Below are 144179 nucleotides of genomic sequence, written 5' to 3'. Positions count from 1 at the left end.
TCCGATATCAGAGGGATGTATTTTACACAGAGGGTGAGGGGGGCCTGGAATGCACTGCCAAGCAGGGTGGTAGAGGCAGACACCTGAGATCGTTTAAGACTTATCTGGATAGTCCCATGAGCAGACTGGGAATGGAGGGATACAAAAGAATGGTCTAGTTGGACCAATGAGCGGTGCAGGCTTGGAGGGCCGAAGGGCCTGTTTCCTGTGCTGTATTGTTCTTTGTTCTTTCATACATCCACATTGTTCAACTCCTCCTTATGGTGGCAAGTTCCACACTCCAGACAGCCACACTCTGGGTACAGAAGTTTCTCCTGGATTTCTATTGGGTTTGTAACTGTCTGTTCATGGCTCCTTTTTTCAAACTCCCCACCACCCCGCCCCCCCCCGCCCCCCCCCCGCCCCCCCCCCACTTTCCCCCACACACACACACAAATATTACTAGCATCAGTCAGGGTGAAAATGTGGCACAGTGGTTAGTACTGCTGCCTCACAACACCAAGGCCCAGTTTCGACTCTGGCCTTGGGTGACAGTCTGTTTGGAGCTTGCATGTTCTCTCAGCGTCTGCATGGGTTTCCTCCAGGTGCTCCAGTTTCCTCCCGTACTCCAAAGATGTATAGGATAGGTTGATTTTCCATGCTAAATTGTCCCTTGGTGTCAGGGGGATTAGCAGGGTAAATGTGTGGGTTACGGGAATAGGGCCTGTGCAGGATTGTTGGCTTGATGGGCAGAATGGCCTCCTTCCGCACTGTTGGGATTCTATGATATGAAAATAGGAGAACTAAGTGGTTAAAACATAAAATGGAAGAACTGGAACAAGAGTGTGGACTATTTCCCAAAGCGGTTGTTTATAATCAAGGTATGAAAACGATTATTTATTGCGAAATCATACGTCTATTTTCAGCTATATCTGGGAGAGGTCCATTTCCCATGTACAGCTTTTCTCATCTTGTATTTTTAATAAAACATTTATTTAAATTGCTGGCAAGTGTTATTTTTATTTTGGTTGGAAGTGATGAATGAATTGCTCTCTGTACAAATCCAGTCTGACCCAAGGTAACGAAACCTCAGCATTCCCGCCACCCTCCCTGCCAGAACTGGAACTGTTAACACTGATATTTCTTACACAGTAAGCAGTTACGGTGTGAAGTTATTAGCCCCATGTTAGCTCTTAAAAACAATGAAAAATCCTCGGCATTGTGTCCGCACGGGAATGCACATTTAATTCAATTGAAGCTGAAAATATCGAATGTAACACTCCTCTTGTTGGCTTAAATTGCCAATGTGACTGATATTGATTTGCTCAAACATAGATCAGCAAAGATTTCACAGAAACAGACAGCAAGGTAACCACTTGAAAAGCTGAAATTTGGACAAGTAACCTTGCCCGATTTGCTTTTCTTTTCGAAATGCTTCCAGCTATTCTCTATGATTTGTCCCAGCTGAAACATCTGGGCATGTGGGAGTTTTCATTTCTGTTTGGCCTCAGGATGCTCCAAAAGGATTCAGAGACAATCAACTTCTTTTGAAGTGTGATCAATAAATAGCCAACAAATTATGGTGCATAATGGTCAGGTAAAGCATTTGCAAAGGACGTAGTGAGAAAGAAGGAGTAGAAAAAGAACTGAGAAAATTTAGGTCGATATTTCACTCTGGAGGCAGGTTTCACAAAACCCTTACAGTGTTGAAGAAGGCCATTTGGCCCATGAAGTTTTCACCAATCCTCCGAAAGAACAATCATAGAATCCCTGCAGTCCTAAAAGAGGCCATTCGGCCCATTGAGCCTGCAATGACAACAATCCCATCCTATTCCCATTACCCTACATATTTAACCCGTTAATAGCCCCGAAACTAGGGTCAATTTAGCTTGGCCAATCAACCTAACCCGCACAACTTGGGACTGTGGGAGGAAACAGAAGCATCTGGAGCAAACCTATGCAGACGTGGGGAGAACGTGCAAACTCCACACAGGCAGTGACCCAAACTGGGAATTGAACCTAGGCCCATTCTCTGCCCTATTCCCATAACCCCACGCATTTACCATGGCTAACCCACCTAACCTACACATCTTTGGACACTCGGGCAATTTGGCATGGCCAATCCACCTAACTTGCACAGCTTTGGGATGGGGGATGAAACCGGAACACCCAGAGCAAACTCATGCAGACACGGGGAGAGCATACAAACTTCATACAGTGACCTGAGGCTAGAATCGAACGTAGGTCCCTGGCATTGTCAAACAGCAGTGCTGACCACTGTGCCACCATGCCGCCACTCAGATTCCTCATGAGAGGTTCTAACGTGTGAGGAGAACCTGAAAGAATGGGTTTCCTGAATGTCTTGCAGAATTTGACAGCAGGATTCCTTCAGATTTTCTGTCTTGTGATCTTCCTACTCAAAGGCAGTCTGACAGGATAGAAGCCGGTATAACAAGCCCTTCTTTGTGACAGGGCTGGGTCACAATGCAAGGCAAATGTCAGGTGATAGTTCTATCTGCCAATAACAACCCTGTCCCACTGCAGTAGATCTCATAGTTTGCTCAATTATTTGTTGGTATCTTCCTAGACTTTTTGCCAACATAAGCTTGTGAAATCAATCATCCCAAGTCAAGTTTTAATCCCAGATCTATCAGGATTTGGTTATTCTTCGTTGGGAGGAAAAATACTTTTCTCTCCTCCTACTGTTACTCCTAGCTCGGCGCGTAATCCAAGCCTATTCTCTCACACATACATGGCATGCGCTCATCATTTTTTATTGCGGATAACTAGGAATAAATTTGAGGACAAGAGAACGATGTTACTTGCACCTTCAGCAGATTTTTTTTTTACGTTATGTAATTGATATTGCAATCATTACCTTCAGGAAGGAAGATTTCTGTGTTGCAGCTGTGAGCTCAGAGCTGAAGGGCATCTACACTGGGCAATGGAGCATTTTCCTCATTTTAGCATTTCATTTCAGTATCTCACATAACCTGGTCAAGTATTGCGCAACCAGAAGCAAAATAAAACACACTCTGCTCTAACATAATGCTGAATCTTGCTTTCAAATTGGGGAAAAAAGGTTTGTCTTTTGTTGCGTTTTTCTATTCAATCATTCCATTTCTGCAGCTTTCTAAATAAGTGAAGTTAATTATTATCACCCCATTGCAAATAGTTTTTGGTGTAATCCCCTACCTGACAGAAATCGAAATGAGGCTATCTGATCAAGTCTTAGATCAACAAAAAATGGACTGTTTCATTTGTTGACTCTCGGCTTCCTGGACAATGTTCGTACTTAAGGCACTGTCCTTTCCCTTCACACCATTCTGCACTGCCTCTGCAGTCAAGCTTTCACTTCAAGCTAGCTTCCATGTCATATTGATTCCCGGCTTGGGTCATTGTCTGTGTGGAGTTTGCACATTCTCCTCATGTCTGCGTGGGTTTCCTCCCAGAGTCCAAAGATGTCTGGTTAGGTTGATTGGCTATGCTAAAATTGCCCCTTAATGTCCTGAGATGCATAGGTTAGAGGGATTAGCGGGTAAGGTGTGCAGGGATATTGGGGTGGGGCCTGGGAGGGATTGTAGTCAGTGCAGATTCGATGGGCCGAATGGCCCTCTTTCTATACTGTGGTGTTTCTATGATATGATTGGTTCTCATCTGGTCACTCACAACAAAGTGAGCCTCCCCTGTGTTCTTTCCCTGCCTTTTATGGTCCTTTTGCAGTTTTGTCATCTCTGTTAATGTGCCACTTTCACCAATTTGATGCGGAAATAAAATCTATCGCGTGTTCATGCTCCTCTCTGAGCAGATGCTACCTATTTCAGCCAGCAAGAGAGAGGTCCATGGAATGATTGAAGGCAGAAACAAACATTGTTTGTCCATGTGACAATTAATTTATTCATTTTATCACGACTGGCTTGTACCTGCATTCATCATGATCTAACCTGACATTAAAGCAAGTCGCCATTGCCAGTTAGGTACCTAAACAGATGTATCAACAAGTCACAATGAGATAAATGAATTCCTTCTCTTTGTTTAATTACTGCTAATATTCCACAGTTCAGGTCCTGATTCTTAAAGTCACTCGTTTAACTCCAACCAGAAACCTCTCCAACTTCATCATAAAGCATGTTTTTTTCAATAAGTGTTTACCTACGGATCAGTGAAAACTGAAAATCAGGCCAGGTTCAATCCTCACAGGCCTTGCTAATTATTCCCTGCTTGTGAACTTCTCTTTGAGCTTTAGTGAGCTGATAACAGCTGCATATAATACGTTAATACACTGCTTATGAACAAGTTCATGCCCAATCTTCCAGGCCCTGAATTTTACATTCCGAAGTTGAGCGCACCCACCCTGAACGCTCCTGTATTTGTGTGAAATGACAATGGAAGCGCGTCCCGATGTCATTGTGCACTTCTGCAATCCTGAATCCCACAGGTGCACAGGGGAGTCAGAACCAACAATTCAAGGACCAATTAAGGCCATTAAAAAAAACTATTGATCGCAGAAACCCTGCAGTGCAGAAGGAGGCCATTTGGCCCATTGGGACTGCACCAATTCTCTGACAGAATATCTGAGCTAGGCCCTCTCCCTGTGACCCCACACATTTACCATGGCCAACCCACCTAATTGAGGCGCGTATTTAAACCATCTGTAGTTTCTAAATCAAAAGAGATTATGGGATGAGGAGCAAGTAGGATGTAGAAAGATGAATTCGGTAAGAAATACCATCATCTTCCATGGTAGTGGTTATGGTTTTGCTCATCATATCTTTCAAGATCAATTAGTTCACAAGTAGATACAGGAGGTGATTAGCATTGCGACTGTTCTTTACCACTGTCACAGTCAAACTAATAAGAAAACATGGATCCTGCAATCCCATAATGCACCAGCTTGCAAAGTATGGCAAGTTAGACAAAACATGGGGCGGCACGGTGGTTAGCATCGCTGCCTCACAGCACCAGGATCCTGAGTTCGATTTCCCCGCTTGGGTCACTGTCTGTGGAGTCTGGATGGTGAAATCAGCTTCTTCAATAAGAGCAGTATCCTTAGATGGAGCTTTACTTTGGAAAAAGTTGGTCAACATGACTCCACCAGTTTGGACTGTGTAAGAAACCGATCCTGTCCAAGAAATCATAGTACACGAATCCATTCAGACCATAAGACCACAAGATAGAGGAGCAGAATCAGGCCATTCAGCCCAACGAGTCTGCTCCACCATTCAGTAATGGCTGATAGTTTCTCAACCCCATTCTCCCACTTTTGCCCCATAACCTTTGATCTCATTACCAAATAAGAACATATATATATCAATCTTTCCATGTCTACATGGGTTTTCTCTGGGTACTCCAGTTTCCCTTTTCAGCTTAAAAGACATGCTGGTTAGGTGCATTGGCCATGCTAAATTCTCCTTCAGTGTACCCGAACAGGCACCAGGGTGTGGCTACTAGGGGATTTTCACAGTAACTTCATTGAAGTGTTAATGTAAGCCTTACTTGTGGCTCATAAATAAACTAAACTAAACTAAACTAGCATACAATACATAAATATTCTTCCACCTTTACTGGAAATGTCCGCTTAACAAAACATTTTCTGAATTAGGGAATGATGGTAGGTTATCTGAAAAGAAATAGATGGCTTCACCTTAACTGCAATTCAGATACTCAGGCGATCTTCCGTGCCGGTGTGGGTTACAGTGACGTCTGGTGTGTTTTCAGACCAACGTTCATTGGAAACTGATGTCAATTTAGGATTTGTAGCATAATTTGAAGTCTTACCTGAAGCCAGTGAAGTGGGACAACATCACCTTCAGTCGAGCTAATTAAAGAGGTGAAACTGGAGTTGGCGTTCCTTGATTTGGACACGGCTCACTGGATGGTGAAATCAGGTTCTTCAATAAGTGCAGTATCCTTAGATGGAGCTTTACTTGTCAAAAGTTGGTCAACATGACTCCGCCAGTTTGGACTGTGGAAGAAACAGATCCTGTCCAAGAAATCATAGTACATGAATCTATTCAGACCATAACAGAGAGGAGCAGAATTAGGCCTTTCAGCTCATCAAGTCTGCTCCACAATTCAATCATGGCTGATGAGTTTCTCAACCCCATTCTCCCACTTCTGCCCCGTAACCTTTGATTCCATTACCAAATAAGGACATATACACACGTATATTTATATATCAATCTTAAATATACTCAATGACCTGGCCTGCACAGCCATCTGTGGCAATGAATTCCATAGATTCACCACCCTCTGGATGAAGAAATTCTTCCTTATCTCGGTTCTTATCTTTAATCTGAGGCAATGCCTTTGAGTCCTAACTTCCAGTAGCTTCACTAGCATAAATATGAGCAAGAACCTCTTGTCCTGAACAGAAAACTCTGGCTTTGATCTTTGTGCTCTTCTCTCTATTTGATCACACCATTGATCTTGCACAACTTGCTGTGTTTTGGACAGTTTCAGCAGATTAAAGCAAATATGCAGTTGCTTGTCCCGTTAACAGAAATGCAGAAAATGCTATAGTCGCAGCAAGCGACATGTTCTGACGTGTCAATGGAAATGTGACCAGACGCTTTCAAATAGAGGAATGCCCTTGTGATGACCTTCAAGCATGTTTCATGGGTTGAATAAATCTCTGCTAATTCAATGGTGGATGAGCGGTATTGTGTTAAGGGTGATGTGATGAATTCTGTTACATCTCAAAAAATTCTCAAAACCCTGTTGAGACAAAATGGAGTCCACTGTCTATCCCAAGTTGTTCCGGTGACCTGCAACAACTGAGCATTTTATTTGCCCTGATGTGGCCAGGTGTCCAGATCACCACCAACCTGTCCTGGTCCATGTTGACATCATAGTTTAGAAAGCCCACCAATGCCCCTAATTCCTCAGAAGACTAAGGAAATTTGGAATGTCCATTACAACGCTCATCAACTTTTTACAGATGCACCATAGAACATAAGAACATAAGAACATAAGAACATAAGAAATAGGAGCAGGAGTAGGCCATCTAGCCCTTCGAGCCTGCCCCGCCATTCAATAAGATCATGGCTGATCTGTCGTGGCTCAGTTCCACTTTCCCGCCCTCTCCCCATAACCCTTAATCCCCTCTCTTATCAAGAACCCATCAACCTGCTTCTTAAAAATATTTAGCGAGGCAGCCTCCACCACTTCAACGGGCAGAGAATTCCAGAGATTCACCACCCTTTGAGTGAAGAAGTTCCTCCTCAACTCCGTTCTAAACCGCCTCCCCTTTATCTTGAGGCTGTGCCCCCTAGTCCTACTGTCTTTTTTGAGCGGGAAGAGTCTCTCCACCTCTATCCTATCCATCCCATTCATCATCTTATACGTCTCAATGAGATCTCCCCTCATTCTTCTAAACTCTAACGAGTACAAGCCTAGTTTATTCAGCCTCTCCTCATAGCTCAATCCCCTCAACTCCGGTATCAGCCTAGTAAACCTCCTCTGCACTCCCTCCAGGGCCAAAATATCCTTGCGCAGGTGCGGCGCCCAAAACTGCACACAGTACTCCAGCTGCGGCCTCACCAATGCCCTATACAGCTGCAGCAAGACCTCCCTACTTTTATATTCAATCCCCCTCGCTATGAAGGCCTATCCAGTTGTACCACAACTTGGTACGGCTCCTGCTCTGCCTAAGACCGCAAAAAATTACAAAGGGGCGTGAATGTAGCCCAGTCGATCACTCAAACCAGCCTCCCATCCATTGACATTGTCAACACCTCCCACTGCCTCAGAAAAGCAGCCAGCACAACTAAGGACCTCACACACCCCAGACTTACTCTCTTCTACCTTCTTCCACTGGGAAAAAGATGCAAAAGTCTGAGGACATGTACCGACTGACTCAAGAACAGCTTCTTCTCTGCTGCCATCAGACTTTTGAATGGACCTACCTTGCATTATGTTGATCTTTCTCTACACCCTAACTATGACTGTAACACTACATTCTTCACTGTCTCCTTTCCTTCTCTATGAACAGAATGCTTTGCCTGCATGGTGCGCAAGAAACAATATTTGTCACTGCATACCAATACATGTGACAATAATAAATCAAATCAAAAGGTGGGATAGCTTTGTCTTCACTGAATAAACCTGCCAGAGGCTAATGGTCAGACACAATCGAAAAATATTACCTGTTGGTGAAACTTCTTGACGCCAAATACAACCAATAATGTCCTACAACCAAATAGTCCTTTCCAGCCTAGGAGAATGTTCTTGAAACCTAGCCAGTGTGCTTTTCTGATCCGTCCTCCAGTCGATGGGACAGTATGGCTGTTATGACATAGCAGGACGGGTCAGATGTCAGCACTCACTGTGCTTGGATGTACATTATAACCCAGCTAAAGAGTGAGTGAAGCAGTTTCTTCAGTGCTGTAATGGTTTTTTTCTTGTTATGAACTCCATGACCAGCAGTGATTCTTCCTCAGCAACAGGGTGAGTAGTGCAAGCACAGTGGACAGTTGAGGTAAGGACTGGCTGCAGTAATTTATCGTCATTAGGAATGGCTGAAGTTCTGTAACTTTACAGAGTAATGATGCACCTTTAATAGCTTGTGTCTTGTCGTTAACAAGATGGGGGAAGTGATGGACCAGTGGTATTACCACTAGACTATTAATCGAGAAAGTCAGCTCATGTTCTGGGGACTGAGGATTGAATCTTGCCATTGTGGATGGTGAAATATGAATTCGATAAAAAATACCTGGAATTAAGAATCTACAGATGACATGAAACTATTGTCGATTGTTGGAAAAACCCATCTGGCTCACTAATTTCCTTTAGGGAAGGAAATCTGCTGTCCTTACCTGGTCTGGCCTGCATGTAATTCCAGAGCCACGGCAATGTGGTTGACTCTCAGCTGCCCTCCAAGGACAACCTGAGACGGGCAATAAATGTTGGCTCAGCCAGCAACACCTGTGTCGCACAAATTAATTAAAAATTAATTTTAAAAAGTCAGAAACAGAAAATGCTGGAAAATCTCAACAGGTCTGACAGCATCTATGGGAGAGAATAGAGCCAATGTTTTGAGTCTGGATGACCCTTCATCAGAGCTTTGACAATTTTTCAGTTTTTGTTTCAGATTCCAGCATCCGCAGTATTTTGCTTTAATTGTAAGTTAACAAAGGTCTGGAATGTGTATTTCCCCTGTTTCAATTGCACACACAATTCCATAAAACTTTTCAGCGTTTCCTCAAGATGAGGTAAAAGTTCAGCCTCAGTCAGTCCAGTGACAAGGACAGATACAACCAAGTATACAACCAAGCATAGAAATCCCTGCAGGTTATTCCTCGTAGTTCACTGAAGAATGTGGACAAAACTTCAAAAGGAAACTTCAAAAGGCCCCCCTGAATATTGATTGTCACGTACTCTCTTAACGGGTGCTGTCCAGTTCCAACTGCTGATGGGCATAACTCATATCTAGCTTGGTGAATGACTTGCCTTCTGCTAATTGGGTGTACACATTGTTGATTTTGGGAATGGGATATTTGACTAAATTTGTTGTTCTGTTGACCATCAGCTTGTAGTCACCACATTGACATATGATCTGGTCCCAATTGAGAACTATGGAGAGTTTCTGTCTGCATATGGCTCACTCAGAAAACTGGACAGGTTGAATTATTCCCAGATTTTCCAATCTACAAACTCTGCTTCCACTTTTTCTCTGTGTGTAAGACACCTAGCCTTGAAGAAGTGTGGTGTTGCCTGGGGATGAATGTGTATTTTAGTTTGCATGCCCTTCAGTTTTCCAAATTCACCTTAAAAAGCAGTGCCATATTTCTTGGTTTTTAAAGCTTTTTTTTAGTTTATTAGCGTCACAGGTAGGATTACGTTAACGCTGCAGTGAAGTCCCTGTGAAAATCCTCTAGTCACAACATCCTGGTGCCTGTTTGGATACACTGAGGGAGAATTTAGCACGGCCAATGCACCTAACCAGCACGTCTTTCAGACTGTGGGAGGAAACCGGAGCACCCGGAGGAAACGCAGACATGGGGAAAATGTGCAAACTCCACCCAGACAGTGACCCAACCCAGGAATCAAACTTGTCCCCTGGTGCTGTGAGGCAGTAGTGCTTAACCACTGTGCCACTGGACGTCAAGTGAAATATTTCTGGCCACGAGAGGTACATTGCAAATCTCAATCCAAAAGGTTGGGCCTCTCCCCATCTACGACCATGACAGGAAGCTGGGCTATTCACTGTTTGTAACAGACTGGAACAGCAACAATGTCCTTGAGATGAATGGTCTGTCCAGGCAAGGTTCTCCTTGGGTGTGTACTCCAATGTCAGTAGCGTTCTCCCTTCAGTGAAGTACTTGAATGTGAGCTCCCCAACAACAGGAGCTGAAGCACCTGCACTGTCATTGCAATGGGTGCAGATTAAACAGTGGTCCCCTGATGCAGAGGGTGTGTAGCAGCAGCATCAGTTTCTGCAGTGTCAGTTGACTTGACCAGATTTGCACTGTGCTCTGCTATTAGTTTATTCTTTACTCTGCATTTTCTAGTCAAGTGTCCTCCCTTGTGGCAATATTTGCAAAAGCCACTATGCATCTGCTCCATGATTCCCTGTGCAAATATAATGCACACCTGCAAATGCAATTACAAATGTCCCTGCAAATGCATACCATGTCATCTGATGCATTATAAACAGGCTTCCTGACTTGTCATTTTGTCAACATGGAATTGCAGTTAAATCTGCTTTGCTGGCCCTTGCACTATGCTCAGCGGCAGATATCCACCTGATGTGATTCAGTGCTCCATTGTCCACGTGCTGAAAATACTGAAAGTCTTCTGTGACACTCTCCACAGCGAAACTTCCAGAGTGCGTTTGAAATCAATGGTATCTGTTTTGGCAAGCAAACAGCATTGGATGATGTCTCCGTTCACCTTGCTTACCAGTCCAGTCTGTCCTGCAGCAGATCATTGAGGACATCCCCAAACTCACAGTACTCGGAGAACTGTTTCAGGTTCAGCACAAAGTTGGCAATAGATTCCCTGAACTCGTGTTGAACTGGAATCTTTGCATAATTCCAGATAGTTTTGACTGAATATGGAACTTCACAAGCTCCACTGACTTGTTATATGACTTAATATTAGGTGCATCCAGGCAGTTAGACTTCTGATAAGGCTATACATTTTTATACACACATTCAGCTGGATAATTCTACCTTTACCTTAGTGAGTAATTTCATTCTCCATGAAATAGAAACTGAGACTTTCAATATGCCGAATCCTGTCCTCAGTGTCTGCATCAGACGGATTGACCCTTCTGCAGGTGCTGGCTACGTTCTTCTTTTTGCCATAGAAACCATACACTGCAAAAGGAGTCCATTCAGCCCAGAAAGAGCATTTTTACCCCATCCTATCCCCATAACCCCTTCCATTTACCATGGCTAATCGATCTAACGTACACATACCTTTGGTCTGTGGTAGGAGACCCAAAGGAAACCTACGCAGACACAGGGAGAATGTCCAAACTCCACACAGACGTTGACTCAAGCCCGGAATTAAACCGAGGTCCCTGGTGCTGTGAGGCAGCAGTGCTAATCAGTGTGCCACCGTGTCACCCTTTTTTTTGAATGGACTTACCACTGTAATAGCACTGCCACTTTAAGAGCTATCTCTGTAGCTTGCTGATTGTTTCTCTACGCTTTCTGACCTAGGCAGACTTCCTAGTGATTGTGGGCCTTCTTGCCAAAGGAAGAACATTCATTTCTTTGTTCTCTGTGCAGGTTTGGTGTATTTTGAATTCTGTCAGCTTCCGTGGCTTTGATCTTCCCATGTGTTTGAAACCTCAGCAGACGCACTCTTTATTAAACTTTCAAAACTGTCTCTTTTTTAAAACAAATGCTGCAGCAACCTATTGCACACCAAGGGCAATTATTTGCTTTTTTTTTTGCAAATCAGCAGTTTATTTTTCCTGTCTGTATTTTTCCACTGCTGTTTCAAGAATTCCTTTTGAGCGTGCCAAGTCTTTAAAACCTCTCTCCTGTTTCTGAACTTTGTGGTACACACAGCACCAGTCAGATTTATCCTCATCGCCAGTGTAATAACTTGAGGCAGGAGGTGGTTTACTGCAAACAAATGTGTACTTTATTGGGAACACACATTGAGATGTTTACACAGATTGAGATACCATCTTAGCACAGCATTGGTGCCACCCCTGGTTGATTGGCAGGAGTGAAGGGCAAACCAGTCCCACGACTATAGAAATGTGGCAATGAGTGTGGGGCAATGAGCTTGGATGATGTATCTGCCACAGATGAATAGTTGACAGTATGAAAGCCGAGATGCAAGGGTGAGATTTGCAACAATGCTAACTGAGTGTGAAGTGGGCCAATGAACATTGGTGATTTCAGCCATTCTTGATTAAGAGTGTTGATTGATGAGTGAAGTGGGTGCAGTGAATGGAGCAGTTGGTGAGACTAGTGGTTCATTTGGTTTGTTGACCTTGACCCTGCATGTGAGATCATTAATCTTTTTGTGCCAGTGACACCTATTTGCTCCCACTGTCTTTGTAATGTCTATCTGGGAGGCGTCCTGGCCCCCTCAGGGAAGAGGACATTACTCCCATCCCTCCATCCTTTCCCCCCTCTTTGTCTATCTGCTGCATCCAGTGTTGCAGCAGGGAAGCTTTGGGGCACGCACTCTGCCCTGTTTCACCATTTGCGCTCTCTTTGCTCGTGGACTGGTTGACAATAGTGTCCATCATCTGTTGCAGCCAGAATGCCCCGTGCCTTTCAGAGGTGCAGACTGGCTTTAATTAATTCAGGCTTGCTTAAGTGATGCTAGCCTTGCACAAATGTTGGCCCTTTCCTAGACATGCAGCAGCTCAGTAGCACATTTGGTACCGGGCTGCACACTACTCACATTGGAATTAGCAGGCAGTACGATGTTTGTGCAATGTGACCCGTACGCCCATTTTCAGGAACAATCACGTTTTTAGCCCATTGATTTGAATGACTCCCTCGGGGATGTTCAGCTACTTGTAAAGCTTGTTTGTTAGTTGGATGTTAGACGTGATGCTGTTAGATCGTGACTCTTATACAGGAGGACACTGATTAAGTTGCTTAATTCTACAGAAAATATTTGTTTATCTTTAGAACTCACAGTGCAATCTTTTCTGTCAAAGAAATTGATAGATATAATGCAGCTAATGCAGTTGTGAAATCGTTCAATGTCTGTTGTCAATTTTAGTGATTCTTTTTCAGGGACACGTTGAACATATACCTGGTCTGATCTTTCTTTTAAGTGTTTGTCAATAGAAAGTGCTGACAGGGGCAAGGTACTCTTGGAAAGCCATGGTAATGACATCAAATACTAATCAGCTCCTACTGCAGAGTTTAAATCTCATTCAGTTAGTTCAAAGTATTCATGTCAGCATCCTTTAACTGTGGTTGTAGATCATCTTTTATGATTTTATGCAATCACACTATCCTTTCTCCCCCAGTGCCTGGCAATAGTTAGAAACCAGCTATAGCCAGGATTCAGGTATCTATCAGTTTTGTTCTGAGATACAGGTTAGGAAGAATCAAAGAATCCCTACAGTACAGAAGGAGGCCATTCGGCCCATCAAGTCTGTACTGACCACAATCCCACCCAGGCCCTGTTCCCGTAACCCCATGCATTTACCCTAGTTAGTCGTTCCCCCCCCTCCCCCCCCACCCGCAAAATCTAGGGTCAATTTAGCACAGCCAATCAGTCTAATCCGCACATCTTTGGAGTATGGGAGAAAACTGGAGCACCCGGAGGAAACCCATGCAGAGGTGGGGAGAAAATTCCACACAGACAGTGACCCGAGGCTGGAATTGAACCCGGGTCCCTGGCACTGTGAGGTAGCAGTGCTAACCATTGTGCTACCGTGCCGCCCAAGAAGTCTGAGTCCAAGGATGAACCTAAACAGTAGATATGTATCCTCATCACTGAAGTGCACTTAAGATGGGAGTGTCCCTCGAAACTGAGTAAGAGCAGCACCCACAACACATCCTCAATTGAAGTCAGCTCCTTCACGTGAGGAAAGACACTGAGGACAGTTTTAACACAAGTCCCACCCGCCTCCCCTGGCTGCCCACCACCAGGTTGGGGTGCAGTGTTTATATTCTGCACAATGTGACACTCCATTGATATCAACGTGGGTGTAAATGGGCATTCCACTTGATCCCAATGTGTTTCCCATTATAAAGAACCCCCATGTCATCCCCAGTTTTTTTTCTGAAAAAAAGTACTCTATTCAGAAATTTCACAAATGCACATTGCAAAACATTTCAAGCTGAAAGTGCTATGAAATTCAGCTTGACTCGTACAGTGTGTTCCAATCTAAGGTGCTTCTGTATGATTGAAATTCTCTTGGTATTTACAATATGCATTCCACGTCAGGCGTACATCCTGAAGGCAAATATATTTCAAATTGAAAACTGACAGAAATTGCAATAGAATTCAACTTTCCTTCATGCAGCAAGTTGCAATCTGAGTTACAATAATCATGATATTTACAAAGTACATTCCATGTCAGCCCAAAGAGTTGTACAAACTTTCCAGCCCTCCAGTTCACCATGGCAGAAAGGTTCTGGACAGCAGAAGCTTTCCCCATTGTGCCTTTACCATGGCTGTCTCAAGCTTGAGTGCGTCCCTCAGCACGTGGTCCTGAACCTGGGAATGTGCCAGTCTGGAACGCTCGGATGAGGACAACTCTTTGCGCTGGAAGTCTGGCAGACAAAAGAGCAGTTTTCACCGAGTTTGATTCTCTCGATGCAGTTGATATTTGGCCTCCGTGTGCGTTCCTGGGAACAACCCGTGGAATGCAGAGTCCTGCATCACGGAGCTGCCGGGGCGAAGCATTGACAAAAATCATTACATCTCTCTCCAGACCTTGTTTGCATGTTCCCAAAAGCGGTGAATGACGGTCTCTGACAGCATTGTCACCGTGGACTGCCTTTCCAGCATAGCTGAGCTGAGACTGCGAATGCAAGAGGACAGGAAGAAATATATTGGTGCTTTAACACACTGTACCATGTCTACCTTGGCCTAGTCCGACATGTTCATATAATATGACCTGGAAAATAAATGAATTTTATGATCCAAGCAATTGCCATGTTCTAACCAAGATCATAGGGCTGTAATAAGAACCTGCTGTAATTGGACATTTTATGAGAATAACCTTCATATCTGTTGTGGATTTGTATTTGCAGTTCTAGTATAAACGAGTTTTAAACATCCTGTCACTCTTTCACACAATTCACCAAATGGATCCCAGAGGAGTGTGATAGTATGTCATCATTCATAGCCTCTCTGCATTAAATCACCCAGTCCTGTGCTTAACTGTAAAGCACTTTTATAAGAGGTTCCCCTGTTCAGGAATAATTTGAGATGTGCTGCTTTCTAAGTCTCTTTGCTCCTAAAACCCCACTGTGATATGTTAATGGAAGGATGTTTAATGGTATTTTAAACAGGTTACAATCTCCACTGAAACAGCGCAGAGAGATTTGAACTTCACTTGCTCCGCTACACTCGCTTATGCTGGGGCTTGACTTCCACGTGCCTGAGTGATGTGACACACCATCCTGCTCCCTGGGATCGGAGAATTTAATTTGAGCCTGCTTCAATGCTCATCGCAGGTGTTAAGTGAAACCGTCTTTGATCGGCTGTCCCTTGATTCAAGGATGAGATTGATTTATGTAACTGAACAATTCTCGATCACAAGAATCACAACTAGTCTCCAAACACGAAGGCCTCATCTGTCCAAAGTTAACAGGGGCCGGGGATGGTGGGTCTGGGAGGTGCCAGGGGGCTGGGGGGTTGGGTGGAGTGATGGTCAGGAAGGCAACAGGTTTTGCGTCACAAGATTTCTCACTCTATTGCATGCCTGTCCCCATCATACCCCCCAACCCCGCCACCCCTCCACACCCCGTCCCACACACCCCCTTGCCTCCTCGCCAGTTCTCGGGAGAGCATTAGCTTCGACTATCTATGTTTAAATTCCTCCAGATAGGTTGCCACCCTGTTATCAGGCCAAATTCACAAATGACATCCCATATGATTACAACAAAAGGAAACCATTCCTCCTTATTCTTCTTTGACATAATTAACCACACCATCCACCTCTGACACCGTACCATCGTTAGCAAACTGCGTTCACCCAGTTCCATTCTGATCTATCAGAGCCAGAGAATCAGCTGCTATGACTTCTCTTCCCACTTCTGCCCCATTTCATCTTGTGATCCCAAAGATCCGACCTTGGGCCTCTCTTATTTGTCAATTACAGTGACATCATCTTAAAACACAGCATTACAAGAACACAACGTAAACTTATTTAAGATTCCTTACCTGAGAGAGGATATGCTGGCACTGGAGGGGGTGCAGAGGAGATTGACTAGGATGACTCTGGAGTTGTGAGGGTTGGCTTATGAGGAGAGACTGAATAGACTGCGACTGGGCCTATACTCATTGGAATTTAGAATAATAAGGAGGAATCTTATAAGATTATAAAGGGACTGGATAAGATAGAAGCAGGAAAGTTGTTTCCGCTGACGCGTGAAACTAGAATTAGTGGGCTTCGCCTCAAAATAAGGGGGAACAGATTTAGGACAGAGGTGAGGAGGAACTTCACCCAAAGGGTTGTAAATCTGTGGAGTTCCCTGCCCAGTGAAGCAGAAATAGTCAAAAGGTTCATGTTTTTAGGTGTCCAGATCACCAACAACCTGTCCTCGTCTCCCTATGACAACACAATAGTTAAGAAAACCTACCAATGCCTCTACTTTCTCAGCAGACTAAGGAAATTTGGCATGTCAGCTATGACTCTCACCAACTTTTAAAGATGCACCATAGCAAGCATTCTTTCTGGTTGTATCACAGCTTGGTATGGCTCCTGCTCTGCCCAAGACCGCAAGAAACTATAAAATGTTGTGAATGTAGCCCAATCCATCATTCAAACCAGCCTCCTATCCATTGACTGTGTCTACACTTGCCACTGACACAGAAAAGCAGCCAGCATAATTTAGGATCCCATGCATCCTGGACATACTTTCTTCCAAAGATACAAAAGTCTGAGGTCAAGTACCAACCAACTCAAGAACAGCTTCTTCCCTGCTGATGTTTGAATGGACCTACCTCCATTAAGTTGATCTTTCGCTATACCCTAGCTATGACTGTAACACTACATTCTACATGGTCTCCTTTTCTTCTCTATGTACACTATGCTTTATCTGTGTAGCATGCAAGAAACAATACCTTTCACTGTATACTAATACACATGACAATAATAAATCAAATCCAAATCAAAACTCGTTGACTGTTTTTAAGGCAACGATAGATTTTTGAACAGTAAAATAATTAGGGGTTATGGTGTGTTGGCAGGTAAGGAGCTACAGCCATGAAAAGATCAGCCATGATCTTATTGAATGGCAGAGCAGACTTGAGGGGCCAAATGGCCTACTCCTGTTGATAATTCTTATGTTCTTATGCTCTTATATAGAAGCAGGAGTAGACCACAAGGCCCATCAAGCCAAATTCAATGTTATCATGGCTAATCTGGGGCTTCAAAATTTCCCATCCACCCGCCTTATCCTTTAATTTGCTGAGAGACTAAAAATCTGTCCACCTCAGTTTTAAAAGTAATAAATAATGGAGCAGCTCCAATCCTCTGGGGGAGAAAATCCCAAAGATTCACAACTCTGAGTGAAGAAATTTCTCCTCATCTCAGTTCTAAATGATTGACTCCCCCCCCTCCCCCATCCTGAGACTATGCCCCCATGTTTTAGAGTTCCTGACAAGCTGTGCTCACTCAAAGACCTGAAAATCCCACCCGAGGTCAATGGATCTTCCCATGGTCTGCTACCTGTGGTGGCTAGGACAGGAAAACTCTGCCCAATCTTTCAGTATCCACGCTATAAGAATTCTGTAGACCCCCGATTGATGGACCACTAGCCCCCAATGCAGAGTCCCTCCCTCCCTCTGGCCTCTCCCCATCTGGCTCCACCCCATCTGACCTGCCCCTGTGAGGACCTACCCCCTTGGCACTGCCCGGTGTCTGGTGGAACCTGCCAGGGTGCCAGGCTGGTACTGGCAGGGTCCTAGGCTAGTGGTGCCAGGCTGACACTGCCCAAAGGGCAATGCCCCCACATCCCCAACTTCCTGGGAGGTCTCAACAGCCTCTGGTCCGACCAGCGATGCCATCATGTCTGGTCCCCCATTGCTGGGGATCAGCTGTGATTCTCGCTGGTGTGGACCTCCACTGGTGAGGTTGGAAATCCACATTAGCCTGAGCAATGGTGTCCGGAGCTCACTAATCAGATTTAAATGAGGTTCTGAATATTTAAATCGCCATTCCCCAGCGTATGGCAGAATACATTTCAAAAAAAGGATCGCGTTTAAATTTCTGGCCCCAGCCTGCTGGTCGAGTAGCTTAACGGTTTAGGAAAATTGCACCCCGTATCTTTGTTACCACACTCTTGACTATTCCAACCTCCTCCTCACCAGCTTTCCATCCATCTATTGGGCATCACGGTGGCAGGGACATGGATTTGATTCCTGGCTTGAGTCATTGTCTGTGCAGAGTCTGCACATTCTCCCTGCGTGGATTTCCTCTGGGTGTTCTGGTTCCCTCCCACAATCCGAAAGATGTGCCGGTTAGGTGCATTGGCCATGCTAAATTCTCCCTCTGTGTATCTGAACAGGTGCCGGAGTGTGGGGATTTTCACAGTAACTTCATTGCAGTGTTAATGTAAGCCTACTTGCGACACTAATAAATAAACATCAATGTCATCCAATTGTGTTTTTTCTGACATCAATTCCAATTCATTATCATCTTTATGCTCACCAACCTACACTGGGTCACATCACACGACACGGTAGCAGTGGTTCGCACTGCTGCTTCACAGCTCCAGGGACCTGGGTTTGATCCCCAGATTGGGTCACTGTCTGTGTGGAGTTTGCATGTTCTCCTTGTGTCTGTGTGGGTTTTGTCCTAGTGCACTGGTTTCCTCCCACGGTCCAAAGATGTGCGGTTAGGTTGATTGGCCAGGCTAAAATTGCCCTTAGAGTCCTGAGATGCATAATTTAAAGGGATTAGTGGGTAAATATGTCGGGATATGGGAGTAGGCCCTGGGCGGGATTGTGGTCGGTGTAGACTTGACGAGCAGACTGGCTTCTTTCTGTGCTTGTAGGATTTCTATGATTACAACTATAGAGCAGTCATCCTTGTTTCAGTCCCTTGTGTGAGCTCCCTCCTTACCTCTGTAATCTCCTCCAGCCCTACAATATTCTAAGGTATCTGTGCTTCTCTAATCCTGCCTTCATGAACCTGCTTGGTTTTAATTGCCCCACCATTGGTGCTCTGTCTCCAGTTGCCTAGACTGCAAGCTCTGGATAACCCTCTCCCTGCACCTCTCTGCCTTGCCTTTCACCTTGAAACCTTTGGGTCATCTGATCTAATGAGCTGGATGTTATATTTTGCTCGATAATTCTCCTGTGAATCATTGTGTGATGTTCTAAGGTGTGACAGTCGGAGAAGTACAGGTTGTTGTCGTTGCTCTGTGAACCACATTCAGCAACTGCAAAATTCCCTACGCAGTTGGCAAAGATAGTCAAATCTCACCTTTCACCTGCAATACACCTGAATTACGAGCTCCTCGTGCTCCTGCAATGGCTACCTTAACTCACCTTTCACTGCTAACAGCTATTCGCCATTACCTTGTCTCACGGAATCTCAAAATGTTTTTTCCATGAGAGAAATAGATTGGAATTGCAGCTGAATATACAAGATAGCCAGTATAGTACATGACAGTTGAAGATGTATGTATTACTGCAGTAGATCAGAGCCTGCCTGCTTTGGTAATAAACTAAAAGAGAATAGTACAGATCTTAGGTTCGATACATGATTGCAAATGCACTAATTTATTTCTTGTCATTGCTGCATGGAGGCTTGTGATTTATTGGTGCAGATGAAAACAATCATCCCTGTAGCTTTCATGGTTTGAGGCTGGAAAGCAAAATAGTGTAATTTATCTGCAACATCTTTACATTCTCAAACAGGTCATAATCTTTGCTTTGCAGCAGAGCGTCCATTAATACATTTGGATTCCAGTCATAGCTTCTGAGCTTTGCTTATATCTGTTGTTGTTATTTTCCCTTTCTCGTGTTTATTTGTTAATAGCACTCATTTTCTGCACCTGATTTACCGCGGATGCCATTCTGGCTCTGCGTTTTTTTTCCATATTAGGCAAGATTTTCCATGGCTTTTACAAAAGGCTTTCTAAAGCATTTGTGTCGGTGTTTGTAGATATACCTTCACAGGAGAGATCCCTCAAAGAAAGTGGTCTGGAATTTGCGGAAGCCATTTGGAAACACTTTTTCCTGATTGTTTACCAGTAATTAGTACACAGGTCTTTCAGCAAAGATGAATACCGATTTAGTATTCCCTTGCCCTCTGATAATGTCTTGAACTGTTTATCTTGACTGGGATATGATGTGGACGCAGGCCGCCTCAGGACAAATCAACAATGCGGCAGGAACATGGGCAGCCTCAGGTACTATATCTGCATATGTCTACTGCCTAGAACATAAGAAATAGGAGCAGGAGTAGGCCATCTTGCCCATCGAGCCTGCCCCGCCATTCAATAAGATCATGGCTGATCTGAAGTGGCTCAGTTCCACTTTCCTGCCTTCTCCCCATAACCCTTAATCCCCTTGCCTATCTACCTGCGTCTTAAGTATATTTAGCGAGGCAGCCTCCACCACGTCAAACTACTACTTCCTGCATTAGGCTTGGTAAAGGATGCATCTTACTCATCCTCACTCAATATGCCAGATTCTGTAATTCTTTTATTAGTCATCTACAAAATTTGGATATCACTGGCTAGGCCAGAATTTATTCCCTATCCTTAATCACCTTTGAGAAGGTGCTGGTGAGCTGCCTTCTTAAACTGCTGTAGTCCACGTTGTGTAAGTACAACCACAGTGCTGGAAGGGGGGGGCGGCTGCTAGTTCCAGGATTTTGACCCAGCCACAGTGAAGGAACGGTGATATATTTCCAAGTCAAGGTGGTGAGTGACTTGGAGGGGAACTTCCAGGTGGTGATGTTCCCAGGTGGTGGCTGCCCTTGTTCTTTGAGATGGCACAAGGGTTTGGTGTTGCCTAAGAAACCTTGGTAAGTTCTGCTTTAACCAGTCTTTGGTGGTAGAGGGATTGAATGCTTGTGGAAGGAGGAGCAATCAAGTGAGCTGGTTAGCCTGGATGGCGTTGAGCTTCTTGAGTATTGTTGGAGCTGCATCATCCAGGTAAGTGATTTGATTTGATTTGTTATTGGCACATGTGTTAGCATACAATGAAAAGTATTGTATTTGCATGCTATACACCACACTCTAAGTGACTTGTAGATGGTGAACAGGTTTTGGGGAGTCAGGAGGTGAGTTACTTGCCTAGTGTTACATACTATCATTAGTAATCTCTTCGTCATGAATTCCATGTTACCATGTCAGTGTTCAACCAACACATCATCACTCAACTAATCTACCAGAACAGACAGAATAGTAACTCCAGTATTTGTGGTTTGTGTTTTTTTTATGTGAAGATTTGCTGCCACATTTATCCACATAACAACAGTGACTGCACTGCAGAAGTAATTCTATGGATGGAGCAGCCTAAGAGCGTGATTAGATTCTGCAAAATCAAGGCTTTACTCTTTCTTGTCACTCTGCCATTCATTTTCAGAAAGTCTCTGTTGTGAAATAAAGACTTGCATTTATATTACACCTTTCATGACCTCAAGATTTCCCAAAGCGCTTCCCAGTCATTGATGTATTTCTTAAATAAAACCAGAAAAAGTTGCATCTGTGGCGAGAGAAATAGTCGATAATTTGGAGTCCAATGTGATTCTCCTTCGGAGTTGCAGAAAAGCAGAAAAAGGATGTGTGCTCTGCTGTTGAAAAGGTGGGAAAGGGGCAAGGTGAAGCAAAATAGAAGGTCAGGGGTAGGTTGGAGGCCAGAATAGATTAAATGATAAAGGTGATATGGAACTCCAGACAAAGGGATTGCTATTTAAGATTAAACCTTTTGTCCAGAGTACATGCTAATAACAGAATAAAGATCAGCACAGTGATTAGCACCGCTGCCTCACAGCGTCAGGGACCCGGGTTCAATTCCAGCCTCGGGTCACTGTCTGTGTTGAGTTTGCACGTTCTCCCTGTGTCTGCATGGATTTTCTCCGGGTGCTCCGGTTTCTTCCCATGCTCCCACAGATGTGCGAGTTAGGTTGATTGGCCATGCTAAATTGTCCCTTCGTGTCTGGGGGATTAGTAGGGTAAATATGTGGGGTTACGGGGCTAGGATCTGGGTGGGATTGTTGATGGTGCAGATTCGATGGGCCGAATGGCCTCATTCTGCACTGTAGGGATGCTATGGAATCAACGTTGTCTGAAATGGTGCTTCCAATGTACACAGTCAGTGGGAAAGCAGTTGTTGCGGAGGTATCTGAGGGAGCTGCAGACCAGTGAACAATAAATATCAACCAAGAAGCTAAGCAACTAGTCCTCAGATACCTCGACCCCAGTCCCCAGATAGCTCGGATACCTCGACCTCAGTCCCCGGACAGCTCGGATTCCTCCCAGATACCTTTTTAAATTTTATATCCGCCCTGACAGCTGACCCTGCTCTGGATTGAAGCTAAAATGCAAAGGCTGCCGAGCCAATCAGCCCATCTACCAACAGCAGAAACAGATGGGCCACGTAAAATCGTAGTCAATTGGCCCCTTAATGGGCTAATCTGCCGATTTGATTGTCAGTGGGCATGCTCCTGACTCTCTCTCTCTCACGTGCATGCTGACCATAATATTGCGTGAGTGAATGATGATGATCTAACACGTTCCCGGGTCGGAGGTGCACTTGCCCAAGCAACGTAGAGTTCTGCCCTTGCAAGTGGAACTTAAACCCACAGGACCTTTAGACTCAGAGGAGAGCGTACTACCACTGATCTATGGCTGACACCTTGGATTTGCAAATGACTACATTTTAACTCGGTGTCACTTGAAAGCATTTTTCAAGTCATTACTTAAAGCACAACTCGCACACATTGTCAAATCTCTGAAGCACCTTCTGACTTGAGTGGACGAATATATTACAGACCTTAGCAGATGTTCCTAAGCTATTTGTCAAGCAATATAACTGCGTAAGCACAACGTATGTTACTCACGAGGTAATTGGTGCACTACTCTATCAAAGTGGGATTTATATTCATGTGCGGCCAAAAATACACACATTGCATTACATATTCGAGCACCCAGCAGCATAGTGCAGCGTGTAATATAGTGCAGGCTGCAGACAAGTGCAACAATTAAAGAGGGTCCAGAATAACATTTATTGGGCAGAACAATCATCTTATAATGGTTTGATCTCTCTCTACACCTTAGCTAGGACTATAAAACTACATCCTGCATCCTCCCCTTTCCTTCTCTATGAACGGTATGCTTTGTCTGCATAGCACACAAGAAACTATGGGCAGCATGGTGGCACAGTGGTTAGCACGGCTGCCTCACGGTGCCAGGAACCCAGGTTCAATTCTGGTCTTGGAAGACTGTCTGTGTGGAGTTTGCACATTCCTCCCCGTGTCTGCGTGAGTTTCCTCCAGGTGCTCCGGTTTCCCCCCACAGTCCAGAGATGTACAGGTTAGGTTGATTGGCAATGGTAAATTTCCCCTTTGTGTCAGGGGAATTAGCAGGGTAAATGCATGGGGTTACAGGGATAGGGCTTGGGTGGGATATGTTGTCAGTGCATGCCCGATGGGCCGAATGGCCGCCTTCTGCACTGTAGGACTCTATGATTCTATGAATAATCTTCACCGTACCCCAATACATGTGACAATAATAAGCAAATCAAATCAAACCTTCTCCATGAGATTCACAAATTGGAATCACTGCTATTGCTGTTTACATTTCTCCCTGTGAACGAGGCATCTTTTGGATTTCAATATTCAGGAATTTAGAAACCTCAACTTTCCAGAATCTCAATGTCAGGGTAAATTTTAATAAAACATCCTAAAAGACCACCTGCTGGGTGAACAGTAGGCAGTAAAGACAGACAGGAGATCGCAGTGGGCGAGATCAGCTCATAAATTTTCAATCATCCTGCAATCTCCAAGCGGTGACCTGGCCCGTGAGAATGGTTACTGCAGCATTTTTATTGACAGAGGGATAAACTGAGCAATATCGATCAGATAATGTGGCAACAGTTGGGACAAGTACATGGAATCCATCATTTGATCAAATTAGTAATCATGTAAGTCAATAATATTATCGACTATTAAAAATCTGTAAAAGGCAAACTGGGCTTGAGGAATTGAATGGAAATCTGACCAATTGAAGATGACAGTAGAGGTCACCGTCATGGATGATCACAATGATTGACAAAGGGTCTCATGAGTGGCCCATTAGAAAACTTAAAACAGGTAGGGCAGAATCATACAGAGAAGGTTCACAAGGCTGATACCGGAGATGAGGGGGTTAGCTTATGAGGAGAGATTAAATAGATTGGGCCTGTACTTGTTGGAGTTTAGAAGGCTGAGGGGGGGATCTTATAGAGACTTATAAGATAATGAAGGGGCTAGATAGGGTAGAAGTAGAGAGATTCTTCCCGCTTATAAAGGAAAACAGAACTGGACGGTACAGCCTCAAAGTAAGGTTGGGGGGGAGGGGAACAGTTTAGATCAGAGTTGAGGAGGAACTTCTTCACTCAAAGGGTGGTGAATCTCTGGAATTCTCTGCCCGTTGAAGTGGTGGAGGCTACCTCACTGAATATATTGAAGTCACGGGTCCATGTGTTTCTGACAGACAAGGGAATTAAGGGTTATGGGGAGAAAGTGGGAAACTGGAACTGATCCACTTCAGATCAACCATGATCTTATTGAATGGTGGGGCAGGCTCGAAGGGCTAGATGGCCTATTCTTGCTCCTATTTTCTTATGTTCTAATGTTCTTATTTGTCAGTTCTGGTGAGGAAAGTAGCCTGGAACTCTCCAGCTGCACTGGCTAGTTTTCTCTCCAGCTCTTGTCCCTTTAACTGCAGAAAAAAATCGTGGGTGTGGTTTGCGCCATCACTCTGGCGAGGTGAAGACTCTCTGGGAACTTGCTCCACTGAGATCATGGCGCCATCTTAAAATGGTTCCCTCAATCACAAACAAATATTATACTTCACCCTCCCCCCACTCTGCCTCAAACCCTCCCATCGTTCCCAGCACCCCATCCCTCTCTGTATCCGTTCCCCCCCCCCCCACCACCACCACCACAGATAGGTGAGACCCCACACACGAGGCTCGCCTGAGTGGGCAGTGCCAGGGGGCATTGCCAGACCACTGCCTGACCACTGGGGGCTATACTCATCTTTGCGCCCCAGACGGATCTCCACGACAGGTTGACGTCTAGCTGAACCTGTTGTAAACCTTGCTGATGTGATGTCACACCGCCGAGGTTTGAAAATCTCATCGCGGGGGTGGGGGGGAGCATCTGGCAAGGGGAGTGTTTAATTGCATTTAAATTTATAAAAATATATTGAAATCAATGTGGCCCTGGACCTGATTAAGTCACTGGTAGAGGGGCGGTAAAAATCAGGTATCGCGATCTTGCTGGCGAGATTCTCGATTTCCAGCATGTGCTGGATCTTGAGCTCCTGCCGGCAATCTCGCAGACGGAGAGTTTGAGCTCAAGATCCCCCCCCATAGTGTATGAGAACATTTTGTTAATGTACAGAAGGGTAAGTCTAAATGGGTGCAGACTGGAAAAGGTTTGAAATGGTACCACACGGGTCAGCATTGTGTCCACTTTTTTTTTGAATAAATAACTTATTTGATCTTGTGCATAAGGAACAGGATTTCAAAATGTGCCGATCACGCATCAAAGGTGTCATCTCAGGCAATAGGGGCATGGAAGTCAGCAGGCCACCTCAACCTTAGCTGTGGATCCTGGGGAGACAGCTAGACGCACAGGGAGAGTCAGCAAGATTCAAAAACTGTAAGCACTTGGTGGGCAAGGATGAATGTAGGCACTAGTGTATGTAGATCACCATTTTGTTTTGAATGTTTGGTATTAAAATCACTTTGTTCACACACAGACCCTCCACGCTGTCTGTTAATGTCACCAAGCTAGGGGGAGCCACTGTGCTCATCCGATGGGGGAGTGTAAAAATGGCAGCGTTATGTCCCTCCCACCTTCTTGCCATCCCATACTAAGGAAGGGCACTCCCTTAGCTGCGGTACAGACAGGAATCCAAGAAGGAGGACACAGGAAGTGCTGCCTGAGTACCAGCCTTCACAACCCCTTTCAAGTAAGGGACACCACCCCATCATGGAAGGCAGGTAAAGGCCTGCAAGTAAACCCTCACGATCCCTCTCCCTGAAACTGCGAGTCTGAGACCCCCAACCCGGCCCCCAGTTGAACTTATCTGTGTCCCCCAGGTCCTCCCCAGTATCCGTGAAGGGTACACACTACGGAAGGTGTTGGCAGCCTGAGCGCTCACCTCCAAAGTTTCCCTCAGAGGTGAGGGTGCCAGGTTCACGCTTACGTCGAACTGTTATAAATGGTGCCAACTCCTGCGAATTATCTGGTGAGGAGGGAAGTCCCGGAGACAGAGCTTGCTAATGACAATCCTATTAAACTGAGCTTTCTGCAGTCCCTCGGTGTGTTTCATGCCACTCCACCAGTGAGGGGTCGGTAAGATTGGAACTCGGAATCTCGCCGGTGGGAATTGCACCCTCTGGATTTTCCGTACGCAACACCATTCCCACAGGTTGAGACTGCAGGCTCAAAATCACCCCCACAGTATGGGTCATGAGCCCGGAAAACCATCCCAATGCGGAGGACTAATCATCCTTGTAATGATGCTTATGGTTGGGGCGGGAGCGGGGGAGTGTTCATGATGTGAACTGTCACCGGCCTGAAAACCCTTTTGTATCTTCACCATCATGGATATATACAACAACAATAACTGTGTACACTTTGAATAATGTCACGGTGGTCCATGCAGAGTTCATTTACAGAAGAGCAATTATGCGGGATTGACTACATAAACCGTCAACATTTTGTTTAATCTTTTGTTTTCTGCATGAACATTTGTTGGCCTCGCGAAGGAGATGGATGTTTTAACCAGGGCAAGAATTGGAAAGTTCCTGCTCCCGATTCATTTGTTCATATGAAACAAATGAAGGGCAGTCAGCAATTTAGCCATAATTTATATATTGCATTACTTCGTAAAAGAATAACAACACTTTGACAAAGGGTCATCTGGACTCGACACGTCAGCTCTTTTCTCTCCTTACAGATGCTGAGATTTTCCAGCATTTTCTCTTTTGGTTGAACGTTTTGCGGTTGTGATTAGCGCGGGAGAAGGCAGAGAGATTGGAGGTCACAGGGAAATCACAGGGGTATCGGCAGGTTGGACGTGGAGAAGACCTTTCCTCTTGTGGTAGAATCAACAACCAGGGCTCTCTGTTTAAAAATGGGTTATTGCTCAACCAAGACAGAGAAGAGAATTTCTTTTTATCTTGAAGGGCCGTGAGTCTTCGGAATTCTCTTCCTCAAAAGGCAATGGAAGCAGAGTGTTTGAAAATGTTTGAGGCAGAGCTGGAGAGATTCTGTATCAGCACGGTGGTTAAAGATTATCAGCAGTAGACAGGGATGTATTGCTGAGGTTACAATCAGACCAGCGATGATGATATTGAATGGGGCAGCAGGCTCAAGGGGCTGAGTGGCCTACTCCTGCTCCCAATTTGTTAGTTCAGATGGGAAGGAGGAGAGGGGAAAGCAGCCAGCAATTTAGCCATAATTTCTATATTGTATTTCTTCTTGAAAGAATAACGACACCTTGACAACATCGGAAGAACTAACGACCTTAGCAAACTGCTTCCTTTTTCTGGTTTGTAGCACCTGCCAAGGGTCTGTTTGTCTTTCTGTAATTTAAATAATGATACATGGGATAAACAAGGCCTCCAGTCAAAGCCAAGTATGAAAATAGTTCAGGTATGTTTGTTTTATCTGTGTCAGAGGAGGACAAACCTTGGCAGAGTGAGGTACTAATGAGTTCTCAAAGATCCAAAAAAAGCTGCCAGTTGTCAACTAATCTTCAGGTCTTTTTGCTACAGATCAAAGCAAACTGTTGCCCTAGAAAACTGGGATTAAATGATGCCAAAGGTTATTTTTAGAAAAAAGGACAGAAGAATTGTGATTTATTGAATTTGACATTTTCAAAAAATTATACCAGACTCAAAGGGCCACATAGATTTCCCTCCTTTCTCTCACCCTGTGTTGTAGTAAAACTGTCTCTATATAGTAAAACACAGAGTGATACCAGTATATTGGTAAATCACATTTTGCATTGAGATGGAGGCCGGGATTTTATGGCACCCCAATGATGGGTTTTCCAGTGGCACGGTGGCACAGTGGTTAGCACTGCTGCCTCTCAGTACCAGGGACCCGGGTTCGATTCCCAGCTTGGGTCACTGTCTGTGTGGAGTTTGCATGTTCTCCTCGTGTCTCCATGGGTTTCCTCCGGGTGCTCCGGTTTCCTCCCACAATCCAAGGGTGTTCAGGTTAGTTAAATCGGCCCTGCTAAATTGCCCCAGGAGGTATAGGTTAGATGGATTAGCCATTGGAAATGTGTACGGCTACAGAGATAGGGTGGGGGAGAGGGCCGACGCAACATATTCTGTAAGAGAGTCAGTGCAGATTCGATGGGCCACGTGGCCTCTTCTACACTGTTGGGACACTATGATTTTATGTGGTGGGTCCCCATTGCCAGGTGGGTTCCTCAGCAGCGCAGCCCGTGAACAACATGAATGGCCATTGGCTTTGGCGGGACCGGAAGATCCCACTGCTGGCCAATGGCGAGCCACCAGAAAACCTGCCAGCTGAGGGGAACACAGCATAAGGATTTATAATACGGTGTGCAATTATCAGAGATAATCCTATCGGCATTGGGGGGGCACGGTGATGCCAAGATTTTTAGCCAACAATTTACTTTTCAAGGGTAGTCATTCTTGGAAAGTGGGAAACATGCTGCCTAGTTTGCAAGCTCCCACAAGCAGTGGCGACATGACAATGACCAGGCAATCGTGATATTCTGTCAGGGTTGTGTATTGTTTAGGATGCAAGGGGACATTTCTCTGCCCTTCTCTTCAGTAATGTCATGGGATCTTTCATAAGCTCCTCAGAGGCTGGACAGGGCCTTAGTTCAATGTCTCATCTGACAGGTGGCACACCTCTCTCAGCCCTGGAGTTTCAGCTTCGATTATCTGCTGAAATCGCCAGTGGAATTTGAACTGAAACTTATGACTCAGAGAAGAGTGTGCTGATAATGTCTGACACTTTGGATTTGCGAATGCCGACTTTATAGTGAGATGCCACTGGCTTGCACATATCGTTAAATATCTGGACTGTCTTCCAACTACAATGGATGAATATATCACAAGTCTCAGTAAGATACTTGGCAACAATATCAACTAGGTAAGCAGAATGAATGCTGTTCACAAAATTGGTGCATTCTTGTATCAAAGTGGGATTTATATTTCTGTGCAGTCAGAAATAAACAGGTTAGAGTACAGATTCAAGGACCGGCAGCAAAACGCAGCATGTAATATATTGCACACTGCGAACAAATCCAGCTGAAGAGAGTCCTGAATAACTTATATTGGGCAAAGCAACCATCTACTTCAGGAGATTTACAAACTATCATTTCTCATGGCAATGCCTTGACCAATCAGTCAACCTGCCTTGTTTCAATTTGAACAATGCCGGTCAGTTAACTGTTCCATTCTCCATGGCAATGTCTCCATCAATCAGACTCCGCTTGCCAACCAATCACCATGTTATTCTCATGCAGTATAAGTTATTATTTCTTCATTACTGTTGGTAATTTCTTCTGAGCAGTCCTGTTGAGTGCGAGACAAAAAGCTTTGATAGCATGTCTCTTTTTTCAGCAATACATAATGAAAATGAAAGTTTGCTCAACAGACAGGAAGCAAGGAATTGGGGTAATTGGATGTTGGTCAAACTGGAGAAAGTTTGGAAGTGATGAATCCCAGAGGACAGAATTAGGTCCTCTTTTGTACCTGGATCATTTGGACCATGGTAAAAGGAATACAAGCGCACAAAGACATTTGCAACCACCTTCAGCCGGAAATGTTGAGTGGATGATCCATCTCAACCTTCTCCTGAGTCCTAAACATCACAGATGTCATTCTTTGATTCACTCCATGCGATATAAAGAAAAGGCTAAAGGCACTGGATACTGCAAAGGCTATGGGCCCTGACCACAACTTGGTAGTAGTATCGTAGATTCATAAAATCATAGAACCCTTCAGCCCATTGAGTCTGCACTAACCATAATCCCACCCGGGCCCTACCCCCATATCCCTATGCATTTACCCACTAATCCCTCTAACCTACGCATCCCAGGACATTAAGGGGCAATTTTAGCATGGCCAATCAACCTAACCAGCTGAAGATTTTTACGCTAGAACTAGCCCTTTCCAGTCCAGCTATAACACTGGCATCTACCCAACGACGGGTATAATTGTCCAGCCATGTCCTGTCCACAAAGAGAAAGACAAATCCGAAACAGATTTGCTCAATCAACCCTTATCTGCAAAGTAATGAAAGATGTCATCAACAGTTCTCTTCAGTGCTTGATATGGGTTCTATCGGGGCCACCCAGACCCTGACCTCATTACAACCTTGATCAAAACATGGATAAAAGAGCTAAACTCAGAAGATGAGGTGTGAGTGACTGCCCTTGACATCAAGGCAGCATTTGGTGAGTATGGCATCAAGGAGCCCCAGCAAATCTGTAGTCAATGGGAATCAGAGAAAATCTCCATTGGTTGGAGTCGTACCTGGCATAAAGAAAGATGGTTGCAGTTGTTGGGGGTCAATTATCTCAGCTCCAGGACATCACCACAGGAGTTGCTCAGGGGAGACCAAACCATTTTCAGCTGCTTCATCAATGAGCTGCCCTCCATCCTATGGTCAGAAGTGAGGATGTTTACTGATGATTACTGAATGCTCAGCACCAGTCACAATTTCTCAGCTACTAAGCTGTCCATTTCTGCATACAGCAAGACCTGGAACTGGAGGATATTCACACTTCATCTGATAAGAGACAAGTAACATTCATGCCACACAAGTGTCAGGCAATCACCATATCCAAAAAGACAGCATCTAACCATCACCCCTGATGTCTGTAGTTGGAAAAATGCTTGAATCCGTCATCAAAGAAATAGCGAGGCACCTAGAAAAGAATGGTTTGATAGAGCAGACGCAGCACGGATTCGTTAAGGGGAAGTCGTGTTTGACGAATTTATTGGATTTCTATGAGGATGTGACTAGTACGGTAGACAGAGGGGAGCCGGTGGATGTGGTGTTTTTGGATTTTCAAAAGGCGTTTGATAAGGTGCCTCATAAAAGGTTGCTACGGAAGGTTAGGGTGCACGGAGTTGGGGGTAAGGTGTTAGCGTGGATAGAGGATTGGTTGTCTAATAGGAGGCAGAGAGTTGGTATCAATGGGTGCTATTCTGATTGGCAGTTGGTGACTAGTGGAGTGCCGCAGGGATCGGTGCTGGGGCCTCAGCTATTTACCATTTATATAGATTATCTGGAGGAGGGGGCTGAGGGTACAGTGACGAAGTTTGCTGATGACACGAAGATGAGTGGAAAAGCAAATTGTGCGGAGGGTGTGGAAAGTCTGTAGAGGGATCTAGATAGGCTGAGCAAGTGGGCCAGGACCTGGCAGATGGAGTACAATGTTGGCAAGTGTGAGGTTATCCACTTTGGCAGAAATAATAGTAGGAGGGATTACTATTTAAAGGGCGAAAAGCTGCAGCATGCTACGGTGCAGAGGGACCTGGGGGTCCTCGTGCACGAGTCGCAAAAACCTAGTCTGCAGGTGCAGCAGGTGATCAAGAAGGCGAATGGGATGCTGGCCTTTATAGCGAGGGGGATAGAATATAAAAGCAGGGAGGTCTTGCTGCAACTGTACAGGATACTGGTGAGGCCGCAGCTGGAGTACTGTGTGCAGTTTTGATCACCGCACGTGCATAAGGATATTTTGGCTTTGGAGGGAGTACAGAGGAGGTTCACTAGGCTGATACTGGAGATGAGGGGGTTGGACTATGAAGAGAGACTAAATACACTGGGTCTGTACTCGTTGGAGTTTGGAAGGATGAGGGCGGATCTTAGAGAGACATATAAGATAATGAAAGGGATGGATAGGGTAGAGGTAGAGAGATTCTTCCCGCTCAGAAAGGACAGCAGGACGAGAGAGCACAGCCTCAAGATAATGGGGGGGTGGGGGGCGCAGTTTAGAACGGAGTTGAGGAGGAACTTCACTCAAAGGGTGGTGAATCTCTGGAATTCTCTGCCCGTTGAAGTGGTGGAGGCTACTTGCTAAATATGTTTAAGACACGGGTAGATAGGTTTTTGACAGACAAGGGAATTAAGGGTTCTGGGGAGAAAGCGGGAAAGTGGAACTGATCCACTTCAGATCAGCCATGATCTTACTGAATGGTGGAGCAGGCTCGAAGGGCTAGATGGCCTACTCCTGCCCGATTTCTTACATTCTTATGTTCTTACGACATTCAGTAGGATTTCCATCACTGAATTTCCCACTATCAACATTCTGGGGGTTACTATTGACCAGGTATTCAACTGGATTGACCATATCAATATTATGGCTACAAGCACGGGTAAAAGGCTGGACACTCTGCAGTGAATAACACAGCTCCTACTTGTCCACCACCTACAAGTCCACAGTGCGATAGAATGCTCTCCAGTTCCCTGGATTAACAAGTAGTCAACAAACTCTAGGACAAAGCAACCCACTTGATTGGCCCATCAACCACCAATGTAAACATTCACTCTCCAACACCAACGCACAGTGGCAGCTGTGTGGACTGTCTACAAGGTGCACTGCATCAACTCACCAAGATTCCTTCAGCAGCACCTTCCAAACCCACAAACTCAACCATCTAGAAGGAGCTAGATGGCAAACACATGGTTCAAAGTCCTGGAACTTCCTTCCTAAAGGCTCTGTGGCTGTAACTACACCACGTGGAATGCAATGGTTCCAGAAGTCAACCCACCACCACCTTCTCAAGGGCAATTAGGGATAAGCAGCAACTCTTAGCCTAACCAGCGAGGCTAACATCCCATGAAAGAATAAATAAAACTGAAGGTTTGTCAAACAACAATGAGGACTGGAAAGTAACTCAGGAAGATATGGATATGCAATAGACAATAGCAGAATCATTTTAATGTCGAGCAATGTGAGGTGATACACTAAGTGAACAAACAGGGAATTGGAAGAATGCATGCTATGGTGGATAAATCATAGAATCATTACAGTCCCTAAAGTGCAGAAAGATGTCATTCAGCCCGTCAAGCCTGCACTGACAACAATCCCACCCAGGCCCTATCCCTGTAACCCCACATATTTACCCTGCAAACCCCCATCACTAAGGGGCAATTGAGCACCATCAATCAACCGAACTAGCACATCCTTGGAGTGTGGGAGGAAACCAGAGCACTCGGAGGAAACCCACGTAGACGCGGGGAGAACATGCAAACTCCACACAGAGTGATCCGAGACCGGAATTGAACCCGGTCCGTGGTATGCGAGGCAGCAGTGCCACTGTGCCACCAGTAACCAGTGTGTTTTATGAATGACACCCACTTCATTGCACCGTTTGTTAACCTATCAACTCCCCCCACCAACCACTATACAGGACTAACTACCTTAATGGCCAATGTTACAGCCAGGGTAGGACGATCCATGATGTGAACTGTAATCAGCTTGAGAACCTTTCTGTACCTCCACCACTACTCTTTAAGGGAAGAGATGGAGATATAAATATAATAAAAACTGTGTACACTTTGAATAATGTCATGGTAATCCATGTGGATTTTGATCTTTTAATCTACAGGATTAAGTATTTCAATTGCCAACATTTTATTTAATCTTTTGTTTTCTGTGTGAACAGTTGATAGGAGGAGATGAACATTTTGGATTGAGGTGGAAGGGCACATAATGAGACTGGAGATCACAGGGTAACAGTGGGGAAAAGGAAGTCAGCCAGTAAAGTATATATTATATCACAGTTTAAAAAGGATGACAGCATCTGGAGAATCAATAATCTTCGCGAGTTGCTTCTTTTCTTGGTTTGTAACAGTTGTTAAAGGTCAATTTGTCTTCCTGTAATTTAAATAATAACACAAGACCTGAGGTCAAAGCTAAGTGTTGAAGTAGTTCAGGTATGTTTGTTTTATCTGCGTCAGTGGAGGATAAACCTCGGCAGAGTTGAGGTACTAATGAGTTCCTGCAGATTAAAAAAAAGGATGACGGATGTCAACTAATCTTCAGTTCTTTTTGCTACAAATCAAAGCAAACTGATGCCCTAGAAATGTAGAAACATTGAAACTAAATGACGATCAAGAATGTGAGAAAAGGCAGGAGCATTCTGATTTATTGCCTTTGACAAAATGTCATAGCGGACTCAATGGGCCAAGTAGACTACACCTGTTTCTACCATCCTGCTTGATAGTAAAAGTGCATATTAAAATGACATAGCAAGTAAGTGTGCCAGTAAATCTCATTTGGCATTATTCCTGATGCGATGGATTCCATAGATTCATCAGGCCAGGATTTTCCAGGCATGCTCACCCCAAGGCTGAAAAATCTCTCCCAAGGTCAACGGGCCTTTCCATGGTCTGTGTCCCGCCCACTATGATTCCTATGGCGGGTGGGAGGGGAAGATTCTGTCCATAGAATCATAGAATACCTACATTGTAGAAGGAGGCCATTCGGCCTATTGAGCCTACACTGACAATAGTCACACCCAGAGCCTATTCCTTTAACCCCGCGTATTTACCCTGCTAATCCCCCTAACAGGTTATTTAGCTGCAGGGATTTTAAACAGGAATAAACACCTCAATTTTCACAGGGTTTTATTTGTTGCTATCAGGTCTCAAAGATCTGTCTCCAAGCTCGCAAACACATAAAGAAAAAAACACAGGGGGTGGATAAGTTTCACAGCTGTTAGACTCAGTCCAAACTCCATGGGAACCATTGTGTCCTTGGAGCTAGCAATCCCAATATCTTGTCCTGTCACCCCCTTACTGGGAAGGTCATGACTCCCAGTTTGGAAAGTCCTGCCCTAGGATTTACAGCCTGGGGGTACCGTCCCCAGTGGTGCCAGCTCAGAGTGAAGATCTGCTTCCGATTGGCAAGTAGTTCATGGTGACAGGCCATCATCTTTTAAAGAGTCAGGTGTTCCAATGGCAATTCCTTAGTGGAAGTCCCATAAACGGCTTAGGTGGATTGCCCCTGAATTCGGGTCTTTTACTTCAGCAAAATTCCAGACAATAATAACACTTATTTTCAGGACTGTGAAGAAAGTTCAGGGATGTCGGTCCAATAGAACAGCTTTTTCAAAGAATCAGCATAGACCTGATAGGCCAAATGGCTTCTTTCTCTGCTGTAGAATTATTTCATTTTATGCATCATGCTGGCATTACAGCACTGGCAAACAATTGCATTAAGACTTTACACACCAATATCTACAATATTAGCACACATTCTATTCCTAAACAAATATTCTTAAGGAATTAACACAGCATCATTTGCTTTTGCCTGGAGTCCATCTCTATGGGAGTAAAATAGCTTTGAATTTTTCATTTTCATTGAGCCTTGTTATCTTTGTACTCTGGTATTATGATCACAGTCCAATTGAAATAAGCTGCTTACTTGTACATTACTCAAGCCTTTCACCATTCAGTTCACCCTGAACTCAGTGTAACATGCTTACAGTAACCTTAACAAGGTTCCTTCACATAAGTAGGTTTCTGGAAGGAGTTAGGTGTAATTTTATTAAGCAAAGAGATTATTTACACTTGGATTGATAAGAGACAAGTGACATCTGTGCCACACAAGTGCCAGGCAGTCACCATCTCCACCAAGGTCATCTAAACATCACCCCTGACATTCAGTATGATTCCCATCACTGAATTTTTCACCATCAACGTTCTGGGAGGTTACTATTGACCAGAATTTTAATTGGACTAGCTACATAAATATTATGTCTACAGAATCAGATAAAAGGCTGGGAGCTCTACAGTGAATAACACATCCCCTACCATCAACATCCAGAGAGTTACCATTGACCAGAGAGTGAACTGGACTAGGCCTACCAGAGCAGGTAAAAGGCTAGAAATCCTGGAGTGAGTCACTCAGCTCTTGACTCCCCAAAGTCTGTGCAGCATCTACAAGGCACAAGTCAGGAGGGTGATGGAATATTCTCTGGTTGCCTGGATGAGTGCAGGTGCAACAACACTGAAGAAGCTTGTCACCGTCAACAGCAAGTTAGTTTGCTTCATTAGCACTCAATCCACAGTCACTCCCTCCACCATCGAAGCACAGTATCAGCAGTGTGTACCATATACAGGATACGCTAAAGGAGTTCATTAAGACTCCTTAAGTAGCACCCTCCAAACCCACAATGACTGCCATTTTAAGGACAAGGGCGGCAGATACATACACCACCACCTGGAGATACCCCTCTAAGCCAGTCACCATCCTGACTTGAAAATACATCGCTGTTCCTTCACTGGCGTTGGGTCAAAATCCTCTCTCCCTGATGGCACTATGGTGTCCCTTCCCCAAATGGAATGCAGCAGTTCGAGAGGCAGTTCGGTGGGGCAATTAGGGATTGGCAATAAATGCTGGTATAACCAGTGACACTTACATCCTCTGAATGGATATAAAAAGCAGGATGAAACTGAGACAGAAATCTGGCACCTGAAACAAGGACTTCTCCAGGGTATGTTTGGTGATATATCAGGAGGAACGACTGAAAGCAAATGGAAAGTTAAATCTGTCATTAAAGGCCCAGTTCTTCCTAGCCATCTTCAGGTAACCGTGTAAGTCAATATCTTAACAGGCAGGGAGTTCTAAACTGGACATGCAACAGAAAACTTAACTGCACTCCATACTGCTCATCCGCATAAATTTTTACGCTTTTCAACTCTAAAGACGCTTGGGATTCGCTAAGCATTGACTCTCATGCCCCTGCATCTAAGTTCTCTCAACTTTGATAATGGGAAACGTTTCTATAGGGAGAGACCATGCACTCTGTAACAGGCAAGCGCTCTACTTATTTGGATTCCTTTGTAGTTCAGTCTCTTAAGCAAAGTAATGATTTTGCACACAAGACAAACACACAACTGTGTCAACAATGATCTGAATCATGTTCCTTCTCATGTTAGTCCTTCAATGAAAACAAGTTCAGTTTGAAGAAAAGAAAGTATGTATTTGCATAAGGTATCTGTCCAGTGGCGGCAGCAGCTAACCAATAGGATGCTTTACTATCACAGATGAGGATAAATGAGACAGACTGTTAGTCACCAATAATAAAGATATATCTGGGAATTTCTGTGATCTTATCACAGGAATGCTGAATATCAGATTCTACCACTTTTATTCCACTTGTCATGTTAAACTATTAGTTTTAAATCGATAATAACTCCACTAAAATCATGGGGAAAGCAATGTGTTGCAAGCACTTTAAGCATGGTAACATGGTTCAGAGGAATTTTTATTGTAAGATATATTTCATGCTCATTCTTTTCTGTGCAATAATTTTCACCCTATGGTGTATGTTATGTAGAAAAGCCTTAGTGATGTCTGAGTGTTTAAAATCATTCTTAGTCAGAACGCCATGGGTTCAAAGACCACTCCAGAGACCTGAGCTCAAACTGAAGCTGACATTGCAATGCACCGCACAAAGAGTGCTGCACTGTCAGAAGGTGGGCTTTTGGATTAGATACAAAGACTGAGGCCTTGTCTACCCCGTCAGTGGACGCAGACGATACATCACACTTTCCAAAGATGTGCCCCAATGGTGGAGCTAGAGGAGGGACGGGCGGGTACTTATCTCTCTACCAGCATCACTAAAACAGGGGAATTACTCATTATCACATTGTTATTTCTGGGATCTTGCTGTGCACAAATTAACTGCCTCAGTTCCTAGATTACAAAAGTAATTCATTGACAGAAACGCAGTTTGGGATGTCCTGAGGTCAGAGAATCATAGAAACCATACAGTACAGACAGAGGCCATTTGGCCCATCGAGTCTACACCGGCAACAATCTCACCCACATCCTATCCCAGTAAACCCACATATATATCCCGCTATTCCCTCTAACCCACACACCCTGGGACATGAAGGGGCAATTTAATATAGCCAATACACCTAACCAGCACATCTTTCGAACTGTGGAAAACCGGAGAAAACCCACACAGACACGAAGAGAACATGCAGATAGTGACCCGAGCCGGGAATCGAACCCAGGTCTCAGGAGCTGTGAGGCAGCAGTGCTAACCACTATCCCACCATGCTGCCCCGGTCATGGGACGAGGACAAAAGTTGAGAAAGCAAAGCGGAAACATGAAATTAAATTATGGGGAGCATAAAACGAAGCAGTAAAATATTCCCCAGGCACTACAACTAAGACGAGAAAAAGAAGGAATAGACAAATCAAACTCGGAGGATGAAGTTCTGGTCTGGGCAGATTAATTCTGGATATTTGTAAAGAATTTTGAGCAGAGAGAGCAAGACAATACTACGCGGGGTTAATAATTTGTTTGAAAAATATGCAGTGCCACAGGACAGGTGCACAGTGAATATCATGTGCCTCTTTAAGAAGGGAGACAGAATGTACTAAGATAACAATAGGCCAGTCAGCTTAACACCGGCGGTGGTAAAAATAATGAAATCCCTACTAAAGGAGAATATGGAGAAACATTGCGAAAGCAAAAAATGTAATATGAATACTCAGCAGGACTTTAAAAAGGGAAAGTCTGAGTGACAAAACTTATTGAACCCTTTGAAAAAAATAACAAAGCGTAGACAAGAGCAACTCACAGAAGTATTAAGTAGTATTTAACGGAGATAAAGGGAGTTTCATCCTCCTCTGGAGTGCCAGAGCGAGCCCCACATTGCTCCTTTCAGGACAGCTTGCCAAATCATGTGCCTGTCAGGCCAGCGAGGGTCCTTTCCCCAGGAGATACCGCCCGCCCACTGAGAGCTGCTGTCCAATCAGAGCTGGCAGCTCTATTGAATGACAGTACCAATGGAGAGACAGTAGCTGCTGATGTATCCTTTATCATTGTGGTGTCCCTGGCCACAGATCACTCTTGGTGGGAGAGGGGGGCTGAAGGATGAAGAGGTTCAGCAGCAAGGGCCGGGGGGCGGGTGGCTCTCAGCAGGCCCCACCTTCCCGATGCCAGGTTGCTTTGATCAGGCAGCTTTATACATGTGATTCTGCCCCTGCCTCACCCTGCAGAAACCCACGCCCACGTATTAAGATGTTACCAAACTGGGAAATCCAGGTCCCATGACGCAGTGGGTAGCATCCCTGCCTCTGAGCTGAAAGTTCTGGGTTCGAATCCCACCCTGGAGCTCGTTGGCCAAGGAAGGTGCTGCATTCGTAATGTGGCCAAATACAGACTGGGTGATATTCTCCTGCCTTGCTGCCAGCGGGATTCTCTGGTCCCAACAATAGTGACCCACCCCTCCCATCCCTCTCGCCCCACGCACCACCCCCCAATTCCCCCACCTCCCATAGCATGTTCCCCAGCGGCAGAACGGGCAAGCCATTCAAAACACCATAGACATCAGCAGGACTGGAAGGTCCTGCTGGCAGACTGTGGTGAGCTGCCTCCATTGTTGAAAAACACATGGCAAGGGGGTAGGAAAATCCCAGCCATTGATTATTAACTTTCAGGTCATTCCAACACACACTAATGGCAGGCAGCAAGAGCAGGAGAGATTGCTAGTTAGCCAAGTGATGGAAAGATAAATGGAGCCCCTATTATCACTATCCATAGGTCCAGACTACAATAAGCTGTAAACAGGTACATGGATTTCCTCAGTGATTTGCAAAATGCACACCAGAGATGCCAGCTTATATCTACTGGGGAAAGGTGAAGAGAATGGGTCGCCTTTCTATTGAGAAGGGGCCTCTTAATAGAGGTCTTTAAAATTCCGCAAGGTTCCAATAAAGTCGACACAGTGAGAGTGTTTTCACTTGTGGGGTCGAGCAAAACTCAATGGGTGGATTTTACAGCCCTGCTTGTCCCAAAGCCATAAAATTCCACCCAAGGTCAATGGATCTTTCCATGATCCAACCGTTCACCTGCGCCGATTCCTGTCGTAGGTAGGATGATAAAATTCCAGCCAATGACATCAATGTAAACAAGTTACCAAGAAATAATAGAGGGAATTCAGAAGAAACTTCCTTACCCTGATAGTGGTGAGAATGTGGAGCCCACTCCAGAATTGGATCGTTGAGATGAAGAGTATGGATCCATTTCAGGGGCAGCAAAATAAGCACAGGAGGGGAAAAGCGGTAAAGGGTTATGCTGATAGAGATTGATGAAGATATAAAAAGAAGGCTCAAATGGAGTGTCAAAGTGGGCATGCATGGCCTAGTTGGCTGAATGGCCTGTTTTTGTCCTGTACTGTTTATATAATCCTATGAAATTTGCTTTCCAAATGCAAGCCCTTTTTTTAAGTATGTGGTAGGCGGCTTTGTTAAATCTTCAAAGTACTTTGCAGTCAAGTGTTTGGCAAACAAGTATATAGCCACATCTATCACTGTTTGAAAGTCAAGTGGCAGCAACCAATTGCCCTCTGTTGTACCTTTCAATTATTCTGCCATCAAAATGATACATTGTGAAATAGTAACTGCTGCTTATTAGTACTCTGAGATTTAAGATGTTAAACTTGGGCTCCAGACCTTCTCCTCATTAATCCAAATTGGTTAATATTTCAAGCAAATTCACTAGGTCTGTCAATTAATGACCCAATCCAATGGTGTTAAAATAACCATTTTGGGAAAATCATTCAGGGAGCTCTAGAAATCACAAACGTGCAATACTTCAGATTGAGTGTGAACCCCACTTTGTACCTCAACATTGTAAATCACTGCTGGCAAACGATATTAGCTGCAAAATGTGGCTACATAGAGCCGGCACTACAGAAGCCACAGGCTCTCGAAATGGGGTTTCTGGCCACTTCTGGCACAGGCCATGTGACACCTCATGGATGCTGGTGCAGACGTGTACCATAAGCTCTCACAGTGGGCAGATCATGATATCAAACAGCCTCACAAGCTGACTTAAGACATAGTCTGTGCAGGTTGAGTGAATGCCCTCTCCTAACCACTCTCAGCATTCAACTTACTGCACCAGGAATGTCACGCTCAAGCTATCGTCACCAACTTCAGAGAGTATAAGAACCGAAAACACTTGGATAAACTCAGCAGCGCTGGCAGCATCTGTGGAGAGAGAAACAGAGTTAACGTTTCCAGTCCAATATGACTCTTCTTCAGAACTCTGAAAAAGGTCATAAGGGCTTGAAACATTGGCCAAAATTCCCCCTGTCTCACCCACCTCAAAAATCATGGCAAGTGAGACAGAAAATTCAATGGACCATTTCAAAAATTTATTCAGCTCAGGCAGGAATTTGTGGTCTTGAGGCATACATGGCCAGAGAGTCCCGCCTGTTAACTGTTTCCCTTTCCACAGATGCTGTTAGGCCTGTAGAGTTGGCTAGCATTTTCTGTTTATGTTACATGTTTCTAGTATCCTCTGTATTTTCCTTTTATATCAGTAGGATTTTTTGAGGAGTTCTGGTGATTTGGTGGATTTGGAAGCAAGAATCTTTCCTTGGTCGTTCTTCGACGAAAGGCTAGTATTTGTTGTCCGTCGCTAATTGCCCCTGAGCTGAGTGGCTTGCTAGGTCATATCTGAGAGCAGTTCAGAGTCAACCACGTTGATGCATCATGTCCAGAAAATCAGCGGAGTTTTGTGACTTGTCCACAAAAAGATTGCTGCAGTCCTGGGGACAAGAGTCGCAGTCCCCCTCAGTAACCATGCCATGGAAATGTATCTCAGACTGCAGAGTGGGGAAACTCTGCATACGTGGAGAAGGAGAAGAAGGGATGAAGGGGGCATTCTCCTCTGAAAGCTTATTTACCTGGGGTCTTCAGGGACCACTTCTCCTCAAACAGAAGAATTCACCAAGGAAGTGGTCACAGAACTCTGCCACTTCCTTGTCTGCCATTTGCCATCAAGATCACTAAGCCCCCAACTTCTGCACAGCTTGACAGGAACCAGAACATTTTGGAGCATTCCATTGGCATTCTCAAGCAGAGGTTCCACTGACTTGATCACTCAGTGCAGTGGGAAGCATGGGGTGGGTGAGGGAACCCTACGTTACTTGTGGGACCATATTTCCAAACTCGTGGTTGTGTCCGATGTCTTGCTATTATAAGAGCATAGGCCATTAGGCAAACGGAAGCCACCTCAGGAGGACGAAGAAAAGACAGGGAGGTGGTATTCTTGCCTTTGCAGTAATAGGCTGTCCGTCAGCATCTACTCATACTCTGGTTCTATTTGGATGTTGACCTATCATCATCATTGATCCAAGCTTCCCCATCTTCTTGTCCTACTATGACATCTCTTTATAGAAGCAGAGTCATAGAATAGTTACTGTACCGCAGACCATTCTGCCTGTCAAATCTATGCCTCTGCTTGTAAGGATCAATTTACCATGGCCAATCCACCTAACCTGCACACCTTTGGACTGTGGGAAGAAACCCATGCAGGCATGGGGAGAATGTGCAAACTCCACACAGACAGTCACCTGAGGCTGGAATTGAAACCGTGTTCCTGGGGCTGTGAGGCTGCAGTGCTAACCACTGTACCAAAGGATACCTCAATCGGTAGAGGAATGAAAGAACGGTCACAGATTGGAAACTCTAGCTGAGTCTGAACGGCACGATGGCACAGTGGTTAGCTCTGCTGCCGCACAATACCAGGGACCCAGTTTCGATTCCCGGCTTGGTCGCTGTCTGTGTGGAGTTTGCACATTCTCCCTGTGTCTGCGTGTGTTTCCTCTGGGTGCTCTGGTTTCCTCCCACAGTCCAAAGACGTGCGGGTTAGGTAGATTGGCCATGCTAAATGTCCCCTGAGTATCAGGGGAACTAGCTTGGTTAAATGTCTAGAGTTATTGGGATGGGGCCTGGGTGAAATTGTGGTCAATGCGGACTCAATGGGCCGAATGGCCTCCTTCTGCACTGTAGGATTCTATGAACCAGGACTTTATAACATCCTTGCTTTTATAATCTCTCCCTCTGTTTATAAAGCTCAGTAATCTGTATAAAAGTTTAACCACTTTCTTTAGGTGACAGAGGTCACAAGTTTGGAGGGTGCTGTCTGAGCCTCTTATAGATGGCACACACTGCTGCTACAGTGTGTCAGTTGTGGAGGGAGTGAATCAGGTGGGCTGCTTTATCTTGAATGATGTTGAGCTTCTTGAATGTTGTTGGAGCTGCACCCATCACCCATCCGTAAGACTATAAAACGCAGGAGCAGCAGTATGCAATTTGGCCCATTGAGTCTGCTCTGCCATTCAATGAGATCATGACTGATCATCCAGACAAGTGGAGGATATTCTATTACACTCATGACCTGTCTCTTGTAGGTGGTGGACAGGCTTCAGGAGGTGAGTTACTCACCACAGAATTTCCACCCCCTGACCTGTTCTTGTAGCCACAGTATTAATATGTCAAGTCTAATTCACTTTATGATCAATGATAACCCCAAATTGGTGGTCAAAACTTTTTAAGTGTGCTGCAAAGTTCAGATGATCTGCCAATCTTGACTGAATAATATAATAATTGTGTTAAGAAGCTTCCAGAGAGGTGGATGTGAGATTGGCATCGAGAATATCATTTTGTAATTCCTCATTTCTTTCCTTATAATCTAAGTCTTACTAATCACTTCATATTCTCTGTTTCCTCATCCGTTCCTTTATTGTTTGTCTACTCAATGTAAGTCTTTAGTTTCAATGTTACTCTAATATCTTTGTTTCATGATTACTAGTTTGTTCTTACTTTGTCAGCGGAATACATTGCTCCTGAAAATATTTATTTTTAAATATTTCCCATTTCTGTTCTATCGCATGATCATTTTTTTCCAATTTACCTTGTAACAGAGGAGGCAGAATTCTCTAGTTTGTGAATTTAGCAGCTCATTGTGGAAAATGAACAGAAAGTGAGTGTGCTGATTACAGGGATTAGGAAAACTGGCAGTGCTTACCTTCACATTCGGTTTACCGTTAAAAATAAGGAATCTATCTGACCGAGCGTTTAAGCCCTTATTGCAAAGGGAGATGGAGTATAACAGTAGAGAGGTCTTGCTACAACAGTACAGAGCATTAGTGGACCTAGAGTACTGTATCAACACAAACAGAAAATGCTAGAAAATCTCAACAGGTCTGACTGCATCTGTGGACAGTGAATAGAGCCATTGGGCAGGATTTTACAGCTTCGCTCATTCCAAAACTGTAAGATCCAGCCCGAGGTCAACAGTGCAACCCATGCTCCATTTCACGCTCCAAATCCCGTGGCGGGTGAGGTGGTAAAATTCCAGCCAATGTTCCAAGTCTAGATAACTCTTTGTCTAGAGCACTATGTATAGTTTTGTTCTCCTTATAGATGGCGAGATATGCCTGCATTGGAGGCATTGATTCCTGGGATGAAGGGGTTGTCTTATGAGGAAAGCAGATGGGCTTTACTCATATCATATAATCTCTTCAGTGCAGAAGGAGGCCAATCGGCCCATTGGGTCTGCACCAACTCTCCAATAGAGCGTTTTGCCCAGTTCCACCTCCTGCCCTATTCCAATAACCCCACACGTTTATTCTGCCAATCCATCAAGCCTGCACATCTTTGGAAACTAAGGGGCAATTTAGCATTAGCTGTGGGAGGCAATGCATGCAGGCATGGGGAGAATGGGCAGACTCTGCACAGGCAGTCACTCAAGATTGGAATTGAACACAGGTGCCTGGTGCTGTGAGGCAGCAGTGCTAACCACCGTACCACCATGCAGTCCTGCTCCACCATGCCACCCTCATTGAGACTTAAGAGAATTAGGAGAATGAAAGGTGGTCTTACTGAAATATACAAAGGAGTTTGACAGGGTAGATGCTGAGGTGAGGTTTTCCCTCAAGGAGGAATCTGGAAGCAGGGCACACAGTTTCAAAATAAGAGAATTCCCATTCAAGAGAACAGTGAAGAAGATTTCTTCTCTAATCTTTCGATTGCTTGACCTCAGGGACTAGTGGAGGCTGGGTCATTGAACTTATTCAAGGCTAAGTTGGGAAGTCGAAGATTATTGAGCTCAAGCAGGAAGCCACAATCAGATCAGCCATCTGAACAAATCCTGTCCAGCCAATTACTCCCCAGTCAGTCTATCCTCAACCATCACCAATCTGATGAAAGGTGTCATCAATGATGCCCTTAAACAGCACCTACTCAATAATAACCCACACATTTAACCCGATGCTCAGTCTGGGTCCTGTCTGGCCCACTCAGCACAAGACTTCAGGACCTGATCCAAGCGTGGACCCTCGGGGAGGCAGTGGCATAGTGGGATTGTTGCTGGAGTAGTATAATCACCCAGGATGATGTTCAAGAGTCCTGGATTCAGATCCCACAATGGCAGATGGCAACGTTTGAATTTTAAAAAAATCTGGAATTCAAGTTCAAACAGTGATCATGCAATCGTTGTCAATTGTCGTAAAAACTCATCTGGTTCACTAATATCCTTCAGGGGAGAAAATCTGCCGTCTTTACCTGATGTGACCAACGTGGGACTCCAGAGTCACAGCAAAGTGGTTGAGTCTTTAAAAAAAAGTGCCCTTTGAAATGGCCTAGAAAGCCACTCAGGACAAGGGCAATTAGGGATGGGCAACAATTGCTGGTCCAGCCAGTAATGCCCACATCCCGTGAAGGAATTAAAACAAAAGAACAATCATTGCGGTCTGAATGTAAGCCTACTTGGGATACTAATAAATAAACTTTATGTCAGATCTTACTCAGCATAATGCGATCAAATGTTATCCTGTCTGCTTCGAGTCAAGAGGAAATCTTGCCCACATTACAAATGGGTGTGTTTTCATCGTAACAGGAAAAGTACACTTTGACCTAAGCAAACATTGGGGAATTATATTTTTTTCAATTTGATTTTTTTGATTATATTTGGAGATACCTTGGCCCCAATTTGCTGGGTATATTTACTGAAAATTCAACAGACCCGTGGCAGAGGAATGATGTAATTTGGCAGTAATGGGCTTTTTCAGCCTTATCACCGCTCATCAACTTTGTCCCGAAAAGCTGACTGCAGTTTACGACACAAATGAATGCCAGAGGTGAGCTGAGAGCGACTGATCATCAAGACAGCATTTGACAGAGTGTGACCTCAAAATGTCAATCTAAACACAATGGGAATCAGGGGAAAAGCAGTCAACTGCCAGGCCTACAAACTCCACAGACACCTACCCTACCGATGCTGGAATTAAACCCAGGTCCCTGACACTGTGAGGCAGCTGTGCTAATCACTGTGCCACCATGTCACCCCATAGAATCCCTACAGTGCAGGAAGAGGCCATTTGGCCCTTCAAGCCTGCACTGTCAACAATCCCACCCAGGCCCTATCCCCATAACACCATGCATTTACCCTGCTTATTTATCCTGACACTGAGGGGCAATTTAGCGTGACAGGTTTCCTCCAACAGTCCAAAAATGTGGTGGTTAGGTGCATTGGCCAAGCTAAATTATCCCTTACTGTCAGGGATTAGAATGGTACATATATGGAGGTTACGTGATAAGGCTTGGGTGGGATTGTTGTCAATGCAGACTAGGCTCCTTCTGCACTGTAGGGGTTCTATGATTCTATGATCACCTAATCTGCACATCTGTGGACTGTGGGAGGAAACTGGGGCACCCGGAGGAAACCCATGCAGACACTGGGAGAACATGCAAACTCCACACAGACAGTCAGCCAAAACTGGAATTGAACCTGGGCCCTGGCACAGTGAGGCAGCAGTACTAACCACTGTGCCACCGAGCCGCCAAATCATCACTGTCCCAAGGCATCGCCGCAGGATTCCCTCATGTTAGTGTTCTAGCATCAACCAGTCATCAGCTGCTTTGTCAATGCCCTTTCCTGCATCAAGGTTAGAAGTGGAAGCTGTTCATTGATGATTGCAAAATGTCCCACTCACAATATCTCGGATATTAAAGGAGCCCGTGACTGCATGCATACATAAGAACATAAGAACATAAGAAATAGGAGCAGGAGTAGGCCATCTAGCCCTTCGAGCCTGCCCCGCCATTCAATAAGATCATGGCTGATCTGTCGTGGCTCAGTTCCACTTTCCCGCCCTCTCCCCATAACCCTTAATCCCCTCTCTTATCAAAAACCCATCAACCCGCGTCTTAAAAATATTTAGTGAGGCAGCCTCCACCACTTCAACGGGCAGAGAATTCCAGAGATTCACCACCCTTTGAGTGAAGAAGTTCCTCCTCAACTCCGTTCTAAACCGCCCCCCCCTTTATCTTGAGGCTGTGCCCCCTAGTCCTACTGTCTTTTTTGAGCGGGAAGAGTCTCTCCACCTCTATCCTATCCATCCCATTCATCATCTTATACGTCTCAATGAGATCTCCCCTCATTCTTCTAAACTCCAACGAGTACAAGCCTAGTTTATTCAGCCTCTCCTCATAGCTCAACCCCCTCAACTCCGGCATCAGCCTAGTAAACCTCCTCTGCACTCCCTCCAAGGCCAAGATATCTTTGCGCAGGTACGGCGCCCAAAACTGCACACAGTACTCCAGCTGCGGCCTCACCAATACCCTATACAGCTGCAGCAAGACCTCCCTACTCTTATATTCAATCCCCCTCGCTATGAAGGCCAGCATCCCATTCGCCTTCCTGACCACCTGCTACACCTGCAAGCTGGGTTTTTGCGACTCATGCACAAGGACCCCGAGGTCCCTCTGCACCGTCGCCTGCTGCAGTTTTTCGCCACGTAAGTAATAGTCCTTCCTACCATTATTCCTACCAAAGTGGACCACCTCACACTTGCCAACATTAAATTCCATTTGCCATTTCCTGGCTCATTCGCCCAGCCTATCTAGATCCTTCTGCAGACTCTCCACACCCTCCGCACAATTTGCCGTTCCCCCAATCTTGGTGACATCAGCAAATTTCGACACCCTACACTCGGTTCCCTCCTCCAGATCAACTATATAAATGGTAAAAAGCTGAGGCCCCAGCACCGCCCCCTGGGGCACTCCACTAGTCACCATCCGCCAATCCGAATAGCACCCGTTGACCCCCACTCTCTGCCTCCTATTTGACAACCAATCCTCTATCCACGCTAACACCCTGCCCCCAACTCCATGTCCCTCGACCTTCTGCAATAACCTCTTGTGAGGTACTTTGTCAAACGCCTTCTGAAAATCCAGAAAGACCACATCCACCGGCTCTCCTCTATCCACCGCCCTAGACACATCCTCATAGAACTCCAGTAAATTTGTCAGACACGACTTCCCTTTAATGAAACCGTGCTGCGTCTGCTCTATCAAGCAATTCCCTTCAAGATGCCTCGCAATTTCCTCCTTAATGACGGATTCTAACATTTTACCTACCACAGACGTTAAACTAACCAGCCTATAATTCCCCGCCTTTTGCCTGGCACCCTTCTTAAACAACGGCGTCACATTAGCCGTTTTCCAATCTTCCGGCACTTCCCCGGAATCCAGCGACGTCTGGAAAATAACCACCAAGGCATCCACTATCACCTCCGCCATTTCTTTCACAACCCTCGGATGCATTCCATCCGGTCCTGGGGACTTGTCCACAATCAGCCCCTCCAGTCTGTCGAGCACCGCCTCTCTAGTAACAGTAATGTCATCGAGACCCTCCAGTCCTACCACCTTTCCATCGCTAACACCCGGCAAATTATTCACGTCCTCCTCCGTGAAGACAGAAACAAAAAATTATTCAATACCTTAGCCATATCCCCATCCCCTACCACTAGGTCCCCTTTCTCATCCTCTAAAGGACCAACGTTCACCCTAGCCAGCCTCTTCCTTTTTATATATTTATAAAAACTCTTGCTATCCTTTTTTATATTAAGTGCTAGCCCAGCTTCATAGTTTCTCCTACCTTTCTTTATCAACTTCTTTGTCAATCTTTGTTGACATTTAAACCTCTCCCAATCCTCTTCTTGCCCACTACTCTTAGCTAGTCTAAATTCCTCCGCTTTTAATTTAACACTTTCCTTCACCTCCTTCGTTACCCACGGCTTATTACCTCTCCTCCTACGGTCCTTTTTGACCATTGGAATAAATTTCTGCTGAGCACCAAGAAAGATCTCCTTAAAGATCCTCCACTGCTCCTCAGCAGACCCTCCCTCCAACGCGCTCCCCCAGTCCACATTCGCCAATTCTTCTCTCATCCTACCGTACTCCCCTCTATTCAAACAAAGGACGCGTGTCCAGGAACCCACTTTCTCCTCCTCCATCTGCACCAGAAACTCCACCATACAATGATCACTCTCCCCAAGAGGATCCTTCACCGCAAGGTCCCTAATTCTACCCGCCTCATTACATAGCACCAGATCCAAGATAGCTCGCTCCCTCGTCGGCTCCAACACACACTGTTCCAGGAAACTATCCCAGCAGCATCCCAAGAACTCCTCCTCGAGCCCACCGCGTCCAACATGGGTCGACCAATCAATATGCAGATTGAAATCCCCCATAACTACGGCCGTCCCATTCCTGCACGCCGCACTTATTTGCGCGTTAACAGCCCGCCCCCACCTCCAGATCATTATTCGGGGGCCTATAGATGACACCCACCAGCATCTTCCTCCCTTTGCTGTTCCTAATCTCTACCCACAACGATTCCACCTTCTGCTCCTTGGCTCCAATATCATCCCTTGCTACCACCCTGATGCTATCCTTAATCAGCAGAGCTACGCCCCCCCCTTTTTCCTCCCGCCTATCCTTCCTAAACACTTGATACCCTTGGACATTCAGTTCCCAGTCCCTGTCACCCTGCAGCCACGTCTCTGTAATGGCCACCAGATCGTATCCATTTGTGTCGATCTGTGCCACCAGCTCATCCACTTTATTCCGAATGCTTCGTGCATTCAGATAAAGCGCTTTCATCCCAGCCTTCACCTGGACCCTATTTGCCGTAACGCCACCAACCATACTCACGCCCCCTACTCCCTCTATTATTGGGACATCCTCGGCCTCTTCCCTTACCTGTACCCTATCCTTAACTTTAGACCTCGTAACGTCACCTACCCTCGCACCCTCCCCACCACCCCCCCCCAATTAGTTTAAAACCCTGTCTGCAGTCCTCTTTACTCGATTCGCCAGCACTCTAGTCCCAGCACGGTTCAGACCAACCCCATCCTCATTCAGGCTGGCCTGCATTGGAGCAACTTCACCTGCAACTTTCTCCTCCAAATCACATGCCACCCTTAGTTGGAACTATGTTGCTGTTCCTTCCCTGTCGCTGAATTGGAGTTCTGGAATTCCTTCCCTGAAAGCATTGTGAGTATCCCTACAGCAGATAGACTACAGAAGTTTAAGAGGTAGCAACCACAACCTGATCAATAATTCATTCTGCATCATAAACATATCTAATAGAAAGAATTAAATGTTGATTGGAACTGAACCCATTGATCAGATTCACTCCAGGCTGCATGTATGAATCTAATCAGGAAATTCTGCACTGACTTGTGACCTTTAGTTTCCGAACCTTTCGGCTCCAGTTTGAGTCCTGGGCCATTGAAAGCCATTGAATGTGAGAACACTCCTGAGTCTCAGTCAAATTCAGTGCTGGTACCAGATGCTTAATGGGTCCAATCAATCCACACCTCCCCGCCCCCCCACCCTGGTTTAGCATTGCCCCTCAGAAGACAAATTAGTGCTGTGGAATTTTTCCCAAGTCTCTTTGAATCTCATGCTCCTTCAGAGGAATCTCAAGTGCTCTCAGCTCCTGAGCTCAGACACACCCAGGCCTCTGAGGTTTTCTCTGGCTCTTCACTGGCCATCCTGTTCGTCACCAACTGCTCACTGGGAGAAAGATACCACCCCGTTCTCTCTCGCTCCCCAAGCTCACTGATTCTCCACTCACAGATTCTCTCTCTCCCATACCTGCAGCTCCAATAATCACATCTGCACTTTTCCCCAGTCTCTCTCCAGCTGCACACATTTCTGCAGTGGGGTTTGGTGCTCAGCCCACATCCCCTGCTCGAACCTATTATGAGTGATACATTTATTTCAAAAGGCAGTCCATTCAAGATTCAGGTTCACTCCAGGCTGTGTGTGCATATCTAATCAGGAAGATACATGCTTAGTGCTGTTACACACGCATGCTTTGCAGAGGAAATGTTGGTTATGATCACTATTTCCTCATCGTTCCAGCACACTCACTTCAATTGCCTGCTCTAATCATTTCTAGTTCCAGCAGTGATTCCTCTTTCAGAATAGAATAGAAACCTACAGTGCAGAAGGAGGTCATTCACCCATTTTGTCTGCACCAACAACAATCCCACCCAGGCCCTCTCCTCGTAACCCAACATGACTAATCCCTCTAATTTATGTATCCCGGGATACCAAGAGACAATTTAGTATGGCCAATCAACCTAACCCACACATCTTTGGACTGTGGGAGAAAACTGGAGCACACAAAGGAAACCCACGCAGACATGGGGAGAATGTGCAAACTTCGCAGGGACAGTGACCCAAACCAGGAATCGAACCCAGGTCCCTGGAGATGTGAGGCAGCAGTGCCAGCTATTGTGCCACTGTGCCATCCTTTTGTTGGACTACTGGATAAGAAATGACCTCTGAAAAGGTTATTAAAAACTCCAGGGGTGGAATTTTACAGCCTCAATCAGTCTAAATTCCGTCTGGGGTTAACGGATCTATCCATTGTCCGCCCCTCGCCCACTCCGATTCCAGGGCAGTCAAATCCTGGTTCATTTCTTTTTATCCTTTTCTTACAGCTCCTCTCTCCAGTTACTTGGAGAATGGTTGAAACCTTTCATGATTATTATTATTATGTTTTTACTAATTCCATGTATGTGCTTACATACTGATTCCTCCACTTCACTTCCACTATTGTATGAGGTGGTCTATTGAAAATCTCTATTAGCATGGATCCATATAGATTCCATTTCTCTCTTAATGTTTATGCCTCTTTTTCATACTGCCATTATGCTATCAAATGTCAGATCTTACTCGGTATAATGCTATCAAATGTTATCCTGTCTGCTTTGAGTCCAGAGGAAATCTTGCCCACATTACAAATGGATGTGTTTTCATAGTAACAGGAATAGTGCACTTTGACCTCAGCAAACATTGGGGAATTATATTTTTTTCAATTTGATTTTTTTTTATTATATTTTGGAGATATCTTGGCCCCAATTTGCTGGGTATATTTACTAAAAATTCAACAGACCTGTGGCAGAGGAACGATGTAGTATGGCAGTAATAGGCTTTTTCAGCCTTATCACTGCTGGCCAATTCTGTCCCGAAAAGCTGAGTGCAGTTTCTGACACAAAGTAATTCCAAAAAGGAACTTCCAATTATTTCATTACTCAGCCCAATCTTTTCTCTTGTGCAGTGTTGGTGACCATGTTGAAATTATCAAAAGCCTGTCATTGTACTTAGGATATTTGACTTGTTTTCATTAAACTATGGAGCATATCAAGGATAATCCTCTCTCCCCATAAGATAGACAGATGGTATTGCTTTATGATAATACCCAGATTGGAAGAAATGTTGTACCTACATGTGCCAATAACCAGAGGGGACAGATTTAAGGTAATTGACAAAGAATTAGGGACAAAATGAGAATGAAATTCTACACACTGAGTTGTGATGGCCAGGAATGCAATACCTGAAGGGGCAGTGGAAGCAAATTAAACAAGTTTTGAAATGGAATTCAATAACTATCCGACAACATATTTGATGGACTGGGAAGTTGGGCTCATTGGTTTACAGAGAGACAGCGGTGCAGTGATCATGTCATTGGGCTTGTGAGTCAAAGGGCCCGAATCATGCACTGGGAACAGGGGTCCAAATCCCACCACAACCGCAGGTAGAATTTTGATTCACTCAAAATTAACTTCTTCCCTGCTGCCATCAGGCATTTAAATGGACCTACCTCACATTAAGTTGATCTTTGTCCGCACCCTAGCTATGACTGTAACACTGCATTCTGCACTCTCTCCTTTCCTTCCCCAAATACGGTACGCTTTGTCTGTATGGCACGCTAGAAACAATACCTTTCACTGTATACTGATACATGTGACAATAATAAATCAAATCAAAAATCTGGAATTAAAAGCTATCTCAGCAAGCTTGCCCAGTAGGTTCACTTATGTTCTTCAGGGAAGGAAATATGCCATTCTTCCCTCGTCTGACTTAGAGTGGAAGGGAAATGGAGGAATCAGTATGTAAACACATATATGAAATTAGTAAAAACAGAAAAATAATTATGGAAAGTTTCAACTATTCCCCAAAAACCCTGGAGAGGAGATGTGACACCAGACCCACAGCAATGTGGTCGACTCTAAGCTGCCCCCTACAATGACCCAGCAAACCAATCAGGGCAAGGATAATTAGGGATGGACAAAAAGTGCTGGCCTTGCCAGTGACTCCCACATCCCATTGAAAAAAATGAAAATAAACTTTGAAATAAGCCAGCACAGCCACATTGAAGCAAATGACCTCCTTCTCTCCATTGTCATGCTGAAAATCTGTAACTTCTGACTAATGTTAAAGCTGGCTGAAAGTCTTTATTTCACCTCCATTTCCTGCCTACTTTGTTTTGTCACTATGACCAGTTCTGCCAAAATACAATGCAAAAGTCCCAAAAACTGTTTGATGCAGGTTTTCAGTGGTTTGAAATGAAATGTCATTTCAGTTTCATTAACCAGCTGAGGTTCCAAATAATTGGAAAGTCTTGATATCATAGAACCATAGCATCCCTCCAGTGCTGAAGGAGGCCATTTGGCCCATCGAGGCAACAGTGCTAACCACTGTGCCACCATGCCGCAATATTGTCCCTACGTCTCCTTGTTCAACTAAATTCTCTTCACTCAATCATTCCTAGATTGCATATTGGGATAGATTGTGAAAACTCAAAAAGATTAGCTTGCCAAAAAAAAACTCATTCGTATTCAAGACAAATTTAAAATCAAGTCTCTGAGTGGAACACCAATCATTGGAACTATTTCCATATTAGCACTTCAAACTCTAATTCAATTTGGTCGAACATATTGCTTAAAATGAATCCTAGAACAACCAACGATCTTTTAAAAGAGTCAGCCAATGGTGTATTTTAGAGACTGAGAAAGACCTGTTGAACAGCAGATCCCATAAAGTCTTAGTGAGGCATTGCCTGGTTGCAATGATTTGGTGAGCCACTATTATCGAGGATGAGGCCATTCTGCAACCTTCCATCCACCTTCGCAGCCTTCAACCCATCTACGTACAGTGAAAGCATTTTGTTGCGGTCGGACCTACTGGATGGCAGCCCATGTTCACCATGTCACAGGGTGCTGCAACATAGGATACAGGGGTTTTGAATGATGTGGAGGCCTCTACCTCGAGCCACCCCATCCTAAACACCAGCGACTGCTTATTCCTCAGGAGAGGTCCTGCTTACAATCAGTTAGCCTCCATATCTGGAGCACTTGCCGCTCACCAATGCGTTGGTAACTCAGCTCACCCAACCCTGCAAAGGAAGGAGCACAGACACACATTTGTGGTTTTGGTTGCATTTTCAACTAGGTCAGTTGTGCCAAATATAACACTACCATGAGCTTCCCAAATTAAAGCAACACTTGTTTTAATATCTGCAAAATCCAACCCATTCATCAATCACCAACAGTAAGAAATTTGTCAAGCTGATTGAGAGATTTACTCTTATCCTCAGTGATAAACACAGTAAAGAATGGAATGAAAAAGTCCTGTCTGGCTCCTTTCTTCCAAAAGCCATGTGAAAATTTGTATTGTTACAGAATTTTTTGGAGGAGTTTAAACTCGTGGCAAAAAGAAATTTCACGAGATCTACTTTTGATAAAACACCAAGTTACATAACTAAATTCTGGCAAATTAGCTATGGGAGCCCAAGTCACAGTATTCCATGGCCTGAATGTTTAAGATGGTGAATGTTCGGCGCACACTGTCCTGACACATCCCTGCTGACTCTGACAGGCCCATTGCCACTTTACGCACAATTCAGCACTGAACTGCGGAAAGCAGGACTCTCGTCCAACCTTGGAAAATGGTTGGCCAATGTGAATGGCCAACAGCTCTCCAGCCCATCCGGGCGCAGCGCTACAGTGGCCAGAAGAGGTACTGCAGCACTGTGCATCAGCCTTGAAGTAAGTCCAATGGGACCTAGGGACAGGAGGATAGAGGTTGGTGGGGATGGGGGAGTGATCTCAGTGTCAGGGGATAGGCCTAAGTGGGAGGGGGTGCCACGGAAGGTCCCAGGTCCCAAGAGGGGATACACCCCAAATCTGAAGGAGCCTTCAGATTGAGTGACCTACTCCACCGCGCCCCCCCCCCCCCCCACCGCCGCATCCCTGCCACACTGCACCAATCCTATCCATGCAATTTTACACTCCCCTTGCCCCCCGCCTTCCAGTCTCAGAACCAGCTGAGAGAGGATGAAAGTTTGGCCTACGTCTACAAGACTGCTAAAATTCTGACTAATGATATGAATTTGAGAAAATAAAAAAAAAGGAGCTGGAAAAATACATCCATCCCTTCAAAACCGCTCCATCATTCAATAAGATCACATTGTTAAAATGTCAGCTGTGGATCATTTGGCAGCGCTCTCGACTCTGAGACTCAAGGCTCTGAGTTCAAGTCCCACTCTCACACTCCAGCATGTTCAATCAAGGCTGACAGTCCATACAATGCAGAGGGAGCCCTGCATTGCTGGAGCTGCTGTGTTTTGGATGACATGTTAAACCAAGGTCCTGTTAGCCTGCTCAGGTGGATGTATAAAAGATTGCAGAGTGTCTTTTTGAAGACAAACTGGGGGAGCTATCCCTGTGTCCTGGTCGATATCTATCTCTGAACTCGATATCATATTGGAAATAATTATTTGTGACACTGGAACACGGACGTTTGTGATGTCAGCACAGGAACAGAAGCTGATTTTTACCTTCTCACTCTGTCCCTCATTCATTTAGTATGCAAAGAGGGAAGTCAAGGATTTTTCTGTACATATTCCTCAACAGGACATGGGTGTTGCTGGCTAGGCCAGCATTTATTGCACATCCCAAACTGTCCTTGAGAATGTGATGGCGAGCTTTCTTCTTGAACCACTATAGTCCCTGAGGTGTAGGTACATCTGTACTGATGTTATGGATAGAATGCCAGGATTCTGATCCTGCAACACCGAATGGCAGTAAATTTCCAAGTCAGGATGGTGAGTGTTTCGAAGGGGAACTTGTTGGCAGTGGTGTTCCCAGGTACCTGGATGGTAGAACTCTTGGGTGCCTTCTAAGGAACCTTGGTGAGTTGCTGCAGTGCACCTTGTAGATAGTACACACTGCTGTCACTGTGGTGGATAAAGTTTATGTTAGTGGGTGGAGTGCCCATCAAGCAGGCTGCTTTGTCCTGGATGGTGCCACATGGTGGCTGTATACATCCAGATAAGTGGAGAGCATTCCATAACGCTCCTGACTTCTGCCTTGTAGATGATGAACAGGCTTTAGGGAGCCAGGAGGTAAGTTACTCACAGAATTCACAGCCACTGACCTGCTCTGGTAGCCACAGTATTTATATGGCTGGTCCAGATCAGTTTCTGGTCAGTGGTATCCTCAAGATGTTGGTAGCGGGGGATTCAGCGATGGAAAAGCCATTGAATGTTAAGGGGCTATGGTTCAATTCTCTCTTGTTGGGGGTGGTCATTGCCTCAACTTTTATGATGCGAATGTGACTTGCCATTTATCAGCCCAGGGTTTTGATCTGGTAAATGCAATGGAATTAAAACAAACAGTGTGTGATATAATGAATCATTTACGGATATGAATGTTGTAGAAATCAATCAAATGAATGTGACACGTTAAGCACTGAGATGTGTTGAAGGACATTGGCTCCTAAGTCAGCTACTGGTTCTTATAAACTGTAAATTTGGCAAGACCACTTCCCAAATGTTGCGTTAAATTTCTGAGCTCCTTCCTTCAAAGAAATATTGCTGCATGCGACAAATTCAATAAAGGATAATGAGAATGAATTAGGAAACTGTGGCTCTGAATGATAAAGAAGTGGACCAGAACAGAACTAGTTTTCATTGAAAAAGGATTAAGAAGGGACGTAATTCAAGTTGGTAAAATGCTGAATTGCATGAATGTTGTAGATGTCAAACAGGTTATTTAATCCAATCTGTGATTGCCAAATTGAACAGTGCAAGAAACAAATTCGACAAGGTTCACACAGCACTGAAGATGCTCAGAATGTTTACCCTCATATTTATTAGTGAATGCAAAAACAATTTAAAGGTAACTGATTGGTTAACCAGTTAGGAATGCAAGTGATGTCCGCAATGAAAAGAACAGACAGGGTTAGTCAAATATCTTGTGGTAAACGTGGGGGAGAAATTAATATGGACCAGTTTGGGCTGAAGAGCCTGTCTCTGTGCTGTGGATTCTAACTAGTGAGTCATGCTGTGTAAACTGGACATCATGATATGAACGAGTGACCAGAATTCTAGTCCGGAATCTTCCGACCGTTCATGCCAACGAGATTTTCCTATCCTGCTGCAGTGAACGGAGATTTGGCCGGCCATCAAATTCTGTCAACTGCAGTGGGAACATGGCGTCAGCGGGCAGTAAGATCACCACCCTTAACTCCATTCCCATGAAATCAGGGGGTGTTGCAGATACCAACCTCATTAGGTGGGATTTTACGGTCTCGCTCATCCTGAAACCGTAAAATCCTGGTCAGAGGACCCTTTGATGTTTTACCCCTGGCCCGCTCCAATTCCCGTGGCGGGCAGGACAGTAAAACTTCAGCCGTTGAGTCAGTCACTGAGCCAACATCGTCATGAATCATTCATTGGCTGTTAAACTCTGTGAGACAGATTGAGAGCCTGAAATGTGCTGCATTACTCTGTATTCTTCCTTTCTTTCACATGGGCGGACGTTCACAAGATTCTGTAGGTGAGAATCACCATTTGGCATATTTGGGTTCATCCATCCAGAATGACACTGAAGTCTCCTGCTGGGCATAGCCAACTTCTTAAATGATTTTAGGGTTGTCACTTTCATCATTCTATCCAAGAGTCGATACCATTTATTGATCATTCTTCGGGTTGTGACATCAAATGTTTATGTCAATATTATTTTTAATCCATCAGCTGGAAACAAAAAAATTGGACTATGAGAAGACAGACTTTGGTGAAACGGTGTTTAAAGTTTAAAAGTTCATTTAATAGTTTCACAAGTAGGCGTACTGTTGTGAAGTTGAGCTTGTAAAGATGTAAAAAATGTTTATAAATAATGTAAAATACTAGAGGGAAAGAAAACAGTGCATGGTCCCTTTAAAAACTGGTTTTGAGTTCAGTACTTGGATGCAGAGTACACACAGACTCTAAGTTGCCACATTTGTTTCGAGGACCAGGCATCAGGGTTGCCTTCGTATCAGGCTTTTTAATAGCCTATCAATTTTAAAAAAATAGACAATCAGCGATTAAGAGCCCATCAGATTTGAATTTGCTGTTGTTGACAACATTAGACCAATCATGGTGTAAGAAAATGGCGAGGTCATCGCAAGTATAAAGGCCAGAGCAACAAACATCTCAGAGGAACATTCATAGAGCCAGGGCTAAATCCACTGAAGCAGTTAAAGGCCTGAACTGAAACAGTTAGTTCTTAACTCCACCAGCTTCAGATATGTTTTAAGGAAACTCACCATTTAACCAGCGAAAATTGTCAAATCAGACAGCACTTAAGATAGCGGACAACGACAGAAGAACTCCAAATCTTTTCCGAAAGCCATCAAGCTTGCTTGTACATTTTTTGAGAGTGACTAAGATTCTATTATTACTGTTTTGGTACGGAGTTGTCCTTGTCTTTATTTGAACAGCATTTCAGTCGTACCAGCCTTTAATTAAAATGTTACTGGTTTAGTTAAAGTTCCTCGTTGGTTGAATAAAATAAATCGCTAATTATCCACTTAAAATGAGTGTCAGGTCTTTATATTAATGAAGTTTTAAACGTTAATGTAAAACACCTTCCCAAACACTTTTATCAGATTCAGAAGCTAAGTAAAGGGAATTAACCTCTGCATCATAACACTTACATTAACACTACAATGAAGTTACTATGAAAATCCCCCAGTTGCCACAATGCAGAATCTGTTTGGGGTCACAGAGAGAATTTGGAATGGCCATTGTACCCAACCAGTACATCTATCAGAGTGTGGAAGGAAGCTGGTACGCTTAGCGGAAGCCCACGCAGACACAGGGGAATGTTAGACTCCACACATACAGTAACCCAAGGCGGGAATCGAACCCAGGTCCCTGGCACTGTGAAGCAGCAGTGCTAACCAATGTGCCATCATGGGCAGGATTTTCCCATCCTTTCAGTCCCACCAATGGCGCAACCTTTTTGTAGGTTTTCTGGCAATATGGCATGGATTAAATGAGAAATCTCACTGACAGCAATGGAACCAGATGACCAACTCTGGGCCATATTCCACCCGAGAAACATGCCAAATGTGGGGGGGTTGGCACAGAATATCCCATGATGTGGGTATGCCGGCGTTGGACTGGCGTAAACACAGTAAAAAGTCTGACAACACCAGGTTTTAGTCCAACCTATTTATTTAAATAAATAAATAAATAAATAGGTTGGACTAAAACCTGGTGTTGTCAGACTTTTTACAGAATATCCCAGTCAGAGACTTTAAGTCACAGAAGATAGAACATAGAACACTAAAGCACAGACAGGCCCTTCGGCCCACAAGTTGCGCCGAACACGTCCAAACCGACCAAGCCATAGAACTATCTGTAACTCCCAATCCCATTAGATCCCATATACTCATCCAGAAGTCTTTTAAAAGACCCCAGTGAGTTCACCTCTACCACCACCGACAGCAGCCGATTCCACTCACTCACCACCCTCTGAGTGAAAAACTTACCCCTAACATCTCCTCTGTGCTTGCTTCCCAGCACCTTAAACCTGTGTCCTCTCGTAGTGACCATTTCAACCCGGGGAAATAGCCTCTGAGAATTCACCCTATCTATTCCTCTCAACATCTTATAAACCTCTATCAGGTCGTCTCTCAACCTTCGTCTCTCCAGGGAGAAGAGCCCTAGTTCCCTCAACCTATCTTCATAAGGCATGCCTCCCAATCCAGGCAACATCCTTGTCAATCTCCTCTGCACCCTCTCAATAGCTTCCACATCCTTTCTGCAGTGAGGCGACCAGAACTGCACACAGTACTCCAAGCGGGGTCTGACAAGAGTCTTATAAAGTTGCAGCATTACCTCCTGACTCCTAAACTCAATCCCTCGATTAATCAAGGCCAGTACACCATACGCCTTCTTGACCACATCCTCCACCTGCGAGGCCGATTTAGGAGTCCTATGGACCCGGACCCCAAGATCCTTCTGCTCTTCAACACAACTAAGACTCCTACCCTTGATATTGTACTCCTTCATCCCATTGGTCCTGCCAAAATGGACCACTACACATTTATCCGCATTGAAGTCCATCTGCCACTTCTCTGCCCAGTCTTGCATCCTATCAATGTCACGCTGCAACTTCTGACCTCCCTCCAGACTATCCACAACATCACCAACCTTCATATCGTCGGCGAACTTAGTAACCCATCCCTCCACTTCCTCATCCAGGTCATTTATGAAAACGACACAGCAAGGGTCCTAGAACAGATCCCTGGGGCTCTCCACTGGTGACCGACCTCCATGCAGAGAAAGACCCATCTACAACCACTCTCTGCCTTCTGCAGGCAAGCCAGTTCTGGATCCACAAGGCCAAAGCCCCTTGGATCCCATGCCCTCTCACCTTTTCAAGAAGTCTTGCATGGGGGACCTTATCAAACGCCTTGCTGAAGTCCATGTAAACCACGTCCACCACTCTTCCTTCGTCAATGTGTTCAGTCACATTTTCCAAGAACTCAACTATGCTCGTAAGGCATGACCTGCCCTTGACAAAGCCATGCTGACTATTTCTGATCATTCTAAACTTCTCTAAATGCTCGTAAATCTTGTCCCTCAGAATCCTCTCCATCAACTTACCAACCACTGAGGTCAGAGTCACGGGTCGGTAATTTCCCGGGCTATCCCTGTTCCCTTTCTTGAAATTAGGAACCACATCCGCAATCCTCCAATCCTCCGGAACCTCTCCCATCTCCATCGACGATGAAAAGATCATCGCCAGGGGTTCTGCAATTACTCACTTTCCTCACCTCCCATAGTAACCTGGGGTACATCCCATCTGGTCCCGGCGACTTCTCTATCTTGATAGAATTTAAAAGTTCCAACATATCCTCTTTCTTAACATCCACATACTCAATCTTTTCAGTCTGCCGCAAACCTGTAGTACAAGCTCCCAGATCACTTCCCACCGTGAATACCAAGGCAGAATACTCATTAAGCACCTCTGCCATTTCTTCCAGTTCCACACAGACTTTTCCCCCTTCACCTTTTATAGGTCCTATCCCTTCTTTTCTCATCCTTTTACTCTTCACATATTTGTAGAATGCCTTGGGATTCTCCTTAATCTTACCCAACAAGGCCTTCTCATGACCCCTTCTGGCTCTCCTAATTTCCTTTTTAAGCTCCTTTCTACAAGCCTTAAACTCCTCTAGATCCTTAACATCTCCTCACTCTCTGAACCTTTTATACGCCTTTCTTTTCTTCCTGACTAGGTGGCCAGTGTTAATTTACATTACTATGTATTTCACATCCAAACACGATAGCAAAGAGACAGCAAGTCTGTGAAAACTGTCAGACAAAGCCGCCACCCCGAGTTTTGTGAATGACCTTCTTTCCTGCCCTATCAACAAGACCTCTGGAAGCCACCAACAGTATTCAACAACTGATGATGAACTATTCAAAGGTTAATTCCTTGGACACAATGACTTTTGTGAAAGTTCTCCAAATACAGTATTACATTTGAATAATTGGTAGTTGGAGACATGACCAGTGCAAGTCTTCTGTGGAAGCAAAGGCATTCTGTTCTAGGTACAACCTGATCAGCAGTTGAATTATGCAGGGCTCCTGCTTCCCTCTTTCTCTCTCCATCCAACTAACAAATTGAACCCTGTCTATGAATTTGCCATTGTCTCATTTTGCAGCGGACAGAGATTTATATAGAAAGAATTCAATTCCACATCTGCGTCTCCAGGAGATTAACCAATTCTGGCATCTACAACTTTAAATTGGAAGCATTAAGACCATTGAATTCAGACTGAAGCCAGTAGAGATTCTAAGCTATAAACTGTGACCTTTCTTTATTTCTTACATATTCTAATTTGGCAAGTCTATCCTCTGTGTGTGTGAGAGAGAGAGTGGGGGAAGAACATATATGTGTGCGTGTGCTTGTGTGAGAAAGATGAGTACGAATGTATGTACGTGTGTGTGCGCATGTATTTTGAGAGGGAGAGGGTAGTATCTTTGTGTGTATGTGTGTGTGTCAGAGAGAGGGAAGTGTATATGCGTGTATGTGTGAGAGAGAGAAGTGGGTATATATGTGAGTAAATGTGTGCGTGTATGTATGGTGTCTATGTGTGAGAAGGGTGTGCATATATGTCTGTGTGTGTGTCTGGTATGTGTGAGTGTGTGTGTGAGAGAGGGAATATGCATGCTTATGTGTGTGGGAGAGGGTGGGTGTATACGTGTGTGTGTGGTGTGAGAGTGTGGCATGTGAATGTACATGTATATGTGTGTGTTGTGTATGCGCATATATGTGTGTGTGTGTGTTTTTATCATTTTAGTCAGATTGTCTTAAATATGATGGAATAGTAACAAAGTTCATCTCCTTTCCTAAATTCAAGAAAACCTATCTGATAGGTTATTTTAAGATCACAGTGTATAAAGTTAAATACTCACTGAATTGGCAAGTGTAATGTTGGTTGAATGACAAGAGAACATCCTGACCTGACCATAACGATATGAAAAAGAACATCCTGTTTTCAGCCCTAGAGTTTCATTTTGCCGTTTGAAACTGCATCCCTTAAAGATTGTCCTCGGGTGCCCCCTTTGAAGGCTGAAGATATTTGGTTTCTTGAATCTTTGCTCATAAATCAGATCGTGTAAAACTAGAGATCTGCCCTGTACCCTGCCTCTCAAAATGTGCAGCAGTCAAAATAAATAGGAAGCAGCCCTAACTTCTGATTCACAATTAAACCCTGTGCTCAACGCTTGGACTAAAGCCTCCTCTGCTCACTTTGAATTTCAAGTACGAAAACCAAGGTGGGGTCGACAGTGCCGCACTGAGGGAGTGTCACACTGGTGGCAGTGGTGTTTTTCAGATGAGGCATTAGACTGAGGTCCCATCTGCCTCCTGAGGTACATATTAAAAAAAACCCATAGTCCCAAACAGAAGTAGACCAGGAGGATTGTCCCAGATCTCACAATTTGTGTGTGGGAATTTGCTGAGTGCAAATTTGCTACTGATTTTCCTACCTCAGTACAGCGATTAGATTTCAAAAACAACTTCACTGGCTGTTAAGCGTTGAGAAGTTGATGGATGTGAAAGGTGGTGTGTAAATCTTTCTTTTTTAGTCATCTGCCTTTGTGTGGTTTATCGTGCCTTGATTTAACAAATAGAGTCCAATGAGATGATCAAACATCATCCATGCTTGGGTACAAAATAGAAAAGGCACAGGAGTAATTCTTAGTTACTTAGGGTAAGGTTTGCTGATGACACCACTGTAGTGTGTCTGATCTCAAACAGAGTACAGGAATGGGATAGAAAATCTGGTGAACAGGTTCAATGACAATAATCTGTTTCTCCATGTCAATAAAACGAAGGAGATTGTCATCAACTTCAGGAAGCATAGAGGAGAATATGCCCCTGTCTACATCAATGGGGACGAAGTAGAAATGATCGAGAGCTTCATGTTTTAGGTGTCCAGATCTCCAACAAGCTGTTCTGGTCTCTCCACATTGACACTATAGTTAAGAAAGCCTACCAACGCCTCCACTTTCTCAGAAGACTAAGAAAATTTTGCAAACTACGACTCTCATCAACTTTTACAGATGCACCATATATAAAGCATTCTTTCTGGTTGTATCACAGCTTGGTATGGGCTCCTGCTCTGTCCAAGACTGCAGGAAACTACAAAAGGTCACGAATGTAGCCCAATCCATCACGCAAACCAGCCTCCCATCCATTGGCTCCATCTACACTTCCCACTGCCTCGGAAAAGCAGCCAGCATAATTAAGAACCCAACACACCCAGGACATTCTCTCTTCCACCTTTGTCCTTTGGGAAAAAGATACAAAAGTCTGAGGTCACTTAGCAACCGACTCAAGAGCAGGTTCTTCCCTGCTGCTGTCAGACTTTTGAATGGATCTACCTTGCACTAAGTTGATCTTTCTCTACACCCTAGCTATGACTGTAACATTACATTCTACACTCTCACCTTTCCTTCTCTATGAATGGTATGCTTTGACAGTTTGGCGCACAAGAAACAATACTTTTCACTGTGTACTAGTACAAGTGACAATAATAAATCAAATCAAATCATGATAACAAGACAGATGAGATAATTTCTTTCTAAAACGGTAAAAGTTGGCGGAGTCCCTCATCGAGTACAAGAGGGAGAACCCTCTGTAATGGCAGATGTGAGGCACTCGACATCTAACAAATATCCCATATTACTGCTGCTTTTTTCAAATCACAAAACCTGTTGTTCTGAAATGTTATTCTAGTTAAAAGAAATAAATGTAACGAGTGTGGACAGAACAGTAATCCTCAGTGCATGCCCTGTCAGCCAAAATATTAACTTACCCAGTGATCTCATTCAATTTTCACCATAACACAACATTGTGCTTCGAAACAATCAAATTAAATAATACAAGATGGACCAGTTACAGATTATGTGACAGTCGATCAACATCTAGCATCTTCAGCTGAGAATAAATTTGTAGATTTTTCAGAAAAGGTGGATATCTGTATTGGCAGCGTTTTTTTTTGGTCCACCCCACTAACATCAGCATTGCACAGGAGGGAGCCCAGAGATGCCTAACCTCAGGATCAATAGAAGCAATGTAACTGCTGACAAATACCACACGACAGCATCCTCAAACGTGAAAGCAAACCATCGTGAGGGATTTAACGCTAGTGCAGTTCCAAAGGTGCCACCGTGTCAAGGGAAAGGGAGCATGACTGAGGGCGAATATGCTGCCCATGAGTGTGTCCGATTCCCTACTTTACGCACTTCCAGCTGACCCACCCGACACACGTGTTAATGGCCTCCCCAAAATGACATCTATGTTGAATAGACACCAGTACTGTCACTTTGGAGATCAATGCTGACTTAATGCAGTCTCGAACATGCATACTGTAGTAGGAATGACTCCCCACCAGTGCTAATGAACGGGATCATTTACAGCTTGTAGATTAGTTACTGACTGATTTCTGTTGGCACTGCCTGTGGTTATAGAGGGGTTCGGTAGGCCCTGGAGTTCTTCAAAGCTGCTGAAATTTAAAGGTATGCAAAATGCATGCTGAAAGACATTGCCCTGACTTCAAGAGCACTCTACAAACCTTTAGCTGCCAGGCATGTGTGTAATAGATTATATTCCCCTTGGACAGCATAACAGGGAGAATGAGCAGAGGTGACATCATGTAGGACATGCTGTTGGAAGGAGGAGGAGGAGGCGGGGAAAGATTCTTTGCAATACCAGAAGCGTGAGCACATACCAACTTGAAACGGAAATGGCCCAGGTAGTGCCAAAAACAGGTGCGTCGGAGCTGAATTTTGTTGCTTGTTTTAGGTAGGTCAATGGTCACAATGTATGTGAAAAAATACAATGAGGAAAGCACAAAGGGGAAAAAAAACCTTTGCTGGCATTGAGGTTCAGTCTTGAAACATACATCCTTCCACTGGCCGCCTCCTTCACCACATTAATATTTCATTAACAAGCTGTCCTGTTGTTTTCTGTTCATTAAATGCTTTCAAAGATTTTTTTTAATGGGTTTTCAGCAGAGCACAGCCAGCTAAGTTGATCAAAAAAGAAGCTCACCCAGGTCTTCTTCATTCTGCTGTGCATCAGCCGTCCCTGAGGCTATACCCATCTGGAAGGAGGAGAATAATGAGAATATCAAATCTATCTGGCTACAAGGGAGAAAAACCAATGTTAACCATTAAGGATCCATCATTTGGGAATCTGTGTCCTTTTCATAGAATGTGGTCTTCACCGGAAAGACTAATTTGCTTCAAAAAAGTGGTAATGAGTCTCCATAGAGTCATAGAGGCATACAGCACAGAAACAGGCGCTTTGGCCCAACTTGTCCATGCGCCCTTTTTTTAAAAACCCCTAAGCTAGTCCCAATTGCCTGCATTTGGCCCATACTCTTCTTTACTCATCCTGTAACTGTCTAAATGCTTTTTAAAAGACAAAATTGTACCCGCCTCTACTACTACTCCTGGCAGCTTGTTCCAGACACTCGCCACCCTCAATGTGAAAAAATTGCCCCTCTGAAGCTTTTGTATCTCTCCCCTTAAACCTATGCCCTCTAGTTTTAGACTCACGTATCTTTTGGAAAAGATATTGACTGTCTAGCCGATCTGTGCCCCTCATTATTTTATAGACCTCTATAAGATCACCCCTCAATCTTCTACACTCCAGAGAAAAAGTCTCAGTTTATCCAGCCTCTCCTTATAACTCAAATCATCAAGTCCCAGTCGCATCCTCGCAAATCTCTTCTGCACATTTTCCAGTTAATAATTTCCTTTCTGGAATAGAGTGAACAGAAGTGTATAAGTGTAGCCTTACCAATGACTTCTACAACTCCAACAAAACGTCCCCAACTCCTATATTCAATGTTGTGACTAATGAAACAAGCATGCCGAATGCCGCCTTCACCATTCTGTCCATCTGTGATTCCAGTTCAAGGAGCTATGAACCTGTACCCCTCGATCTCTTTGTTCTGTAACTCTCCCCAATGCTCTACCATTAACTGAGTAAGTCCTGCCCTGATTCAATCTACCAATATGCATTGCCTCGTATTTATCTCAATTAAACTCCAGCTGCCATTCGTCAGCCCATAAGCCCAATTGATTAAGATCCCATTGCAATCTGAGATAACCTTCTTCACTGTCCACTATGCCACCAATCTTACTAAACACATTTCTATACTCTCAACCAAATCATTAATATAAATGATGAATAACAGTGGACTCAGCACCGATCCCCCAGGCACAGCGCTGGTCACAGGTCTCCAGTTTGAAAAACAATCCTCTACAACCACCCTCTGACTTCTGTCATCAAGCTAATTTTGTATTAATTCAGCTACCTTACCCTGTATCCCATGAGATTTAACCTTATGCAACAACCTACCATGTGGTACCTTGTCAAAAACCTTGCTAAAATCCATGTAGACAACATCAACAGCATTGCCCTCATCTACCTTCTTGGTTACCCCTTCAAAAAACTCAATCAAATTTGTGAGACATGATTTTCCACTCACAAAGCCGTGCTGTCTGTCCCTAATCAGTCCTTGCGTCTCTAAATGGCTGTAAATCTTGTCTCTCAAAGCCTTGCAACAACTTACCCACCACAGATGTGTGGCTCACTGGCTTGTAGTTCCCAGGCTTTTCCCTGCAGCCCTTTTTAAACAAAGGCACAACATTTGCCACCCTCCAATTTTCAGGCACCTCACCTGAGACTATCCATGATTCAAATATCTCTGCTAGGGTGCCCGCAATTTCCTCCCTAGCCTCCCATAATGTCCTTAGATGCACTTCATCAGGTCCCGGGGATTTATCTACCTTCATGCGCTTTAAGATTTACATCTCCTTCTCTGTCATTATATTCACTCCTCAAGACATCGCTATTTATTTCTCCAAGTTCTCTAACACCCATGCTTTTCTCAACAGTAAATATTGATGAGAAACATTCATTTAGGATCTCACCCATCTCTTGTGGATCTGCATATAGATGCCCTTGTTGATTCTTAAGAGGCCCTACTCTCTCCCTTGTTACTCCTTTACCCTCTATGTATTTGTAGAAGCTCTTTGGATTCTCCTTTGCCTTATCTGCCAATATTTTTGCCCTCCTGCTTTCTGTCTGAACTCTATTCCTACACCCCCTATACTCTGCAAGGGAGTCACTTAATCCCAGCTGCCTATGCATGTCATGTGCCTCCTTCTTCTTCTTGACCAGGGCCTCAATATCCCGAGTCATCCAGGGTTCCCTACTTCTACCACTCTTACCCTTCACTCTAAGAGGCATGTGCTGACCCTGAACCCTGGTTAACACAATTTTGAAAGCCTCACACTTACCAGACGTCCTTTTGCCTTCCCACAGACTCCCCCAATTGACTTTTGAAAGTTCCTGCCTGATACCATCAAAATTAGCCTTGCCCCAATTTAGAATTGTAACTTTTGAGTCACACCTGTCATTCTCCATCACTATCTTAAAACTAATACAATTGTGGTCAGTGGTCCCAAAGTGATACCCCACTAACACTTATGTCACCTGCCCTTCCTTATTTCCCAGGAAGAGATCAAGTTTTGCCCCCTCTTTAGTCAGGTCATCCGCATACTAAATGAGAAATTCCTCCTGAATGCACTCAACAAATTTCTCTCCATCCGACCCTCTAATACTATGGCTGTCCCAGCTAATGTTGGGAAAGTGAAAATCCCCTACAATTACCACCCTATTTTTCTTGGAGCTATCAGTAATCTCCTTACATATTTGCTCCTCAGTTTCCTGATGACGACTGGGGGGCATACAGTACAACTCTATCAAAGTCATTTCCCCCTTCTCATTTCTCAATTCTATCCATATAGACTCAGTGGCCGAACCCTCGGATATATCCCCTCTCAGTATTGCTGTGATGTTTTTCCTCATCACAAGTACAACCATCTTAAACTTTTTTTAAAAATTTGTTCATGGGAAATGGGCATCACTGGCTGGCCAGCATTTATTGCCCATCCCTATTTGCCCTTGAACTGCTTGGCTTGCCAGGTCGTTTCAGAGGGCAGATGAGAGTCAACCCCATTCCTGTGGCTCGAAGGTTCTATGTAAGCCAGACTGGGTAAGGATGGCAGATTTCCTTCCCTTAAGAGCATCAGTGAACCAGATGGGCTTTTCCAACAATCAACAATTGCTTTATAGTCATCAGAACATTCTTAATTCCAGATATTTTTTATTGAATTCAAATTCCGCCATCTGCCTTGGTCCCCAGAACAGTTGCTGAGTTTCTGGATCACTTACTCGTCCTGTGATAAAACCATTAGGCCATCAGCTCCCCACAGTTGTACTGTGTACTGCTGTAGTCCGTGGTGCAGGTAGACCAAAAGCACTGTTTGGTGACAAGTTCCAGGATTTTGATGCAGCAACAATGAGAGAACGGTGATGTTGTTGCAAGTCGGGATGATATGGAGGGGGACTTGAAGGTAGGAGCTTTCCCAAATGCATTCTTCCCCTGTCCTTCCAGGCCAGGGGTTTGGAAGGTGCCACCAAAGAAGCCTTGATGAGTTGTGACCTTACAGACTCACAGACTGCTGCTGCTGTGGGTCAATGGTGGAGGGAATGATGATTTAAATCAGGAGATAGGTTGTTTTGATGTGAATATGTCAAAGCTCGTGAATGTTGTGGGAGCTGCACTCATTCAGGCAAATGAGGAGTCACAATATTGACTTGAGCCTTTTCAGATTGTGGAGAGGCTTTGGGAAGTCAAGAGCTGAGTTACTTGTTGGAGAATACACACCCTCTGGTTGATCTTACAGCCACAGTATTTAGGTGCTTGTTCAGATATGTTTTTTGTCAATGGCAACCCCCAGAATGTTGATGGTGCACGATTCAGCAATGGTAATGCTAATGAACGTCCAAGGGTGATATCTCTTTCTTTTTGGAGTTGGCCATTGTCTGGCATGCAAATGGCATAAACATTACTTGCCACTTATCAAAGATCATCAAGAATCCAAACTCCAGATCTTTTGATGCAGAATAGTTCATTGATAAGCTGGAGTTGTTTTGTGCATGACCATGAGAAACTCCTGAAGAAAAGATATGGGGTGGAAATGGTCAGCCTCGATACTAGTGTACTCATCGGTACATAACACACACAACTGAATTCAAAGTAAAATATTCAGAGAGGACTTCTCCCAGGCTAGGTGTTTTCAGCCAATCAGCAAGAGATCAAGGCCTGGCAACAGTGTGACAACAGGACTTAATCTCTACGAGACAGTCCAGTGATTCCTCATACCAAAACTTAAACTTTATTTATTAGTGTCACAAGTAGGCTTACCTTAATGCTGCAATTAAGTTACGGTGAAAATCCCTGCACACTCCAGTGTCTGTTCAGGTATACTGAGGGAGAATTTAGCAAGGCCAATGCGAAACCAGCACATCTTTCAGACTGTGGGAGGAAACCGAAGCAGCACCCGGAGAAAACCCACGCAGATACGGGGAGAACGTGCAGACTCCTCACAGTGGGGAAACCGGGAATTGAACCCAGGTCCCTAGCACTGTGAGGCAGTAGCGCTAACCACTGTGCCACTGTGCTGCCCTGTCATGGTCAGAAGCATCAACAAGAAGTTAATTGTTGAGAATGAGATTAAACCATTTTTCCTTTGGTGTTTTTTTTTCTCTATCCACCTACGACCGGCCCAGTCTGGTAATTATGTCCTTCAGGATTTGGCAAGCTTGATTAGTTGTAGTGCTACTGAACTAGGGTGATGGAGATTGAAATCCCCCACCCAGAATACATGATTTACCTTTCTAACAATCAGTGCTGCCTCCAAGCAGTGTCCAACAAAGTATTGACTCATCAGCTAAGAGAGGACAGTTAGTGATCATCAGCAGAAACTTTCCTCGCTCATATTTGACTTACTGCTGGGACTCCCACCCCCTCACCCACAACCCCCCCGCCATGTCCCACAAACGCCCCCCACCTCTCCACCCCACCTTAGGGTCTCCTGCCCCTCACCGTATATCACTATGCCACCACTTCCGATGGGTCTGTCCTGATGATGGAACAGGGCGTACCCAGGGATGGCGAAGGAGGAATCTAGGACGTTGGCTGAAGAGTTACATTTCTGTCTTCACCCTGGGTGGTTCGGGGATAGGAAAAACTTTCAACCTTCAGAGTCCACCTAACCCTTCAAACGCCAAAGATGTGCGGGTTACCTGGATTGGCCATGCTAAATTGCCCCTTAGTGTCAGGGGGACTAGAATAAATACATGGGGTTATGAGGGTAGGGCTTGGGTGGGATTGCCTCCTCCTGCACTGTAGGGATACTATGATCTATGATTCTATCTTTCCAGGGCCAACAAATCGCGAACAATACTTCCATGGACTTGTCAATCACAAGGAGCAAGTAACAAAGCTGTAAGCTATCACCTCAGAGATTCTGTGATATTGTAGAGTGTGTGCTTGATAAGCCAGCAAAGGAATTTACTTGCAATGTTCTCATAACATTCTTATTTTTTCTGCTTTGATTGGTGAATTACCAATATTCTTGGAGTTGAATTTTAAATGCGTTAATATTTTCTAGGACATCATTTTAAACTCGTCTTAATAGATGTGGGAAAGAGGAGATGGCAATTAAAATAAGGGCAGTTACTTACGTCCTGTGATCTGGCCGCCTTCCTGTAGACCCCAGTATTAAACTGCTCTTTTAAACACATGAGCAGCTTTTTAGGCTAATTGGCAAAAGAACCAGAGGGGATATGAGGAGAGATTATTTTGCACAGCACGTGGATGTGTTGCCTGAAAGGAGAATGGAAGCAGATTTTATAGTAATGTTCTAAAGGGAATTGAGTATCCACATGATAAAAAAAAAACATTTATAGGGCTATTAGGAAAAAGCACAGGAGTGGGACTAAATAAATAGCTCTTTCAAAGAGCTAATATAGACATGATGGGCCAAATGGCCTCCTTCTGTGCTGTACTGTTCTGTGACACCATAAGGAAAGCTTTCTTTAAATATGAAATTCAGGTTGCAATGAGCAATGGGGTTGTGATGCTTTTCCAATCAGGTCATTCCCGTCATAAGTCAGGCCAGGGAACAGAAATGGCCCGGGCAGGGTCAATGTCTATTTTAGATTTCTTTGAGGAATGCCCCTCTGTGCTTCACCAAGGTAATCTTGTACCTTCCTTACCCCAGCTGACTTCCATTCCCCTGCTTGCAATTATTCCCCACACCCTCCCACCCCAACACACCCTCCCCTCTCCCCCCCCCCACCCCAACACAGCCTCCCCCCCCCACCCCAGCACAGCCTGCCCCCCCACCCCAACACACCCTCCCCTCTCCCCCCCACCCCAACACACCCTCCCCTCTCCCCCCCCCACCCCAACACAGCCTGCCCCCCCCACCCCAACACACCCTCCCCTCTCCCCCCCCACCCCAACACAGCCTGCCCCCCCCACCCCAACACACCCTCCCCTTCACCCCCCGCAACCCAACACAGCCTGCCCCCCCCACCCCAACACACCCTCCCCTCTCCCCCCCCCCACCCTAACACACCCTCCCCTCTTCCCCCCCAACCCAACACAGCCTGCCCCCCCCACCCCAACACACCCTCCCCTCTCCCCCCCCCCACCCTAACACACCCTCCCCTCTTCCCCCCCAACCCAACACAGCCTGCCCCCCCCCACCCCAACACACCCTCCCCTCTTCCCCCCCCACCCAACACAGCCTGCCCCCCCACCCCAACACACCCTCCCCTCTCCCCCCCAACCCAACACACCCTCACCTCTCCCCCCCCACCCCAACACACCCTCCCCTCTCCCCCCCCACCCCAACACACCCTCCCCTCTCCCCCCCCACCCAACACAGCCTGCCCCCCCCACCCCAACACACCCTCCCCTCTCCCCCCCCACCCCAACACACCCTCCCCTCTCCCCCCCCACCCAACACAGCCTGCCCCCCCCACCCCAACACACCCTCCCCTCTTCCCCCCCCACCCAACACAGCCTGCCCCCCCACCCCAACACACCCTCCCCTCTCCCCCCCAACCCAACACACCCTCCCCTCTCCCCCCCCACCCCAACACACCCTCCCCTCTCCCCCCCCACCCCAACACAGCCTCCCCTCTTCCCCCCCCACCCAACACACCCTCCCCTCTTCCCCCCCCAACCCGAACACAGCCTGCCCCTCCCACCCCAACACACCCTCCCCTCTTCCCCCCCCACCCCACCCCAACACACCCTCTCCTTCCCCCCCACCCCAACACACCCTCTCCTTCCCCTCCCCCCCCACCCATCCCACCCCAACACACCCTCCCCTCTTCCCCCCCCACCCCAACACACCCTCCCCTCTTTCCCCCCCCACCCCACCCCAACACACCCTCTCCTTCCCCCCCACCCCACCCCACCCCAACACACCCTCCCCTTCCCCCCCCCACCCCAACACACCCTCTCCTTCCCCCCCACCCCACCCCAACACACCCTCTCCTTCCCCCCCACCCCACCCCACCCCAACACACCCTCCCCTTCCCCCCCCACCCCACCCCAACACACCCTCTCCTTCCCCCCCCCACCCACCCATCCTACCCCAACACACCCTCCCCTCCCCTCCCCTCATTACTTATCAGACCAGTGGGGTGCACTGGGGCATGGAACAGCGACATTGACTTCCCGCTGCCTCCACCTGCCTGCCAAGCAGAGTACCTGGACACATTCAGGCCGAGATCCAATGTAATTTTAGGAGATGACACCTAGCTCTGAAATCACTTGCAACCTGTTGCATGGGAGAGCAGAAACCGGATGGTCAAATAGACTGCTCCTGCTCTTGTGCATCATCCACCACTCCCCCTAACCCTACCATGGTCCTCTATTAAAATTGAGGCTTGGTTCCACCACTCCGTAAGGCTGTGTAAACCAGATCAACAATATTAAATGGAAATCATGAGCATTGGGGAAATACTCTTCACTCTTGCCTTTTGCCATCCTGCAATGTTTTGGACTCTTAATGAGAGTGTAGCATTCTGTCTGCTATCATAATGTTTTGAAACTGCTTTACGCCTTTGTTAACTGAGAATCGTAGAATCACAGAATCCTACAGTACAGAAAGAGGCCCTTCAGCCCATCGAGTCCTCACCGACCACAATCCCACCCAGGCCCTACCCCAATATCCCTATGTTAGCGCAAGTGGGCGAAACAACCACTATGGACTCAGGGTGAAGTTCAATAACGGCATAGCTTTATTTTCTTTTACGTCGATGGAGAAGCGCAGTCAGGACATACAATCGGACTGTCCCGAAAGCGCTGTGCCCGTCCCTCGCAGCGGGCCATAGTTATACCTGAACTTCGGTGCAGTATGCGATTCAAATGCTAATACTTTATTTACAGTATTCGACCTTAGCCATCCTGTCTCAATGTTTTCAAGTGTTGAGGAAATTGTTTTAGGTGTGTGTTAATTGTTTTGTCTGATTAGTTGTTAATAGTCTAGAATCTCCAGGGTTTGAACCATAGGCATGTCATTGATCTCAAAAGAGGTTTTGAGGGGCCAGGAATGTTTCCTTAACTATGCTAATTTTAGGTGTCTCCATGGGTTGTTTGACTGTTTTAAAAGTGCTGATTTTGATGGCGTGGAGATTTAGTTCCTGTAGGTGCCATCCTGTCCAGCTTCCCTTCTGTGCTAGCCCACATCTGCATTCTAAAAGCATGCTCTTGCCTACTGATCGGTGTCTGTTACTTTGTGATTTTTTTAGTGGAGAGGCTCTGAGTGTGACTTTAGTCTGCTTCCATTTTGTGTGCCCAATTTCATAAAATTTGTTGTCCGATAACACCCTACATACTTTATCCGCTAATCCCTCTCACCTTAGCCTCCTAGTACATTAAGGGGCAATTTTAGCATGGCCAATCAACCTAACCCGCACATCTTTGGACTGTGGGAGGAAACCGGAGCACCCGGAGGAAACCCACGCAGACACGAGGAGAATGTGCAAACTCCACACAGACAGTGACCCGAGCCGGGAATTGTCATTTGAATTCTTCCAGCGTGTCTGAGTCGTTTATATCACAAAGAGTAAGGGAGCTTTCCAGATGACACACCAGACAAAAACAAGAGACAGTGACAATGGTGACTGGGACCATTTTCTCACCAACAGCGTAGCCAATGCTACCACACCAAGGGACCATCATTGGGTGGCAAGCAGTGCCAGGCAGCATGCAAATTGGAGTCCTACAATGTACGCAGTATCCCGTGGCCATTTTAGAACTCAACTATTGGCATGGTGGCACTGTAGTTAGCAGTGCCGCCTCACAGCACCAAGGACCCAGGTTCAATTCCAGCCTCTGGTCCCTGCCTGTGTGGAGTTTACAATTCTCCCTATGTCTGTGACAGTTTCCTCTGGGTGCTCCAGTTTCTTCCCACAATTCAAAAAAGCTCTGTGGGTTAGGTTGACTGGCCATGCTAAATTACTCCTTCATTAGAGGGGGATATGCAGGTAATATATGGAGTTGTGGGGATAAGTCCCCAATGTGATTATTGGCAGTGCAGACTTGATGGGTCAAATAACCTCTTTATGCATTGTAGGGATTCTATGAACTGGGTGGAGCCTGCATTGTAAGTGTTTGTTCCACACATGAAATCCAACTGAAGTGAAGCCTGAAAGGTTAACTTTTAACTTTTGTTGCTCATCCTACCTACTTCCGAGTTGGGTGATAGGTCAACAGGAACCCCCCACACTTCTCCTCCAGCACCACCACGCCACAACCCATTCGCTATTACGGTGATCTGAAATCAGTTTTTTGTTAATAAGATCCAGTGCTTGAAATGGACCAGACCTTCCCACTGGCTGTGAAAATGCAAAGAGTGATAATTTCCAGGCTCTGGTCCCAGAATGAATCACAGACATAATAACCATTTAAAAATAACTCCTTATCACAGTCATGACCATACGCCTTGCTTCATTACACTTGCTAGCTTCCTGCAATGTTGTGACCTCGTGCAGTTTGCTACCTTGTGCTTTTTGCAGTTAAGATCCAATGCTCTGGAACGATAGCATGGTTCATTCAATTCGGTGTTAAAGGGTAGCCAGAACCACTTGGGAGGCAGAATAATTTTAGCTGCAACTTCCCCAAAGCTGCATCTTTGAACGAGAATGACTGTGTGGGTTTTCTCTGGGTGCTCCGGTCTCCTCCCACAATCCAAAGATGTGCAGGTTGGGTGGATTGGCCATGGTAAATTACCCCTTATTATCCCAAAATGTCTATGTTAGAGGCGTCAGTGGGATAAATGTATGGGGATCTGGGGATAGGGCAAGGGATGGGTCTGGGCAAGATGCTCTGCTGGATCTGCAGGATCACAAGTGCCATTCCATCCCATTCTCATCTCTCTTCAAATCATTGGATCAATACTAACTGTGCCTCCAGGGAACCTGTTGCATTGATTCACAATTCTCATTCACCATCACTTGCTCACTTCCTGCAGCCTGCCCAGTGTAAAAGGTTTCTTCAGAAGATATCCTCTCATCAGACATTTCTCCAGCCATTTGCTGCTGGTGAACTTTCCTGTTGGAATATTAATTTTACAGAATGAAGACATTGCTAGCTCGACCAGCACACATCGCCCATCCCTTAATTGCCCTTGAGAAGATGGTGGTGAGCTGCTTCTTGAACCACTGAAGTCTATGTGGTGCAGCCACAGTGCTGTTAGACAGGGAGTTTGGTATTTTGACCCAGTGACAGCGAAGGAAAATCAATATATTTCCAAGCCAGGATAGTGAATGACTTCGAGAGGAAACATCAGGGGTCGGTGTTCCCATGTATCTGCTGTTCTTGTCCTTCTAGATGGTAGTTGTCGTGGGTTTGGAAGGTGATGCCTAAGGAACCTTGGTGAGTTCCTGCAGCGCATCTTGTAGATGGCACACACGGCTATCACTGTTAGTGATGATGGAGGGATTGAAGGTTTGTGGGAAGGGTAGCAATCTAATGGACTGCTTTGTCCTGGATGGTGTCAAGTTTGCTGAGTGCTGTTGTAGTTGTTGTAATCCAAGCAAGCATTCCATTACTTTCCTGACTAGTAGATTGTGGACAGGCTTTGGGGAGTCAGGAGGTGAGTTACTTGCCATAGGATTTGATCTGCTTTTGTAGCCACAGTATTTATATGGCTGGTCCAGTTCAATTCTGATCAGTGGTAACCAGTTAGCAATGGTAATGCCAGTGACTGTCTAGGGTGATGGTTAGATCTTGTCTTGTTGAAGATGGTTACTGCCTGGAACTTGTGTGTTATGAATATTACTTGCCAAATGTCAGTCCAAACCTGCATATTGTCCAGGTCTTCCTGCCTTTGAACGAGCTGCACAGTGGCACAATGGTTAGCACTGCTGCCTCCTGTCAGGGAGCTGAGTTCAATTCTAGCCTTGAGTCACTGTCTGTGTGGAGTTTGCACATTCTCCCCGAGTGTGTCTGGGTACTCTGGTTTCCTCCCACAATTCAAAGATGTGCAGATTGGGTCGACTGGCCATGGTAAATTGCCCCTTAGTGTCCCAACATGTCCATGTTAGGGGCGTCAGTGAGATAAATGTATGGGGATCTGGGGATAGGGCAAGGGATGGGCCTGGGCAAGATGTGCTGCCAGAGAATCTGTACAGATGGGCCACATGGTCTCCAATGTGTGGTGGGTAAGCTATTGGAAGGTATTTTGAGAAACAGTATCTACGGCCATTTAGACACACAAGGACTGATTAGGAACAGTCAGCATGGCTTTGTGAGTGGAAAATCATGTCTCACAAATTTGATTGAGTTTTTTGAAGGGGTAACCAAGAAGGTAGATGAGGGCAGTGCAATTGATGTTGTCTACATGGACTTTAGCAAGGCTTTTGACAAGTTACCACATGGTAGATTGTTGCATAAGGTTAAATCTCATGGGATCCAGGGTGAGGTGGCTAAATAGATATAAAATTGGCTTGATGACAGAAGCTAGAGGGTGGTTGGAGAGGGATGTTTTTCAAACTGGAGGCCTGTAATCACCAATATGCCTCAGGGATCAGTGCTGAGTCCACTGTTAATTTGTCATTTATATTAATGATTTGGATGAGAATATAGGAGGCATGGTTAGTAAGTCTGCAGATGATACCAAGATTGGTGGACAGTGAAGAAGGTTATCTCAGATTGCAATGGGATCTAGATCAAACCGGTAGACTGATGAATGGCAGAAAGTGTTTAATTTAGACAAATGCGAGGTGATGCGTTTTGGTAGATTGAACCAGGGCAGGACTTATTCAGTTAACGGTAGGGCGTTGGGGAGAGTTACAGAACAAAGAGTTCTGTGGATGTCGGTTCAGAGCTCCTTGAAAGTGGAGTCACAGGTGGACAGAGTGGTAAAGAAGGCATTCGGCATGCTTGGTTTCATTGGTCAGAACATTGAATACAGGAGTTGGGATGTCTTGTTGAAGTTGTACAAGACATTGGTAAGGCCACACTTGGAATTATGTCTGCAATTCTGGTCACCCTATTAGAGAAAGGGTAGTATTAAACTAGAAAGAGTGCAAGAAAGATTTAGTAGAATGCTACCGGGACTTGATGGATTGAGTTGTAAGGAGAGGCTGAATAGACTGGGACTTTTTTCCCTGAAGAGTAGGAGGGTGAGGGGTGATCTTCTAGAGATCTATAAAGTAATGAGGGGCACAGATCAGCTAGATAATGAATATCTTTTCCCAAAAGTAGAGGAGTCTGACACTGGAGTGCATAGGTTTAAGGTGAGAGGGGAAAGATGCAAAAGTGTCCAGAGGGGCAATTTTTTCACACAGAGGGTGGTGAATGTCTGGAACAAGCTGCCAGAGGAAGTAGGAGAGGCGGGTACAATCCAGTCTTTCAAAAAGCATTTAGACAGTTAGATGGGTATAGAAGGATATGGGCCAAATGTGGGCAATTGGGACTTTCTTTAAAAAAAAGGGCAGCGTGAAAGGTCAGGCTGAAGGGCCTGTTTCCATGCTGTAAACTTCTGTGACTCTCAGTCATTGTGCTGCTGTTGTTTCTTCTCCTGCGCCGATGCATTGGTTTTCTATCAATGCTCACATTTCAGAATTGCAATGTGTGCGCTGCCCACACGACTTAGATGCTGCCTTCATGTTCCTTGAGCCTGAAAGAATAGTGCTGGCATACTCATTAACTTGTACTACAGCCTGTCTTCGATCTGGGGGAGTGCTGCCTGGATCTGGGCACACTGGTTTGCCTCGCTGTTTCAGAGACATCAGCATCTTCATTTTTTGTACCACACCTGAGAAGCAGAGCTGAACACGTTATAATAAAGGCCGACCATTTGGACCCTGAATTCAGTTTACTCGAGTGACGAATCACCGGGTTAGACGTGTCATGATGTGACAGTGCACAACACGAGATAACAAATCAGCTTTTCACATAGCTCCTGAATTTAATTTCCACTGAAGTCATAAAAGACGGACAATCAGACACGTCTCATGAGAAGACAGGAGTACAACAAGGCTTTGTAGTGTTGTCAAAATTATTTAGTCTGCGTGCAGTGCAGACATTCAGAGAATTAGATATACTTCTCGGAGTCACATCTGAAGGCACGACATAAACTTGCTTAACACAGCGCTACTTCAGAATCAGAGTAGGCCCTATAAAATGCCGCAGATCAAATAAATGCTAAAATATGTAGAATATGGATTTAACATGAACACCAAAAAGGTATAACAACGGCAGTGAGAAGGAATACGTTAGCAGAAACAAGAGTGAAGATTGAAGTGAATGGTGCCACACTGGAACAAGTGGATCAATTTGTCTACTTATGACAAATGATAGCAGAAAGTGGTAGATGTGATAGTGAAGTCAGAAGGAGGATTGAGAGAGCCAGAAGATGAAGGGTATATTAACAACAATAACAAAACTCAAACTTGCACTAAGGGACAAACTCACGAGATGCTGCTATCTATCCACTTGCCTGTCTGTCTCAGGAATCTGGATAAACCATGGCATTCCCTCAGTACTGCACGGAAATATCAGTCCTTCTGACTCAAGTATGAGGATTATGAACTCAGCCGTGACTAAAACTTCCCACTTTATTGTTCGATCCCAGGCCCCAATTTTTTTTTGAAAATCACAGAAATACGCCACTTGTGATAGGCAGCAGGGTGGCACAGTGGTTAGTTGGGTTCAATTCTGGCCTCAGGTCATTCTCTGTGTGGAGTTTGCACATTTTCCCTGTGTCTGTGTGGGTTTCCTCTGGGTCTTCAGTTCCTCCCACAGTCCATAGGTGTGTTGGCCATGCTAAATTTGACACCAGTTGCCTGGGGGATTAGCAGGTTAAATGTGCGCGGTTTCAGGAATGGGGTGGGATTGTGGCTGGTGCGGACTCAATGGGGTGAATGGCCTCCTTCTGCACTGTAGGGATTCTGTGAATAGACTTAAACCTATTTCCCTGTTTCTGCTGGAACTTCTTCTCGACATGAATTGTTCAGTCCATTTTCCAATCGCGTGTACTTCCTTTCTTGTCATAGTGGGGCCCCTTGTTGGGGGGGCAGCGATCATTCATGGGCCAAGTGACCAGGCTGGAGTGCAAGCATGCGAACCCGAGCCAATTGGGAGCAAGAGCAACCAGTCCCGGGCTGGAGTCTGCAACTGGAGTTAGAGCATTGTTAGGAGTAGAACTGTATTTGTCATGATTTTGAATTCTTCATTGTATATAGCTCTTCTCATCAATAAATCCATTAGTTAGCAGCTAGTTAGTTAGTAGCCGCATTGAGTCACCTCGGGTTATCACATTTCTAACCCTATTTTTAACAGCCTCAGGAGATTAAATACCCCATTAGCCATCAAACTGGATATCGTTTGTAGAATTTTTATTTCCTCCTCGGTATTGAAGGGTGGGAGATTTACCCATTAGCCTCCCGCCCTGATCCTGCTGACTGAAATTTTCACTATCTGAAAAGCAGGAAATTTCAAGCTTCCTCCATGGCAGTGCAAAAAAACTTCTGGTACATTGTTCAAGAGGATTTTTGCTCTGCCGAGTTGTCTGGCCTTGTCTAAACACGTGAGCTTGGCAAAATGGAGGATGGGGGGAGGCCCTCACATGGTTATTTTCTGTTTCCTTATGGGCCAAGGTGAACGAGAGCACTTGCCCAGAACTCAAGCGCTCCAATCTCACGGGCTTCCCACTTCCACCGAACATTCAATTGTCGTTTTAGTGCCAGAGACCATTCGCCTGGATAATCTCCTGCTGCCAGAAGAGCCACCATGGATGAGGGCCTGGAGTTGAAATCTCCCAGACCCCGTGGTGTGGGGGACTGAGGAGTTTGTCACCCACCTCATCTCCTGGCTTCACCAGTCCTGCACACACCTTTAATTTCAGCAGCAAACCAATTTATCGCTGGGTGAGGTGAGACTTGTGAAGAATATAAACTTCCAGTTGTACAGCGCACACACCTTCCCATTTGAATAACACCTTTTATCTTTATATAGCATCTTTCCACTTGTGCAGCACCTTTTCTGGCATACCAAAGCATTTTGCAACCAATGAAGTACTTTTAACACATGGTCCCTTACATAATGTGGGAAACACAACATCAAATTTGTGTATAGCAGAGCCCCACAAACTGTAGTGAGATAAATGACCAAATGACCTATTTTAATGATGTTGGTTGAGAGATAAATGTGAGGAGGACAGCAGTGAAAACTGCCCCACCCCCCACTACTCTTCTACAAATAGTGCAGTTGGATCTAATAACAAATGCCTGCGAGGGTAGACAGATTCTCATGTTAATGCCTCAACCAAAAATAAGCACCTCTAACAGTGCAGCACTGTACCGGGGTGAATGATGAGGTCTGTGACCTCCCACTTCAGTTGCAGGTGTCCTTCCCACTGAGGCATGGCCTACATGAATTTAAAACAGAGCTCGTATGAACAACAAACCTGTCTCCCTCCTACACACTCTCCGTTTTTGTCGACTGTGCTCTACCCTACTTGGCTTATTGCACTTTCTGACTTTTCTAGAACATGAAACAATGACTGCAGCATGTGTGTATCATTAGAAACTACTATTTATTGTTGCCATTCATGTATGTAGGCACTGGTGTGAAAAGGAAACCTGAACTCAAATAAGTGTAAACTCAAATAAAATTAAGGTGCTGGGAAGCAAGTACAGAGGAGATGTTAGGGGAAAGTGTTTCACTGAGGGTGGTGAGTGAGTGGAATCGGCTGCCGTCAGTGGTGGTAGAGGCGAACTCGCTGGGGTGTTTTAAAAGACTTCTGGATGAGTACATGGGATCTAATGGCATTGGAAGTTACAGATAGTTCTATGGCTTTGTAGGTATAGATGTGATCGGCGCAACTTGTGGGCCGAAGGGCCTGTTTGTGCTGTAGTGTTCTATGTTCTAAAACTAAATGCAAATCTCTAGGTATTTTTTAATCATTGTGCATTCAAGAGAAGTATTACTTCAATAATGGTTTTGATATTTATCCTCGCGTTTTTCAAAATTATTTGAAGAGTTAACAAATCAAAAGCACTGATGGTTGAACAGAAACTCGCCATCGGTGGTGTACTGTACCTGGCTAACTGGTACAAGTGCATCCTGGAAGATTAGATACACTGTAAATGCTCCAGCTAATTCAACTCACAGTCATATTTCCATAGTCCAAACAAATCCAAAAGCAGACGTTTGGAGAAAATTGAAAGTTCAAGTTAGAAGCTTAATGAATATATTGAGTCGGGCTGTAAAGGAGCCGTGCATTTATTGCACAAAATAAAAATAAACAATAAGCACAAGCCTGTGGTGAACACAGCGATCCTAACCAGGATGAAAACAATAATGGACCCTCTCAGGGTCTTGCTTTATACAGGGCTCGATAGATGAGCTCCTCCGAGTTGACTAATTACCAATTCCCAGGGAGTTTGTATCCAATGAGCCCAACTGGGAGGTCAATTTGTGATTCTCCATGCAGATCATGGGGTTTATCACAATGAAGACCATAGAAAAGACACCAATGATGATTTGTGGGGATCATCATGTTATTCTAAAAAATATAATTTTAAACTTTTTTTAAACCCTTATTTCAGACAGCAAAGAATTCAGATACTGAGAAAAGAAACAGTAATTGAAAAAAAACACAGTCCAGAAAGCATCTTAAGTAGTTCCTGAGAACTTGGTGACCATATAATCACATGATGATAGATTCTTATTGTAAATGGCAGCTAATGCATGTCACACAGCATGACATCCTTCACATTGAAAATGCTTACCCCAGCGCTACCTGCAGGGATAGCCAGTACTGCAGGTAATTAAAATTAGTTCCCAATGAAACACAATTCGACACGCTAAACTTAATACATGTCAGATACATGTTCTCCAGTCCAATTAAATGGAATTGAAAATGAAATGGAAGCATAGAATAGGACTGTGCGATGCAATTTTGAAAAAGTGGGCAATTAAAATCTACTCATTTGCATTGCAAAAATGTGAATACCTTCTACAAGGGGTTAAATAAGGTATTCTGCCGTTGTGCTGCATCTCATAAATCATTCAACTCCAATCCATGTACCAATTTAGATATCTTTCCCGTGTACATGTTATTAGTTCCTTGTGTGATAAGATGCCCCACTTCTCACTGAAACAAGATCATACTGCCCTTAGAAGAATGTAAGATGAAGTGTGGTGCATTCAGGGCCCCATATTATTGTAATGATCAACGCTGTGCCTACAATGAAAAAAACACGCATTAAATCCTTTTTATTCCTGGCTCGCCTACACAGAGGGAATCCAGCTTTCATCAAGATTATGACTTTATTTGGAAAAGTACTCTAAAGCCTAATAAATCTTCTCAGAAATGTTTTACAAATTTAAGATCTAAGCAATTGAAATGCAGGTGATGTGTTTTGTCGTTTTATGAAGTAAATTTCTCCCCACCTCAGGTTATTATGGTTTAAGAGTCAGATCTGTGTTCACATAATAGGCTTTCAAAACAGTCACTGCTTATTACTTATTTCGAAAGCTGCTTCTTGCATTACCTTAGCGGAGTTTCAGTATCCCAGGGGAAATGAGCTTCTGCTGGCAAAGTTGATAGACTGTCACATCAAGAGGGGGCTCGAGAAAACACATACTCCTCAATATTCACTCATCCAGCTTTGCAACTTAACTCTTATGCTAGATTGTTTAACACTAAAGGACTTTGGTGAAATTACAATCACAGGGGAAGTGGGACTAAGCAAAATGATAGAACTGCAGCTGACAATTCTCTGGATCCTGATGGACTTCCTCCTAGGGTCTGGTCTTAAAAGAGATGGCTAATGTGGCAGCAAATGTATTGATAATTTTCCAAAGTTCATTAGATTCTGGAAAGTTTCCATCAGACTGTAAAGAAGCAAATATAATCTCTCTATTCAAGGGAGTATGGAGGCAGAAAACAAGAAACTACAGGCCAGTTAGCTTGACACCTGTCATGAGGAAGGTGTCAGGATTGATCATTGGAGAGATTATAGCTAGGCACTTGAACAATAATGTGGAGATGCCAGCATTGGACTGGGGTCAACACAGTGAGAAGTCTCACAACACCAGGTTAAAGTTTATTTGGTAGCAAAAGCTTTTGGAGTGTTGCTCCTCTTCAGGTGAGTCACCTGAAGAAGCAGCAACACTCTGAAAGCTTGTTCTACCGAATCAATCTGTTGAACTTTAACCTGGTGTTGTAAGACTTCTTACTGTACTTGAACAAGCTCAAGGTATTTGGGGAGAATCAACTTGATTTTATGAAAGAGAAATCATATTTGACCAATTTACTAATTCTGGGAAGGAGTAACGTGCTGTGGATAGAGGGGAACCCGTAGACATACTGTTTTCAAATTTCTATTTGATCAGGTGCCACAAGAATGGTTATTTCAAAAATAAAAGCTCATAGTGTAGGGGTAACACATGAACTATGAAGTCCATATTATAGGGGTAACACATGAAATATGAAGTCTATAGCGTAGGGGTAACACATGAACACATGAAGATTGGCTGGCTGGTGTAAAAGGAGAGCATGCACAAATTGATCCTTGTCTGATTGTCGGGATATGATGAGTGGAGTCCCACAGGAGTCTGTGCTGGGGCCTTGACGTTTTACAATTTACATCAATTAGATAAGGTGAGCAAAGGCATGGTAGTTAAATTTGCAGACAGCACAAAGGTAGGCAGGAAAGTACATTGTGAAGATGACATGAAGAGTTTGCAGATGAATATAGATGGGTTGAGTGAATGGGCAAAAATTGAGCAGATGGAGTATAATGTAGGAAAATGTGAAGATGTTCACTTTAGCAGGAAGAATGAAAAAGCATAATATTACTTACGTGGAGAACCACTGCAGAATGCCAAGAACAGAGGGATCTAGGTTTTCTCATGCATGAGTCACAGAAAGTTAGTGTGCAGATGCAGCATTAAATCAAGACAACTTATGGAACGCTATCCTTCATCACGAGAAGAATTGAACATTGTTATGGTTCAGTTTTACAGGACTTTGGTGAGACCACATCTCAAATACTGTTGGCAGTTTTGGTCTTATTATTTAAGGAACAATGTAAATGCATTAGAGGCAGTTCAGAGGAGGTTTACTAGAATGATACCTAGAACGAGGATTGTCTTATAAGGAAAGGTTGGATAGACTGGACTTGTTTCCACAGCAGTTTAGAAGAGTGAGGGGTGACTTGATTGGTGTAAGATTCTGAACATTCTTGACAAGTGGATGTGGAAAGGATGTTTCCTCCTGTGGGTGAGTCCTGAATCTGTTTTAAAAATTAGAAGTCACCCTTATAGACTTTGGACCTCTCTTCCTCAGAAGGAGGTGGAAGCGAGATCGCTGAATCTTTTTAGGGTGGAGTTAGATAGATTCTTATTAGTCAGGTTAGCCATTTAATCTTTCTTATTTAGGGGGTGGGCAAATTGTTGGGGTCAATCCTGAGAGATCAGATAAACTGTCACTTAGAAAGACATGGACCAGTCAGAGATAATATGGCTTTGTTAGGGGAAGGTCATGCCTTAAAAATTTGATTGATTCTTGAGGATGTGACAATGAGAATCAATAAAGGTAGGGCAGTGGATTTTGTCGTCATGGATTTTAGTAAGGGATTTGACAAGATCCATCATTGGTAGACTGGTCAACAAGAAAAAGCCCATGGGATACAGGGTAATGTGGCGAATTGGATCCAAAGTTGGCTTAGTTACAGGAAACAAAGGATAATGGTCAATGACTGCCTTTTAAAATGGAAAGCAATTTCAATTGGCGTTGGGGCCTTTGTTGTTTGCCGATATATTAATGACTTAGACTTGAACATGAGGGCCACAATTGGGAAATTTTATAGACAACACAAAATTGGTGTGTAGTGGGTAGTGTAGACAATAGCTGTAAGCTCCAAAATAATATCAATGGGATGGTAGGGTGGGCAAGAAAGTGGCAGATGGAGTTCAACTCTGATAAATGTGAGGTAATGCATTCAGCGAGATCAAACAGTTAAAGGGTTAGGTACACAATAAATGGGAATATACTGAAAGGGGTAGATGATGTGAGACATCTTGGTGTGCCCTCTACCTTGGAAGCCCTGCATGAACCTGTATCTGGGGTCACCTTTGCAGATGACAGAACAGCTTTCTCTAAGGTCAACCCATGGAAAGCAACTGGCCCGGATGGGATACCTGGACTCGCACTCAGATCCCGCGCAGGTCAGCTGGTGAGGGTATTCACAAACATCTTCAACCTCTCTTTACAACAATCTGAGGTCCCTATCTGCTTCAAGAAGACGACCATCATCCCGGTACCTGAAAGAATTAAGCAGCGTGTCTTAATGACTGTCACCGGTTGTTCTGACATCCATCAATAGAAAGTGCTTCAAAAGGTTAGTCAATTCCAGCCTCCAGGACTACCTCGATCCATTACAGTTTGCCTACCACCGCAACAGCTCCACAGCAAATGCCGTTTCTCTGGCCCTGCATTCAACCCTGCAATAAAGAATCCACGTTGCTCATGCATTTGTAATACTGACCTGTCTCTGGCTGTATCAAATTCCAAGGACCTCATGCTAAGAATGAGGATAATGGAAAATAAGAGGGTATGAATCTTTTCGGAGGGTTTTGTCAACTCTGTGCAGGAAAAAGAACATTTTGAGCTACAGGCATGATTTCAACATGCACCAAGAACAAACACTCAGGCTGTGTTAAAGGCCCCCTGAATCGGATCAAGCAAAAAGCTTTCCAGCCAAGTTTCAACATACTGATGAAAATGGCATTGTCTATCTATGTTTAGAGTGTACTCAGAGCCACCATCTTTGTTCCTACATTGGTCAAAGTGTGTGATGTGTTAAGGGGCAATAGCAAGCTTGGCCATTGTGGAGGATGAAAGGGAAAATACATTAATTTTCCACAAGGGTAGTGAAATCAGAAAACATTTATGAAGCATTTACACCTGAGCAAAATGACTAAACTCAGCTAAAGAGAAACACAATACTCAAGACAATAAACTTCAGATGCACAAAGCAAGAAGCCAATGGGACAACTGACCAGGATTGCATACGCTTGAGGTGACCAATAACCAAATGTGACTTTAATGATGCTTAACAGTTTGAAAGACAAAACTCTGGCCAACAATGCTGGCAAACTTGAGAAAGACACAAAGCTGTTTGAGTTTCAGTGGAGCTGACAAGGTCACTAAAGTGAAAGCTGCCAAAAGCCACACTCTGAGTTTGACTCCTGCGAACACTTCGTGGTTCACGTGCCAGAAGACCGCCGACAAAGCAACGTCAGCAGTCCCACAGGTACGGCTGTGACTTGTCCAGACAGTTTTTCCATTGTGGCAGAGCTTAACCACACTGGGCAGAGTGGTAAACTACTGGAGAGGAACTCAACAACTTTGCTCATGTTTATCGCTCATCAGTAAAATCTACTGCTATGACTAATACCAAGAGGAGGGTGCTACCTAACACGGCAAAAGGTGAGAGAATATAGCGGCTGATGACCCTGGATATACTTTTGTGCTCTCTGTCTGACACAGAAAACAGTCACATGTGACAGGGACCACTGACTGCCCAGGATTAGATGCTGTCGTCGGTACAGGAGCACTCATTGATGTCATGGGAGACATGATCATAGAATCATAGAATCCCTATAGTACAGAAGGAGGCCATTTGGATCATCAAGTTTGCACTGGCAACAATCCCACCCAATCCCTATTTGCCAATCTTGTTTAAAGAGACCAGAATGAAAGTTGCATTTTATATCGTTGAAGGAATTGAACGGACAGTCCATGAGGCTGTATAGAGCTTCAACAAAATGGCTTTATTCAACATGCATGAGGGCGAGAAGTGCTCGGAGCTGTAATTCCAGCTTGTTTCTGAGCTACTCTGCTAATCATAGGTTCCTACACATTCTTACATTTTTCACTTTACAATATGTTAAATGCAAGGTTTCAATTAGGCCATCATCTTGTAACCTTAAACTTGCTGAAGTTCTGTTTTTATCACAGTGTGCCGTTCCATTGTCCTGTGTGCTTTTATCTTTAATTGTTATTTTCCACAAAAACCGACTATCTTGTTATAATATCAAAGCCCCGCAGTTTCCTTCTGGAATGCAAATTTCAACTGCGTGTGTCGATTGTCCCCGTCTTTCCGATACTTGATTAGGTTTCGGGAGGCACAATGGAATTTGTACATCCTCTCTAGACATAGAGACGATACTCTCTGAAGAGTATCACTAGGGGTGTGATGACCTCATGTAGCCTGGGAGGTAGTTATTTATAACTTGTCACGTGTCTACGAGCAATGAGTTTTGATACAACAGTCAGGCAAGCCTGTTTAGCTCTTTCCAACCTTGCTGTAGCCCATACCCCCGGGAGACCTTCTACAATGTCATATCTGGAGAATATGACACATTTAACAGTTTACACCCAGCAACGTAATTGTTAGCACCTACTCAATTCCTATGCATAGCAACAACATTCTTGACCCTGAGGGGTCTTAGCAGGATGGATGTGGAGATGATGTTTCCACTTGTGGGAGAATCTAGGACAAAGGGCCACTGACTAAAAATAAGGGATTGCCTGTTTAAAACAGAGAGTAAGTGAATTTTCTTTCGCTCAGAGGATGGCGAGACTTGGGAACCGTCTTCCTGAAAAGGTGGGAGAAACAGGGTCTAAGGGTGTGATCTTACCAGCCATTCATGCCAAGCTCCCACTGCAGTGCGATTGGAGAATTTGGCGCCCAGCCAAATCTCTGTTCACTGCAGTGGGAAGGGAAAATCCTGTTGGCATGAATGGACATAAGATTCCAGCCTTTTTAAGGCAGAAGTAGGTAGATTTTTGGTAAGCAAAGGAGATGAAAGGCTATCGGGAGGAGGTGAGATTTGAGGTTACTAGCAGATTCAGCCATTTTTAAATGGCAGAGTAGGCTCGATCGATGGGATGGATGGCCTACTCCTGCTCCTTGTTTGTGTGTTCTTATGTTCACATTGTATGCTAACAGCTTCAGGGTATTGGCAAACCAAAAGACATTAAATGTAGACCCCAGTATGCCCTCAGTCATGCATTGACAATGATAAATACCATTTCATACCAGGAAGCAGACAGAGAAGGAGCCTCAGCACCTAAATATTATTCAGAAAGTCGGGGTTGAGCCACCCCCTTTAGGTTCATCCATATGATTTGTCAAGAGACCCAAAGGCAACCAGATTAGAATCTACATTGATAACACAGATAGCAAAGCTAGCCGTACGATGAGAAAGACGGCAGACACCAACAATTGACGATATCATAGAGAAAGTGTACGGAGCTAAACACTTTGCTAAACTCCACCTCAGTGCAGGATACTATCAAATCCAGCTTACAGAAAGTATCTTCCAGCACTGTGCATTCACGTTGGACTTTATCAATACAAGAGACTCATCTTTGGAATCAACTCAGCAGTTGTGGTGTTTCAGCACCTGATTCAGTCTGTGCTTGGAGGAGCACTGAGATCAGTAACAACGTTCTCATCGACAACTGCACTGAAAGTGAATGCGAGATTGACCTGCCTGCATGCGTTCTTAGTCCTGTGTTCAGTGGTAATCTGATCCACAGAAATTTGAAGCTTTTGCAAATAATGTGGATCCTGCAAACATCTAGAAAGTCCAGAGTCTTTGAGGACTCATAGAGTCATAATATCCCTACAGTGCTGAAGGAGGCCACTCAGCCCATCAAGTCTGCACCAGCAACATTTCCACCCAGGTCCTGTTCCCGTAACCCCACATATTTACCCTGCTAATCCCTCTAACGACAATAAGGGGCAACTTAGCATTGCCAATCAACCTTACCGCACTTCTTTGGACTGTGGGAGGAAACCGGAGGAAACCCACACAGACAGGGGGAGCATGTGCAAACTCCGCACAGACATAACCCAAGCCTGGAATTGAATCCAGGTACCTGGCACTGTGTGGCAGCAGTGCTAAACACTGTGCCACCGTGCTGCCTCCTCATCATGTACTGTGGTTGTTTCATTCCTGACTTCAGTACATGATCTTCTCCATCACCTTACCTGAGGAAAGAGAGCCCCAAGTGAGACTGGGCTACTTCACAAACAGGCTGTAAATACCAGATCAAACAATGATTGTCAGCAATTTGCACAAACGCGTATTTCAACCCTGAGAAAACCACTCAGCTAGAAATGGATGTAAGCCAGATTGGTCCAGGTGCAATGCTCAGGCAAGCTGATCGCTAACATGCTTCAAGAAACAGAGAGGAGAACTCTCAATCACAAGGGGCTGAGTTAAATTATGGCTTTGCTGATTTTAGAGTATTCAGGGTCTGCGCTAGCACGAAAGAAAATAGGTGCTTTCCTAATGCAGGCAAGGTTTGTGCAGAGGGGAGTGGGGGCAGGTGGGTGCTGGTAACAAACTGGTGGCTTTTGTAAAAGCTCGAAACTGAAAGGCAGCCTGGGGGGTCAGGAAGCTGCCCAGAGGGGGGGTCGATAGGAAGCTGCCCAGAGGGGGGGTCGTTAGGAAGCTGCCCAGAGGGGGTCAGGAAGCTGGTGGAGGGTCAGGAAGCTGCCCGGGGGGGTTCGTTAGGAAGCTGCCCGGGGGGGTTCGTTAGGAAGCTGCCCAGAGGGGGGGTCGTTAGGAAGCTGCCCGGGGGGGTTCGTTAGGAAGCTGCCCAGAGGGGGGGTCGTTAGGAAGCTGCCCAGAGGGGGGGGTCGTTAGGATGCTGCCCAGAGGGGGGGTCGTTAGGAAACTGCCCAGAGGGGGGGTCGTTACGAAGCTGCCGAGGGGGGTGTCAGGAAACTGTCAGGGGTGGGGGGGTCAGGAACCTGCCCGGGGGGGGGGGTGGGGGGTCAGGAAGTTGTCGGGGGGGGGGGGTGTCAGGAAGCTGTCTGGTGGGTCAGGAAGCAGCCCGGAGGGTGGGGGGGTTCAGGAAGCTGTCGGGGGTGGGGAGGTGATCAGAAAGCTGTCCGGGGGGAGTCAGGAAGCTGTTGGGGGTGGGGGGGTCAGGAAGCTGCCCCCGGGGGGCGGGGGGGGGGGGGCTGGTGATCAGGAAGCTGCCCCGGGGGGGGCGGGGCTGGTGATCAGGAAGCTGCCCCGGGGGGGGGCGGGGCTGGTGTGGAGTCTGCACGTTCTCCTCGTGTCTGCATGGGTTTCCTCCGGGTGCTCCGGTTTCCTCCCACAGTCCAAAGATGTGCGGGTTAGGTTGATTGGCCATGCTAAGAAATTGCCCCTTAGTGTCCTGGGATTAGTGGGTAAAATATGTGGGGATATGGGGGTAGGGCCTGGGTGGGATGGTGTTCGGTGCAGACTCGATGGGCCAAAGGGCCTCTTTCTGCACTGTAGGGTTCTATGATATAATGACACAAGGTGAAGGACGCGGAGGAATGTTTCAGGCAAAACATCCCAAAAGCTTTTCGCTAAACCTATCTCAGCAAACGGGACAATACAAAACATTCTTCTCGATAAGAGCGTACAGCACATTAATTAAACTTCAACTTTTCTCAATGGACCTTCAAGTTTATTTCTCCCACAAATTAGCATTTCTAAAAAGACTGTATTTGACTGAGCTGCTGTACAAGCTTTTTGATTAACTTGATACTGTTCGAATGCACCAAGGTGACAGTATGTGTCACATGCAGAAGGCGGGTATCAGATTTGGAGCAACACGAGCTTACCTTTTAACTCATTCACCTTCAGCAGGTCACTGTTTAATGCAACACAACTGAAATAGTCGAGAACAGCACATGCCTACCATCATATTTGATTTCCACCAGTAAGTATATTGGGCAGGGTTTGTTAGATTCAAGGACAGCAAAGGTGTGCTACATAAAAATGAATGAAGACAAATACGAGCCGATTTTGCTGCCACGGTTTTAGATGCGATGATTCCTCTTTCTGGAGTAGTTACAATGCACGGTTTGGAATAGTTGTCCAATTTCTAAAGAGATTGCAAATGTACACTACAAATATTAACACTGCTTTATTAATGCACCTAAGACATGGCTTTGCAGCTGTGTCTCAAATCGAAAGTCCACATTTATTGATCCAATCGAGTGGACTTGCAGATTAATTATATTGTGGTCAAAATACACCAGTTCCAATTTAAAGAACAACTTTTGGATGGCATCCAAAACTTATCAACACAAAAAGGAATGTTTCAACGTATAGTGAACTGTGCTTAAAAGTATAGCACACCAGTGTCATGTCAGTCATTGTCCATACATATTCTTAAACTAGTTATATAGTTTTAAACTCAAGTACTGTGTTTGAAAATTTGGCAGTGTTTTGGTCTCTTCATCTGCTGTATCTCCTGCCAGCTTACTAAATGTCACTTGTGCTTAGTAACGACTTTGTATGAAGTCCTTGTAACTCTATTGTCCCAAACCGATTCAAATTCAAGACCCAACATGGATGGGTTTATAAATAGAGATGTGAAACACAATCTGATATTGGTGCATTAATTGAAACCATCTGGAAAAGTGGCGCAAGCACAGCACGTGTTTCTGCTCTCTGCAAGGGATCACTGGAATAAGCTGCACTGGGGTTTCTTGCTGTGCTTGAGCAGGTTTGGTGATTTTGAATCTCAGGTTATTCTCAGGTGGGTTAGGGCTTTGTTATAATCACAGGGTTAAAACAAAGACATGAATTTCCCTGAAGCAGAGTGTGAGCGTGTTGCTCCTGTCAGCGTGAAGGTGATGAGGTTGGTGCTGCCATCGGCTGTCTCTAGCCAGGACTGAGACACCACTCAGAGGGGGAGAGCTGCCTGAGGTCTGCAACACGTTGTCAGCGAGGAGACAGGAACTAAAGAGTAAATAATGTGAGAAAGTGTAGGTCCTCTTCTGAAAATTAACCAGTTCCATGGTTTCAACCAGTCAGACAGCTCCTGCTCCATCGCCTGGTGATGCGGTGTTGAGGCTTGGTAAGAAGTCTCACAACACCGGGTTAAAGTCCAACCAGTTTATCTGATAGTAAACCCACAAGCTTTCAGGGTTTGCCCCTTGGTCAGGTGAGTGGAGAGTTCTGGTCTCCTGTTGAGGCTTGGCCAGATGTGTAGAGACAGCAGTGAAGGGACATGCTTCAGGACACTGGAGCCTGATACATGAGCGAGGACAGGCTACAGGTACAACAACCTATGGATTCATTCATTTTCAAAAGTGAATTGGGTGGTGCCAGGCTGAAGATTCACCTCGGGCGGCAAGCAGAAGCCAGTCCCGAGACTATGACGCTCATTCCACAGCCCACACAGCAAGCAGCCGACTCAAGTAGACCCTCAAACTTGGAAGATTGTTGGTTCCATGTTGAATATCAGCCAGGAAAGTTTAACTTGATGGGCTATCTTTTGAAACATCCGTTGTCAAGTAATTGTGAGGAAAAAGTTGGTGAACAACACTTTAACTCCATACGTCTAAAGTGGTACCAGTCACTAAAACCAGCTGACATCAAAGCAGCAATGAAACAAAATGAGGTGTCACGCTGATGTATGCTGGTTATGGAATCAGGAAACCGGAAAGGTGGCACAGGAACACAGTGGCCCAGTCATTAGCACTGCTGCCTCACAGCGCCAGGGACCCGGCTTCACTTCCAGCCTTGGGTGACTGTGCAGAGTTTGGTTGTTTTCCCTGTGTCAGCGTGGGTTTCTTCTGGGTACTCTGGTTTCCTCCCACACTCCAAAGATGTGCGGGTTAGGCACAGCCTCAAGATAAGGGGGGGGGGTGAAGTTTAGAACGGAGTTGAGGAGGGACTTCTTCACTCAAAGGGTGGTGAATCTCTGGAATTCTCTGCCCGTTGATGTGGTGGAGGCTACCTCGCTAGATGTGTTTAAGTCACGGGTAGATAGGTTTCTGGTAGGCAAGGGAATTAAGGGTTATGGGGAGAAAGCGGGAAAGTGGAACTGAGCCACTTCAGATCAGCCATGATCTTATTGAATGGCGGGGCAGACTCGAAGGGCTAGATGGCCTCCTCCTGTTCCTACTTCTTATGTTCTTATTGGCCATGCTAAATTGCCCCGTAGTGTCAGGATCTTAGGATGGGGTTGCAAAGATAGGGCCTGGATGGGATTGTTGTTGGTTTGATGGGCTGAGTGGCCTCCTACTGTACTGTAGGGATCCTATGTGAGTGAAAGAGTGTCTACATGCCAAAACCGCTCACACACAACAAAGACTTCACAAGGACTGAAATAAGCTCTCAGTTACGACCATATCTGAAGCTTATGTTACACAACAACTGCATTGTCATTCTCCAGTCGTTGAGGAAATATGTTGTCGATCCAGCGCATGAAGGTCACCGGGGAATTGTCAAAGCCAAAGAGCTCCTCGGCACAAAGGTATGTCTCCCAGGAATCGAACACATGGTGGAACACAAAATCAATTTGTGCTTGTTATGTCAAGGAACCACAATGTCAAATCTTTGTGATCCTCTCAAGGCGTTTGAACTACCTCGAAGAACATGGGTTGAAGTTTGTGTTGTTTTACTCACTTGTTACTGATAAATATAGCTGATTGCCAGTCGTGGAAATAGCTGTATCAACCTCAACGAAAGCAGTCATCCTAGAATTTGATCAGATCTTTTCTTTGAGTGAATCCTTCAACAGTCAGCAGTGACAGTGGACCCCTATGCAAAAGCGATGGGTTCGGTAAACATGCAGTCTAACTCTGCTTCTCCCATTGTAAAATCACAGTCCATTGGCAAAGAGCTAGTGGGGAAGTCAGCTGTACCTTTAAAAAAGTGACATACACAGCTAGATCTGAGAGCAGATCATGGAAGCGAGAGTTACATCTCTTTCTTCAAAATTCAAGAGATTCCTCATTTGACTACTGCAAAGTCTCCAGTTCCACTCATCTTTGCTCACACACCTTCCTCAGTTATCCCCACGGAGCTCATGATCGACAGCTACACAAACACATTTGAAAAGAGAAGGATCGAATGAGAGTAACCGTGAAATGTAGAATCACACCATGGAATCCAGGTGACAATGTGCTTGTGCAATGTGGTGGTCATGTTGGAGAGCAAACAATTCCTTACGACATCCAACCATTTGTTGTGACCAAGTTAAATGATCACTGCTAAATGGGTTCACAAATCTTCAGACAAAATCTGTCATTCCTTAAAGCACCATTCATTGGCATAGAATCTGATTTCAGCATCAGCATCTCAGATGAAGGACGTGAATCAACTAAGACCACAGCTGATATCCTGCTGATGGAGGAAAATGTCCACTATGCTGAAGTGATAATGATACATAGCAAGCTATCTTCAGTGAGTGAACACATTTTTCATCTCTCTGGGCTGAACTGTACATCCACCCAGCAGATATGTTTCCTACTGGGAGGACGGGTTAAATGGGGTGGGTGCTGTCCCCCCTGGGGTCCACCCTCATCACATCGAATCCGCAGCCCACCTGGCATATTTAAATAAATAATCAAAGGTCATTTGTCTTGGTTACAATTGTTAAGAATTGGCTGTTATTGAGCCAATTGGCCCCAATAACATGCTGCCCATGCCGTATAACAGTTGGCGTGGGCAGCTGGGCAGGGATGAGCAGTCCGATTGTTTTCACTTACATGTTTGAAGGGTACCCAAATTCTCTCAGTCCATGTACTGAATTTCAGCCGCTCTGGTGATGCGTGCACCAAGATCTTCTCCTGAAGTCCTCGGAGCAGCTATTGACACTCTCCAGGGACTGATACACCAGCCGACTAACCCTATCGGCTGACAACTCCAGAGGGCCGGACTTCCTTCCTGGGAGGAATGGAAGTCCCACTCAGCCCTCATTGGTCTGCATCACAATGCTTCATGGCGACAAGGAGGATTGGCATGGAGCATGCCATGGGATCTGGTGGGATTGTTGTCGGTGCAGACTCGATGGGCTGAATGGCCTCCTTCTGCACTGTAGATTCCATGATTCTATGTCAACTCTGTGCTGACTTTTGCTCCGGAAAGACATGCTGTCTGCATCCTAACCACCTCCCCCACCCCCCTCCATATTATACAGTCCTGGCTGTATAACTGAGTGCCTTGTTAAATGAGTACAACAGATAGAATATGTAATGTGAATATTCTAGTTATGCTTACGTTTGCTGTTTATACTTTGGAGATAAATTATTGAAACATACTACGCTTCTCGCTTACTAAGAGGGAGAGGGCTGCTGTGTTTAGTTCTGAAAAGTACAATGTTGCACAAATTGTTCACTTGAAGTTACCACACAGAATTGCGGAATCCGCAAGCCAAAGTGTAGAGTCTGAAGAAGCTGGTAAACAAGGGAGCCGTGAGCTCACTGACTTTAAAATCTAGTCTGACTCTGGCTTTTTAAAGTTCCACAAACCTCATACCCTGGACCCTCCGCCATGCCATCATTCAGTGCTATGTGCAAGAACTTGTGTACCCACTCCATGTGTTTCATCCACTTTCCTTCATTTTGCGTTTGATGTTGCGTTCCAAAATGATTTATCTCATATGTTTTCTTAATTACCTTACAACTTGAACTATCACTTTGAAAAAACTATGAAGAGGCACTGCCAAATCCACTGGTCTCGAATCTCATTTCTCCCCCCCCACCCCATGACCTCTCATACCCTTCATGTCAACTCATGCCAAACCTTGTCCCCATCCATTATCCTTTGCCCTGATAACTTTCCATGCCAACTCATTCAGCAACTACCTTAACACAGGTCTGCTGAGTCTTGTTGAGATGAAATAACATATCAAAACAAATTTCACGATAATAAACCCATTCAAAACTTTAAAAGTTTCTCAGTACTTAATCACTCATAAAAAGAAGCAACTCCATATCAAAAACACCTAATATGTGAATAACCTATTTGAGTTATCAATCAAATTATGAATTTACAATCCTTCCCCGGGATAATTGTAGATTCTGAAAAGCAGCCAAGCATTAATTATGGTATTAGTGTAATCTCAAGAAAAAGCTATTGTAAGCACTAGAACAGAGTTTTACATCTCACTGACACAGCCAGGCTATTTTTATTTCCAAATTTTCAAAGACTATAGACTTAAATAACTTCACAGCTTGAGTTCTTTCAAATGTTACTGACACAGGCTGGCTTTTTGTCATTTTTTAAAGGGCCGGAGATTTAAATAACTCGATAGCTTAACAGCTTCTTCAGGCCTTATCCACTCTTCATGATGGATATGTCTCCTCCATAAATTAGTGACTCCCACACTGGGGGTTAAGACCCTCACTATAGTAAAAACTCAGTAAAAGCACTGAGTTCAATTGGTTCCAATGAGTTCAGGTTTCTCTCATTTGTGAGCCATACCCCTGCCCACTTCCCCTTCTCCATCCATTGACTATCTTCGTAGATGGATCCATGAGGGCCTGGTTTTTAGCAATCAATTAATAAACAAATTGCAAGATATAGAATTGGCACTGAGAAATTGACAGAACAGATAAGAAAGGCAAGAGAATTTGTGTTGCACTATCCCATGGTATCTTCACTGACATTGATTCATTTATAGTGTCAATATAAGGTGTTCTCTCTCATTTGAATCCACCTGGCTTCTGTGGTTTTATTTGTCACAGCTTCAGGCTGTGGGTTGTTTGATTAAAATCCCCAACTTCCTCTCGCTCACCTTGAAGAAAAAATGATGTACAAAATCATTCACTCAATTCCCATAAGCATCTTACAAGTTCCTCATTCAGTAAATTTAACTTCTGAATACTTAGTGTAGACTTTAGGTGCAAATCTTCACAATATGCTCCTTTACCTGTAACTTCTTTGGCCGCAGATTGTGATGCCAACCTGAATGTTAATCTCAGAAAATTCTGGAGTTCGACAGTTGGCATCTTCTGGAAATTTGGAGTGAGGATCCCAAATGATTGCAAAACCACCAGCTAAAGAGGATCACTGGCACAAGAGGTGTTGCCTGATATGATTGTATTGCTTTTGATGGCACTAGCTGAGCTCGCAGGTCTGGGAAATGCTTGGCAAGGCAGGACTTGTCCACAATATCAGCAACAGCTGGGTTTAAGATTCACTCTCAAACTCCTTCATCCTTGTCTGAGGTTAAATTTCAGTTTTTAGGTTTTCTGACCTGTTTTCAAATCCTTTCTTCTTTTCAATCTCTATATCTATTCCCAATCTAGAGCCAGTTAGTTTAGATGGGATAGCATGTGATCCAGAATAATGCCAACAGTGCAGGTTCAATCCCTGTTCTAGCTGAAGTAGACTTGGCTGCTTGCCCATTGCTTAATGTGGAGTGGTGCCCCTCAAGCTATATAACCAATTGTTTCTCTCTCTAATGGAGAGAAATGCCTACAGTCCCTCATGGACTATGACCAATCGTCAGCCTATTCACTATTTCCAACTCTCCCTCTGGCAATGGCTTTTGTGTTTTTCCAATGCTCCCATTTTCTCCACTATTCTGACTGAGTACGAACAATTTAGAACACGTGCAGTTGATTTTCCAAAGGAAGAAAATAAACATTGAGTTTTGCAACTCAGGACCAGTTGAGGCCAGTGTGTGGGCAGACTGGATTTGGAATCGTAACGTTCAGTGTTTTTGTCTCCAGTGCAAATTACAAAGTATATTCCTAATCCCACTTCTGATGAGAATCTGATCTCTGCTCCCGCTATTTCAGGTAGTCCAACACTCCCACCACCTCGTACATAGGAATGAGCAGAGTGAGGAACTCCCAGGTAGAACCAGAGCAGCATGCAGCACAGAAGGAGACATTTGGCCCATGTCTATACTGATTCTCAGAAACTAATTAGTCCCATTACCCAGTACTTCTCTCTGAAAATGTACCTTTGCAGGTATATATCCAATTTCCTGTTGAAAGTTAATACCTGGGACTGGATGAGGAAGGAGCAAAGCAGCTCAATTGCAATTACTGCCCAGGAGGAACATCCAATCTTAAATTTCTACTTGGTCCAGTAACCACTCTCCAAGCCTTAGCCTACCTGGAGTGAAGTCACAGGAGATCTCACAGTGACAACAAATGAAGCACTCTGCCATGTTGTACCTATGTTACTGGATCAGTGTAAATGTCCACATGGTGGCATCTGCTCAGGTTGCTGGAAAAAATGACGACAATCCTCGTCCATTGACCATGATACAAGTTCCAGCCATAAATGTGAGGAAACCATCCACAGCAACAATCTTCCAACCGAAGACTATCAGCTGTCGAGCTATTAATTATTCACATTTCCTTCACAAAGCAAAGCTGTTTCTTTATTCAGTCATGGGACATGGGCATCGCTGACTGACCAGCATTTAGCCCATCCCAAATTGCCCTAGTTCAGAGGGCAGTTGAGAGTCAACCACATTGCTGTGGCTCTGGTGTCACATGTAGGCCAGACTGGGTGAAGATGGCAGATTTCCTTCCCTAAAGAACATTAGTGAACGAGATGGTTTTTTTTTGACAATCAACAATCGTTCGTGGTCATCAGTAGACTTTTAATTCCAGATTTTTGTTTTGTTGAATTCAAATCCCACTAGCTGCCGTGGTAGGATTCGAACCCGACTCACCAGGATGTTAGCTGAGTCTCTAGATTAATAGTCTAGCGATAATAGCACTAGGCCATCCATTGCCTTCCCACAGGTCTTCAGATGTTCAGATCCTCTCTTCAACCAGATTCACCCCTTGGTAGATCAGCCAGTTTAGTCACTGCAGCCGCAATCCCTCCTCTAAACTCAGCCTCCTGTCCCGTACTTATCCAGTTCACAAATCTCTTGTGATGTTTAATCTCTCTGTGCCCTGCGAGGGCAAGGTTTACCTTGCGATGTCACGATTTGGCCTGTCCAATCCAAAGGACCTTTAATGAAAAAGTGTGGACAAAACAAAGACATGGATGTGCCAGAGTGAACCTCCATTTCCATTTGCTTTAGCACTCAGAGAACAGGATGATGGTAGTAATGGGACCAGTTACTTTCTGCCATGCCATTGCAATGATTTACAATACCAGAACAAGGCTATTTCATGTTTTGAAATTGAACTAATCTTAAGATCTCTGGGAAGAACAGAGTTTCAGATTTTCTTCTGTATAAAGAATTGCTCCCTGACTTTATCCTTGAGCGACCAGCAGCCTCTTATTACACAGTTATTCTTCAATGATCTGGACTCCTCAGCCTGGGGCTATAGTTTCTCTCCATCTAATCAATCATATCCTCTTACCATCTGAAGTGCCTTAATTAGGTCATTTGTTCATCTCCTGCGTTCAACAGAATGCGAAGAACCATATTTTTCCTCTTTGAGGCAAGAATCACAAGTCAATCCATTTCCTGATACCCAGACATCAAGTAGCAGTGCCCAGTCATTCCTGAACAGCAGGGCCCAGCCATACTATTTTCATGACAGGGTGAAAGGACCAATGCTGAGGTCAGGGCTGCCACCTCCAAAACCAGGCCCAAGGTCAGAAAAAGAGAAGGGGGGGGATACTGAGACATGCAGGTTAGATGGTCCACCTCTTTTCACTTGAACATCAGTCCAGTTCTGAACATGAGTATTAGTCACCCTAACTTTCACCCACCCTCCATAATGCCCATGCATTATATCCCCATATCTTATATCCCCTCCATACCCCCATACTCACTCAGCCAATATCCACTATGGACAGAATTCATGAATCCTGTAATAACATCTAGAAATCTTTGAGCTGCTCATAATATCAAATAGGAGTTCAAAACATGACAAACAAACGCACAGCCATTCAAACCTCTGTGGAAAAGATCAGTAAAATGTCAAAAGAACAAACAACCATTCACAAACCTCTTCAAAAAAATACAATCATGCTCATAAAACTGTCAATCAAAACAATGTCCTCATTGCTACATCAATAATACCTGCTGTGCTGAATGTGTGCAAGCAGAGGCACTATAAAGAGTGAGACCAGTGGCAGAAAGACAGTGAGAGTGGCAGCTGTAGAAAAGGTGAGGCCAATAGCAGATAACAGAATGAGCGTGGAATCAGTTTTATCAGTAAGACTAGCAGCAGGACCACAGGTAGCAGAGTAAAGAGTACAGGACAACTATATAAAGAGCAGAGCTATTGCGTTCAAAAAGAAAATCAGAGCATGACTTCACGGGGAAGCAGCTCAGCTATTTTGCCTGTTTTAGGAAGTGAGACTGCCACAGGTACACCCTCGCAGCAGTTTCTGGGATTTATAAAAGAGCAGGAGCTGGTCAACAGGAGTGTGTGGAATCGGGCTGTCCCAGACTTGAAGTGAGGTCACAGGACAACATTTTAGCAATGTTGAATAGATCAAATATTAAGTAAGGCTAAATGGTAATTAATGCAGATGCCAAAAATTGAAGCAAGTTTTACAATGTATCAAATAATTACAAATAGTGCTCCAATCAATCCGATTTAAAGCATAAAATTGTAACTCGATAACAAGGGTCAATAATGCTAAAATGTTCTTTTTTCAGTAAATTAGAATCTAAGGATTGAATAAACATTTGAGTTAATATCACTAAATTTAAATGATATCAGAAGAGATACAGCTGATTGGTGACTAACTGGTGAGTTTTTTTCACAGTAACCTTTTATTTCATAAATAGAGGAATGGCGGGGCACCGTGAAGCTTTGGAGTGCACATCCTATTTCACGTGGGAATTCCAAGATGTTTCCTGTATCCTGGATAACTATACGGGCGAGAAGGGTCATGAGTTATATAAGTTCAAGCTCTAGGTTTCAGAACTTAAGCAAATTTTGCTATCACTTTGGTGCATCCATGAGGTTGAGAGCATCGTGATTAGCACGTTAAAAGCTTCAGGGTGTGCAGGGAGAGGGGGAATAGGTGACCTCAGCTGCACAGGGAGGTATGAAGAAGATTGGAAAAGCAGTAGTTAGAACATAAGAACATAAGAACATAAGAAATAGGAGCAGGAGTAGGCCATCTAGCCCTTCGAGCCTGCCCCGCCATTCAATAAGATCATGGCTGATCTGTTGTGGCTCAGTTCCACTTTCCCGCCCTCTCCCCATAACCCTTAATCCCCTCTCTTATCAAGAACCCATCAACCCGCTTCTTAAAAATATTTAGCGAGGCAGCCTCCACCACTTCAACGGGCAGAGAATTCCAGAGATTCACCACCCTTTGAGTGAAGAAGTTCCTCCTCAACTCCGTTCTAAACCGCCTCCCCTTTATCTTGAGGCTGTGCCCCGTAGTCCTACTGTCTTTTTTGAGCGGGAAGAGTCTCTCCACCTCTATCCTATCCATCCCATTCATCATCTTATACGTCTCAATGAGATCTCCCCTCATTCTTCTAAACTCTAACGAGTATAAGCCTAGTTTATTCAGCCTCTCCTCATAGTTCAATCCCCTCAACTCCGGTATCAGCCTAGTAAACCTCCTCTGCACTCCTTCCAGGGCCAAAATATCCTTGCGCAGGTGCGGCGCCCAAAACTGCACACAGTACTCCAGCTGCGGCCTCACCAATGCCCTATACAGCTGCAGCAAGACCTCCCTACTTTTATATTCAATCCCCCTCGCTATGAAGGCCAGCATCTCAATCGTTCGAGGACCAAACAGGCATTCCGTAGCCACAGATGTGAATTCAGGGTGACATATGGCCTCTTATACCAGGGTCAAGGATACCACTTCACAACTCCAGAGCATCCGAAGAGAGCAGATGAACAACAAGCAGTTGTGATCCACATTGATGCCAATGACCAAGGTAGAAGGATGAATGCGTACCTACAGTTGAATATAAGGAGATAGGTAGGAAACTAGAAACAGGACCTCAAAAGTAATATTCTCCAATTACTCCCAGTACACATGCAGAAGTGAATATAGAAATAGAAGGGCAGAGCAGGTGAATGCACAACAGGAGATATGGTACAGGAGGGGGGTAGGATTTCGATTCTTGGGACATCTAAACAGAGCTGGAACCATTTTCCTCATGGAGTGATTTTCCTGGTATTGTTTGGGGAGGGTTGATACTTGCAGGGATGTGGTAATACTGGAGAGGAATACAAAGGTGTGCAGAGTATGGAGAGAGGCAAATGTCTCTAAATGAGGAAATAGTAAAGCATTAGGTAGGATCAGAGTAAAAGGAAAAGTGATAACATTCAAATTAAGGTCACTATGCAGAGATGTGAATGTGCGGGGTGTGGTAGTTGGGGTTGGTTACCGAAGGTGTGAATGTGCGGTGTGTGGTAGGTTGGGTTAATTAGCGGAGATGTGAATGTGCGGAGTGTGGTAGGTTGGGTTAATTAGCGGAGATGTGAATGTGCGGGGTGTGGTAGGTTGGGTTAATTAGCGGAGATGTGAATGTGCGGGGTGTGGTAGTTGGGGTTGGTTAGTGGAGATGTGAATGTGCGGTGTGTGGTAGGTTGGGTTAATTAGCGGAGATGTGAATGTGCGGGGTGTGGTAGGTTGGGTTAATTAGCGGAGATGTGAATGTGCGGTGTGTGGTAGGTTGGGTTAATTAGCGGAGATGTGAATGTGCGGGGTGTGGTAGGTTGGGTTAATTAGCGGAGTGTGAATGTGCGGGGTGTGGTAGGTTGGGTTAATTAGCGGAGATGTGAATGTGCGGGGTGTGGTAGGTTGGGTTAATTAGCGGAGATGTGAATGTGCGGGGTGTGGTAGGTTGGGTTAATTAGCGGAGATGTGAATGTGCGGGGTGTGGTAGGTTGGGTTAATTAGCGGAGATGTGAATGTGCGGGGTGTGGTAGGTTGGGTTAATTAGCGGAGATGTGAATGTGCGGGGTGTGGTAGGTTGAGTTAATTAGCGGAGATGTGAATGTGCGGAGTGTGGTAGGTTGGGTTAATTAGCGGAGATGTGAATGTGCGGGGTGTGGTAGTTGGGGTTGGTTAGCGGAGATGTGAATGTGCGGGGTGTGGTAGGCTGGGTTAATTAGTGGAGATGTGAATGTGCGGGGTGTGGTAGGTTGGGTTAATTAGCGGAGATGTGAATGTGCGGAGTGTGGTAGGTTGGGTTAATTAGCGGAGATGTGAATGTGCGGGGTGTGGTAGGTTGGGTTAATTAGCGGAGATGTGAATGTGCGGGGTGTGGTAGGCTGGGTTAATTAGCGGAGATGTGAATGTGCGGAGTGTGGTAGGTTGGGTTAATTAGCGGAGATGTGAATGTGCGGGGTGTGGTAGGCTGGGTTAATTAGCGGAGATGTGAATGTGCGGAGTGTGGTAGGTTGGGTTAATTAGCAGAGATGTGAATGTGCGGAGTGTGGTAGGTTGGGTTAATTAGCAGAGATGTGAATGTGCGGAGTGTGGTAGGTTGGGTTAATTAGCGGAGATGTGAATGTGCGGAGTGTGGTAGGTTGGGTTAATTAGCGGAGATGTGAATGTGCGGAGTGTGGTAGGTTGGGTTAATTAGCGGAGATGTGAATGTGCGGGGTGTGGTAGGTTGAGTTAATTAGCGGAGATGTGAATGTGCGGAGTGTGGTAGGCTGGGTTAATTAGCGGAGATGTGAATGTGCGGAGTGTGGTAGGTTGGGTTAATTAGCGGAGATGTGAATGTGCGGGGTGTGGTAGGTTGGGTTAATTAGCGGAGATGTGAATGTGCGGAGTGTGGTAGGCTGGGTTAATTAGCGGAGATGTGAATGTGCGGAGTGTGGTAGGTTGGGTTAATTAGTGGAGATGTGAATGTGCGGGGTGTGGTAGGTTGGGTTAATTAGCGGAGATGTGAATGTGCGGAGTGTGGTAGGCTGGGTTAATTAGCGGAGATGTGAATGTGCGGGGTGTGGTAGGTTGGGTTAATTAGCGGAGATGTGAATGTGCGGAGTGTGGTAAGTTGGGTTAATTAGCGGAGATGTGAATGTGCGGAGTGTGGTAGGCTGGGTTAATTAGCGGAGATGTGAATGTGCGGAGTGTGGTAGGTTGGGTTAATTAGCGGAGATGTGAATGTGCGGGGTGTGGTAGGTTGGGTTAATTAGCGGAGATGTGAATGTGCGGAGTGTGGTAGGCTGGGTTAATTAGCGGAGATGTGAATGTGCGGAGTGTGGTAGGTTGGGTTAATTAGTGGAGATGTGAATGTGCGGGGTGTGGTAGGTTGGGTTAATTAGCGGAGATGTGAATGTGCGGAGTGTGGTAGGCTGGGTTAATTAGCGGAGATGTGAATGTGCGGAGTGTGGTAGGTTGGGTTAATTAGTGGAGATGTGAATGCGCAGGGTTTGGTAGTTGGGGTTGGTTAGCTGCAGGCACTGATAACCATGTGGATGTAGGATGCTGTGGTGATAATCGAGCCCTGGCTCAAAGAATGATAGGACAGGTTACTCAATATTCCTGGATACAGGGCACTGAGGAAAGATAGGAACACACGGAAAAGAGGAGTGACAGTATTTGAGTCAGGAGGGCATTGCAATCAGTGCTGGAGAGAAAGGATGTCCCAGAGCAGTCATGGACTAGATCAATTTGACCAGAGCTAAGAAACAAAAAAGTTGCCATTCCATTGCTCGATGTAGTCTATTGGCCATCCCAGATAGTGGCGAGGATCGAAGAGGAACATGGAAATTACAGAAAAGTCCAATGATTGAGTAGTTTGTCATGACCAGGTGAGCAGCCAACATAATTAAGGACCCCACGCACCCCGGACATTCTCTCTTCCACCTTCTTCCTTCTGGAAAAAGATACAAAAGTCTGAGGTCGCGCACAAATCAACTCAAGAACAGCTTCTTCCCTGCTGCCGTCAGACTTTTGAATGGACTTGCCTTGCATTAAGTTGATCTTTCTCTACACCCTGGCTATGACTGTAACACTACATTCTGCAGTCTCTTGTTTCCTTCTCCACGAACAGTATGCTTTGCCTGTATAACGTGCAAAAAACAATACTTTTCACTGTATGTTAATACATGTGTTAATAATAAATCAAATCAAAGATGGATGTGTTCACTGTATTCCCTCTTTTCAATTTCCTCAATTGGTCACACGAAATTTAAGTTCCTTTTTCACGACAAAATACAAAATGCAGTCTTGGGCAGAGCAGGAGCCGTACCAAGCTGTGACACAACCAGAAAGAATGCTTTCTATGGTGCATCTGTAAAAATTGGTGAGAGTCATAGCTGACATGCCAAATTTCCTTAGTCTTCTGAGAAAGTAGAGGCGCTGGTGGGCTTTCTTAATAATAGTGTTGGCATGGGGGGACCAGGACAGGTTGTTGGTGATCTAGACACTTTTAAGAGCATTCTATTTACTTAAGCAGCCTTGCTTACTGCAGATCAGACTTTGAGCTCAACCCGTTCCAGAAGCCTGTTGAGAATAGTTTAATAAGAGCATATGTACCCAAGGATATACTCTATCCATGGTTAATCAGCCACTGTCTTTGTTTATTCCACTAGAAAGCAGTAAGGAATAGGAACAGGAGTGAAAGGGTTAACATTCATACACGCTTAAAATCGCATCAGCCGTAAGCTGTATCTAGTCACACAGGACAAGCTGTGTGAAAACCACAGGTCTTGATTAAAGCAGACTGAGATAAGAGTCAAGGGCCATTCAATTGAACGGTGTGCAGCTGCAGCACATGTTTGTCTATTAGAACAGGGAACACTGGAAAGGGAGGTTAATAGACCATTGGTCAGAGATATAGCTATCATTGCTTGATGATATTATAATTAAGAAGACACGCACAAGTTATAATTGGATACCTATACCTTTATGTACACATGATGCTAACCTAATTGATAGTTGTGAATGGATTTAGATATAGTTTCTGTGAAAATGTAAATCTTTGATTGGTACAAGCTAATTACTTGCATTCAAATTTGAAACAATAATTTCTTTTGTATTTGCACTCTGACTTGTCTTAATGGCTTAGTTGGAGTCCTGTAGCACTACAGCAGTTAATAAATATTCTTGAACCACTCCATGACTTTGTCTGGCTACTTGAGGAGAACGTAGCTTTAATTACAACAACAAGTGAAACATCATAGCAGCCCCGCAACGACAAAGGTGCAATTCACTCTGTCCAGGAAAAACTGACAGCATTTTAGTTTGGTGAGTATTTTCTTTTGATCATTCAGCTGGGTGCTGTTGTTCATCAATTGTAGCTGATTTAAAGAGTGAAATCTGACCCCAGACTAAAGTGAACTAGATAAGGGAAGTAGAATAGAATCATAGAATCCCTACAGTGCAGAAGGAGGCCATTCAGCCCATCAAGTCTGTACCAACCACAATCCCACCCAGCCCCCTATCCCTATAATCCTACATATTTCCCCTGCTAATCCCCCTGTCACTAGAGTCAATTTAGCATGGCCAATCAACCTAACCCCCACATCTTTGGAGTGTGGGAGGAAACCGGAGCAAACCCACGCAGATATGGGGAGAATGTGCAAAACTCCACACAGACAGTGACATGAGGCCAGAATTGAACCCGGGTTCCTGACGCTGTGAGGCAGCAGTGCTAACCACTGTGCCGCCCCAAAAGGTGGAAAGATGAAAAATGGGGACGCCCTGGATTTTGTAAAAAAAAGCAGTAGTCAATGAGACAAAAGACCACGGTGAAAGCCGAGACGGTGAATGCCAACAAGCCAAATGCCAACCAAGCGAGAGCCCGGAAGGCGGAACTTGAATTTATTATTGAATAGAACAAGACGGAGTAAGAATGTTGGTGACTTTTTTAAAAAAGATCTAAGAAGGTTGCCAAGCTTGCTTTTAAATCTGGATTCCTGCTGTCGTGCAGGTCACCACAGCTGTCGAATCAGTAACAGTTAAAACATAACTACTTGTTGTACTTAAAGCTACCACTCCCTTCAAGCAGCCAGACAAAGTCATGGAGTGATTCAAGATGATTTATTGACACCTGTAGTGCTACAGGACTCCAACTAAGCCATTAAGACAAGTCAGAGTGCAAAATACGGAAATATACATGAAATTATGGTTTCAAATTCGCTTACAAGTTAAAGGATGTTCGGACTGTTTTAAAATTGAGCAGATTGAGTTGTAGGTTTGAATTAGAACTGTAAAAGTAAGAAGTTGCATTTGGTTTATCTGGACATTCGTAGATTTGCTTATCTTTGGTTTTGTATTCAATGTTTTTCGATCTGGGGAAATAACTTTGCTGGTTTTGAATGACAGGAATTTAGAAGGTTAAAAACAGAACACAAGAATGTTTACGGAATTCATTGTTGCTTTAATGTGTGCTAAATTTCTCTGCTTGTGTGCGGATGATATTTGTGAGTTGTATGTTTCAAGCTTTAATATTTTCAGCATGATATTGTGATCATAGTCTAAGTGATTTAAGACAATCAAACAAATAGCGAAGCATAATCAATAAAGCTTTCTTCTCATCGGAGATGGACCTGGATTCATGTTTCAATGGCCATAAGCATGATTCCAGGATATTCTGAGAAACATGGGGATTCTAATCTAGATACAAAATCAGACATGCGAGAATGAGTTAGTTTTAATTAGTAATGGTTAATTAAAATTTGGGCTGTTCAAAATGATCAGGACGGCACGGTGGCACAGTGGTTAGCACCGCTGCCTCTCAGCGTCGGGGCCCAGGTTCAATCCTGGTTTCAGGTCACTGTCTGTGTGGAGTTTGCACGCTCTCCCCATGTCTGCATGGGTTTTCTCTGGGTACTCCGGTTTCCTCCCACACTCCAAAGAGATGCGAGTTAGGTTGATTGGCCATGTTAAATTGACTCTATTGTCAGAGAGATTAGCAGGGTAAATATGTGGGTTTGTGGGAATAGGGCCTGGGGGGGATTGGGACCGGTGCAGACTTAATGGGCCGAGCAGTCTCCTTCTGTATTGTCGGGATTCTATGATGACAAATCCTGCGTTGGGTTGATCTTGGGTTAAAACTTCTCGTCAGGCTGAAAGGTTTACTCCTGACATGATTGGCACAGTAAAAAGGAAAATTCTGGAATGCGATACTGATAAAAAAAAAGTTTAAAAGGAGAGGTTATTAAATAGAAATGAGTCCTGGACCATGAGTGATTTATTCATTAGTGTCACAAGCAGGCTTACATTAACACTGCAATAAAGTTACTGTGAAAATCCCCTAGTTAACACACTCCAGCACCATCTTTCGGACTGTGGGAAGAAACCGGAGCGCTCCGAGGAAACCCACACAGACACAGAGAGAACATAAGGATTTGACGCAGACGGTGACCCAAGCCGGGAATCGAACCTGGATCCCTGGTGCTGTGAGGCAGCTGCGCTCACCACTGTGCCACCATGCTGTGTCGACATCCATTTGAGAACTGCACTCCATCCCTTTTGACACTGGAAGAGAATGAACTCTTGTCTGTTAAAAGAATAAACTCTAGTCAGGACGAGAGGGCACAGCCTCAAGATAAGGGGGGCAGTTTAGGTCAGAGTTGAGGAGGAACTTCTTCACTCAAAGGGTGGTGAATCTCTGGAATTCTCTGCCCGTTGAAGTGGTGGAGGCTGCCTCGCTAAATATATTTAAGTCACGGGTAGATAGGTTTCTGATAGACAGGGGAATTAAGGGTTATGGGGAGAAAGTAGGAAAGTGGAACTGATCCGCTTCAGATCAGCCATGATCTTATTGAATGGCGGGGCAGGCTCGAAGGGCTAGATGGCCTACTCCTGCTCCTATTTCTTATGTTCTTATGTTAATAGCTGAAGTTCGTCGCGGCTGTAGTTTTTTTTAAGCAGAAACTGGGACTTACGAAATTTTAAAGTTTTGAACTGTCAGATACATTCAGATGAATTAATGCATTCTGACCCAAGCAGGATGGATCTTTTGTATTTCTGTTTTCAGCTAACTGCGAATTAAGCAAAATTTGCAGTAGCTTCAAGACATTCAAAAATTTATCTATAGACTTTAAATATGGCAGCAATTGTCAGCCGGAAGCAAAAGCTGGTAAATGGGGGGACTGCAGAATTGCATTCAACACTATTGAGCAACTTTTATCAACTGCACCAGCTTTGTAGCTGTCAGATAATAATGAGAATTATTACACTTCCGTAGTGACCCAAAAACCTTTTAGTTGGACTGCGTGGCGTGGGTGGTCAAAGTTAGTGACCTGATCACAGTGCTGGGAGAAGTGATTCTACACACAGAGCACACCCTTGTAAAATTCAAACATGGGAATGCTGAACACAGCGTTTGACACTAAAAGGACTCAGTGGGAGAGCTTACTGCTCCTCACAAATAGGCAGGATAAAGTTAAAGGCAGAATCTATTTGATGGATAACACTAACGATGTTATTTAAAAAAAAGACATTTGAAGGGGTTCAAAGAAGAAAAAAAAAGGACATACTCAGTTTAGGTGGTTTCTTTGGATATAAGAACAAAGTTTCTTTTGAAGAAAAAAATGGAGCTTTCTTACCTTCCATTCACTAATATTTCCCAGTCCATCATGGCCAATTTATGTCTCATACCATCATAGTTCCCTTCATTGAGATTCAGGACCATGGTCTCAGAATCAAACTACATCACTATCGACCTTGACAAAGAATTCTATCGTATTCTGGTCACTCGTTCCCAAGGGTTCTCACACAACTAGATTGCCAACTAATCCTTTCTCAATGCACAATACTCAATCCAAGATGACCCGCTCCCTCCATGAGTCCCTCCATGTATTGATCCAGAAAAACCATCCCATCTCCAGTCCAGAAACTCCTCCTCCGTTCTTCTGTGACTAATTTGATTCTCCCAGTCTATGCGCAGAGTAAAGTCTGATGTTCCTTTAACACATGCATCTCTGATTTTCTGTGGAATGCTATTCCCAACATTTCAAGGTTGTCAACTTGCTTGGAGCGAGTAAGATCCTGAGAGGTATTGACAGGGCGGGTGTGGAGAGATGTTTCCCCTCTTGGGAGAATTTCAAACTCTGGGTCACTGTTTGAAAATAAAGAATGGCCCATTTAAAATGGAGATGCAGTGAAATATTTTCTCTCGGAGTGGTGAGTCTGTGAAACTCCCTTCCTGAAAAGGCGATGGAAGCTGAATCTTTGAATAGTTTTAAGGCAAAGATGGATAGATTCTTGGTAAGCAAGGGGGGACAGGTTATTGGGGTTAGGCAGGATGCAGATTTGAGGCTACCATCAGATTATCCATGATCATATTTAATGGCAGGGCTGGCTCGAGGAGCTGAATGACCCTTGTTCATTTGTTCATACGTAGGAGTTGGAGTGAATAAGCACTGTTGTTTTCCTCCTTGACTATGTTTGGGTGGTGGCGCCTTAAGGAGAATGGTATGGGGGGAATTGGGGGGTGTGTGGAAAGGGAGGGTATCAAAGGCAGGAATAAGCCAAGGGAAGGAATGTGAGGTTACAGAGACATGGGAGGAAGGGAAAGGCCATACATGTTGGATGAGAGGTTCCCACCAAGGGACAGGGATAGTAGGGGAGAGAGAGAGAGAGTGTGTGTGTATGGTGTTTGTGGTGGTTGAACTGAGGGAACAATCATCATGAGAGTGGGGAGTGGGATGAGGTAGGATTGTGGGTCCAGGGTCATTGTCACATAGTGGACTGGGGAGTCAGGTTTCATGGAAATGAACAAAGTAGTTGGTGATAAAAGGAGGGTTCTGGGTCTGGGAGGGTGGCAAGGAGATAGATGCAGGAGAGATATGTAAAGTAAGTAAATTTATTTATTAGTGCCACAAGTAGACTTACATTCACACTGCAATGACATTAATACGAAAATCCCGTAGTCTCCACTCTCTGGCGCCTGTTCAGGTAACACTGAGGGAGAAATTAACATCGCCAATGCACCTAACCCAAGCATCATTCCGACTGTGGGAGGAAACCAGAGTGCCCAGAGGAAGCCTACGCAGACACGGGAAGAATGTGCAAACTCCACAGTGACCCGAGCCAGAAATGGAACCCTGGGTCCCTGGCACTGTGAGGTAGCAGTGCTCGGCACTGTGCCACCGTGCTGAGGCTCCAGTGTAATGGGGTGAGGCGTCTTGGGGACAAGGGGGGTGGAATTTGAAGGATAACAGAAGGGAGAGATTGTTATATTGGGTAGGGTGAGAGGGGAAGATGGTGTTTGACATGGGGGAGGGTATCTTGACACTTATATGCACTAGTTTCTCAAATCTCTTCTTCGCAGCGCAGTTGGTCTGTACAAGTGAAGGCTCAAGGTAGGACGAGGATTTTTTTGAGTGGATGGAGTTAAACGTGAGCACAGTTGGCCAAATTGCAATGCACATCCGAGGTTTGCTCCGTATCTCATGGGGTCTCATAACATTGAGATTCTAGCAAGATCCAGAGCAACAGTAAAGTCAGGCTGCAAGACAGATGGGTGGGAATGAGGGCTTGATGGGATGGAGGGAGGGAAGGAGTGGTTAACTCCCAGGGGCCGGGTGAGTGGAGCGGGTGGCAAAAACAGTTTACAACTTCAAGGACCGCAGGTAATGGCTGATAATGGAGTGTTGGTATGTGCCATAAGGATCAGTGCTGGAGCCACAATTATTTACAATACATATTAATGACTTGAACAAGGGAAGTGAACACACTACTGCCAAGTTTGCGGATGATACAAAAGTAGGTGCGAAGGCAAGTGGTGTGGAATACAAAGGGATATAGACAGGTAAGATGAGCGGTGAAGACATAGCAGTTGGAATATAACAGAGGAAAATGTGTAATTCCGCACTTTGGTAGGAAGAAAGGAGCTGAATATTATCTGAATAGAGAAAGCTGCAACAAAGCGACATTTAGGCGTTCTCATCCACAAATTATAAAAAGCGAGCATGCAAGCTCAGGTAATTAGGAAGGCAAATGGAATGTTCACTTCAAAGGGAATGGAGTTTAAAACAGGGAAGCCTTGCTAAAACTGTACAAGGCACACCTGGTCTGGTCCCTTTATCTATCTAAGGAAAGATAAACTGAAATTGGACGCAGTTCAGAGAAGCTTCATTAGGTTGATCCCGGGTATGGGGGATTCTCTTATGAGGAGAGGTTGAGTAGGTTGGGTCTGTATTCATTGGAATTTAAAAGAATAAGAAGCAACCTTATTGCGACATACAGGATTCTCAGGGGCTTGACAGGGTAGATGCTGAGACACTCTTTCCACTTATGGGAGAGTCTCAGACCAGAGGCCATCATCTCATTTAAGACAGAGATAAGGAGGAATTTCTTCTTTCAGTTGGCGGAATTTTTTACTGCAGAGAGCTGTGGGTGCTGGGTCATTGTGTATGTTTGAGATAGACAGATGTTTAATCAGTAAGGGAGTCAAGGGTTATGGGGAAAAGGCGAAAAAGTGGAGTTGAAGATTATTGTATTAGATCAGTCATAATCTCATTGAATGGTGAGGCAGACTTGATGGGCTGAATGTCCTACTTCTGATCCTAAGTAGAATGATCTTATTGTCTTTGATGGCAAGGCAAGGATCCCTCAAATGTGTCTTGCGGCTGATGGAGGGTAGCCCAATAGTTTTGAGGGAGTGTGTACGGACATGGCTTTTATTACCCTAGTCAATGTTGCAGTCTCCCTACACGTGAGTGCGTGAATGAGAGGAGAGCTCAGCTGTGATCTCCCGGGATTATCCTCAGTGTGGTGAAATGGTGGGAGGAGGCCATGGGTAAGCTGATGCTAGGTACAGGACTGCCCATTGGCTGAAATGCTTAGAGTCAGAGGGACATATACTAATGAGATGAATCACTGCAATTTGTTCACGGATCACTTCAGGCATTCAGGATGCTGGCTGGAAACGCTGCTACGTTCCAACTGAGGAGGAAATAGACTTGCTCCTCACACTTGCAAATCTAATGAACTGACCAGTGTGAGACAAGCATAGCCAGCTAGCATGCCCCCAAGGGGAAATCATTCCCATTTCTGCTCCTGCCTCCCAATCTTTACTCCAGACAAGAAGACTTCACCCATTCTTTTCGCAAGACTAACTTCTCGGCCAGTAAATTCTGGATGTTTGAGTTTAATATTTGTCTGCCCCTTGCCAGGAGTTGTTGTAATGTTTGCACAGTGATGATGGTGAATGCCATTAACCTCAGCTTTACCTTGGCATTATCATTGGGACTAATGGTTCCCTTTAGATTTGCTTGTGCCAGAATTACCTGCCAGCTATCAGCTCTATGAGTTTCCTCCAGGTATTTCCTGCTTCCTCTTTCCCCAAATTCACACAGGAACAATTGCAGCAAAATAGGTGTTAAGTTCACTTGTCAATAGTGGAGACTGCACAAAGTAACCACCCACAGGCATGTCAGAAAGTAATAGTGGCACAGTGGTTAGTGTCAGGACCTGGGTTTAATTCCCAGCTTGGGTCACTGACTGTGCAGAATCTTCATGTTCTCCCCATGTCTGCATGAGCTTCCTCCGGGCGCTCCAGTTTCCTCCCACAGTTAGAATGATGTGCTAGTCAGGTGGATTGGCCATGCTAAATTCTCCTTCAGTGTAGCTGAACAGGTGCCGGATTATGGTGACTGGGGGATTTTCATAGTAACTTCATTGCAGTGTTAATGTAAGCCTACTTGTGTCACTCACAAATAAACTTAAAAAAACTATACCATTACATCTCAGTCCTCACCAAGCTTTATTCTTGTTCGAGTTTAAAACCCACCATACTTTCTTGATAGATCTTTATTTGTCAGCTTTCTGGACTGCTCTGTCTTGTTTGTTCGGACCAGTGTGCTGATATTTTCCTCAAATGTATTCGATCTAACAAACGTTCACACACTGGAGAGGAGACAATTAATCCTTTGGCTAACCCATCGTCTGATTGGCTAACACAGATACAGCTTGAACTTTATACAACTTCTCAAAAGCAGAAGGTGGCTCCAACATCAGTATTCCAGTCCTTGAGGGACTGCACAGCAAGAACCAAATCCTTATTACAAACTCAAAGTCATCATGTCTCACCTTCGAACCTCTGGGTTACTGTTAACTGCCATCGACGGGAAAGATCAGCATTTGCGCAATAAAATCAAATTCGGGAGTAGAAATCATTTTGTTGGCAAAAACATAGTCAACGTGGCAACTGTTGGAGATTTATGTTTTATGGTGTTAATGCAGGCCCCATAAATTTGACACTTACAGCAATCAGAAACAGCCAGATATGTTTTACTGGATGTATTATGTATGAGAAGGATTAATAAAAACAGGTTTGATTTAAATAGATATCACAGCATGTGAATAAATGGTCATGGAGTTATTATAATTTGTCAGGAGATAGGGGATGCCAACAGTTTTAGTTCATTTTTGGGATGTGAGGTGCCACTGGCAAGAACCAGATTTTATCACAAATGCTGAGTTGCCCTAAGATGCTAATGGTGATTGGCCTGTTTATTAGGCACATCTTTGCACCCACACAATACCCGAAATCATCTGTTCACATTTGTGGCTGGGATTTTCCGATGCTACTTTACAGTCTTTGGAGTTTTGGTTGGTGTGTCAAATTTTTCGTTCTTGTTCACAACACAGGCAAGATTGAAGAATGTCATTCACTGTTGTTGACCCTTTGGGGAACAATGGGGGCAGTGGTGGAAGGATTTCTGAGCTGATTATCTGCCCGTTGAACCAAATTATGGGTGTTCCTTCCGTGGCCAACAGGTCCTGGAGTTGGACTCGAGCCCAGAGTTTCTGGCCCAGCAATAGGGACACTACCAAGGCACCACAATGTCCCCGTTAGCCATCTTGAAATGCTGCCACTCTTTGACCGAGATTTTCCGGCCCCACCATGGAGGACGCGGAGAGCCCTTCAAATCTCCGTAGACTTCAGCAGGACTGGAAGACCCTGCTGGTGGGAAGAACTGGAAAATCCCACCCTTTGATGCAACATGTGGACTGCAGCAGTTCAAGAAGACAGCTCACTACCACCTTCAAATGGGCAAGTAGGGAAGGGCAAAAAATATTGTTCTAGCCAACAACACCCACAGCCCATAAACAAATCATTAAAAACTGAGAGGCTTCCTTGTAGCACAGTTAAGAATCAGCCATATTTCTGAAGGAGTGGTCAGATCAAATAAAGATAGGCAGGTTTCCTTCCCTGAAGATATTGGAGAACTCATTGAATGATTACGACAATTAAACAGCTTCATTACCTCTTTTATTTTAAATAAAATGGAATTCAATTCTTCATACTGCTATGATAGGATTTGAACTTGAATTTGCTGAACACATTAACATGACTACTACATCAACATACCCCAATCATACCTTGCAAATCTAATGCAAACAAGTTGAGGGATTGCTTCCTTATAAAATCAAGAGCTTTTAAAGAAAAATTGCAAACCTATTATTAAGTATTAGTGTAACAAGTCCATTTACGTTAACACTGCAATGGAGTTGCTGTGAAAATCCCCTAGTCGCCACACTCTGGCGTCTGTTTGGGTACACTGAGGGAGAAATTAGCATGGCTGTTGTACATAACCAGCACATCTTTCGGACTGTGGGAGGAAACCAGAGCACCCGAAGGAGACCTGCGCAGACATGGGAAGAACATGCAGACTCCTCACAAACAGCCACCCAAGCTGGGAATCGAAGCTGAGTCCCTGGCACTCTGAGGCAGCAGTGCTAACCATGGTGTCACTGTGTATGTAGACTTAACTCAGAGCTAACAAATCTCAGAAGTGTCGCTGTAAAAGCTACATAGGCCTGACACAACGATTAGAGGAGAATCTGCATGATAAAGTATGTAATATGGGAAATTCAATTCACTGACCAGCTACAATTTTGTGTTACATATCATTGTTCATTTCACTAAAGACCCCGCGTAGCTGCTAAAGCCGAAATACTTGAACGTGTTTTACTTTCCTCATTGATTTCCGACATGCCTGAAATCCAGATTTAACATTCACAATTAAAACCCTACATTGCAATTTCAGCATCCCAACTGTACTCAACGCAGTGAAGAAAGGGGAGTCGACAAATGAGGTGAGATGCAGCGTAAAGTGAAAAAAAAACCTCACACAAATGTAAAGAAAAGCAGAAACCCAGCAACCTGTCAAAGCTATAAAAAGCAACAAAGTACAACAAAGAAGGTAATAAAATGTGCGAGAGTGCAGGAAAAAACTTGCGAGGGATATCAAAGCAAGCAGCAAATGTCCTTATAAATATTTTAAGAGAAAGGGAGAAGTAAGGGGGAATATGAGTCTAATAAAGGCAGATGCTGGAGAGACTATAATGGATAATAAGGCAATGGCGTGCGTGTTGTGTAAATACTTTGAAGCCAGTTATTCACAGACTAGCGTCAGCTTTAATGAGGTCACTTAATCCTATCATTAGGGACTGAGTGACTGAGCATTTGGACAGATATCGAGTAATGAAAGAGAGTCAGTGTGGATTTGTAACTAATCTAGTTGAACTTTTTTGATAAGTTCACCAACATTAAAGATAGATGCAGGAGAAAAGTGAAATGTGGAAAGGGAGTAGCTAATAAGTGATGCATACAGAGTTCCAAAAGGCATTTGGTAAGGCGTTGCACAAAAAATTACAATCACAATTTGGAGCACATGGAATCTACCCTCATGGCATGGAATGGTAATTGTTTAGGACAGTGTTGCTGAATTAGATTTTGATGTTCATCATGATTCGGTCACCATGTTCGCCCTATGATACAAAACGTATGCAATATCACTACAGGAAAAGCACAATCTCCTGAAAATAGGCCTGAGAATTAGAAGCATCAGCAATCAAAATCGATGCCTTCACTGCCAGAGTTGGGAGAACAGCTTCAAGTGGGTTTTCCAATCCAAGCAAAGATGGTGACAACCTGTTAACTGAAATGTCCTATTTCTGACAGTGAGCTGCTGAACATTGCAAAAAAAAATCAATACCTCCATGAGTAAACTGTCCCTATTCAATTAGAATTCTCTGTTTGGAAATGATAAACCTCCACATATGAGCTTTTGCACTCTGAATCTTGCCTTGTTTATCCTCCATCACTTGCCATTTCTGATTACAGCATTTGGACATTTAAGAGCCTCTGGTCTCACAGACAACTTCTGTAACCTCTCATTTCGTGCCAATTGTTTTCAATCACTCATTTCAACAGGTCTATTAAGATGAAACCATTCCACATTTAGGTATTGCTGCATCATCCCAACTTGCAAAGATAGCACACTTCAGCCCTCACTGGTAGCCATGCAGCAGTGACTATCACTCACGCACCTCAATTTCTTTGCAAAAGTCGCTAACTACCTGTTGAACAAAACCATGTTCTCCAGCATGTATACTGTGCCATTAGATTTCCCCAAGAACATGTTGACATCTCTTCGTCTTTCTGAAGACCAGCCCTGCTTTCACATTGTTTAAAAGAAAAATCCCACAGACCAAAATGTAGCATCATTTAGAGACATCCAGAGAGAACAGGGACAGAGTAGATAACAAAATGGCTGATCACTTTCCTTCCTTCATTGAGTAGCTGTTCAGCCTCTGTGTCGCTGAAAACCTGAGTGAGTTCATGAGAGTAAGTCTGTGTGACTGTCTCTCTCCCCCACCATGTTTTCCCCTCCCACTTGTTCCCACACCTCTTATTCCCCTCCATGAACCCCTCTTATTCTTCTCCTCATCTCCCCTCCCTTTGAACTCCCTCGTCTTTCTTTACATCTCCCTTTTTTGCCCTACCCCTCCTTCTCCTGCCCTTCTCTTTTTCCATTCCTCCCTCTCCCCTTTTCCCCATTCTCCCCTCCCTTCCTTCCCCTCTTCCTCCTTTTCCCTCCTCCTCCCCCTTTCCTCCCTCTCTTCTCCACTCCTGCCTCTCTAACCCCCCTTTTTGTCCTCCCTCAATTCCTCTTCCTCTCTTCTTCCCCCCCCCCTTCATCTCTCATTGATGTTGTGCCAAAGCTTACCCTACCAAAATTTGATCACTGGGTCCTTGAATGAGAAAAAAATTAACATGTGCACCCCCACCTCCCCCAACCCCCTCCTCACATGAGAAGTTGGACAACCCTGCATTTAGGACTTCTTTCTCTGGTTGGCAGGTTATGGCCAATGGCTTTCCTGAGGATCTGCCCTGCTTTTCATTATTTACATCAATGAGTTAGATAAAGGGCTGGGAGTTGCTTATCTAAGTTTGGAGGTCAGATAAGCTCGGAGATTGGGAGAGCAGGACTTCAGAAGTATGCCATTTCTGAATACAGCATTTGGACATTTAAGAGCCCGTTGTCTCACGGACAACTTCTGAAACCTCTCATTTCATGCCAACTGTTTTCAATCACTCATTTCAACAGGTCTATTAAGATGAAAGTGTCCCACATTTGAATATGGCTGCACCATCCCAGCTTGCAAAGATAGCACACTTCAGCCCTCACTGGTTCCAACTTGGATACTTTTTAAAATGAACAGTCCTCAGTGAGGCTGATGTGTTTAAATAAAAACCTGTTCAACAAGGGCTGAAGAAAATGATCATGACACAATGAAACCGACTGAATGAACAGCTGAGTTACATAGCCTGCACGTTCCACTGACATCACATTGGCTTTTAAATTAAGTAAACGGATATTGCCAGATTTCTTCGAAGAAGTCCTTAATTATGCATTTAAAAGTAAATTCATTATCAAAGTAAAATAAACATGAGGTATATTTAGGGGTATTTTATATTCCGGAAAGTTATTCAATAGTTTTTTTTCCCCTCTTTTAGTAACCTAACACGTCCTATTCTATCTTTGCCTGGTGAAGATTCTTAAATTATCACAATGACTTCACTCCAAATGATCTTAATTTAATGTAAAGCATTTAAGATGTCTTCAAATTGTGAAAGGCATTGTATGAATGCAAATCTTTTAACCCATGATGTATTAGTTAGCTCTCACTATTCCGGAGGTTCCCAACTATTTCCAGCATTTTGAGAAGTGGAAATTTCCCTCTCATTTAATTTGCTAAATGATAACAAAGGGAAAGCAGCAAGATATGCTTGATTTGAGTTGATTTAATTTAATTTATTATTGTCACATGTATTCGTTATGCAGTGAAAAGTATTGTTTCTTACACGCTATACAGGCAAAGCATACTGTTCATAGAGGAGAAGGAAAGGAGAGAGTGCAGAATGTAGTGTGACAGTCATAGCGAGGGCTTAGTGAAAGATCAACTTAATATAAGATAGTTCCATTCAGAAGTTTTATGGCAGTAGGGAAGAAGCTGTTCTTGCGTTGGTTGGTACATGATTTCAGACTTCTGTATCTTTTTGTTGACGGAAGAAGGTGGAAGGAGGTATGTTCGGGGTGTGTGGGCTCCTTGATTAAGCTAGCTGCTGGCAGTGGGAAGTGTAGATGGAGTCAATGGATGGGAGGCTGGTTTATGTGATGGACTGGGCTACGTTCACAACCCTTCTTGCGGTCTTGGACAGAGCAGGAGCCATACCAAGCTGTGATACATCTGGAATGTGTGATTCGTATGTCAATGTTCTGCCCTGGAATGAAGCTCCAGTAACCGTTGGAGTCTGTCCATTGAAGCCAGCTTGCCAGTGCACGTAACCACTATCATTGCCACATAGAACCATAGAAAATTATAGCTCAGAAACAGGCCTTTTGGCCCTTCTTGTCTGTGCCGAACCATTTTTTGCCTAGTCCCGCTGACCTGCACTTGGACCATATCCCTCCGCACCCCTGTCTTCCATGAACCCGTCCAAGTTTTTCTTAAATGTTAAAAGTGACCCCGCATTTACCACTTTATCCGGCAGCTCATTCCACACTCCCACCACTCTCTGCGTGAAGAAGACCCCCCCCCCAATATTCCCTTTAAACTTTTCCTCTTTCACCCTTAACCCATGCCCTCTGGGTTTTTTCTCCCCTAGCCTCAGTGGAAAAAGCCTGTTTGTATTCACTCTATCTATACCCATCAAAATCTTATACACCTCTATCAAATCTCCCCTCATTCTTCTACGCTCCAGGGAATAACATCCTAACCTATTCAATCTCTCTCTGTAACTCAGCTTCTCAAGTCCCAGCAACATCCTTGTGAACCTTCTCTGCACTCTTTCAACCTTACTCAGATCCTTCCTGTAACTAGGTGACCAAAACTGTACACAATACTCTAAATTCTGCCTCACCAATGCCTTACACAACCTTACCATAACACTCCATCTTTTATACTCGATATTCCGATTTATAAAGGCCAATGTACCAACAGCACTCTTTACGACCCTATCCACCTGTGACGTCACTTTTAGGGAATTCTGTATCTGTATTCCCAGATCCCTCTGTTCAACTGCACCCTTCAGAGTCCTACCATTTACCCTGTATGTTCTACTTTGGTTTGTCCTTTCAAAGTGCGATACCTCACACTTGTCTGCATAAAGTTCCATTTGCCATTTTTCAGCCCATTTTTCTAGTTGGTCCAAATCCCTCTGCAAGCTTTGAAAACCTTCCTCACTGTCCACTACACCTCCAATCTTTGTATCATCAGCAAGTTTGCTGATCCAATTGACCACATTATCATCCAGATCATTGATATAGATGACAAACAACAAGAAACCCAACACCGATCCCTGCAGCACACCACTAGTCACAGGCCTCCACTCAGAGAAGCAATCCTCCACAACCACTCTCTGGCTTCTTCCATTGATGTGGAGATGCTGGCATTGGGCTGGGGTAAACACAGTAAGAAGTCTGACAACACCAGATTTAAGTCCATCTGATCTATTTGATAGTAAACTCTCTCCGAGAGCTTGTGAGTTTATTATCAAATAGATCGGTTGGACTTAAACCTGGTGTTGTCAGACTTCTTACTATGTTCTTCCTTAGCCAGTGTCTAATCCTATTTACTACCTCCCCATGTATACCTAGCCATGTCCACTACACCTCCAATCTTTGTATCATCAGCAAGTTTGCACCTTCCTAACTAACCTCCCATGAGGGACCTTGTCAAAGGCCTTGCTGAAATCCAGGTAGACAACATCCACCACCTTCCCTTCATCCACTTTCCTGGTAACCTCCTCGAAAAACTCTAATAGATTGATCAAACATGACCTACCACGCACAAAACCATGTTGACTCTCCCTAATAAGTCCCTGTCTATCCAAATATTTGTAGATCCTATCCCTTATCACACCTTCCAATAACTTGTCCACCACCGACGTCAAACTCACTGGCCTATAGTTCCCCAGATTTCTTTTGGAACCTTTTTTAAACAACGGAACAACATAAGCCACCCTCCAATCATCTGGCACCTCCCCTGTGAATACTGACATTTTAAATATGTCTGCCAGGGCCCCTGCAAGTTCAACACTAGCCTCCCTCTAGGTCCGTGGGAATACCTTGTCCGGTCCTGGGGATTTATCCACTCTGATTTGCCTCAAGACAGCCAGCACCACCTCCTCTTTAATCTGTAAAGGTTCCACGACCTCCCGACCTGTTTGCCCAACAGGTGAACACCGGTTCACCAAAATGCAACACCGAGTTGGAGTCACAGCAGGTGAGGCAGAATCATAGATAAAGCATCTGATCATTCAAATTAATCCTCGTCCACCCACGGGAATGAAGAGAGCACAGGACGCAATCTGCAAGAAATCCATCAACAAACCTGAAGCAAAAGAAAAATAAATGTGTGAAATGTTCACAATCATTCTATATTCACAGAGCCATGAAAGGGTTTTGACGGCATGAATATTTCAGAAGAGAAAAGGCAACATAGAAACTCAGCTGCCTTGTTGTATTGAATATAATGTCAATGGTAAGACTACTTGCACATTTTTGGTTCTATTGTGAATGCTTCTGAACCCAACACCCTCCCCCGCTCCTCTGCATTGTCGCCATTGTGTGACCGCAGATGTATGTTTTTTGTACAGTGGAAAGGTAATATGAAGCCGTGTGAGCTTAACAGAGTTGTGTACCAATGCAGTCTGTTCTTTGCTTTAATATGATTAATGGCTGGGAGCTGGAGAGATAGCAGACAAGGAACTGCGGTCAACTGGGTCGGAAGCAGTTGCTGTGAAGCGTAGGGCAGGCAAGACTGCTGATCGGGGAGGTTTCAGAAATGATAAATAACAGCAGAGAAAGTGTGCCTTCTCAAGGCAAAACAGAGAGCGGGAGATGCTACTATCAGCTAACTTGTGGCTGGGATTCTTTGGTGGAATTATTAACAAGCTCCGGTTCCTCCTCCTGAGGATAATGGGGGAGAAGGGGGGAGTAGAATGAACACTACAGCATCATATTCTAAAATGAAAAAGTTAAACCATCTTTAACTTGTGCGAATATACAGTTCAGGCCAATGCACAGGTTTTATAGCATCATCACACAGGCGGTTCTTTCACAGACTCATTTTACAGCACAAAATGAGGCCCTTCGGCCCGTCACATCTGCACTAACGTAACTCTTACACTTGAGTTCAAATTAAAACTCCATTGGCAATGTTCTGAGCTGAACTGGAGTCTATGCTCTTCACAGTAAGCGTTGCCAGTACTCTCACCAATATGTTTATCGAAGGTCACCACATCAGTGAAGATCAGTATATACAATGCTACCATGAGAGTGTCCAGGTTCCTACTGTTCCCCTGTGGCAAATTCCTCTGTTCCCCTGTGGCAAATTCCATGGCACCAAAGATGGAAACCAGGGTCGGGAAGGGATGGTGGTCTATTCCAAATTGAAGGCGATTCACAGGGTTGTCCTCAATTAATGAGAATGTTTTAAAAACATTCAGGCCAACACCAACCTGCCCACTTGTTTGGTGTTGTGATTTGTATGCAGAGTGATGACTAGACTGATGTACTCCTGGGCAGTTTCCAATCTCTATTCTCCCAGCGCATCTGCCCATCCAAAACTCTGCTGTCTGTATTTTAATTTGCATCATTTCACCATTGCCCCTGTACTTTCACTGACATTAACCCACAATCCAACCACACCTCAAATTTCAAATCTCATCATTGTGTTACAATTCCTCCATGGCCCTCATCCCTCCCTATCTCCATAACCTCCTCCAAGGAGTCTGCACTCCTCCAATGCTGGTTTCTTCAGCATCCCCATTTTCCACCATTCCAACACTGATGGATGTGCCTTCAGCCTTCAAGATTCTGAAATCTAGAATTTCCTATCTAAAACTTTCTACATCTTTACCTCTCGCTCTCTCCTCCTGTAAGACCCTCTTTAAAACCACAGTCTCTTTGACCAACCTTGTTCAAATATCTCCCACTTGGACTCCGGATCTATTTCCGTCTGATTATATTCCTGTGAAAGAAGATACATTTCAATTCACGTAAAAACCATGAGATGAACCTGCTGTTGTGAACTCTGCATCTAATTTCCTGAGTTGACCTTTCGTCACATGGAGATAAATGGGAAAATTTACCTCAAGCTGAAAACCTGATGGGAAAAAGCAGCTGTTGTTAGGTCAGAATTGGATTTCTAACTCATGTGTCAGGTTTACCACATATTCCAGCTCACCTTGAACATAGAACATAGAACACTACAGCACAGAACAGGCCCTTCGGCCCACGATGTTGCGCCGACCAGTTAAAAAAAACAATGACCCACTAACCTAAACCAATCCCTTTCTGTCCTTGCACTGAAGCTTCCTCTGGCTGCTGATATCATCCAGATGTGATTTTAATTAATTTCAGATTTATTGCCCCAGTAAGGAAGAGAACTCGTTTTAATGAGGTCTTGCTGGTTGTCAGTAAGTCACAAGTTCCGTTTATTCTTGTTTAGAACCTGCAAGTGCATGTTTTATTCTAATGATTTGGAGGTACGGAACTCGAGTATTGCTGATAGAGAGACGGTGTCGATACCTCGAAAGCATGTTTGATTCTGGTTGATGAACGAAACATGCACCACTGGTATGACTTTCATACACCGCCAATTTTACTTTAATGTTATAGTGTGGAAGTTGTTGCTGATGATATAAGCGGATAAACCCTAAGGGGACCATGTCAGATCAGAGACTAAGTCGACTGAGTGACAGGGAACAGGAAGTGTTGGTGAATGATTGTTTTATGGACTGAAAGATATACAGGGGAGTTTCCCAGAGGCCAGAGTGCTCGGCCACTGGCCTGGTAAATTAATGACCCACGCTTTGGCATACAGGGCACAGCTCAAAATTTGTGGACAGCACAGTGGTTGGTACTACTGCCTCATAGCACCGGGGGCCCAGGTTCAATTCCAGATTTGGGTCACTGTCTGTGTGAAGTCTGCACATTCTCCCCCTGTTTGCGTGGGTTTCCTCCAGGCGCTCCGGTTTCCTCCCACAGCCTGAAAGACAAGCTGGTTAGTTGCATTGGCCATGCTAAATTCTCCCTCAGTGTACCCAAACAGGTGCCGGAGTGCGACTACTAAGGGATTTTCAAAGTAACTTCATTGCAGTGAAGCCTTTGATTTTTGATTTGATTTATTATTGACATATGTATTAACATAAAGTGAAAAGTATTATTTCTTGCACGCTACACAGCCATATCATTCACAGAGAAGGAAACGATAGCAGGCAGAATGTAGTGTTACAGTCATATCTAGGGTGTAGAGAAAGATCAACTTGATGCAAGGTAAGTCCATTCAAAAGTCTGACAGCAGCAGGGAAGAAGCTGCTCTTGAGTCAGTTGGTAAGTGACCTCAGGCTTTTGTACCTTTTTCCCGAAAGAAGAAGGTGGAAGAGAGAATGTCCGGGGTGCATGGGATCCTTAATTATGCTGGCTACTTTGCCAAGGCAGTGGGAAATGTAGACAGAGTGAATGGATGGGAGGCGAGTTTGCATGATGGGTTAGGCTACATTCACGACCTTTTGTAGTTCTTTGTGGTCTTGGGCAGAGCAGGAGCCATACCAAGCTGTGATACAACCAGAAAGAATGCTTTCTATGGTGCATCTGTAAAAGCTGGTGAGAGTCGTAGCAGACATACTAAATTTCCTTAGTCTTCTGAGAAAGTAGAAGCGTTGGGTGGGTTTTCTTAAATATAGTGTCGACATTGGGGGGACCAGGACAGGTTGTTGGTGATATGAACACTTAAAAACTTGAAGTTCGCAACCCTTTCTACTTCGTCCCCATTGATGTAGACAGGGTTATGTTCTCTTTTACGCTTCCTGAAGTTGATGACAATCTCCTTCATTTTGTTGACATTGAGGGAGAGATTATTATTGCCGTACCAGTTCATCAGTTTCTCTATCTTATCCTGTACTCTATGGCATCATTGTTTGAGATCCTACCCACTACAGTGATGTCGTCAGCAAACTTGAAAATTGAATTGGAGGGGAATTTGGCTGCACAGTTATTGGTGTATAAGGAGTATACTAGGGGGCTGAGAACACAGCCTTGTGGAGCACCAGTGTTGAGGATGATTGTGGAGGAGGTGTTGTTGCCTATCCCTACTGATTGTGGTCTGTGAGTTAGGAAGCTCAGGATCTAGTCACAGAAGAAGGTGCTTGTGACACAAATAATAAACTTTAAACTTTAAAATGTGGAAATACTGTGAGTTATGAGGAGGACAATAATAAACTTCAAGAGGACTTAGACTGATGGGATGGATGGACACATGGCAAATGAAACTTAATGCAGAGAAGTGTGAAGTGATTCATTTTGGCAAGATTGAGAGGCAGTATAAAATCAAGGCTACAATCCTGAAGAGGTGCAGGAGCAAAGGAATCAAGAGTATACATATGTACATCATAAAGCACATCAGATCCTGGGCTTTACTAATAGAGGTGTAAGGTACAAAAGAGAGGAAACTGTGACTGTATAAAAGCCTGGGTCAATCTCAATTGCAGTATTGGGTCCAATTTGGGTCATGCACTGTAGGAAGGATGTGAACACATTAAAGAGGATGCTGAAAAGATTCACAACAGTGGTTCTAGGAATGAGGAACTTTAGCTTCATAAAAGCTGGGACTGTTCTCATTGAAAACAAGGCAATTAAGAGGAGAATTAATGGAGGTTTTCAAATAAGAACATAAGGAATAGGAGCAGGAGTTGGCCATCTCGCCCTTCGAGCCTGCCCCGCCATTTAATAAGATCATGGCTGATCTGAAGTGGATCAGTTCCACTTTCCCGCTTTCTCCCCATAACCCTTAATTCCCCTGTCTATCAGAAATCTATCTACCCTTGACTTAAACATATTTAGCGAGGTAGCCTCCACCACTTCAACGGGCAGAGAATTCCAGAGATTCACCATCCTTTGAGTGAAGAAGTTCCTCCTCAACTCTGATCTAAACTGCGCCCCCCCCCCCCCCAACTTATCTTGAGGCTGTGTCCTCTAGTCCTGCTGTCCTTTCTAAGCAGGAAGAATCTCTCTACCTCTACCCTATCCATCCCCTTATACGTCTCTATAAGATCCCCCCTCATCCTTCTAAACTCTAACGAGTACAGACCCAGTCTATTTAGTCTCTCTTCATAGGCCAACCCACTCATCTCCGGTATCAACCTAATGACCCTAGGGGGTGAAATCATACGGGGTGAAGTAGATGGGGCAAAACTTCCTGTTAGCAGAACAGCCAAGAACCAGGAACACCCAAAGAAGGAATGGTGACATGTGGAAAAACTTTTCAGATTCAAATGAGGTTTTCAGGTGGGAATTGAAAAGTAATCAGGAGCAAAAAGAAACTCCGGGCTGCTGGCAAAAGGTGGGAAAGTGCAACAATGGAGTGAGAAGCCAAAAATGCTGATGTTATTGATCAACATTTGGCTACATACTATGATCCAGTTATGTCTGATATTATGGAAGAATATATATAAGGTGTGCTATAATAGGTCAAACTGACCACTGTTAAATTTGCTAGCTTGACCTTTATTGGAACACTAGGGAGTGAAAGCAAGTCAGGAAATCCTAAACATTTCACCTGCATTCCAAAAGCAGCAATAACATGACCAAAGGCTGCAATAGTAGTAGGATGAACATAATTTGGGAAATCCTGAAAACTACCTCTGGTTTTGTGAGGTTATCGTTGTGCTCAGGGGAGCAAGAACCGGAGTGAAGATTCACCTGGGGAAAAGTCATCAACTGTGAAGCATGTTTATCCCTTTGGCGGGTGGTTCTTGTAACATTCAAAAGGAGCATCGTGAGATAATTCACAGATACTGTCCATGAGAGGTGACATTTCCCTTTGACCATGCAGGGAGTAACCCATCCCTGATCGCCACAACATCTACACGCATGGATAAGAAAGGCACACTTTACTTTGCTCCTCACTCTATAGGCAGACGTTGGGATGAATCACAACTTATACCTTTTACCCTGGGTGTCTGATCAGTCCCCTAAGTGTGCGCAGAGACCTGAAGGGACCTGTTGGACTGGCTATGGTCAGTATCATACAGGGAATTTGTCACCTTTTAGTCTCCTGGCAGAGAGCTGGAGGAGAAGCTTCTCCTTGGCTGTGTTAAAGACAGAAGGCCCAGGTGAAGGAAACCATTGCTCTCTGTGGGTTAAAGATTGAGGAGGGAGGCTGGAGACAAGTGAAAGATTTCGCTTTGTGAGTGCCGTCCAGACAACTGGATATATGAACCTTTAATCGCACACAATTAACTCAGGCAGGGTGCTGGAGGAAAGAGAGCAGGTCCTGTGGTTGAAAAGGTAAAACACAAACTGGATTGGGAGAATTCAGCATCTGCGGGGTATTTATAAAATGAGGACGCAACTGAGTTGAAAGTGTTCAGATTGTGAGTTTTGTTTTTCTTTGATAGATCCTGCATACTGCTATTCACCTATTCGTACTGGTATGGTTTTGAAACATAGTTCAATGAAGTTAGTTGTAATCCTGTTAGTATTTTGTAATCCTGTACCTTTACCAATGTCATTATTTACTCTATTCAAGTTTATACTCTCAGAACAGTTCAGGTGTTACACTAGGTAAATTGCTTTTTCAGGGAGGTGGCTGGTATGGATATGATAGACCAAATGACTCCTTTTGTACTGTAACCATTCTGTGGTAAGTAGGGAAACTGTTTCTCTGACTGCGAAAGCACCAGTATCATCTAAAGAGAAACAGGTTAATATAGAGGGTTGGGGGGGGTGGGGGTGGGTTGTCATTACCAAGCTGTTCAGGCTGTGCTTAATAAATCAGCTCTCTCGGGGTCTCGCCTCTTATCCTCTGCTTATTCAGGTCAGGAAATAGATGAAAATTCTAGTTCTTTGATCCTTCAGATGTTTGCCAATGGCTTGTAAACAGTTCAAAGTATAAAGTTCCAGAAAGAAGTGTTTGAATCCAATTTGTTATTCAGAGTGACAAGAATTTGGCCATTTGGTATTGTGATAACAAAACGTTGTCACAGCTGGAACTGAACTTTTATTTCATTGTATGATCTTGCAGACTAATCAATATATAATATTATCTTTGGTAAGAATTATATCAAATTACCGTACACAGAAATGGTAGCATAGAAACTGGCAATTGGGTCTGCCAAAGCTGTGCAAGTATTTTTGCTCTACATAAGCTTCCTCCCATTCGATTTCATTTTTTTTTATTCATTCATGGGACATGCGTGTCTCCTGGTTGTCCAGCATTTATTGCTGATCCCTACTTGCCCTTGGAGGGCAGTTGAAAATCAACCACATTGCTGAGGGTCTGGAGTCATATGTAGGCCAGACCAGGTAAGGATGGCAGATTTCCTTCCCTAAAGGACATTAGTGAACCAGATGGATTTTTCTGACAATCAACAATAGTTTCATGGTCATCAGAAGATTCTTAATTCCAGATATTTTTTATTGAATTCAAATTTCACCCTCTGCCTTGGTGAGATTCAAACCCAGGTCCCCAGAACATTAGTTGAGTTTCTGGATTAATAGTCTAATGATAGTACCACTGAGCGATAGCCTCCCCTCACTCTATCAGCATAATATTTTCTTTTTCACGTTTTTGCCTTTTCATTAAATGGATTTATTGTGTTTGCCACAACAACACTTTGTGAGTTATGTGTTAAAGAGTTGACTTTCAATCCATAGACTTGACAGTAGCTGTAGGGAATTCTGTGCTGCCTGAATCAGCCTTTTATTTTTTGTTCATGTTGGCAGTTCATACTCAGTGTTCAAAACTGCTAAAATACACCAGGGCTGGTTCTCAGATGCGTGCTTTGACCTGGTGAAAATGAACACCTGTGCTTCGGGATGCGTGTTGACCTCACCAGGACTGCCCACCACGTTTTAACAATCCACACAAGTTCCCCATTTGACTGGGAGTTCAGAGGTAAACAGCAGATTGGAAACTGATGGTGCTGTGGGAATTCAAGTCCCACAGCATTGTCTTAAAGGAAATATCTGGTTTATCAATACCAAACCAAAACTCACCTTGAGGGGGAGTTCGACCAAGATCCACAGATTCTCCAATGAATGCAGGAATGTAGATTGAGTGAGTGCACTGAAAGAAGGAACAGCGTTCTAAAACATGCGCCATATCGACAGACTACAAGGATTGTATAGCAGGAGGTAACTTGGCACATCCGTGTTAAGTCAAACACTCAGAGAAGCCGGAGGGAGATCTAGAAAAAGCTAATAAGCCTTGCTTGATTACCCATGATACAACTACCGACTACATTATTATATTCATTAGCTGTCCAAAGTGCAGATTGTAGAAGGTTCCTCCCCCTCACACTATCTTGTCGCACTTTGAAGGTTTCCATGTATAGCTATTATGCCTCAGAGAATAATTGGCTTCTTCAGGCACATCCTTAATGAATCTGTTGTGTGATGTTGTCTTTGGGCTAAACTATAATATTCATGTAGGTATGAACCATTTCATCGAGGTATCGATCCATCATCAGGGTTGGACTATTCATCTCAATATTCCTCTTGTCAGATGTCAGACAGATTCAAGGCACGTTTGGTACCTTTAAATCCATTCAAATCTGATCAAATGAAGCAGGCTCGCTGGATCAGAATAATACCAGCAGCTGCCATTTTGTAGCCTTGAGAAAGGATAGCAGTCATTTGGAGGGTGGGTGTAGTCGCTGGTCCATGTCAGGGGCATCAGGAGGGTCATGTGATCTGATCGCAAAAGAGTGCAGGGAACTTGGCACGGAACACAGGCTTTTGCAACCAGAGTAGGTCCGAGAGCTGGGATGTTTAAATATTTATTTATTAGTGTCACAAGTAGGCTTACAGTGATAAAGTTACTGTGAAAACGCCCTAGTCACCACACTCTGTGTCTGTTTGGCTACACTAAGGGAGAATTTAGCATTGCCAATGCACCTAACCAGCACGTCTTTCAGTCTGTGGGAGGAAACTGGAGCACCCGGAGGAAACCTACGCAGACACGGGGAGAACGTGCAGACTCCACGCAGATAGTGACCTGAGCCGAGAATCGAACCTGGGTCTCTGGCACTGTGCTACTGCTAACATCGAGAAAGTACTTTGTATATTTATATATATATATATATATGTTTATAAATAATGTATAACAATCTGTTATATACTAACTGGTGGCCATCAATCCTTCCAATTAGTACAGGGGGAGAGTTGTTACTGCTTTGAAAGCAATGGATAAAATTAAAGATAAAGTGAGGGGGGGGGGAGCTTTCCCCGTCCCGCCTACCACAGGGATTGTAGCAAGTTGGGGGGTGGGGGGTGGACCATGCGAAGGTCCTTTGACTTTAGGCAGGATTTTCCAGTTTTGGGGCGAGTGCGGCTGGAAAATCGCCCCTAAAATTTCAATATTTTGTCACAAGGTGACATTTGACAGCACAGCATTCCCTTGATGTATAAATCCAGATTATGTGCAGCTCCAAGAATGGGGTTTAAACCTATGATTTTCTGCTGCTGAGATGGGAGCATGACAAAACAGATCACATCTCTGGGTGATACCTGCTGATTGCCAGAGAGAATTGATCCAAAGCACCAATTAGGAAGGATTTTTACTGGATCTAAGCTTGCAGTTTCAAAAGGACAGCTCCACCCCTACCCTGGATATTCACTCTGGCATCAGTAATGTCAGCAAACAAAAAAAATGACACCCATACTATTCAACTCAGAGTCAATGTTCCTTGACAGATATCCCTGAAGCTGTATATTTGACCCAGAGCGAACATACTTGTCTCGATTCAATAGAAAAGCGCAAGGTTTTGTTCAACCAAGTGCCACTAATTACAGATTAATCATTCACTGAGTCAAACAAGTCAAATAAATTCCAAAACAAGCTGTATTCATGACACCGTTTAATTATAACTCTAACAAAATGAAGCAGCTTTTTATTCTACAGGTAATCGGTGTGTCTGGCAGGAATCCAGCTCCGATGCTGGAGAAGCAGGATAAATACTCATTTCAACATTGCAAGGGGTTATGTTAAGTAGAGTTAATATACTTTTGTCTCCTTAAATTCCCCTAGGATTTTAGAGTGATTGAAAGGGTGATGTTGTAGTTTCTGTGCAGTCCTGGATCTGTCGGAGAAAGAAACAGGCTTTTGCAGAAAAGAGTTGCAGTTTGGCTATAGTGATTGAAGTTAAGAGAATTTTCCAGGTTTCTGAAAGTTTTATATCTCTCTGAAGCTATCTACACTTATTATGGCAAGTATATTTGTGATTGCTAACTATATTTAAAGCCTAGCCTCCTACACACTGATTTCCACAAATTCCATAATCTTCAAAGGTTTTAAGTCTGTAAGAAGAATGTTGCTTATTTGGAATTGAACTGGTGATAAGATAGAAATTAGAGTTGTTTCTTTTCATGTTTCAAGATTGTTCCACTGTTAAGAGTTAAGCTGCTTCACTTTGTTAGAATTATACTTAAACTATGTTATGAAAAAAGTTTGTTTTGATAAATGATCCCTAATTTGTCCATGGAATTGCTCCTGGAGTCAAGCATCCTATCTTCATATTTTAGCTAAAACAAAAAATATTTGAAGGTCTAGTCAGGCTTCATAATATACTTTTGATTCTGGCTCAGGACTCTAACACCACCCAAGCAGCATCATCCAAAAGCAGATTGTTAGTTTCACATGTACACTGATGCCACCCAACTCTACCTCGGCACCACCTCTCTTGACTCCTGTTTATAAATTGTCAGGTCATTGATATCCAGAACTAGATGATCTTCCATCCCAATATTGGGAAGGCTGGCACCTTTGTCTTCAGCCCAGCCAGAAATTGTGTTCCCTCAGCATCCATTCCATCTCTCTTCCTGGTAACTGCCTGATGCTGAATTAGACTATTTGCAACCTTGGTATCATATTTGACCTGGAGGTGAGTTTTCAGACCATATAGCTGAGTTGTCACTAAGACTGCTTATTTCTATCTCTATAACAGTCTCCCTGCCTGTGTTCATCTGCTGTTGAAACCCTCATTATTGCCTTTGTGCCCTCATGGTTTAACTATTCCAGTGTGCTCTTTCCTGGTCTCCCACATATTGCTCTCCACAAACTCCTCTGCCTGTGTCCTATCTCGCTCCAAGTCCCATTCCCCCATCATCCCTGCGACCACTGACCTATACTGACTTGCCAGCGAAATTACACCTTGATTTTAAAATTCACACCCTTGTTTCCTAATCTCTCTACAGCCTCATTGCTCCCGAACTTTGTCATCTCTACAACCCTCTGAGACACATCAGGCCAAATAAACTTTCTGTGCAGTCAGCATTCTATGAATCTATCCCATTCTGGCTTCTGGACTTTAATCAGTCCATCATTGGCAGCTTTTCCTGAAGCTGTCACAATTCTGGAATTCCCTCCTTAACCTCTTTGCCTCTTTTAAGACCATATGGGCGTGATTTTACACCCCAGGCAAGGTATGTTTTACGCAGCGGAGATAGCTGGCAGCAGATTTTCCAGCCCCGCCACTGTCAATGGAGTTTCCCATTGCTTGCACCCTCCACCACTGGGGAAACCATGGCAGGAAATTGCCGGGACTGGAAGCACGGTGGCACAGTGGTTAACACTGCTGTCCTACAGTGCCAGAGACCCGGGTTCAATTCTGGCCTCGGGTCACTGTGTGGAGTTTGAACATTCTCCCCGTGTCTGTGTGGGTTTCCTCCGAGTCCTCTCGTTTCCTCCAAAGATGTGGGGGTTAGGTTGATTGGCCATGCTAAATTGACCCGAGTGTCAGGGGGATTAGCAGGGTAAATGTGCAGGGTTATGGAAGTAGGGCCTGGGTGGGATTATGGGCAGTGCAGACTCGATGGGCCGAATGGTCTCCTTCTGCACTGTAGGGATTCTATGATTCTTCTCTCCCACTGGCGGGAAAGACTGCAAAATCCCACCTACCTCTTCAGGTCATCTGTTCCTTTGTGGCTTGGTATCAAATTTTGTTCAGTAAAATGATTGTGAAAGAACTCAGGGCTGTGTTGAAGGAGTTTAATAATATCACACTGTTATTATTAAAGGATTATATTTTCTAGGGACAGGAGTGGAGACCGATGTACCATTCATTGCAATCATGTCTGATCTGTGACTTCCACCTTTGCCCCTAATCCCTTAATACCTTTCATCAACCAACACTTATCAATCTCAGATTTAAAATTAACAATTGATCTAATGTCATTTATCATTTGCAGAAGAGATATCCAAAGTTCTACCACCCTTTGTGTGTAAAAGTACTCCCCAATTTCATCCCTGAATTCCCATTTTGAGCCTCTATCTCCCAGTCCTGGCCACCCCAGGCAGTGGGAATATTCTCTCTCTATCCACCCTCCCTGTTCCCTTCCTGCCTTGGAAACTTCAACAACCCATCCCTCAAAACCCAATGAATACAAGCCTAGTTTTGTGTAATCGCTCATTCTAGTTTAACCCTTGGAGTTCAGGTATCATTCTGGTAAATCTCCACTGCCCCCCACTCTGGGACCTTTAGGGTGTGGTAGAATTAATTTTGTCCTTAATTTAAATTTGTACCATTGATCAGAAAGAAGGATTCAAATTTATATCAAAGCCTGTCAGAGAATCCCATAGAATCCCTGCAGTGTAGAAGGAGGCCAGTCAGCCCATCAAGACCACAATCCCACCCAGGTCCTATTCGCACAACCCCACACATTTACCCTGCTAATCCCTCCGACACTAGGGGCAATTTAGCGTGGCTAAACTACCTAACCTGCACACTTTTAGACTGTGGGAGGAAAACGGAGCACCCTGAGAGACGGGGAAAAGTTGCAAACTCCACACAGGCAGTGACCCGAGGCTGGAATTGAAGCCGGGCGCCTGGTGCTGTGAGGCAGCAGTGTGCCAGCACTGTACCACGTGCCGTCATGATCTTAGAACATTCTAAAGTGTGTGGCCGCCATGAAGCAAATTTATTTACTGCGTTCACTGTTGTAGTGTAGGAAATGCAGCACTCCAATTTGGACGCAGCAAGAAAATCAGCTTTATTGATTTTTTTTGGTTGCAAGGCAAATGTTGGTCACTAGGCAACCAGGAAGAACACTCTGGCTTTCCTTCACAATACCGTACCTCGGGATCTTCTCTGTCCTCCAGATGGGGCTATTAAAAGTCTCATCTAAATGTCATCACCACTGACAGTGCAGATCTCTTTCAGTTCCTGCCCTGAAAGGTCAGTCCAGAATTGAATTCACGAGCCTATGTATTGAAACACTCTGGAGGTGTGGGTGCTACTGTTTGGGCCACAGTTGAACAGTAATCGCACTGATTTAAAGGAAAACGTTAATAAACACTTATTGAAATGTCACTTTATATATTAATAGGAATCAATGATGTCTTGAGGAAATGATTAAGCAAATACAAATGCGTTTTATAGATTCCACTACAAGCTTTTGAAAGGGTCCCTGATACTGGCATGTAATGGAAAAATTAACTATCTGGAAAAGTACCAGAAGGTGTCAAACTCAAAAGGAATAATAATCTGACTGCCTCTGTACAGGAGAATTTTAACCCCATAAAACAGCTATGGATTCATAGAATTCTACAGTGTGGAAGGAGGCCATTCAGCCCATTGAGTTTGCACCGACAACAATCCCACCAATGTCCTATCCCCATAATCCTATACATTTACCCTAGCTCGTCCCCCTGTCACTAAGGGCAATTTAACATGGCCAATCCACAAGTCTTTGGATTGTGGGAGAAAACTGGAGCACCCAGAGGAAACCCATGCAGACATGGGGAAAACATGCAAACCCTCGACACACAGATAGCCAAGCCGGGAATCAAACCCAGGCCCCTGGCGCTGTGAGGCAGCAATGCTAACCACTGTGACACCGTGCTGCCCCAAGTTGTGAGAGATGGGGTAAAAATGATTGATTTTTGGAGGGTGAGCACAGCCCAACTCATCAAAGGCAAGTTTGAATGCAAGCAAGAAACCTACTTCTTTAATGTCAGGAATTTTCAACTGAATGTTTGAGGTGTCATTTCTGCCCTGAGGAGATATCAAAATTATTTTTAACTTGACTCAAAATTGTACTTCAGCAGCATGTGTTTCTCAGCAATTTCTCGGGAAATTGGGGGTGACTTTTAGGTCAGGATTCAGTTATCCCATCTGAATAAAACCTTAGTATTCTGCTGTCTCAGATCCCCCCAGCAAACACTTGACAGGGAGAGCTTCTCTGGTTGCAGCTCTTCTCAACCTTTGAGAGTTTCAAGTTGACTGCTTGGGAATTGGAGATACGCTGGGTGTGCTCTGGCGAGAGACTAGCAATGTAAGACCATCCCCACTGGCGATCATCACGTGTAGGGGAGGGGTCTGGAGGTGGCAGGTGGAGGAGGTCAAATGGACTCATTACCCATCTTAAATGAGGAGACTGTGAGGAGGAAGATGGACTGTCCATAGCCACCGATGTTGCAGATGTTCATAGAATCGATCATTAAATCCTAGGGTGCAGAAGAAAGTCATTTGGCCCATCGCATCTGCACCACCATCACAACAGATTAAATCCCGTGGCCAGGAGCATTCCTGGTTATTTTGAATTAAACGCTCCATCAACAACACATCCACCCATTGTACATGTGTCCAATTGGTCCATCATACCTGCTATTCATCAGGACACAGTTAGTAAGAGAGCAAGTTAACCTTCAAGCTGCAATGAGCAGTTAGGTGGTGTCAGTCATTACATTTATTGTGATATAATTAGAAAAGGAAAGTTTAACATAATCTTTTTTTCAAACACCCATGTGCATCTCCTTGTTGAATTAACATTTCTTTAACTTCTTGTCACTCCTCTGTGGTACTTCCAATCTGGCTGCATAGAAACCAGTTATTCAGATTCCTTCAGCAGGGCTGGAGCAGGCTGCTCAGATTGCTGTCCTGACTTTGAGGTGCTTCAGCCATGTGGATTTTTGAAGCCACAAAGTCCCAAGTCTATCCAACTCCAATTGATTGGAACACAGTGGTGTCACTTTTTTCCAGGTCCTTCTCCTCTGCACCTGCGAAGTGGACAATTTGCAGTGGCTCACCTCTAGTCCTCTCCCTCTCTGTCTTGTGTTGCCCCGAGTTCTACCAGGAGAGAGAAAAAGACCTATGAGTGAGTGAAGGTCAGGCATTCACCCCTTAGTTTCTGAGGAAAAGGTGAGAGAATAGGGTTGAGAAACTTATCAGCCATGATTGAATGGCAAAGCAGACTCAATGGGCTGAATGGCCTAATTCTGTTCCTATATTTAATGGTCTTATGAACACTTCCAATTTTCATTTGTAGCCTGTCTGTTTAAATCCAGCTGAGATCACAGTCGGCTGGTCCACATCAGGTACATCTTAGAGACATGAAACCCAGAAGTCAAAACAAATTGACTCAATTAAGTTGTGTTGGCAGATTCCAACCAGTTCAGTTGACTTCCTGGATTCCCCTGGGTGATTCTATGCACACAACTCAATTTGGAAGACATCTTCAAGATTAGTATCAGGGCCATTGTGTCGCTTTGTTTGATTGATTGAGAGCTGATTTAGATCCAAGATATCCAGTACGTACAATACCACAATCCACGGCAAGTAATCTGTCAATGCGTGAACCACGGCACCTGCACTGCGCTCACTAACACCCTGAGACCACAGAGCAACTCACACCTTGTAACCATTAACTAGCACAATCCCCTCTTCCACTGTTAAAGATGTTCAGTGTCAAACTTTGCAAAGCAATGATTTACACACAACAAGTTTGGTCCAGCAAATTGAACCTATCCCTGTGGGCAGGAGAGCTTTCGATCTTTTACTGTTTTCATTCAAGTGTTTACGATGGCCGTGGTAGAGGATTGGCAGCTAGGTGCTGTTTCCACGCAGATTAATATTTCAGTAGAATGCAGTGCAACTATTTCACTGTCACACATTCCTGTCAGGATGCAACTGTACCTAATTTGATAACCCTGAGGCAGTGCAATCTGGCAAATTCCAGACTTTCGAAGTTGATCATTCCTTTTAAGTTTTTAGTTCCAAACATTTATGGAACCACTTTTGCAACTTAGGGACTATCTCAGAGTATAGCAGAAGAGTTCTTCCCCATGTCCTGACCAATATTTATTCCTCGTACAAAATTGCTCAAAAAAATTATCTTTCCATCCCTCTCTTCCACCTACGCTGTGCTTTAGGTCTTAACTTCCAGTAGAAATATAGAAAAATAGAAACTAGAAGTAGGTGTAGGTCATTTGGCTTTTCGATCCTGCTCCGCCATTCGTTTTGATCATGGCTGATCATCGAATTCAATGTCCTTAACCCTGCCCCCACCCCCCCCCCACTTCCTCCCATATCTCTTGATCAGTGTTGTCTGTTAACTTTCCTCTGAGTGAACATCCAGGCTTAACCAATCAAGCACAGTGAGCATCAATTGTAAACAGACTCGTGTATTTAAACGCAACAATTGATCATTACGTTGCTGTTTGTGGGAGCTTGCTGTGCACACTATTGCTCTCGCGTTTTCTATGTAATGACAGTCTATGACAGGCACATTAACAAGTATTTCATTAGCTATAAATTACTTTGGGGTTGCTTGAAGTTGGAAAAGGCACTATATAAATGCAAAATCTTTCTAGTTTTTAAACATCTAAAATAATTTGACTATTGTGTTGTGAGTCTTACAAATTGCACCTTCAAAATACAATCACATCATGCACCATATTCTCATTTGACCACCTCATGCTCCTCCCATTTAAGCACTTCTCTTATCCTGTTTTATCTGCCCCTTAGTTCCCTGTTCCTTGGAGAAGTTTCAGAAAAACTGGCTGCATAAAACCAATAGGCCATTTGGCCCGTTAAGTCTGCTCCACCATTCCATTGGATCATGACTGATCTAATGTGATAATCCTCAACTCCATTCCCCGCCTTATTCCCCGTAACCCTCGATTCCCTTATTGATTAAAAATCTGTCTATCTCAGCCTTGAACACACTGAAAGACCCAGCCATTGGAACTCTCCACAGCAAAGAATTCTACAGATTCACTCCCTCTGGGAGAATTTCTCCTCATCTCTGTCTTAAATTAGTGACCCACTTATTCTAAGAATATGCCCTGTGGTCCTAAGATGTCCCACAACGGTAAACAACCTCTCAGTATTTATCCTGTCAAGCACCCTGAAATCCCATCTGTCTCCATAAGGTCATCTCTTATTCTCCTAAACTCCAATGTGCATTGACCCAAACTATTCAACCTCTCTTAATGATATTATATATAGAACCATAGAATTCCTGCATTGCAGAAGGAGGCCATTCTGCCCTTCCAGTCTGCACCAACTCTCTGAAAGAACATCTTACCCAGGTCCACCTCCTTTCCCATCTCCGTAACCCTGCACATTTACCATGGCTAATCCGCTTAACCTACACATCTTTGCACAATAAGGGGCAGTTTAGCATGGCCAATCCATCTAATCTGCGCAAGATCAGCTGAATATACGGTAAATGATGGAAGCAGTGAAGAAGCTGTTCTTGAGTCGGTTGGCATGTAATCTCAGACTTTTGTATCTTTTTCTCAATGGAAGAAGCTGGAACAGAATATGGTCGGGGTGTGTAGGGTCCTTGATTATGCTGCCTGCTTTTCCGAGACAGCGAGAAATGTAGATAGTGTCAATGGATGGGAGGTTGGTTTGCATAATGGACTGGGCTACTTTCACAACCCTTCGTAGTTTCTTTCAGCCTTGGACAGAGCAGGAGTCATACCAAACTATGATACAACCAGAAAGGATACTTTCTATGGTGCATCTGTAAAAATTGGTGAGATTTATAGTGGAGTTGCTGAATTTATTTAACCTCCTGAGAAAGTAGGGGCATTGGTGGCTTTTCTTTGATTTGATTTGATTTATTATTGTCACATGTATTAATATACAGTGAAAAGTATTATTTACTGCGCACAAAACATACCGCACATGAAGAACGAAAGGAAAGAGTGCAGAATGCAGTGTTATAGTCATAGCTAGCATATAGAGATAGATCAACTTAATATGAGTTAGATCCATTCAAAAGTCTGATGGAAGCAGGGGAGAAGCTGTTCTTGAGTCGGTTGGTATGCGTGCTCAGACCTTTGTATCTTTTTCTCGATAGAAAAAGGTGGAAGAGAGTAGGTCCAAGGTGTGTGGGACCCTTGAGTATGCTGGCTGCTTTTCCAAGGCAGCAGGAAGTGTAGACAGAGTCAATGATTGGGAGGTTGGTTTGAGTGGTGGACTGGGCTTCGTTCTCAACCCTTAGTAGTTTCTTGTGGACTTGAAAAGAGCAGGAGCCAGACCAAGCTGTGATACATCCAGAAAGAATGCTTTCAATGGTGCATCTGTAAAAGTTGGTGAAAGTTACAGTGGACATGCTAAATTTCCTTCGTCTTCTGAGAAAGTAGAGGCATTGGTGTGCTTTCTTAACTATCGTATCGGCATGGGAAGACCAAGACAGGGTTGTTGGTGATCTGGACATTTAAAAACCTGAAGCTCTCAATCATTTTTAAATTGTCCCCAATTATGTTATCAAAGAACAAAGAAAATTTCAGCACAGGAACAGGCCCTTCAGCCCTCCAAGCCTGTACCAACCATACTGCTGACTGAACTAAAGCCCCCTATTCTTTCAGGGACAATATCCCTCTATTCCCATCTTATTCATGTATTTGTCCAGATGCCCTATAAAGTCACTACCGTATCTGCTTCCACTACGTCCCCTGATAGCGAGTTCCAGGCACCCACCACTGTCTGTGTAAAAAACTTGCCTTGTACATCTCCTTTAAACCTTGCCCCTCACACCTTAAACTTATGCCCCCTAGTAATTGATTCTTCCACCCTGGGAAAAAGCTTCTGACTATCCACTCTGTTCATACCCCTCATAATCTTGTAGACTTGTATCAGGTCACCCCTCAACCTCCATTGTTCCAGTGAGAACAAACCAAGTTTCTCCATCCTCTCCTCATAACTAATGCCCTCCATTCCAGGCAACATCCTGGTAAATCTTTTATGTACCCTGTCCAAAGCCTCCTCATCCTTCTGGTACTGTGGTGACCAGAATTGAACTTTATATTCCAAGTGCAGCCTAAGTAAGGTTCTATAAAGCTGCAACATGACTTGCTAATTTTTAAACTCAGTGCCCCGGTCGATGAAGGCAAGCATGCCGTATGCCTTCTTGATTAACTTCTCCACCTGCGTTGCCACTTTCAGTGACCTATGCACCTGTACACCCAGATTCCTCTGCCAATCAATATTCTTAAGGGTTCTGCCATTTACTGTATATTTCATATCTTTATTAGATCTTCCAAAATGCATTACTTCACATTTGTCTGGATTAAACTACATCTGCCATCTCTCTGCCTAAGTCTCCGACCAATCTATATCCTGCTGTATCCTCTGATGCTCCTCATCGCTAGCCGCAAATCCACCAACCTTTGTGTCGTCCACAAACTTACTAATCAAACCAATTACATTTTCCTCCAAACAGCAAAGGTCCCAGCACTGATCCCTGAGGAACGCCACTACCCTCCGCTCAGAAACGCAGTCTTCCACTACTCGCCTCTGTCTTCTATGACCGGCAGTCATGATGTGGAGATGCCGGCGTTGGACTGGGGTGAAACACAAAGAAATCCCACAACACCAGTTTAAAGTCCAAACAGGTTTATTTGTAGCAAAAGCCGCAAGCTTTCGGGACAGCGCCACCTGACGAAGGGACAGGCTGTCGGGAAAGCTTGCGGCTTTTGCTACAAATAATCCTGTTTGGACTTTAAACTGGTGTTGTGAGATTTCTTTGTGTTCTGTGACCGGAGCAGAGTCATGCCCTCCACTATGCTTCCTGAAGTCAATGACTATCTCCTTCATTTTGTTGATATTGAGGGAGAGATTATTGTCGTTGCATCAGTTCACCAGATTCTCTATCTTTTTCCTGTACTCTGTTTCATCATTGCTTGCGATCCGATCCACAACAGTGGTGTCATCAGCAAACTTGAAAATCGAATTGGAGGAAGATTTGGCCTCACAGTCAGTGTATAAGGAGTATAGTGGGGGCTGAGAACACAGCCTTGCAGAGCACCGGAATTGAGAATGATCGTGGAGGAAGTGTTGTTGTCTATCCTTACTGATGACAGTCTGTTGTTTAGGAAGTCTAAGATCTGGTTGCAGAGGGAGGAGTTGAGCCCCAGGCCATGAATTTTGGAGATGAGTCTCATAGGAATAAGGGTGTTAAATGCTGCGAGCTTTGCCCACCCCGGAATTGAGGTGGGCAAGGTTCCCGAAACAGCATTGTCCATTGGCCTCAGGCGGGACCTTACAAATCTCGGGCAGGTGAGGTGGTAAAATTCCGGCCATAGTCTATAAATAGAAGTCTGATATAGATATTTTTGATTTCTAGATGTCCCAGGGTTGAGTGCAGGGACAGGGAGATGGCTGTGGACCTGTTGTGGCAATAGGCAAACTATATCCAGCAGTCTGGGAGACTGGAATTGATTTGTGCCATAACTCACCTTTAATTGTAGCATCAGTGTGGAGGGACCAGGACAAGGTGTTGGCAAACTGGACACCTAGAAACCTGAAGCACGCAACCATTTCCATTTCATCACCATTGATGTCGACAGGGACATGTCCTCCATTACGCTTCCTGAAGTCGATGACTATCTCTTTTGTTTTCCTGACATTGAGGGACAGCTTATCTCATTGCACCCGTTCCAGATTCTCTATCTCTTTCCTGTACTCCGTCTCATCACTAAGATTGAGATTGTTTGTGAATGGGAAATGTGTACAGGAATACATGTGTGTTCTGCAGACTTCCTGTTGCTCCATGCTTAAATAAGATAGAATGCTCACAGCACAGTTCACCAGTTGGGGAAGTTTTGATGTTTTCCACCAATCCCTGCATCAGCTTTCACCCCTGTTGTAATGTTTCATAAGCTGTTACAACTGATCGAAAATTGGAAAATAAAAATGGAGACGTGCCAGTGATGCAGAGTGTTAGCAAATGAGTAATGGATTTTAAATCCAATGCTTTGGTGATTTTGATTGACGTTAAGGGCTGGCCCGGCATCTCCAGAAATTGGAGATTAATCTCCCAGACACGGCTGTGAGTAACCTGGGGAAAAGTCATATCGACAGTAAAGAAATTGTGAGGTTTTTTTTTCATTTTCTTTGAACGCTTTCATGTATTCATAACAAAGTTCTGGAGTAGGAGAAAAGGGTGTTTATCTGACATTGAAGAATCACTCAGTTGCATGACAAAGCATTTGCTTGCTTGCCAGTTGTCAATAGAAGCATAGAATCCCTACAATGCAGAAAGAGAGCATCCAGCACTGACTCTCTGAAAGGCCATTGCACCCAGACCACCCCCACGACTCTATCCCCATAACCCTGTGACCTTACCCTGGCTAATCCATCTGGCCTACACATCTTTGAATACTAAGGAGAAATTTAGCATGGCCAATTATCTAACATACACATCATTGGACTGTGGTGTTAGAGTGTAACCGGTGACTACTTTGATTGGATCTAATGTGACCAATGTGATGTAAGGATCAGCTGACCCCAGAAAAACATGGAACCAATTACAAAGTGATGTAATAGTCAGCTGACCAGCTGATTTACTATAAATAAGGAACTATTTGGAATTGTGGAGAGCTTGGAGTGGCCCAGGGCGAGGCCCCAAGTTTGGAGTA

This window comes from Carcharhinus amblyrhynchos, chromosome 17, assembly GCF_965287045.1.
Source record: "Carcharhinus amblyrhynchos chromosome 17, sCarAmb.v2.hapA, whole genome shotgun sequence".
NCBI lineage: Eukaryota > Metazoa > Chordata > Chondrichthyes > Carcharhiniformes > Carcharhinidae > Carcharhinus > Carcharhinus amblyrhynchos.
The sequence above is the reverse complement of the archived record's forward strand: the minus strand, read 5'-3'. Positions refer to the sequence as shown.